General features: G+C 34.2%; 1 protein-coding gene across 1 annotated transcript; it reads right to left on the bottom strand.

The window, feature by feature from the left end:
* Positions 1-25,949: 25,949 nt before the first annotated feature.
* On the bottom strand, positions 25,950-140,203 carry ADGRL4 (adhesion G protein-coupled receptor L4). The gene is made up of 16 exons (XM_037826825.1): positions 140,003-140,203; positions 138,572-138,721; positions 79,896-80,048; positions 73,646-73,795; positions 73,184-73,254; positions 72,090-72,272; positions 71,796-71,979; positions 70,634-70,750; positions 65,659-65,858; positions 54,764-54,937; positions 53,308-53,511; positions 51,080-51,300; positions 50,889-50,955; positions 29,228-29,319; positions 27,724-27,892; positions 25,950-27,368 (listed from the first exon to the last, which is right to left on the bottom strand). Exons 1-16 carry the CDS (start codon positions 140,124-140,126, stop codon positions 27,306-27,308), a joined length of 2,322 nt encoding a protein of 773 aa, XP_037682753.1. The 5' UTR covers positions 140,127-140,203; the 3' UTR covers positions 25,950-27,305.
* Positions 140,204-144,179: the final 3,976 nt, after the last annotated feature.

Genomic DNA, 144,179 nt, shown 5'->3' with positions numbered 1-144,179 from the left:
ATATAGGAGTTTGAGATTTTAGGAAGATGGCGCCAGGTATAGTAATTTGGGAGCTATTATTTTATGAAATTACCTAGGAAGTGAATATTAATAGGGAAAAGGATCAAGGGCTAAGCCCTCATGAATGCAAACATTTAGAAATTCTGGTGAAGAGAAAGATCCAGCATGGGAAACAAAATATGATCAGTGAGATATGAGGAAAAACAGAAGGGGTGGTGTCACAGAAGCAAGCAAAGATAGTAAGGGGGAATGAGTAACTGTACCATGTCATGCTGAGTTGAGTAACTTTAGGTTTTGATTTCTCAATGTGAGAGTCGGTGGTGTCCATTACAAGTGAAATTTCAGGAGAGTGGTGGGTGTAATATCCTGATTAGAGAGGTCCAAAAAAAGTAGAAGGTGAGGAAGCAGAATCAACAAATAGTGACTATCAGTTCCACAAGAGAAGGGTTGTGTCTGTTTTTGCTTTCCAAGTGCATTCATAATAGTGAAATATGGTAGGTCTTAATATCTGTTGGTAAAATGGAATAAGTGGATAAAATGGATGAAGGAAAAAACGTTATAAACATAAAGTTATAAAAATACATTCAGCTGTTCATTATCAGTGACTTACGTTGTGTTAGTCAGAAGAGACTCCTGTTACCACCTCCTAGGAAGGAGTCTCAAGGCACGGAGGGTAGCAAAGAACACAACTATGCCTTCCACAAAGAATGGCAGCCCCAGGGTCCCAACCCACTCCAAGGCTTACAGGGGTCATGGTCACCAGTGAAAGCAAGAATCACACAGGCACTGGATGGAGTGTACATAGAGAAGAAACAGAGCAAGATCAGCTTCAATAGTGGGCATTGGTGTCCCATGGACTGCACACTTTCCTCCAGGAACAGATATAACTGTGAGGGTGGGTTGGGTGCTATGAAACATAAATACTTAGCCTGGAAATGTTTATTTGTACTAAAGGCAAAAGGAAAAAGGAATGCATGAGAAGACCACTATCTGATGTGGGATATCCCTAAGAGATGCCCCAAGAAGGCAATCATTCTACATTCCCATTCTGTCCTACAAGCCAAGCCAACACAACTGGTCTTGAGCACAGGGTTTCTCTGTGGGTCCCAGGGAAAAGCGGCAGGCCACAATCCTGTTCTACAAGTTGATTATATATGTATGTGTGTGTGTGTGTGTGTGTATACACACACATACACACATTCAAAATGGCTTGTTTATTAATAGATCCTCATCTTTTGTAGCTATGACAGGCTCTTATTTAATTGTTTTCAAGTACCTAAAAAAGGTGGTAAATATAATTTATTTAAAAGCAAATAAAAATAAAATATATTTGGGAAGAACTTTTTAAATGATACAACAACACAAGAGGTAGAATACCCTTGGGATATAGCAAAATAAAGAGTAAATTAAACATTTACTTAATGTAATAATATCCCAGGAAATATCTCCAGGTATATTCCTGGTATAAGTTCTACATACTGCATGGGTGTGTGTGTGGGTGTGTGAGTGTGTGAGTGAGAGAGAGAGAGAGAGAGAGAGAGAGAGAGAGAGAGAGAGAGAGAGAGAGAGAAAGAGATTGAGAAATGAGCTGATGGCCATCTGGCCAGCACTGGATGGAAGTAGAGATACAGAATAGTTTGAAGAAACTACAAATTTGGCTTGGGGACAACAACTTACTCCATGATTTAGAAAATTTTTCTTAGTATGAAAGGGTGTGGCATTTGTCTTCTATTAGCATTTATGAATTGGCAAGTTTACAGTGGGGAGAACTGCATGTACAAGAAATATATTTGTTGCTGAACTTGAGGAAAGTTGAGTAGGAGTAGTGCTTTTTTCTGGTTCAAGTGGAAAAGTGCTCTTTTATGTACTTTTGCTTGGAACATGGTTTCTTTAGAACTCAAAGAATGGTGGCTACAAATCATCAGAAAGTTGGACATTGATATGTTCATCAAGGGTACTTTTAAGTATGATGTTGTAGAGGTCCCTTAGACATCTCCAGGCTATGGACATAGATAAGTATGAATCACAGAAGAAAAGAAAAGCATAACCAACACACCACACTGATTTTTGCTTATAGGCTAATTTGGAGACAAATATGAGGCTCTACTTAGGATCCAGAAAATACGGACTATGAAAGAACTGGGGAGATACACTATAGCTAAAGAATGTGGAAGAGGAGTAGAGACGGAGCTCAGAGACATTATTAATTTGGCTTTATATATTACTGTGCTTTCATTTGTACCCACTGGATCATAAGGATAGGCAAAAATACACTTATACAATCACACTCTTGCATACAACATAGATAAATAAACATCTACAATGTAGATACTTCCATTGGGGGTTAATCAACTGTTCTTATCTTCCCTAAACCAATTTGAATTGATGATGGTTTGAAGCCCCATCTCCTTGTTATCCATCCATATAATTTGAGGACAAGCCAATCTGTTTCATGAGGTGCATTAATGGAAATATAATCCATTTTAATGCATGGCTAAAGCATATCAAGGAAAGAATATCCCATATTCCTATCTCTGAAGTAAAAGCTGCTCAGGGCTATTGTTTCCTCAGGATGCATATATGGAGTCACCATCAGTATTTAATAGAAGCTGGGCATGTGCATCAAGAAGATAATATTATAGTGCCTGAAAATGTGAAAAGAGCTGTATAATATTAGGGTTTTTCCTTGTGGAATAGACATAAAAATGATTGAAATCCTGGTTTAAGGTAAAAAAAAACACATGTATTCATTTTAACTGTCTTTGGTGGTATTTATAGATACAGCTTTTATTCTTCTCCAACAGCTTTCCTAACTGGAAACAAATAAATGATCTCAATATGATGCAATATAATACATACAACCTTAGCTTGCAATTGTTCCAGGCACCTTTTAAGTACACATAACCATTTGGCTGGAATTCAGTAGAAAAGCCAAGGTGGCTTACCTAAAATTTGCTTTAAATTGAGGACAAAATTGAAAGATTATTTTTGGGTCTCAGTGCATATGTGCACGTGTATGTGTGAAATGGTTCTATGGCACATTAAACTATGGAGTTAAAACAATCAATAAGAAGTGTTTAATTTTCTAAATGCTGATTTGCTCAAAAAGACTGTCTTTTCAAGGTTGTTGGGTTAAAAAAAAATAAAAACACCATATGTTTCAAGTCTTTTTTCTTAAATTTCCTCTTTCTGGTATCAGCAAGATAAAAAAATTAAACATCCTAATAAACCTGTGATTGATTGAAATGGGGAATTAAAAAAATCCTAATTATCTTTCCACAATTATCATTAAGCCTAGCATGATGAGGTTTAGTGGCTTGCATTTCATTTTTTAAATCAAATATCCCAGATCCTCACATTCAAATTCAATGAGCACTCATTATTTGAGGTAGAAGAGTTGTATTTCCTATGGACTTGTTCTTTAAGTAAGAACTCTGAATAAAAAGGAGGGTCCCCCCCACCTCTTTTTCCCTCAGGAGGCAGAGGGTGGGGAAGCCTGTTTTGGAAGGCCTTAGAAGCTAAAATGTCACAATGTTGAACTGCTTTTTGGTTAGTACATGTTCAGAGACATTAGCGAGGACCTTTTAAATACATGCATTTTGGTAGAAGCTGTACAGTTAAATTCAGATAAACCAACACTTGCTTCTGTTGAAGATTGTTTCCTTGCATGTTATTCTATTCTGAGTTTGAGGAAATTAAATTTTTAATATCTAATAATCTTCTCTCAAACACCCTGTGTGCTGTTTTGACTGTTTCTGTGAGGGAATTTAGTTTCTTAAAAGTCAATCCTATTGTTATTTAAATCTATTTAAATTTTACAACACCCTGTTACATAGTTTGGAGATCTTTTCAGTAATTCCTAAACAAATGATTTTGGCTATTTATATCTCCATGCCTTTTGAGGTAATTTATCCTGAATATGTTTCAATTCTCTCATATACACAATAAACTTGTTATTTATTATCTTGTGATTTTCTAAAAAAATGTATCCATTAGAAAATAAGGTAATTTCTAAATACCACACACACACACACACACACACACACTCACACACGCACACACACACACCATTTGCTTTGCTCCCAAACCGAATTATTGTTCTTATACTTGATCCCTACCATTTTCTCCTCTCTTTAATTAAAAAAAAAAGCCTTTCTTTTCCTTTGACCCATTCCTCTTTTCTCTTTCTTCATCTCTCCCCCCACCTCTTCCTCCCTCTCCTTCTTCTTCTGCATTAAATATTTTTTTTTTTCTTTGTGAATGTTAGTGGAGTCTTTCAGTTCAGCTTGGATAGACTCATTCAATTTCTACATCTCTTGTTTTTAAAGATTTTTCCAGGAGGTGGCAGTAAAACACTGTAAAATGATCAAGTCACAGCTATCAATTTTGAAATGTCATCATTTGAAAGAAAAAATCTATGATGGGTCATGAGGTTGCTACATGTAAAGAAGAAATGTTTGCAAACAAAGAATGCTTTGCTCTTGAAAAGTCTTACTGCTTACATTTAAACTACCACCAGTAATTTTAGTCAAACCCTTTTTTCTGTACGAAAGAAATCAATATTCTTATAGATATAGTAGGAGTTTTTGTCTCTGATGGGGAGAATAAAATGAGACAATCGCCTCCAAAGAGTTTGCTAAGTGTTGTAGAAAATGTTATGTTAAATCTGCATAAAACCAGAATTAAAAATGTATTTATCAGTATCCATATGGTTATGTTCCCACTTAGACACAAGGGAATTGGTGCACATACTCTAACTCCTATTAGCGTTAATGGGAATTATATGTGTAAATCCCCAAGTCTCAGTGCATTGAAATGAGACTCTCCATAAGGATTTCAAAATCTGTCTTTGTATTGTTTTTGGTTATGAAGGAACTAAAAGTACTGTAAGTTGTGTGTATATCTTTAAACTTAGTAGGGATAAGTTGCACCTGAAACAACAGACCCTGAAGTGTTATTTATTCCAGCCAAACCTTCAGTTTTAGTGTAATGATCAATTCAGAGCCAAAAGCTAGAGAGGCTTCTCAGATTGCCAACCCTGAGTTCTGGAACTTAGCCATCTCCAAAGAGCTGCCACAGCTGTTCCCATAGTAGCAGAGGTTGCTCCTGGGTCTAGCTTCCAGGAAGAAATATATTCTTTGCGATGCCAGTTCAAGCACATTAAAATCAGCCGATCATTCTTCTCCCTCCCCACCCTTATCTCCGCGGCTCCTTCTGCTTCGCGCAGCAGGACTGCTCAGCCTCACTGGCACCTGCTGCTCTCTGGCCTCTCAGAACACCACCTGGATTTGGAGCTGGTCCCCGGTGGCCCTGTAGATGCAGGTTCTTTCCAGAATGCCGCAGGCCCAAGCAGCAAGGAGTAAAAGTCAGCTGCATTGCAGCAACCAGCTCTTCCTGACTGACAGTACTGGTTTGGCACTTCACCAGGAAAGTGAAGAGGGGGTTTGACAGCTGGGAGATACCCTACCCTACAGACCTAGAAGATTCTTGTGCCAGAAAAGAAACCCTTCCATCCAGGAATGCAAAGGGTCAGTCAGCTAGCCAGCCAGCCAGTCTTGTTTACTTAGCTGACTCTTTCCCAGCTCTGCTTTTCTGAGCTTTGCCCTACCTAAATGACTAATAAATATGATTGTGTGAAGAATCTGCGTGGTCTCCATTCAGCTGCAGGCTCTATCTCCCATAGTCCCAAAGGCTTTTTGGCCTTATTTAAAAGCCGTTCTGTGCTTGAGAATATGCTACCAGTAGCTGGAGACTTCGGTTTTCTGTCACTGAATAAGTTGATTAGCTAATATTTATTGAGTACTTCCAATGGGTACTTCCAACATGGCCAGTACTGTTTTACTGGTTATATGAGAGATAAGGGAAAAGATTCCCACCCCTTTTCAATTTGCTCATCCCTCTTTAGTCTGAATTACTTGATTTGATGTAAAATTACCTTTTACTTCCTTTCCTTCCTGTGTCTAGCATATCTGTCTGTGCTTGCTGTATTTGCCAAGGTGATAGCTGTCGTATATCTATCCAGCCTTCTGTGTGTACTAAGTGATTTTTAAAAGTCATGATTAGGGGCAATGTACACTACGGATAGATAATTCTCTCTGGTTTATGGCAGGGATAAAAAAGAGTCTTTTATGTCAGGCTGAAAATTCACTCTTCTTTAAATCTTGAAGTTTTAAAAATTTCTAAAGTAAAAGAAGTTTTTTTTTCCATTTCATGCTCAAGGCAGAGCAGAAAACTGCAACACTAGCACCATGCGATTAGTAATGATTTGCTTCACTGATAGAGCAAATTGGTTGTTGACAATGGTTGACTGCAACTGACATGGCCTAATAAGGGAAAGAGGCATTTTATTGATTATAAGACAAAAGTACCCAAACTAGGCTTTGTCCTTTTAAATTTTATTGACTATAAAGTGGGGATCTTGTGCCTTTTAACTTTAAATTTAATCTGATATTACAATTACTTTTACTATCACTCTATTCATGCTCTGTAAGAAGGCATATACATTTATTCAAATGCAAAAATACTACTCCTTAGCAGGTGCTTTGCTCAAGAATATCTACACACATTTACATGCAGAGAAAAATTTCAGAGCAAGAGATAAATGTGCTCTAAATTCAAGGAGCATTCTGAGGTCATTGCTAAAAAAATTTTGACTCGAAGCCATCACCTCCAAGTTCAATTCATATCTCGTTCACCATATTTAAATCCTTAATCCTCTAACACCAATTCAAGTAACAGTCCATTTGCTAGGTTCCATCTTAAGGTCACCATTCAGTGAGAAATGACAGCAGTGAAATCAGAAGAGTTTACTGGCAGGTAGATAACAGATATCAAAGAAAGTCTGCATGCCTTGTAAACAGCCAGAGTTTATAACCCATCTATTAAATAAATATTTTTCTGAGCACTGTGCTAGGCAATAGGAAAAGTGACCAAAAATAATCATCATTCTCAAAAATTGTCACTGTTCTCATTGGGCTCATGATCTAGGTAAGCCAGGTTTATATCTAGAAGTATGGGAGCTGATAACCATTAAGCATGTGCTTCTGAATGCCACATGCATGCTAACACCCAATAAAGCCATTTTGTTAATCTTTTCAGCCTCCTTGTGAAATATATATCATCCCCGTTTTACCAATGAGACCATCAAAGCTCAGAGAGGTTAGGTTACATGGCTGAGATTTACCTTATTAAGGGAAAAAGACATTTTAACCCAGGATTGTCAGACTCCCAAGACTGATCCCTTTCCCCACACTTGGCTATTTTCTTCTCTTGGGAATGCAAATTATCAATTCAAATTTTCTGCCAGGAACATTGAGTTGAACAGGTAAGAATTCACAGAGAAGGCATCTCTTGGGACTGGAGAATAAATTTTCTAGGCACATTTCATTGGCTAATTAAAAAAAAGAAGTCCTGGAGTGTTGCTAGGTAGTTTATATTTTATTCCATTTCAAGTTGGGAATATACCTTGCTTCAAAGCTTTGTTTTTGTATATGTCTTTGTAGGATGGATCACATTGTAGGCAATTTGGAGAACATGTTTATAGTTGTGCAGGCTGAGAATCTGGTCCTTCCCCAACACATATTTTAATGTATAGCAAAACACAGCCACAATACAGTCCTGCTGTTCATGAAGCAAGGCTTGATTCTGGGACATATAAACAGGAGTGTAACTAGAGGAAACATGAGTTAATTCCCTCACACTTCTTGGCATTTGTGAAGCTTTTATCAGAGCCTCATGTTTAGAACTGGTCAAAACAATTTAAATAAGATGTGTGGAAACTGGAGAGAATCCAGAAGACAGAGGAAGGCGTGATAAAAAAGATTCCTGAGTTTGCCTCATGTAAGAAAAGTAGAACTCAATCAGCAAACACTCTTGTGCAAGGTAATGCAGTAAGAAAGGCACAGGTTGTGAGCTCCAAGAGAGCAGCGTCCACATTTGTTTTGTGTATTGTTGTGTCCCCAGTTCCTTGCCCAGCTTTGGGTACATAAAAGCAACTTGGTCCACATCTGATGAACTGAATCAAGGGATTTAGAATCTAGTGAGGATGCAAAAATGAAAGAAGACCTTTAATGATAGGAACAGGAAATAAGTGATATAAAAATGCACAAAAAAGAAGAGAAGAAATGATTCATTTTGACTAGATTATCAGTTAATGCTTCACGGAAAAACTTGGCATTGGAGATAGGATTTGAACTATGGGAGAACTTCTATGGGTCAAAGAGACAATGGGCATTTCTGGCTTTGGGTCAGCCTGTGAAAAGACATAATAGTAGTAGAGTTTATGCTGTATTGACAGAATGCATAATGATAGATCTGTGATGTAAATTTCATAATTGGAGGTTAAATACAGAGAAAATAAGACTGGAAATCATGTTGCTCTCAGGCTACAGAAGATTTGACTGCCATGTTAAGAAGTTTGTCCTTTATTCTTTAGATGTTGGATAAACTGAGAGCTAATATTTATTAAGCTGTAGTAATATCTAGTTTTATAGTGAGTAAATAAGCAATTTACACACATTGTCTTACTTAATCCTCAAAAGCATGCTGAGGGTCAGAGAGTTTAAATAATATTTCCAAGGTCACATAACTAGTTAATGGCATATCTGGGGTAGAAATCTAGATCTATTTAACTCCATGGCCAGGGCTGCTAACCGTTACACTAAACTGTGTTATTATCAAAAGATTTGAACATAGAAGTGATGTGGTTAGAGCCATAACATCAGTTAGAAGGATGCAGGAGAAAAAAAATACAAGAGAATGGAAGTAATGATGGTCCAAGCAAAATATCATTTGAGGAATAGCTATATAAATGGCTGTTGAAGTAAAAATAGGGCCTGGATATAAAGCAATGTCAAAGGGAATCTAACATGGACTCTAATAGTTTGACTTTGAGGATGGAGTTGTCATTAGTGCTATTAGCCAGAACATTCCAATTCTTTCTTTTTCCAGATACATGGGTTGTACTTTCTGTCCTTTGATAGATAGGGGGGTCAAGTGATTAGTTCATGACAAAGTTGTGCATGGAAGTGAAGTGCTTCATTTTTTATCCAAGCACTCAATTTCCAGTGTAAGACTCTCCAGAGTGTTCTTTTTTCCTTTATCATTGTGACTGGCAATATCTGGGAAGGTGACTTCTCTGTCAGCCTGAATGGCAATGATGAGCAGAGTATCTTTTGTCCCATAAGACATGTGTTCTTTGAATGAGAAAGAAACATCTGTTGCTGTATATGACTGAGATTTTAGGTTTATTTGTGTGGTAGTTTGATACTGTTTATGTACCCCAGAAAAACATGTTCTTAAACATAATTCAGTCCTGTGGGTGTGAACCCGTTGTAAGTAGGATGTTTTGATGAGGTTACTTCAGGTAAGGTGCGGTCCAGGATGGGTCTTAATCCTATTACTGGAGTCCTTTGTAAGCAGAATGAAATTCAGACAGCTAGAGAGAAATTCCACAGGACTGGAAGAGAAAGGAGAAGTCAGGAGAGGCCGCCATGTGCATTGCCATGTGACAGAGGAGCCAAGGACCAAGGATAGCTTGCAGCCAGCCCCAGAATACCAATCTTCAGGAAGAAAGCCTAACCTTGCTGATGGCTTGGTTTGGACTCTCTCTTAGCCTCAAAACCATGAGCTAATAAATTTCCATGATTTAAGCCAACCAATTACATGATATTTGCTTAAGGAGCCCAGGAAACAAATAATTTGTTATTGCAGTAATGCTAGGCCATCTTGACTAATATAGGGCATGAGGGAACTAGCTAACTTTTATTGAGCATTTACTATGTGACATGCATTATTAATCAATTATTTAGTTCTCAAAAAGAGTTTATTTGGTGGATACTATTATTATCCCTATGTTTACATAAGGCATCCAACGTATGTTGCACATAAGTAAGTTGACGAAGGATTTCTTTACAAATACTCAAGCCAGGATTTGAATCTACGCAATTTTCTCCTAATTCCATTTCATTTTTTTTTTTTGTACTATGTTACTCATTCATACTAGTTTCTGGTAAGGAAGACTTGGGTAATGGTTGTGCAGCATTATATGAAAGGAGTGGGGAGCAGATTCCTTGAAGGTATGTTGACAGATGATTTTGTTTTTGAATGTTTTTAGGTGGAGTTGGAACATTCTAAAGCAGAATATTGGGAAATTTTACGTGAATTTAACACCTGGGAGAAAAGTTGAGCTAGAATATTAGACACAATAATGGCCCTGCAAACATGTCCATGTGCTGATCCCCAGAATCTGTAAGTATGTTATCTTACATGGCTGAGGAATTTGCAGGTGTGATAAGGTTAAAATCTTAAAATGGAGAGTTTATCCTGGATTATCCAAGTGGGCCCAATGTAAAAGCAAGTGTCTTTATCAGGGAAAGACAGAAGATATGATCGAAGCAAGCATAGGTCTGAGAGTCAGAGAACAATTTGAAGATGTTACTCTGCTGACTTTGGAGTGGAGGGAGGGGCCATGAACTAAGGAATGCAGGTGACCTCCAGAAGCTGGAAAAAGCAAGGAAATGGAGTCTCCAACAGATCCCATGGAAAGAATGCAGCCATGTCGACCTGTTTTGGACTTCTGATCTCCTGAACTGTAAGATAAATTTGTGTTGTTTTTAGTGACTACATTTGGAGCAATTTATTATAGCAATATGAAATGAGTAGAGCAAGAAGAGGATTTGGGGATTCTTATATAGAGACTTGATAGCTGATGCTGGGAAGCGGGTGAGATAGACCAGAGAAGGAATGTAAAGTGAAATGGAAAGAGCTAAAGACTGAACTTAGGACATTTAAAAATTGTTTTCATGAGGAAGGCAGGGAAAAGGGTCATAGTCAATAACAAGAGAGATAATGGGCAGCATTGTAGGAAGAGCAAAAAATTGGATAGTTATAGATCTGCCATGAATTTGGTACTGTACTATCTGGAAGGAACAGTGAAATTGATTCAGAGACTAATCACAAAAATAAAAATCTAAGAAAAATAGGGCATGCTGGTGTGGAGCTCAGTTCCAGCAGCTCAGTAATAACAACAATAATAAAAATGACCAACATTTTATTGATCATTTTTCATAGGCTAGGTACTATTCTAAGTAATTTACATTTGCTGACATTTTTAAACTGCAGGACCGCAGTTTCTAAGGTATGTACTATTATTAGCCTTGTTTTGCCAATAAGGAAATTATTAGCGGCAAAGCAGAATTTTAAGTGCAAGAGCTGAGCTAAGAACTCAGGCAGTTTAACACAGAGTCTATAACCCTAACCCCAATGAAGAATAATATTTAAGAGAAGAGCAAAGGAATACATCCAGCCTGAGTTCAATTCCCAGTTATCCCACTTAGTAGTTGTGTAACCTTGGAAAATTTTAATCTTTCTGAGCTTTTTTCTTATTTTTAAAATAAGTTTTATATCAGTAGTAACTAGTTCATATGGCCACTATGTAGTCTACTATTTGCAGATGATAGAAACCTAAGGCAGACAAGCTTAAACCACTCTCGACCCCCTCTAAAAGTGCAGAGGTGACATATTGGAAGGAACCTGGGATAGGTTCCCAAAAAGGAAGTCAGATCAGGAAAGTGTGGGAAAGACAGAAACCAAAGCATTTCTAGGGATCTCAGTAATTCATGTGGAATCAAATGTTTCTTTTGTCCTGGTTTCTCCTTCCTACTTCTTTCAGTATGTCAAATTCATCCTCTCCTACAGAAAAATAGCCCCCTCTGTTCACTGGAGAGCATGACTGTTTGCACTTCTCAGGCTCTTCTCTACCACCTTCATGGGTACAAGGCATGTGATTTGGCCCATGGACTTTCCTCAAGTTTCATTTCTTCCCATTCTTCTACATGCCCCTCCCTCCATCCAGCCACACCTTACTGTTCCTTTAACATGCCAAGCATGCTACTATTTCAAGACTTCTACTGGAATTTGCCACCGCAGGATAACAATAATATTAACTAATTCTTACAGAATACTTAATATACTCAGATGCTATTCTCTGGGCTTTCAAGTAACTCATTTAATACTTAGCATCAAGCCTCTGAGGAGTTATACAAATGAGGAATAGTAATTCATAGAATGGTATTTTACTTAATGTCACACAGTTAACAAATAGCATAGCCAGATTTAAGTCCTAGCAATTTGCCTTCAGAGTCTGTCATTATGTCTTCATTCTCTCACTTTCTTCAGGACTCTGATCAAATGTCACATCTCAAGGACCTGGACAGACTATCTAAAATAATACCTCTGACACTCTATATCCCTTTTTCCATGCTCTATTTTCTTCTAAGCATTTACCAGTACTGGGCATTATATTATATATTCACTGGTTTATTGTCTGTATTCTCCACTAGAATGTGAGTACCGTGAGAACAGAGGCTTGATCTGTTTCCTTAACTACCTGGCACATAGTAACATACAAATGTTTGCTGGATGAATTGAATGATAAAATAATTTTTACTATGTGGCAGGAACTATTCTAGATACTTGGAATAGCTCAAAGATCCCTTTCTTAGTGCAATGAACATTAGCTGGGGATGGGCGGAAGAGGAAGACAACAAACAATAATTATCATCTAAAGGGAAATTTTTTAGCATGTTAGAAAGTGATAAATTCCTTGGAACAAGAAAGAAGGAGAGCAGGGAAATATTTGATCAGGGATGCTGTGGGGAGAGGCAGTTGCTAGCATCAAACCAAAACTTGAAAGTGAGGAAGGAATCAAGTGGATACTGAACAGGGGAGGGAAGGACATTCTGGGCAGAGCAAACAGCTGTGCAAAGGCCCTGAGGCTGAAGCCTGGCTGGAGAGTTGCTGCTGTGGCTGAGTGGAGTGATGAGGAAGTTAGAGGCAGGAGTTGAGATGAAGGTCAGAGGCAGGGGAGAAGGAGATGGATAGTTCTCCTAGAACCTTGAGGCTTCCTGTAAGTGTTTGGTATTTGAATAGAGGAGTGGCCTGATTTACTGAATGAGTAGATGAGTGAATGATTATAAGAAAAGAAAAAACTCTATCACACTTGCTTCAGTTTAAAAAAAAATCTTGGGAATGACTCTAAATCTCTGCTTTGGGCTTGTGTCTATCTCTAAACAATCACCATGACCAGGAACCTGGGTACCAAGATTAGCTCAAATTTGGTTGGCTTCCCACTTTTCCAAAAAAAAAAAAAAAAAAAAAAAAAAAAATCACTGCAGCTAGAAAGGTAGGTTTATGTGAGCAGACAGTGGTTCAGTTTTGTAGCATTTAGTTAGATTGGAAGAGAAGGAACAGTCCTCCCAAAGTCAGAGAGAGATCCCAGATATGGCTTAGGACAGTGGATATTAGCAGGGGAATAACCTGGCAAACCAAATTCTAATTAAATTATAAAGGTCCTCTTATCTCTTTAAGTCTTTGGGAAATATCATGCTTGCTCTATGGCATCAACTTTAGACTATATTTCATTAAACTCACTGTTCCAGGCACTGGGGACATAAAAGTAATTGACCAAGACATGCCCTCAAGAAGCTCACAGTCTAGTGAGACAAAATATAAACAAATCACTCTAATATGACATGATCCCTGCCACAACGGAGGATGCACTGTCTGCAATGGGGACACGCTGGATAGGACACTTAGATCACAATTTTCACATATCAGAGAGTCAAGAAGCATTGTTTGTGGAACCAACGTGTTTTTGACTCACCCGGGAAATACCTGTTAAAATGCAGATTTCTGGAACCCAACCCAGATGTACTGACTCAAAATCTCTAGGTATAGGACTTAGGAATGTGCTTTATAACAAGTCTCCTAATGATTCTTACCTAAACTAAAATTTGAGAACTCCTGCCACATATTCTCTCTTCACTCCAGTGCTGCCTGGTAACAGTGCTGAGCACAAAACCAGCTTCACTGAGCTGGTTTGCAGCTAAGCCAAGTCACAGGGGAATTTGCATGGTAGTCACTCTGTCATAAACCGCACACATCTGAAAATTCAGAACTGAAAATAGAACAGCACAGGCCCCCAAGCTACTCTTCGGATTTTAAGGCAGTGCTGTGTTTAGAACTTGAATATTACTGTGGGTGAGACGGTTCATTATTTTTTTATTGTCCATTGTGACTTAATTATTCTTAAAAGCACTAGGCTTTTGAGAAAGTCATTCTTTGACCACTGATACCCACCTGTAGTTTTCCTGAGGGTCAAATAGATATAGTTATCCAAGATAACCTGACTGGAGGTTGGTGATTCAACCAATACTTTCTTTACATTTGGAAAATTAAAAAAATAGAAATCTATCTTTTCTGTTGTTGTTAACATTTTGGACATAGGCCTTTCTTATTTTCCTGATAAGATGTTTACCTATGGGATTCATTAGGGAATTGACTCGGACAATGAATAGTTATTGTCATCCAGCCCTTTCAAGTCTTGTTTCTCAGGGTCATTCATTCATGTCTCTTTATTGCTTTGCTTTTTTCTGTCGGCATTGTCTATAGCCCTCATACTCCCAAATCGAGCTTAATTCAATATATTCCTATCTACAAGTCAGCAGTGATGTCTGATAAATATTCCTAAAATATGACTTTCATAAAGCCAAAGTGTTAGTCTTGTTGAGACAAGGAATGGAGTTTTGCTTTAATGACCTTAAGTATGAGGGGACTGTTGCAAGCAATTGTCTACTTTCTTAATCTCCCTTATGGCCTATTTGGTTTCATGAAACGCTTCTATCTACAAGCTTCCTCTTTCTATCTCATATTTTTGTGTGGACATTAATTTTCAAATAAATTTGGTATATACCCAGGAATATAATTGTTGGATTATATGGTAGGGCTATGTTTAGCTTTTTAAGAAACTTCTATACACACACACATACATACACACACACATACACACTTACATCCATACAAACTTACATCTATTTGCTAATCCTGTTAAAACATCTATATTCTTCCTGAATTTTTTGTTTGATTATTGTGTCCTTTACTGAGAATGCTACGCATTATCATTTTGGATTTATGCATATCTCCTTTTAATTCTTCAACGTTTGAAGAATGGGTTATTTTTCTCTTGAATTGACCCTTTATTATAGGAAATAAAGTAATGTTTATACCTTAAAGTCTATCTTGTATGTTATTATTATGTTTATATTTTGTTTTGATTTTGCATGCTATATATTTTCCATCCTTTCAATTTCAAACTTTCTGTATTTACTGTGGTTAATTTCAATGTAACTTCTGGTTTTAATTTATAACCTACTAATTTCTCAGGGCCTAGTGTTGCCTCTTTCAAACCTACTCTTGAAACTGCCACTGTCGTCTTCAAAAAAGTGTAAATCTTATCAAATTTCTTCTCTCTTCCCTCTCTCTCTCTCTATTACTCTAAATATCATCTACTTGAATGTCATTGCAGATTTTGAACTTCTTGTAGGCAACCTCTTATTTAACTCTGTAGTACCGGCTTCTTTCTGACTGCCTTGCTTTGATGGTGTTTAATAAATATTTGTAGATTAAATGAACGGTTGCATGCTTGGTTGACTGAGATAGATTGCATTAGTTTTGCTGAGATGGTGCAACCCATATAATATACAATAAAAAATTATATGAGTTTTAACTATGAAATTGAATTTAAATTATATGTGACAGTGACAATATTTACCAATTTTGAAAAAAATACATATTTTGAGACTTTAAAGGAAATTTTAGCTCCTCCTTTTCTATCAGAATAGAAATCATAAATTATAGTTTAAGTATTTTTTAGAACAAACTTTTCAAAATTTTTAACAGAAAAAGCATTAAAATTGGTAAATTCTTAATCCTTGGCATAATTGTTTCTTAAGACTTTTTATATTATTAAATGTCAGTCTTTATAGGATGTTGTTTATCTCTTACACTGCAGAAAAGGAGAAGGAGAAACTCATACATGGTCTTTCCCTCACAGACATATTCTTCCAAAAATGGTGGCAATTATTAAAGTTAGCTATGATTTTTACTTAAAAATTAACATTTCTTATGTTGTCTACTGTGGTGATTTGAACCTGCATGTGCCCCAGAAAACCTGCTCTTAAAGTTAATCCATTCCCTTGGGTGTGGACTCATTGCAAGTAGGATCTTTTGATGAGGTTACTTCAGTTAAGATATGACACAACTCATTCAGAATGGGTCTTAATCCTCTTTGTGCAGTCTTTTATAACCGGATGGATACAGAGAAAGAAAGAGAAAGCCCTGGTAGCAAGAAGCTGAAAGGAACAAAACTCAAAAGAGAAAGGGACAGCCAGCAGAGGCTGCCATGTTCCTCACCTTGTGGCAGAGGACCCAAGGATAGCCAGTGGCGGGTCTTCAGGAAGAAAGCATTGCCTTGATAATGCCTTGATTTGGACATTTTTCTCAGTCTCAAAACTGTAAGCTAATAAATTCCCATTATTTAAATCCAAACGATTTCATGGTATCTGCTTTCAGCAGCCTAGGAAATTAAACATCTGTTTTTCTGTGATTGGGTTACTATATACGGATCTCCTCATTAGTTTCCATTAGTTTCCATTACTTTTGGGATGTCACCTCTTGAAAACAAATCTAACTAAAACAAAAATAGCTGCCTGTATTCATGTCAAGCCCAATTCTGGTGCTTGTAGTGACACCAAAAGGCAATCACTACTTGTTTGAGAGACAGGGTGCTATAGGAAACAGGCTAATTTTTTGGTGGTGGTTAATTTTCCTTTTAAAAAGAGAGGAATAAGCTGTGGCTAAAGTCACATGATGATGCATGCAATGTTCATAGGCCATATTGCTCAGGTGGCTTCAGAAAAAAATATTTTTTGTACATAGGATTTTTCACTCTTCCTCTATTATCACAAAGCCTCCCCTGCTGGTTCTATAGGGTGATTATGTCTGTTTCAATAGTCTGTAATACTCTCATTTCACTTAGAAGTGTTGCACACAAATCATCCGTTAAAAAGGTAGACTAGAAGATATCATTGAATGCTGTTTTAAGATTCAGTAGTTGCCTTTTCAATTTTGTGTAGCTTCAGGGGAGGCATCCCTGCAAACTGCTTCATTTAAAGCTTCTCTCATTTCCACACTAATCCATAAATTCATTTTCCCTTGAATACAACTTCATCATTTTCATTTTCCTTTTGTATATTGCCATAGGGAAGCAGGAACCTAAGAGTTCCTTAATGTCTGGGTAGCAGTCATTTTATTTTAGAATCAGTCATTTTATCTTAAAAAGTTCCATATATGGATCTGGTCTAGATGAACTGAGGCTTAGTTCACAGCCCATTTAGGTCATAGTTGTTTTTTTGTTTTGTTTTGTTTTAATTTGTAAATCACATCTTTTCTCTTTATTAGAGAAGTTGTGGGTTTTTAGAACAATCATGAATAAAATAAAGGATTCCCATATACCACCCCACCACCAACACTTTGCGTTGATGTGGAACATTCTTACAATGGATGATCCCACATTTTTATAATTATATTTTTAATTAAAATCCATGGTTTAACTTAGGGTTTACTATTTTTGTATGTAGCTCCATGTATTTAAAAAAATTTTTAATCCGTTACCACATATACAATCTAACATTTCCCCTTTTAATCATATTCAGATAAATATTTCAGTGCTGTTAATTGTGTTCACAATATTGTGCTACCATCACCACCCATCATCACCAAAACATTTTGGAAAGGTCATAGATTTTTGACACAGGTTGTCATGGAAAGAGACAGTATGACATTTTTAAAGTTACAGGCTTATTTTGGGCTCATTAAATACATAAAATTTTGAAATAGATGGCTTAATTTCCTAATAGTAAATATTTGTCTATTCTTATTCTATTGAGTGTACTATGCAGAAATACTATTCTATAAATGACATCAAGTGACTAGAGCAGTGCCAGAGCTTCATATAAATATGTAATATCAAACATGCTTGAGTAAGCCTACATTTATTTTAATAAACATTATTTAATTTATGCTAGTTTAGAAACATACTACATCATTATCAGTTTTATTGAAATTAACAAAAGCATATTATTTGTATGATGTTTTATGAAGAGAAAATTTCTTCACTTAAGTTTTTAGAATTATAGCTTTTGGGAGAAATAAATATTTTGAAGTATGTTTTAAACTTACAACTGTTTTTAAAATTCTCAAGTGGGTGAAAAAAATGGTGGATTTTTTACAATTACTTTAGATTTACTCATATAACTTTGAATATAGTATTAAGATCAATTTATTTATACAAGTTCATCTAGTTTGAGATTTGACTATTTATTACCTAGGGCAGGATTTTATATGAAACTGAACTCTGGGGCCTCAATCATCCAATAATTTTATGTTCTGTGGGTAATACGCTCCCTTGGTTTACCTCTTAGTTAAGTCAGTGTGTCCTCTTTCATTGTTGTTGTTTTTAAAAAGAATCTCAGCTATATTCCTAGATTAATTGAATGTGAAGAGATATTACTTCACATCTAATAGATTCTTGGCTTAGAGATTCCTCTTACACATTTTACTACTCAATATTTCTGAACAATTCAATTGATAAAGTCAACATTTGTGGATTAGTGATCATAAAAGATGTGCAAATTCTATATTATATTATAACAGTACTTCCCAATCTACATTCTGGGAGGCCTCTTGGATCTTAATTGGTGTACTCAAGGGGACAAAGAGTATTCTGAGTTAAAAAAAAAAAAAAGTTTGGTGAAACTACATTAAACTAACATCAATATTTGGTTTGTGTATGTTTTAAGACAGCTGTGATTCTCAAAATCTTTCATTTACTAAAAAAATGAACTATCTGAAAGTTGGTGTAGAGTTGGGCAGTGGGGATACTATGGAGGACTTCTCTGATTCTTTTGTTAGAGAATGCCTTTATTGTTCAACTGTTTTGAATAGAGCCATTATTTCTCTTTATCAGAATAGTAGTGTCCAGAGTACTAGAACACAATATGGAGAATGATGATATCAATACAGACATTTAAAAATATAGCAGAAATTAGTTACCTGGGCCATGCAATTTGAACACCTTTTGGCTTTTACTGCTTATGCTGAATTGTTCTTTGTTGTGATTTCATTGGCTTTAACTCAAGGACACTACAAGAAACAGTGCTATGAAATTCATTGCTTTGTCTAAAGTAAGGATATTATTGTGATATATAGGTATTATCAAGAGCATAAAACTTGTGGTAGATTGTATTTTCCAAAAATAACTTTAATAATGTTTCCCATGCCCACATGCTCTCATGCAATGTGACCCTGTCGCTTCTCCGTTGAGAGGTGGGAATCTATTTCTCCAACCCCTTAAGTCTGGGTGGGCTTTGTGAGTGAGTACTTTGGCAGAAGTAAACTATATGGATTCAGAGGCTAGGCCTTAAGAATCCTTTCAGCATCCACTGGGGTATCTTAGAATGCTTGCTTCTGAGATGATCCCTCCAGGAACCCAGCACCCATGCAGTGTGAAACCCAAGCTTAGTTGGGAGCCAAGCACCTATTGAGCTTCTAGTGTACAGCCAGCATCTGCCAACCACGTCAGGATGACTGCAGCCCCAGCCAACATCTGACACAGCTGCATAAGAAACCTTAAGTGAGAACCACTCTACTGAGCTCAGTCAACCTACAGAAATGTGAGAAACAATTATCATTGCTTTAAGGCACTAGGTTTTGAGTGGCTTTGTTATATAGCAACAACGGGAGATGACTTTAAATGAGTAAAGCATTCATGTTTTACAAAATTTTTACTTCCATTTCATGACTGTATCCTTATTTTTCCTTTGACAACTTTCTTGGGTGCTTCAAATTTATATTCTCTAGTTTATATTCTCTAGTTTGTATTATATCTTTATAAGCGGCCTTAAATTCATTTTGTAAAGAGGTTCATTTACGTAATTCTTTATGTATAAAATTCACATCATGTACAAGTCAAAAAGTACATATCAATCCATTTACCTTTAAGAGTCTTATAAAGAAAATGGAGGGATATAAAGAACATATTCCTGCTCTCAAGGAGATAAAGACTTCATGAGCAAGAAAGAGCTTTCTATTTACTAAGGACTATTGGAGTAAGTAGAAAAAAAAGCTTGGCTATGTAGGGCTGTTAGACCTATGCATGCAAATATACTTGGAAAAAAATCACACAACATTAAATATGTGTTTCACTTTAGCACATAGTAGAATAAAACACTATGTTTCCAACCTCTGAGACATTCTATATCAGAATGATGAGGTATGCAGATGAGGGTGATAGATACTAGTAATCTAATAGAATTCCTAGTTCATTTATCTAAAAATTTATAATATCTGGTTTACTAAATATGGAAATTAGAAATTGCCTTTATATAATGACAAAGAAATCTTAAATTGCTGAACATTTAAATAGCATAAATAATAGGTAAAATTTTACATATTAGTAGAAGGCATTTAATTTAAAATACTCTTTTCCTTTCTATTGAAGACCTCTGTATCATTTTTCTTAAGTGTTAAAATAATTATTTGCCTTTTTGCCTATAAAGAATTCAGGATTGTGTTTTAAAGGAGCATAGCTTCTATAGTTTTACGTTAGGCAAGAGAAAATGAAATTCTATGTTCAAAGTGTTCTGAACATAAAATATGCAGTACTCAAAGAATGCCAGTGTAAATTTTTCCCTCATTTATGGGAATACATGGAAATCTGAGAATTCCAAAATGTCTTTGCTTATTTGCACTGTGTTCAAGGAGACAATATTTTTAAAGTTCATGTATATTCTAATAGTATTTATATTTAAACAAGAATATATTGATGCACCCTTTATCTAGTAAAAGCACGTTAATTTTAATCAAATGGTAGGACATAAGCCCCTGCAGGGGCAGAGTTTTGCAGGTACACAGCAGTGTGGGCCCTGGGCTACAATCCTGCTCCAAAGAACTTGTCAACAATGCTGAGCATTTGGAATTTTCTCTGGCATCCTACCTGCTGCACAATGGACAGCAATGAAATTGGGGGTTAGGGGAATTAGATGGGATGAGGAAGGGTAGACTAAGAGGTGGTAGAAAAATAGAAAAACTAAACCTACAATTTGATTTTACCATGGTTCATTTATTTTTACTGTTTCTTTGACTGTTTCAGAAATAACTTGCTGAAAAATCAATAATGTGAAAATCCTCACATAAGAAATTTATATCTATTATATCCTCATAGGTTTGGTTTTTAATGGTGAATTCTACCACATACCTGAAACAGTCACTGGCACATAGTAGGTGCGTAGTCAATAGCTGTTAACCCGTTATAATAATAATAGCCAATAACTTAGATGTCACTTGCTATGTGCTAAGAACTGTACTAAGTATCTTTCATATATTAAGTGATTTAATTCTTATAACAACATTATGAGGTGCATGTGGTTGTCATCTCCATTTCATAGATAAGAAGCTAAGACACAGGGTCTTTAACCTGACCAAAATCATATATCATAAATGTAATAGAATTGGGATTCCAACTCAGGCAGTCTGACTGCAGTGTGTTGTTATATCCCCAGCACTGCACACCTCCCTGAAAGTAAAGTTCTAAGAACTGAGAGGTTATTGTTTATTTACACATTCCTTTAGGTGTATTTGAGAAATTGATTTGAGAAGGAAGATCAAATTGGGGAGCATTTAAGTGGTTCTGCAGAGGAGTTGGCTGCACTTGAGGAAAAAGAAGCAATGTTGTTCTGAATAATTACTTTCCTCACCCGGGTCACAGAAGGTCTTGCAGAAAAGCCTCCTGCATTAGATTGAGTGAAAGATGTAGTTGTCGTGATTGCCAAGTGGGTTGATGTGACAGAATAAATGACCTCACTGGAACACTGCCGCTCTCCTGGAGCCAGGATGCACAGAAAACCAGGGGAATTTTAGGGTAATTTGAACAATATTTGTTGCAGTGGCAGCACATGGCTGTTTCTTCACAGCAGGCAGCAGTAGCAGGGAGTCTTTTTTAGGGCTCTGTTCTTATCATCTAAAACTTCGGAAGCTTAACTGACTGCCAGGATAATTAACCCCCTGAATCCTGGAGTTTCTTTTAGATCTGCTTCAAATACATTAAGGAAAAGAAAGAAAATAATCATTTTCAGGTTGAGCAGCCTGGCTTGTAGATGCTGATATGTGGCAAATTGCAGTCCAACCCCAAATAAAACCACTTTTCTCAGGACAATTTGGGAGAAATCTATTATTTTCCCCCTTATTTTTGAGTGCATAAAATTGTAATATACAGTTTAGATTTTATCATTTATAATGCTTCAAAGTGGGGGAGGGTGTTGGAATTTAAATTATAGAATGTTGGCACTAGAAGAGATCAGTTGCAGCTAAACTGAACCTCTCATTTTATATTATAACCACTGTACAAACCTACAATGTGTAGCATCTAAATGAAGTATCAACTATGATTCTGTACTTTCAGACTGCCTAACAACCCAAATGCTTGCTTAAGCCATCAATCTAAGGTAAAAATTTAAAATGCTTTTCACTTAAGTGAAAATGCCCAGTTGCTTTTTGGATCTCAAATTCATGGTATGGTTTTCACAGAATACTTAGAAGAAATAATAAACAATATTTAAATTTAGTGAAAGAGTTAAGGAAGTTTGGCTTATCAGTGTAGGTCTGCATCCATCATAGCTAAAACAAAGACAAAAACAAAACTGTTGTTTGTTTGGTATTTGCAGTAACAAGACCAAGACCCCATACTTTCTGAAAAGTACTGAAGTCTTCTGATATATTATTGCAGTAAACTCGATTGTACACCAGCTGTGCAATTTATGGTCCATTCTTACTGTGGAATATCATTCAGCCATTAAAAAGAATGAGTGTACGTATTAACTTGCCAAGTTAAAAGAGCAGGTAACAGTGATATTTTTATAATGTGATCAATAGTCATGATTTGAATATGATTATATAACCAGGAAGAAAAATGTGGAAGAATATAAACTGGGTAGTTAAAATGAATTGCCTGATTGAGGGTGTACATGGGGATGGAGATAGAAGTAAATGTGTGAAGAAGGGCTAACCAAGAAAGAAAAGAAGAAAAAGCCTTCACCTTAAAACAGATGGTATTCATTTTTTAAAAAATTGCATGTGTATGTAAAAGAGACATGTTGAAAATACTACATTTAAAAAGCATGCAATGCTTCTTTCACCCTCAAAAGAACATATTTGAAAAGAGGAATATTATCCTTATACTAGATGAAATTATCAAAGCCATGAAATGAGACATGTCCTGGACTCAGTGGCAGATAGCTGTGTATGAATCCAGTGACTTCCACTTCCAGTCTGAGTAATATTGAGCAAGTTCCTGGGAGCTTTGGACATCAGGCATGAATTTGAACATTAATTCTGCAATTTCCTAACTGTTGACATTTTTAATGGTTTGATGTTGGGCGCTTAGCACATTGAAAAATAAGAATGACATTACATATATTGCTGAGAACTGAATGGAATCTATGCTAACTTTTTGCAAGAGATTTATTTTTCTTTAAATGCTATCTATATGCTGTTATTTCTTGCATATCTGCAATCTAAAACCTAGAAGTTTTAAGTTTTAATAGTGAACGATGACTTCACAAAAACTACACAAAGTGCTATATTATCTTCTACACTCTCCAAGTGCTCTGGTTATAGTGATTGGGGAAATTTAATAAGCACCAAGTTGATCATAAAGACCTCAAAAAGGGAGGTCTTGAAGGATGCATAGAATTTTCAGTAGTGACAACATTCCAAATAGAGGGGCATATAAAAAACAGAACAAAGAGCTACTCTTTTAAGATTCTTCCTGAATCCATAATTCATGGTTTCCTAAAGGTTTCATGTTGGAGACAGGAGGCAATAATACATAGAAAGGGGCATATATTTTAGAGCTCTGAAAGATGGGTACATCAAGTTACACTGAATATACAGGAAATTAAGAAATGCAGGGTTATTTAATTTTAAGGAGGTGGCCTTGAATAGAAAAAGACTGAATAAATGATGTCATCAGAAATTTGTATGTAAGTTTTTTAGTTATGCCATGCATGCAAATTGTTGAGCATTTAATTATAGACTCTCATATTTTTTCTAATTGTTATATTGTGTGTAATTATATTTTTCTTAACCACACTGGAATCAATCAACAGACATATTTTTTATAAGGGAGTTACAGTGTCGCTAGTTAATAGCAAGTATTCACACAGTCAAGGAATTATATTTCCTTGGTGTCCACTTGTGTTATCATTTGAGGCATTAAAACATTGAGTTCTTTTAACCACTAGAGATCCTATACTACCTCATTTGTATATGAAGAAAACAGAAGGTTATAAATTAGTAGTTATTGATGAATTTTAGGGCTTGAAGGCTGAGTCTCAAATCCTAATATTTACCCCACTCATTATCATATAAGGAAGCTGTATAAGAAGACTAACAACCAAAAGGAAAATGAAGCACACTTTTGTGGTAGTTTGGCAAGTTCCTTACAAATGTCCAAAGGAGGTCTTTCATAGCAAAACTGAGTTGGAGCCATAGTATAAATTTAAAGCCACATTAAGGGCCTCATTCCTCTGCCTGCTCCACTGCACCAACTGGTGCTGGATCAACACTTCCTCCCTGACAACATGATGTGCAAGTGACAAGCATGGGGAACATTACCTGAGTAAGCTGGCTTGCACAGGTGGGCTTTCAATATGGAATACAGAAAGCACAAGAGCAAAAGCCAAGCTGTCTAGAGGCTTGAGATCCTCTTATCACATCAACCACATGGTCAGGAAGAAGCAAAGTAGCATTGATTCAAGAAGCAAAAAAAGAGAAAGTGTAGGTTTGGGTCCAGGAAGAACAGAACTTGGTTTAACAAATGTCCTGAGCTCTGGCTAAATAATTGTGATATATGATGAATGTTAAAAATAGGTAAGTACTAGCTATAGAGATATACAAGGGTGGAAGTGATTAATACCTTGAGTGAGGCAGAAAAGGCTTCATAGAGAAACATACCTTAGGGATGAGTAGCTGAATGGTTGCTGTGCATAATGATGGTAGCATTTCCAGAAACAGGAAATTTGGAGAACCATGGTGAGTTTTGGAAAATGTAAATACTTGATGTGATTGAAGAAAATAGAGAGGTGGAAGCTGGAGAGTTAAGGAGATATGAGAAGGTCTTAAATGTCTGCTAAAGAATATAGGCTTTATCCAATGATATCAGTGGGAGGATTCATGAAAACAGGACACTGGAGTTAAGATTTGCCCTAATGATATGAAAAGTAGCTTGCCTCTAAAGATGTTATTACATAAATATTTCCGTAGTGTATTAGTGTGCTATGGCTGATAAATAACCATAAACTTGGTGGTTTAAAACAACATAAATTATCTTACATTTCTGGAGGTCAGAGTCTGAAATGGGTTTCACTGGGCTAAAATCAAGATGACGGAAGGGTTGAGTTCCTTTCTGGGAGACTCTAGGGAAGAATCTGTTTCCTTGCCTTTTGCAGCTTTTAAAAGTTGCTGGTTCCTTGGATTTTGGAACCTTCTCTCTTCAATGCCAGCAAGGACTGGTTGAGTCTGTCTCATGCTGCATCACTCTGATATTCTTTCTTCAGCCTCCCTCTCTCATATTAAGGACCTTTGTGATTACACTGGATAATATCCCACCTGGATAACCCAGGCTACTCTCCCTATCTCAGTATCAGTTAATTAGCAACCTCAATTCCATCTGCAATCTTAATGCCTCCTGCCATGTAATATAACATATTCACAGGTTTTGGGAATCAGAACATGGACACCTTTGGTGATGTGGTGGGCATTATTTTGTTCACCAAGCATGATTTCTTATCCATTGACTGAATGGATTAAGTTTTCAGTATCACACTCCTATAACATTGTCCCACAATGACAACGATTATAATAGGTCACAGGCTTACCAGTGATATAGAAGATACAATGAAAGTTTATATCATGGATACTCTAAAAATGTATGAGAAATATTGACAGCTCATCTTTCTTGAGAAAACAAATCAACAAAGCAGATGCAGGATGGCTTTATTTGGATAACATTTTATTTGTTAGAGCAAGATTTGCATGGACTTCATTTTAACATCTGGAGAAATTAATTCAAAATCACAACATTTAGTGTATTGGCACACTTTTACAGGTAGGTATGGAACAATTACATATTTTTGAAATAAAATCACTGCTTCTATATTTTAATAAGAAGATTTTAAGATAGAAGCCCCACATTTAAGCAGTTATGCTTTAATAGATAGTAGAAAATAGATCCATTGTGAAAAATTCTACAGTTTTCAGTGATTTTTTTGTCATAAATAACATTTTTAAATGTGTACTTTTCTGAACAGAAAAAAATAGCAATTCACTTTATGAATACTTTCATATTTACAATGCCCTTTTAAAAGTAGTAAATTAAAAGGGATATTGCAATTTGAACTATAATATTTCTAAAATTAAAAAATAAACAATTCAAATATACTAGTCTAATGAGATAGGATAATTTTCACTGCAATCAAAGGTTGTAGAACAGAATGTTCACCTTTATATACATTATCTTTACATTTTGAGGCATGAATAATATATTTTGACACATTTACGTTTCACTTATTAAACATTTGAAGTCATAGTATATAAAATAAGTATAGAAATAGCACAAATCTCATTCTCATGTTAACTAAAAACAGCAGTGTTTATTTTTTCATCTTTGGAGGTTTTAGATTTTTTAGAATATTAGAAAAGAAAATGGATATAGCATAATAGAGGTTTAAGTTGCTTTGGTGGAAACGTCAGAAAAATTCACAAAATGGTAAGAGGTGTGTATTCAATTCTTTATCTCCACAACTTTTTATGTAGTTTACGAAAAAACCCCACAATTTTATTAAAAATACATCTCGTTGTAACAGTCATTCTTTCTTTTACTGTTTTATATTCTGCCCCCTCATTCTCTTATGTTCCATTTTCTATAACAGAGATCATTACCAAGGTGATGGGAGACTAAAGTTTCAAAGGCAACACGAGTCACAAAAATATCAAGCTAGTGATTTCCTTCAGGACAGTCATATATTTCTAGTGTGGAAAGAAAATCTTTCCTTGGGCATAGTGAGATCATTCCTGGGAAACCAATTACTTTCCAAATATCTACAAAACTATTTTGACTATTTGACATAACTATGATATGTCATTATATACGACAGCTATATGGTATATGGTATATAATTTTACCTCTTGTTATCTACAATTCCTACACTATAAACAGAAAAACTGACTTAAAATATTTGATTATCTAGCAATTAAAATTTTTATATTTTTTGGAGACATTTTTATACATTGGTCATCCATAGCTTGACTCATCTTTCTGTGTAGCCATAATTATGCATCATTCTCTATGTTTACCTTAAACATCCAAAACAACAAGGGACATTTTTGAACAATCGGTAATATTCTTCTTGGATCTAAATAAGAAAAAAAAAAGAGAGGAAGAAATGTTAGACATAATCACAATCATCACATCAAGTCATATTAAATTGTTGTATTTCGCCTTCTAGAGTATTATTCCTACTCTGATTATCTGTGAAGGTATGTGGAGGTATAGAAGCTTATTTATATTCCTAATATCAAGTTTTTAAATGCATAATTCTCTATGAACACATGGGTGTTCTGATTGTTTTGTCACTGAAATGCACTGCACTTAGGCAAAAAAAAAAAAAAAAAAAAAAGGCAGAAACCATAAATTTATGAGAATAAGAACTTACTATCACTTTGTTAACTGGTGGTTACCCAAGAGTTGACAACGATAAAATTAATTACCTTTCTCGATAAAACACACAGGAATAAGAAAATGAACATCCCCTGGAAGGCATTGCTGACTGTGAAGAGGTAGGCTGTCACCACTGATGCATGTACAACATGGAGGACTCCAAAGATCCAGGTGGTGCCGAGAAGGAACAGAAGGGCAAGGGCTCCTCTTGCGCAAGACCTAGAACATGTTTGAAAGGCTTCGCCTGAGAAAGCCATGTATACCCAACCCATCCCTCAAATTCCTAAAACGATGTGGTATAACCAAGTAATCTTTACAAAGACCAATAATGATTTTGAAAGTTACAACAGATTGTGCTGTAGTTACATGGAACAACCTTTAGGATGAGCTACTAAAACCTGTCACAAAAGTAAGGCATCATTACTAAAATATAGTATTTTTAAAGGAACTACTTTAATATTAATATTTTATCTGCTGTATTGCATAGTGTATGCTTTGATTTCAAATCAAATGTTGCAGTAATTCACAAAGGTGAAACATATATCTGATAGGAAGTATTTTCATCTTGAAAATCTTGAAAAGTGTACCACGTGGACTTAGGTCAGGCCATAAGCCTGAAATCAAAGGAAGCTTCTGCTTTCCTTTTAGGCTTAGTAGAGAAGAAAGTATAGGCTATAAAACTAATTATTTTTCTTTTTTTCTTTTATAATACCATTACCTCAAAATAATTTGTGATAGAATACTGATTTCTTAAAAATTAAAAATAAAACACATTCATTCTTAAATATCTTCGATTGATTGCCTGTGACTTTTGATAAAATGATATTTAATCCTACTCACTGAGGACAATGCCTTGAATATGAAGCAACTAATGATTATTTTCTCATTGATTGTTAGTCCAGTCATTCTTTACTGCAGAAGATACTTTAGCTGTGTGCCTCAATCAATCATTTTCAACTTTATTAAAACCAGCACACTACATGAAACTATGAATGGTGAGGAATAAAATAATCGATCAAACATTTGCTAAATCCTAACCATAAATCTTGTGCAAGGTTTTGAAACTACAAAAATGTTCACATTCAACAAAACAGTCAGTTGTTTCCAATGTTCCCTATAGTACACTTAAGTTTTCCCAGAACAAAACCATTTTCAAAATATCAATAAATTGGTTTTAAAGAAAGGGCTTGAAGATGAAATCATGGCAACATGCAAATTAGAAATCACAAGAAAGTTAGTAAGTAAGCTCTGAGATACTTTTTGCCAAAAAAAAAAAGTCACTAAGGTCTAATTTTGCCATCCATTTTTCCTTTTCTAGGAGAAAGCATGTTTGAAAAGATCATTTTACTCACCATTTCATCTATGGTGATTATAGTCTTATTAAATAGATTAAAATACTATTTTACAATGTGCACTGACTTTTATTAAGATATTTAACATAGATGGTAGAATAAAGTGTGAAACAGACATTTCAAAACACTACTTCCAAAAACTGTGGTTTAACTTGCTAAATCTTTTAATTACTAAAGAAAGTTGGCTTAAACAAAGGTTTACCTTATGTTTTCATAGCAACTAACTTCTGGTTTCAACCCTGCAGTGTGACGAAAAACTTTGTATATGATAACTCCAAAAGCCAAGAGATTTACCTGGGGAAATATATTAATTCCAAAGAAGAGATCATTTCCACAGTAAATTTGATACATATAAAGGAGACAAATACATGGTAAAGATTTTAAGTAATATAGGTACCTGAAAATTAGGCCTTTTTAATGTATATTACAAAATACAAATCCTCTGATAAACTTAGGCAAAGAAATATGTGGTTGATTTCACAATACAACTGAAAATGCTGTTAGTAAAATTTTCCCTATTAGTAAAATTTGCCCTATTATGTTAAGCAAATTGCTTAAGAAATCTCTTCAGATGTTACAATCACACATACAGGTTTATGAGTATCATTTGCCGTCACACATTATAAATTTTGGTTTGAAAAACTTGAGAAATACTTGACAAAGGAAGTTGTTATTCCTTAAAATGTACACTGTTTCTTTGAGGAAAAGTTTTAGTGATAATTGTCAACCCTTTAGAAATTAAAACTGGAAAAGAGAAATTGAAATTGAATTAGAAAACAGCATAAAACCCTCAATTTTTATTGATAGAAAATGCTTTAATATATTTCTTTCATATAGTTCTTTTAGATATCTTTCCTAATATTTAAGTTGAGATTTCCTTTCCCTATATTTAAACCTCAGAAATCTTCAAAATATTAATCAATGAAATAAATATTTGTTGGAGGCATATAAACTTTATTAATAAATACCACTCTATGCTTTATGTTTTATAATATGGCTAAATAAAATACACAGAATTTTCATCTTTTTTAAAGCATGATTGCATTATGGAAAATTTTCTTCTATTCCTTTTTATGTTTTTGGAAGCTTTCAAGTCATATTTGTAGTGTCAACAGTATATTTTAAACATATATCCACTTGAATATGAGCATGATAATAATTTAAAATATTAAATAGTATAGAAATAATTAATAGATTAATTCTTTATTGAATATGTTTTATTAATACAAACAGACCTTTTGAAACCCATCTTGTAATGACAAAAATAACAATTTAATATTTAATTTTATACATACTCTTTAATACTTATAAAAGAGGAACACAGTATTTTCTAGATTTTAAAGCTATAACTTCTCTTTATAAATTTGGAAACAATATTGTATTTAATTTAATAAATATATGCATATATATTTTTAAAATAATAACAAGTATTAACATTTGGTTAGTACTCTTTAATACTTATAAAAGAGGGACACAGTATTTTCTAGATTTTAAAGCTATAACTTCTCTTTATAAATTTGGAAACAATATTGTATTTAATTTAATAAATATATGCATATATATTTTTAAAATAATAACAAGTATTAACATTTGGTTAGTAGAAATAATACTTGTCAAACTATTCTTGGTTGAAAATATTGAAAGAATTTGTATGAGACATTTATATTGACTTATCTCAAGAAAATAAGTTATTTAAAATAGATAACAATCGGTCCTCTAGAATAATAATTTTTCCCATGTAAATGAGTAATTTATAATGTCTATTAAATAAAGTTCCTTAAACTTTTGTTTTCAATAAAACTGGAGTTTGAAAAAGAGTTGCTGGTACTGCTGTGGTTTCTCAGAAGGGCATATACATTTTGGATATCTCACATGCTAAAATAGAGAAGAGAAATGGTACATTCCCTGGAGGTGACCCAGGTCTGAAACTGATATTTTTCTGTACAAATTGGAAAATGTTTACATACTTATAAAAACCAGGTGGTGCTGGACAAGTGGGAGACTAATTCTTGTTCCATAAACTCATATTTTTCCAAATGTAACAGAATACAGATGAATTTTATCAAAATGTGTTGTTTTATGTAATCCAAAAATCAAATATATTATCTATAATCATTAGTTACAAAATATATGAACTTTAAAATTTTCATTTATTCTAAACATTGCATAAAGAGTCATACTAAGTGTCTGGTACTGTGGTGAGGTCTGGGAAAATTTTAATGAAGAAAACAAACACAGTCCTTTGTTTTCATAGTCTATTAAGGATATAGATACTAAACAAATAATCATACAAGTACATATAAATCCAAAAATTTTGAAAAATTTGGAGAGTTAGGAGAGACAAAATAAAGGTAGATTAGAATCAAGTTTCAAGAAGTACTTCTCTTAGAATTTAGTATTTAAACCAGGACCTGTTGCCTTAACAGATCAAGGAATGAGAGGAGAAAGACATCCCATGAAGAAAAACGGCATAGATAAAAGCCCTGAGTCCTGATGAGTTGAAAATATGGTATTTTTAAGGAATTGATAAATGGTAGCTGGAGTGTAGTGAAGAAACGGAAGAATAGCACAAGACAAAGTGGGTGAGGTAGACAGGGCCAAATATTACTTAGATTTTATCTTAAATGCAGCAGGTTTTTATTGAATGTGTTATTCAAGACTCACAGATGATAAGCCTTGTCCAAGGAATTTACAGTGTAATGGAGATCACCAGTCAGCTTATCAGAATGACATAATTTAGCAAGTGCCATAGCAGTTAGCATAGTGGGGTAAAAGAACACAGGTGATGACACCTCAAAATATGATGCCTAAGCCATTCTTGAATGACCAGTAGAGTCAAATGAAGACACCACCACGAAAATCAGTGATTATGCCAGATCTCAGTGCTTGGTTGTGTCTATGTACACCCACTTCCTAGATGGTCAGACCCCATATCTTGACATACCATCCATAGGCTCCCACTTCATTTCTCCACTTGGAAGTCTAACTGACATCTTGAGTTATACATGTCAAAACCAAACTGCTATTTCCCCCGCCCAAATTATTTGTTTGCTACAATCTGCTCAATTGAAAAAAACAGCAACAGCAACAAAAAAAAAATGAAAAAAATAAAAAAAGAAAGAAGAAAAGAAAAAGTTATTTTTCCAGCTCTTCAGGCTTATCCTTCAGCAAATCCTATCACATCTCTCTGACCATCACTTACCAACTCCATAGCTACTATCCTGGAACAGGCTACCAATGTGTGTCCCCTGGGTTTCTGTAGTAGCCTCCTAACTGGACTCCCTGTTTTCATCCTTGCTCTCTGATAATCTATTCTCGTCACAGAAGCCAGACTGATCACCTTTAAGTGTTTCTTATCAGACCATTTGTCTGTTCAGAACCCTCCAGTGTTTTCTCATTTCACTGAGTTAAAGCCAAAGATCTTACAATGGTCTCTGAGGCCAAAATAATTTGCGTCACACTGTATCTCTTTCCTGAACTCCTACTTCTCTACCTTTTGATCACCTCATTCCACCAGCTTTGGATTCCCAGCTGTTCCTCCAGCACACTAAGCATGACAAAATCAATACTGAGTTCAATTCTAGGGAAAATGCACAGAATAATGGATATTCTTTATTGCTTTGGACAATACAAACTCTGTATCTCAACATTTTTTTCCTATGCCTTAGTCACTAGAAAACTCAGAGCCAAATCCAATGTCATATTATAATATTCAACAAAATTTGGGTAACTGACAAAACCTATATTTGTTCCTCTGCTTGTGTTTTCTCTTTAGCCATAAATGTGGGGTCAAAAATCATAGTCAAAGAATCGATATCACCTATAGGCATCGAAAGGTACATGGCTTATACACTTTGAGGTAGAAAATAATTCGAAACTCTATGCATTCTATACGGTCTGGAAAAGTATCTTTTGGGAAGAAATGTTTTCTGGAATAAGTACGAAGAGTCAGAGATCAGATTATAATATGCATTCTATATGGTCTGGAAAAGTATCTTTTGGGAAGAAATGTTTTCTGGAATAAGTACGAAGAGTCAGAGATCAGATTATAAACAAGCTCAAATAAGATACTATGGAATTAAAAAGCACTTCTAATAATAAGAAATGCTTTGTAATCAATCCACCACAGGTAACTGCATCAAGGGTAGAGAAACGTCTGCATTTAGGGTTGAATAGTTAACAAGCGGCTATTAATAGTACGCTTACATCGCAACAGCTATATTGAGATAACTGATGTGCACTTGTTTAAAATATAAGAAAAATCATTGAATTTAGCTTTAAGAAAATGCTTAACTTTAAGAAAAACTTAACTTTAAGCATTTTAAAATGCTACACACTTTTGCTCATTAGTGTTTACCTAATGTGTATTAGTATTATCCGCTAGGGTACACTTATTTGTTTCCAAAAGTTAGTGCCACAGAATGCAGAGGAGCTAATTAATGACTTGTAAATGAACAATGTCATTCACTTTCATTTTTCTCATTAATTTTCTTTTAACAGTTTTAGATTGTCAACAAGAGGAGTCCATTATTCTTTTCTCAGACTACACAGGACAAGGGCATTAGATGGCAAACATAAGAGCTCTGAAACTCATTGCTGCATTTTGGAATACAGAAGAGAATAAAAATAGCTGTGAAGAGGAAACTCACTCAAAGTCATGAAAACTTAACCCTTGAGAGAAAGTAGTATTTTATGAATTTAAAATCATTGCTCTTGCTTTATTTTCAAAGATATTTAACTCTATAGGGAGCTGTTTCTTAACTTCATTGGTTCATACAGTTATTCAAAGTTTGGCAGGCATGTTCTGTAGTTTGTCACAGTACATTAAAACTTTTCAAGTGCCTGATTAAAAAAATAATAATAAAGAGATGAGATGATGAAAGAGCAAGAGATTATTCTGAAAGATTTAGACTTGTACATTCAACTCAAGGACTTCAAATTCAGACTTCAGAATGAAGCCTCCAAATCAATCATATTTTTTCTTAGTCTTTTTCTCAATAATTGATGAGACCATTTATATTCTGATGTCAGCTCTCACCAAAAAATGAGAAAAATTTTCTTATATCACTTTTAAACTCATGCTTTAATTTTTCATATACATCAAATGGAATCTTGTTCTTTTAAGAACAAGTTGTGATCACAACTGCTATGTCTTTTCAAATAATTCTACTACTTTTAAATTAACTGTTTTGGGACAAACCTACTTTTGCCATGCACAAAGGGCAGGATTCCACTTGCCTACTGAGTGGCCATATAAAATAGTGGTCCATTCTCCATCCATGTACCACTGTAGACATGGTTAAATAGTCATCAATACACCAAATTAAGATCACCACTTGGTTACAATGCTAAACATACATAGTATTAGAAAAATTGGGGTGAGTGGTAGACAGAATAATGCCCCCACTCCCCAAAAAGTCAATACCCTAATCCCTGGAAGCTGCGAATATGGCAAAAGGAACTTTGTAGAAAGAATTGAGATTATGGATTTTTGAATAGGGAGATTATCATGGATTATCCAGGTGGACACAATGTATCACATGAACCCTTAAAAGTAGAAGAGGAATACAGAATAGTCAAAACAGAGAGAGTGGCAGAAGAGAAGGCAGGAGAGATGGAGAAGATAATGGGGGTTTGAGAGATTTGAAGCACGAGGGGACTTGACTGGCTCCTGCTGACTTTGAAGATGAAGGGGATCATAATCAAGGGAACGTGGGAGGCCTCTGTAAGCTGGTCAATTGCCAGCAAGGAAATGGGGACCTTGGTCCTACAAGTTGATGGAACTGAATTCTGCCACAACAGGAATGAGCCTAGACACAATTGTTCTCCAGAGACTCCACAATGGCCAATGTCTTGATTTTAGCCTAGTGAGACTCTTAAGCAGAGGAACCAACTGTACCATACTATATTATTGTTGACCTACAGAACTGTGAGATGATAAATTTGTGATGTTTTAAGGGGCCATATTTGTGGCAATTTGTTTTAGGAACAATGGAAAACTAACATAGGGTAAAAACCACGTGAGTTTATAGACGTATATTTATGTATGTATGCATGTGTGTGTATATATATACATATATATATATATATATACACCTCAAACAATGAAATAAAATACCCTGCAATTACTGTTTTCTATTTTTATTTAAACTAAAAAATAAATTTTAAATTCAGCCTAAAATAAATATTATTTTACCATTAAATTGTGTCTATTATTGATGTTCTAGATATTTGGTGATTAAGCAAGGCACTGGGTGGCACCTGCCAAAATCCTTTTGTTAATAAATTAATAGAAAGAAAACTTTCCAAAGCTTATGTGTGAAATTGCATTAATATACATTTAGTGAAGACTCAGAGAAATTATGAATCCACAGTATTGTTGACCTATTGTCAGAACTGTGGAGAAGATGGAAAAAAAATTTCTCCCTTTATACCTGAGAAAAAGTGTCTCTCTCCCAAAACCATGAGTCCTCATCCTGCTCACCACCCACTAGGCTCAGGGTTTAACAGTCTTAGGAATATCTACAGGGCTAAGTTAGTAACACACAGATCAGGAGGGAGTATTCCACAGAGAGTGAGGGCTACAATTATATGGGGAAAAAAAAAAAGATTAAGAGTACTCTGAAACACACTGAAACATCTGAAACAATTGGAAATCATAAGAAGTATATTTAAGTAGGTTCTAATATCGTACAAGTGTATTCTTAATAGATCACTTGGATGTATTAGCAGTATTCATGATATTTCACGGAACTCTTGAATGTTGACACTTTAGAAGACAGCAGAGCTCTTTCACAAGACATTGAGGATTGCAGAGTACAACTGGATGAATAGTTTCCCTAAGTTTATATAGCATTTTTCACATACTTATAAACTATTGCAACATTGAGAATCAAACCAATGACCAAAAAATCAGACTAGTATTTATGGAATGCTTTCTGTGTGCCAGAACTTTTTTATTCATTGATTCATTTGACCCTCATGCCAACTTTACAAAGCATTATCATTATTATTACTATTATTATTATATTTGTTTCGCATTTATAGCAACTGAGGCACAGAGATGTTAAATAACTAACCCAAGTTCACACAGTTGGGGAGTAGCAGAGCCAAGATTTATGCCCAGCAGACAGGTTCTAGAGTTTATGCTCCTATGCACTGTGCAGAACACCAAACTACAGACGAAGAACCAGTAAAGGGAAGCTAAACCGATGTCTAAAATTGCAAGCATTTAATCATTTAGACGTTTATTTATGTTAGTGGCTAACAGTTACTTCATTGTGGAAGTAATTGAAAGTGGAAGAGAAAAATATTAATAGTATTTTAGTGATACAGTGATATAGTTAGCTATTTGACATCAGTATTTTTGGAACTCAGTCAAGATACTAATGGTTAAGACCCTTCTGTAGTGAGCAGGACTTGGTGTTTTGTGCCAGCAACCCCCTAATGGAGAGACCTGACTTCATCATTCTCTGTGTTCAAGACATATATGAACATGGTAGTTCTTCCTGCACTGGTGAACAGCAAAGTTTTCCACCTGTCAGAGTTCAAATACGGTTTCTAGGTTTATGTTAGTGGTCTCCAAAGTGGAATGCCAACATAATATACTGGGGCACAAGAAGGAAATATTAAATTCACATTTGTATTTTTCCAAGGAAAAATTAAAGTTTACTATTGAAAATACAGATGGACACTGGTGCCCTCAGAGTTTCCAGGTCATTTGGAGCCACATGTCAGATGAGGAATATGAGGTAGTCTGAGGCACCAGTGTTTGTTCTGCAAAGGAGAGAGTTCATTCCTTTTGCTATATTTCAGCCTATTCAACATTTTTTATGCATGCCTTTTAGGTGTATTTTCAAGTCACCTTATGTAACTTTAATAAAGTAATCCTAAGAAAATGGACAGATGAATTTAAAAGCTCTGTGCAAGTACACTGTGAGTTAAATTTAGTACTGATGAAGAATATACTCATGAGAAAACAGAAGAGCTGATACTTTTCCCATTCTACAGAGAGTTTTGCCACCCAGATTGCAAGGCAAAATCCATGAGGATTTAATCAGTTTTGACAAAATGTTATTATAAAAATTCATGTTATTAAGTGACTTTTTGAAGTATGGATTTCAATTCACATTTTCAGTTCTTTTTGAATTTACAAAATACTCATTTAATACACAATTTTCTAAAGTCAATGAAACACGTTTAGAGTTACAAAATACTCATTTAATACACAATTTTCTAAAGTCAATGAAACACGTTTAGAGGTCTCTATTAAGATGTTCTACATAATAATAAGAGATTTAAAAAAGCATGTACCCCAAACCTACAACTGCTCTAATAAAAAAAATGAAAAAAATCACATAACAATGGAGAAAAGTTCAGTTATTTATGATGAAATAAGTTAACTGAAATAATACATGGAAAATAATAAGGATCACACTTAAATTTATTATATTTATATAAATTTATATATTTATATTAAATAAATATATTTAAATATATATTGCTTTCAATAAAAGAAAGTGCAAAATAGAAAACATTGTTGAAGAGATGAAATGAATATTAAAACGCCATAACACAAAAGTAGAGATTCAGTATAACTTTACAGGATTTCCGCTCTGATAGCATGAAACTAAGTATTAAAATGAATTTAGAGCTTCACTTTTGGATTTTCACATTAAAAGTGTAATCAAGATTTTTAAAAATGAAACACTACTATTTTGTGACATTAATATTGAATTATTTTAAATACTGTTATTTCATCTTTCACCCTTTAAAATTTATTTTCATGTATATTTTATAATGTACACTATATATAGTATCATGTGACATGCATAAAATATTAGTGAATTAGTACACGTATATAATTTACTAAGATGCAATCATGTTTATTGAAAAGCTGTGGAGACCATCGCCTCATATGATTTGACAGCTTCAAGAAAGCAACAGATGCATCTTCAAAATAAATAGAATAAATGGATTCACTTTCCAGCTCTGATACTTACAAACTATGGCCTCAAGCAATTTATTTAACTCTCTGATTTGTGCTTTCTTTGTGTTTAAAATATGGATAATTAGTACTTAACACATAGGGTTGCTGTGTGTATTAAATTACATAATTAATGTAAAGTACTTAGAATAGCCCCCATTATATAATTAGTATTCAACAAATATCAATTATTAACACTAATGGTTTTTACATTCATATGGAAACATTTTCTTTGAAATTCTCTGTATATTTGAAATGGTCAACAATAAATATAACTGATAATTATTCAACAGTTGGATAAGCATTATTTTGTAGTGTAATATCATTAGACCTATAAATTGCACTTTAAAATATCAAAACTTATATCTGCCAGTCTCTATTTTGGGCAATATGTCCTCAATAGAAAATAGAGTATGATATTCCACTTTCAGGACTTTCCTCTTAAATAATGTTAACAAAATAAATATTGAAATGGAGATAATTCAAGAGTAAGTCAAACATGTATTATTCATTTAAACAATTTCTCATTTTTGTTTAAACTCCTCTATGTAGAATTGTAATTTCCCAGTCAAAAATCTGGCTATCTTAAACAAGTCTATATAAAAGGAAAAATAACTATTTTCTAAATGGCAATCCATAGATAGAACTACCAGATAGCTTAAATATAAGAAACATATTATTAATGAATCCAAATTGATGTTATGGGGTATTTTATGGGAGAAGATAACTACCCTTTCTTACATAACTCTAGTGTAGAGCAGGGGTCCGTAAAATTTTCCTGCAAAGGGCCAGAGAGTAAATATTTAAACTTTGTGGGCTATATGGTCTCTAACATGACTAGTAAACTCAGTCATAACATTGAAGCAGCCATAGATAATATGTAAATAAATGAGTATTGTATGTAATAAAATTTTGTTTCCAAAAACAGGAGGCAGACCATTGCTGTCTCTTGTTCTAGAGCCCAAGGTTCAAAAGAGTACATAATTTTTTGTTTTTCTTTATTGATGTATCCCCAAGGCCTATGTAAGGAAGCATTCAACCATTAATTTGCTTAAGCACTTTAAAAATTATATTTTTATTTTTCTCATATCGTGAAGATTTTGTCAAACAGTAACTCATTAGATATAGATTATTTTAAAATAGATATACCAATGGAAATTGAGAGCTATATTCAAAATTATGGAATTGTATTGACCCTTCAGGTCTAACTTTGAGTACAGGAAAAAAGATGAAGTTACATCTACTTTATTTTATGGATAGATACCATTGGACATGTACAATATTTTGTATCTAATACAAACACGGATCTATTTGCCTTGTGACATGAATTTGTTAATCATAGACATGGGCACACAGGTAGACCACAGCAAAAAACATATCTAACAAGTAAGCAGGGTACTTTCATTAGAAAAATATCCCCCCACATGCCCTCATGCTATACCTAAATAATTGCATTATTCTGTTATGGCTAAAATATCATCTTAACATATAATCATCTGAGGTAACAAAAGAATATTCACTTCATATTTGTAGCATTATCATTAGGATATTTTTTAACAGCTGAATTTTTTCAGTGTTTGAAAGAATAATTTACTAGTTTCCAAAGCAGAATCAAAAGGAAGAAGAGAGCCAGAAATTTGTAAGCATAAAGGATACTGTGAACTCTGTGGATGTAAGTGAATTTCATGTGCTCATTTTATAGCTGGTTTTAACTGTAGATGGTTGCAAGCCATAGAAAGATGCTAGAAAAGGAACAAAGCTGAAATAGAAAGCCTACATATGAAGAATTTATACAATTGTTAGATGTAATGTGACAATGAAAACTGTTATGAAATCTTTTAAGATATAAACAATGGGAAAAATATTCCTTGTGTTATATAACAAAGATAGAGGTTGGTAATGATTGAAAATTATTATACAAACTTGATATAAATAATTTGATCATTGCTTAGAATTCAAGATAAAACATGTACAATTGAGGAAATTCAATGATATATTTAAAATTATCATCAATTTAATTTTTAATTTCAATGGTAAATATAGATGAGAAATAAGCAAATTGGATTTAATATATTGGTGGACCTATAAAATAGCTGTCTCAAAAATCTATTTTTAAAAGTCATCTTTTTTCTACCAAAAATTGTTTTGAATAAGACACCATGTATATGACAATTGCAGCCATTTTAAAGCATCTTTCTTCCACTCCTCCCTCATACCTGAAGGAGATAGCCATCTCTCGCCACTTTCATCTGAGCATATTTGAATGACAGGTAATGCTTACATGTATCTGGAAAGGGTCTGGAAAGAGATATGGGTTATTGCTGTTTGTCTTCCAAATTTAACCACATGTGAAAGTCAGAATGTTTGCTGCACATGTGACCCAGGTGACAATGTAGAAGCTGGAAGTGGAATTTACCAGACCTGTCCAAGATTATTGTAATAATTCAATGCTAACAAATGACAAATGACAAATCCATACAGTTGTTAAATTGAGCAGAACACTGGACCACCAACATAACATATTGGCTCAGGCAAACAGGTAAAGTATATGGACACTTTACCTAGGAGACACTGCATGTTCTGGCCCCTGTCCACTGCTCAGCTGCATCTCACATGACCCTCCCACTGGGGCTCTGTTTCCATCAGGCTGGCTGCTTTTCAGTACCTGAGAGGTTCTATGTACCTCCTCCTCTCAGTACTTTTCCACTAAAAAACATCTGCTCTTTTCCCTCAGGCTTCCCCTTCATCAATAATCTCCTATTTGTCCTGCAGATATCAAATCAAACAACAATTCCTGAGAAGTGCCCTCCCTGATACCTTGGTCTATGATACATTTTTATGCTCTATGCCTCCATAGCACCTTGTACTTTTTTCTTTTGGAATATTTTTCTCAGTTCGTAATTATACATGCATTGGTGTGAATAAGTGATTAATAACTGATGAATACCTGTTTCCTCCAAAGGACTGTAAGCACTATGAGAGATTTTCTCTATTTTTTATTGCAGTTTAGCACACAGTAACTAACTACTCAAGCAGTGTTGCTGAATGACATATGCAAGATGGGCCAAGCATATGTTTACTCAAAATAATAATTCCTTTCTCCTAAAGGAAATTAAAATTTTAAAAAATATCATTTTGGAAATGGAATTAGCTTGAGAGATTTCACAGAAGACATAAAATGTGAAGCAGTCACTATAGCCTTAGAGAAGATGTGACAGGAATTACATTGATAGGGAATTAGTATTAGTCAAAAAACATCATAAGGATTTCTCAAAGCATCTAAAAGGACAATTCTTCTCTAAAAAATGTCTGCTAATTATAAGTTTAAATAAAGGGCAATCAAAAAATTGGTGAAACATTCAACTTACCTTTCAGCTTATCTCTTATGACAAAAATGAAAAAGGAGAGGAATGTGAGCAATTAGATAGTAATAAAAGGTTTTAGAGGTTCCTAATGATGAATATCAATTAAAAAAACATTAAAAGTCCAGATGAGCTTTATTCTAAATATTGATCAATATTCTGACATAATAAGGATTTTAGGTAGGCTACTTTAGCCATTGGATATCCTTGGCAACTATCTAAATAAAGCAATACAAAATGGGGAATGATAGAGTAGACAAGATTTCCCCCACTTTCAACAAGATAGAAAATAACTTATTTAGACATCTTTGCTAAGTAAAATAAAGAATTAAAGGTTTATGAATATTTTGTTAAGGTCTTCTGTGGCTAGATATCTTACAAACTCACCCTGAAAGAATTTCTGGAAACCAAGAGATAGGAGCAAGTTTTCCATTGACCTAAGAGATCTACTTGCTCCAACTTCTTGTGCAAGGAAAGATGAAAGGATAGGAGATAGGGATGTGAAATCTGAAAGCATGAGCTTGCCTCTACCACTCAGTAGTTGAGCAATCCTGAGTAAGGTCCTTAAACTTGCTAGGCTTCAGTTTCTAATTATTTAAAATACAGATCTGATGGTGACTCTTACCCAAGTAAATGTGAAGTAGTTAAGCTCTAACGGCAAAAGGCTATGCCCTGACACTGACCAACATGGGATCTCTCTTTTTGTCTGATACCATCAGGAGGAGTGCTTTTATTATCAGGGAAATTTAAATGTTCCTTTCTTAGGCAGCCTGGAAATTAGACAGGACAAAGTTCATACATGAGACACAGAGATCAAGACAGTACCAGACAGTCCATTCACTGAAAAGTAGTAAACTGTATTTTACAGAGTATGATGAAGGGGACAGAGAAGTATGATAAACACTTACAGGGAAGATTAAAATATTTTCACATGTGTAGAATGAGAGCTTTGCAAATACTAATAAAGATCCCAATTCAAGGAAGGAGTTGCTCTTGTTGCAGAGTAGCTTGGGCAAAGAAATTATGTTAAACTCAGAGATAGATGAGAAGTATAAAGACAATCTGGATATGCACAGTGCTCCCGGCCTAGTTTAAGGATTTTCACAACTTCTTATGAGTAGAAGCTTGAAGGTTTTAGCTGTTTGTTGCATAGGAAAGTATACATGTTTCTTTAGTCCTTGCCAAAGAATTGGCCCACTCCTTAAAAAGTTATAAATAGCAGAATTCCTCTAGGAATAGTCAAGATTCAAGTTACTGGAGCAGGAAAATCTGGTAAACAGTATCCCCTACTAAATGCTATGCTATTTTTATTTTGATGTATTCCAGAAGCTTTTGTGAGGATTCACTGAGATATATTAAAATAATTTTGCAAAGATTAAAAGACTATACAAATGTAAATTGAATAATAATTCTAATCCTATCTGGTTCTATAAACATCCATAGACTTTTTTCCCCCTTCACTATATCACTATGTAACATCCCGCATTGTAAAGCTACATTTATAAGGAAATGAGATTGATGAACTTCACCTTGACCAGTTCTTCTTAGTTGGACTTGAGAGACACTAGGGAATTTTTTTTTTTTTTAATTTGGACCTCTAATTTCTATGAGGTCATTCAATTTTTATGAAATTCTTCCAGTATGAGCCCCAAGGAGATTATCTTTGAAAGGTATATCCAGTAAGAATATTACTCCCAAGTATGGGAACACATTGAAAACTACAAATGTATTATTTATATTAAGTTTTATTTAACTCCATTTCTTTTTTTAAATTCCAGCCACCTATTGTTTCAAGAAGGTCAGAATAATATGGAAAAAAAAAAAAAGCAAACAACTAGCTGGATGTTACAGGCGCTGAAATGCTTATTAATACATAATACAGAGAAAAGGTTAGAATATGAAAGTACCTTGAACCACAGAGGTCACTAAAAGATGTGTCTAATAAATTCAATGTCATTAAATTAAAACTCATAATTAAAATGCTGATGTTGTTACCCACAATGTTTAAAATTTACAGTGGATAGTGTTTCTAATACAGCTTTAATGTGGTCATCCAAAGGGCATTGCCTAAACCATGATTTTAATTCTTTTTCTTAAATTTATGCTATCTGAAGATGACTACAAAATGCACTCCACAGGATACTTAAAACATAAGTCTAGAATGGTGGTTCTTAGTGGGAAGAAGTGTGGATATCACCCCTCAGGAAATATTTGGCAATGTCTGGAGACATTTTTGGTTGCCACAACTGGTGGGGGATGGGGGAGGTGGTGGCACCATTGGCATCTAGTGGGTAGAGACCAGGGATGCTGCTAAACACCTTATGATGCACAGGACAGTGCCCATAGCAAAGACACAGCCCAAAGAGTCAATGGTGCCACTGTTGGGAAATCCTGGTCTATTGTAACTCTTCCTTTTGGCTTTTAGGTTCCAACTTATACATTTAGACACCACAGCAGATAAGAAAATCTAATATTGGCAAAATGTCAGAAAGAGCATTTTTATACATTGTTGGTGGAAATATCAATGGAAATATTTATTTTGGAAGACAATTTGTAAACTTGAAAATTTGCATATCACTGCATTTCTACTTCTAAGAAGCACTTCGGGCAATTTTATATAATGCAAATATGTAACTGTATTAGATACACTATAAAGTCTTATTTGTAATAAGGAAACGCTGGAACTATTTAAATGTTCATCAGCAGGGAAGTGGTTCAATAAATTAGAGCATACCCATAGACATTCGCATTGTTTAAATTTGTAAAAACATATTTTGCTTAAGTCAATATATATATGGATGTATATGTATGCATAGCAAAAAGTCTGTAAGGATAAAGAACAAAAGTGTAGAAAAAAATAGGGACGTAGGAGTGTGAAAGAAATGTTCGCTTTTAGTACACAGTCTTGTAATCTTTACATTCCTTTCAACATTGAGCAACTCGTGCAATTAAAAAATTGTAATGATCCTATATCACACACTAATACATATACATGGCCTGTCTTTTAAAGGATAATGTAAGGAATTCACTTTTTAGTAAGTCTTAATAGGTATTTCTTGGTGTAAGGAAATTAAGAAACTTCAGATCTAGAAAGGAGAATTAGAGGAAGCCACCAGAAAACTCTAAGTGGGGTTCTGGGCAAAACTAAAAAGGAAGTGGGTAGGAGAAGCAATGAACAACACTCAATTATGGGAACTTTGATTTAAATTTAAATGAAAGCACACAGTCTTATTTTTTGTAAGAAAATACCTTATTCGTTCATTTAATTAGTATTTGCTGCAATCAAGGAAATTCTGTTCTTCAGTACTGAAAGTGTCTATGGAAACTTTAATTTCTATTTAAAAGTTAAATTATTTCCATAAACATTTCTTTATATTTGTGTACTTGAATCTAATCATTTGTATAGTTTTAGTTGAAAGAATTTCAGTATTAAAGATTAAAAATATTGAAGAAAGAAATAAATTACGGAAATTATCTTCAGTCTGCAGCTTGCTTCACAAAGATTTAGAAGTCTCTTTCTTGTACAGTTCAATCTTTCAAAAGCATGGCTAGGCCTTTTCATGTATAGTCATAATCTTAACATTCTAAATGTAGTGATTCATAGATAGAATCAACGGGGTCACTGGTTCATACTTCAGAATTCTAAGAGATTCTTAATATTAATGAGCCAACACCTGAGGAAATACTTTCATGTGATCAATGCAGAAAACATCACTGCTCAAAGACCTAAGAAGTTAAAACTTATCACAGTAGATTTAAAGTTTGAATATTTGTTTGAAACAACATACCTTGGGGTAGAAAAAGCTATCAGTGCTGAACTAACTCAGTTCTTACTCATTTACATATTGTCTCAAAGGCATTTTACATTATAATCCCAAACCACGCATACCCCAGCGCTCCATTCATAAAAAACAGCTAGCACTTAATCTACAGAAAAAGTGTATGGGTTTTAAAGAAGAATGAAAATTATTTCAAGTCCTTTTATAGAGATTTCTTCTCTAGGCTGCGAGTCTTCCCAGATTTCTTCAGAAAAGGCCATGAAAGCAATCTTGTCCCTCATTTAAGGCTGGGCAAAACAAAGTGACCAATAATTATCTATTTACATTTATTCTTTATTCTGGAAAATGAATATTATTTATCCTTTTAGTTTCCATTCCTTTTCTTAGTTTTAAGATATTTAAGATATTTCTACATTCACTTTATTTTTAATTGTGCTTTTACTAGCAAAGCACACTAGAGACTTAACAAATTCTGTATGGTCACAGAAACATATTATAAGCATATCTTGCTATAATGAAACAAATGCTGGCACATCTTCAACGATATATAAAAAAAGAGGACCTGTCAAATACACACACACATGCATATACATGCACTATTTTGACTAGACATATATTCTCTCAAATACAATTTTTTGGTATGCAAATCACAGTTTTAAACTTAATCTTTTAATTTAATTTTTAATACAAAGGTAAAAATAGGAGAATAGCAATGATTGACCCCCAAATTACTGTACAGTTTCCCTTTTTAATTTTTAAAGAATAGATGGTATTTCTCTCTATTTTTTTTTTCTTTTGTTTTTACCAAAGCTTTGTTGTATATGACTGGTATCATTATCTTCCTTTTGCATATAAAGAATTTAGGACTTAGAGGAGTCAAATAATAGTTTAAGAAGGATCACAAGGTTTTTTCTTGCTGCTTCATTTATTACCATGATCTTTATTAATAGGTCAATTAAAATACACATATTTACTGAGGACTTACTAGATGCTTCTATGTACCAGAGTGATCAGAAGGAAGGCCACTTGGTTTTCTAATTCCAGGGTCCACCATTCACAGAGAATGCAATGTAAATGCTGCCCTCTAGGCAACTATGTTGCAATTTATTGAAATGTGTCCTCTAAGGTTGTGTAGTACAGTGGCACTGGTTATTCAGCAAGACCAAGTCAGTGAATCAAGAACCCGACAGCCCTATGTTTGGGTGTTTGAGTAGGGGATGGGTAGGGTAATGCACACGGAAAATTATGTGCAGTATGGCAGATGGATAAAAATACCCTATGGGGTAGAATCAATTCTATGGGACCCTGTCTGAGTAAGAGATTAGTCAAAACTAGGAATACCTAGAAAGGTTTTCGTAAAGTTGTGCACTGAGTAATGATAAGATTTCTGGCAGCAGAACCTTGCAAAAGGTGGCAAGAATATTGTGTGCAAAGAACCAAAGAATATCCATCTAGATTACTGACAACTTTACATACCAGCCTAAGGCATGTGGACTAAAGGCAATGGGGAACTATTAGCACTGGAATTAAGAAAGCAGTCTCTGGACTCCGGAATGTGAGTTCCAGCTCTGTTATTTAGTGGATCTTGGGTAAGCCGTGGACAAGCTATGTAATCTCTCTATGCCTCAAATTTTCCAACTTTAGAATAAAATAAATCATATACACACTCACACATATGCATGCACACAGACGCAAGCCTTACTGAGTTGTCTGAAGGATATTAGACATGCTAATACGTGGAGAATGTTTAGATTAGGGTCAGCCAGGGATATACTAAGGAATAAATGTTAACATGTATTTTTGTTATTAATAGTTCCCATTCTGAGCTAGGTTTTGGCTAATTTACCCAGGATAGACTAAAATGAAATGGGAGAGAGGTGCAGCAGGATGAAAAGTTGGGAGGCAAATGTACAAGAGGAAGCCTAAAATGAAAATGTGAGCTTTGGTTATGTTAGAAATAGTTTCAAGTTCTAGCCCCTCCAGTAAATAGTAGCTTACGGTCTTGGGCTAATCACTTAACCTTTCTAAATGAATCCTACTTTCCTTCAAGTATAAAATGGGATAGTAAAATGAAGTTGGTTTAAGGAGATTGCGTATTAAAGGATTAGTGAATTTCAAAAATAGCAGGTTCTCAATAGATTGTGAATTTTTAAAAATTGCTTTAATTATTTTCTTAATAATACTAGAACCTTATCAAGGAATAGCAAAGAACTGATAATGCAAGTGGAGGAGAAGAAATAGATGATATTATTTATGGAGGTGTAAATCTGGTATAAATTAAATAATCTAGACTAGGGGATGATGAATCTATGAAAAGATAATTCTTTAATACTCAGTGATTGACAGCTGATGATAATTTTGTTTATTTCTGTTATTGCCTTGTTTACAATGTCAACCATTTCTTGCCATGCCCTTTTGTTTTCCCTCAAATGCGATTTGGCAAAATTAAAGGGCTGCTTGATAGAAGCTTGAGCCCACATTAAGATGCCTATGCCCATTCCCCTTCATTTAAAGAAGTACCTGCTTGTTGGCACATCCACAACACAGCCACAAGCAAGTTCCTTCCATTGCCAGGAAAACTTGTTGAATGATTACCATGGTCCATATCGATCTCTCCCGTATCTCACCAGTATCACTCATATTCAAATAAATATTGTTCTTTGTCATTTGTTTTATCTTGTTTTCTCCTCACTGATAGTACAGAGGACAATGGACAGCACATATTTTCTTTGTATTGCCATCATGCCAAGAGGACCCAGTTAGCATGATGACTGTAATAACAGGGCTTAGCATCCTTACCTATAGAATATTCTCAAACACAGGATAATGATTTTCCAATCAGTAGGTCACTGCTACCTCCAAAATGGCAAGTGGTGATTGATTTTGACAGGACCAAGTAATACTTGGTTAAATATAAACATAATTTTTTTTATGCCATAGCTTACAGTAATTTTAAGATTTAAAAAGGATTTGATCTATTACTCATTTGTCCATTCTAGAATCCTGAATTATAAATGCTGGTGTCTGTGTTGGTGATTGTGAGGGTGGCATGGTTGGTCCCAAGATAGTGCCCTATATTGGCAAGTCCTAAGTCCTCTGTTATGGAGGGCTGGAAGGGTCTGATCACCTATTGGTGATCACTTTGGTTTACTTTGGTTCTGATTACTGCTGATAGTCTTGGCTCAAGAGATGGTTTCTACTTAGATGATATGTGAGGTTTTCTTGACATTCATTAATGTTTCATTTTTACCTTGGGCCCCTCTACTCTTTAGAGAGAGGGAGCCATGTCTCCATTCAACCCCACCTCCATTTAACCCATTCTCTTAATTGGACATAAATTCACTTGACCTGACATCCTCCTGTTATAGGGCAGCCCTACAACTTCTCTCCACTTCTCTAACATGTTTGTGCTCACAGAATAGCTGACTTCCTTGGATATTCCACCATCATTTTATTCCTAGGCACACTATAAAATATTCCTTTTCCTATTTCCTGGCAAGGGATACCCCAGTAAGCATCAGCCTGCAATCCACTCCAAATAGACACAGGTGCTTATCTCTATGTTTACATTTGGCCCAAAGTCAGGGGACACATCAAGCTCTTATAAAAATTTTACTCTTCTCTTCTTATATACAAGGGAAACATAAAGATTCCACAGTGCAGCAAGCATTCAATCTGAGATTAGGATGACAGATTTTCTTTTATAATTTCTGAAATCGTTCTCTACAAATTTTCTTGGAGTGCGCCTACACAAATTGTCTTTAAAGGATGGGGAGCATGCACCTTTTTTTCTGAGTGTGGAGAGAAAAAAAAAGCTTTTCATAGAGAACACTATACTCCCTCAAAAGCCAAGGATTCCTAAATCTGAATCCTCTTGTGGTACAGCTTGTCTTGATCTCTCTTTGTAAGACCTGTGAAACGTGTGAGGCCTCAATTGTAGGTGGATCTTTTCTGAATGTTTGTTGTGCATCATCTCTTTGACTTTATCTTTGAACTAGATACTACTTTGTGGCAGCAGGAAAAGTTTCACTAAACACTGTGTCAAACAGCTGTAAAATAATAATGTCAGCATCAGCACAGGGAGAACCAGAGTAAATGAATTCACTTCAATTCAATAATTTTTATAGAATGTCTATTTTTAAAGATACTAAAAAAAGATAAACAGCATTTAGTTTTAGAGTAACACTGATAAATCACATAGCCTGATCTTCTGGATCTTCAGAATGATAATCATACTGAGAGTCTACTGAAGATGAATTGGTTCATTAATTCCAGACTAGAACAGTTTGGCATTCTTATTTAGGCTTCTAGGAAAGTTTGCAGGACTCATTTTCAGATAAACCCACCTAAAGTCCATGGAATTTACTATAAGTTATTTCAGTTATCTTATCCCTGGAAACAACTTGCTTTGTTGCGCCCTTTGATTCCCGGGAATGTTTTCCTCCTTTTATTTTAGAGATGTATGCTGCTATTTTTTCCTGTTTTTAGTATAATTTCTAGCCTGCTACTTTTCCAACTATGCTATAAGAATTGCAGTTCCACAAAAATTTCATTTGTAAGAACCAATATTAGGGACTTTCCATTCTGTGCAGTAAAATTAGAAACATGTAGAATCTATCTTCACATGGACACTCACAACAAGCTCACACATGACAATATATGAATGGGGCACTGTTCAGTCTTTATAGTTATGTGGGTTTAAAATTTTGGAATTACAATAAAGTCTGAAATTATATTAGCTGAAATCTAGCCAAAAGTTTCTTTTCATACTGCTAGAATCATTGTGAGAATTATATACAATTATCTGTGATGATTAGGAAGCATAATCTATGAATGCACTTCTTACCACTCACACCATTAAAAAAAAAAAATTGAGGAAAATTCTCTCCTTTGCATTTCAAGTCTCTCCATTTTGCAGCTCCCTTGTAACCATAAAAACACATGGGAACAGAGTAAGAGGGAAGAAAATTTTTAAAAGATAGTAAGCTAATGTCAAAACATATGTGACAAAGTTGTCCAAAAACATTGTCACAATTCCTCTACTGACAATTCATTCTATTCTAGAGCTTTGTCAGACTTCCCAGATTCATAGACAGACTATTATATTCAGAAAGGCTGTTGAAAACTTAGAACACTCATAAATGCTTTTGAGACCAATAAAAATGCCTTTATTTAGGATAGAACATATAATGCTTACCAAATTTGAAGGTTTGAAATCACTTCCAATAGGAATTAAAAGGACCTCTTTCTTGTTGAAATAGAACTAACAACATATGATTGGTCTGCTCATGAGAAATAGTGGGTTCTTGTCTCCAATGTTGCAATTTAGTTTAAAATCACTTTAATGATGACCGGGTACCTAAGGATAATATAACTATAAAGATGACAGTCTAATCTTCAAAGATGACCAGTCATTGATAAAAGATAAACAGCATAAACATCTGAAATGCCAGATTATCAGCTGGCTGACACTCTCTCAGTATTGAAGTATGCTGAGATCCTACTGATAAGTGGAAAAATGCTTTTTCTTATATACCACACATATCATGCAGAAATCTATCCTCCCTAAGAGGTTCAAATAAATTCTAACAGCTTTAAATTTAAGATATGTATCTTTTCTTACTAGTAAGGTAATAATGAAAATGTTACTAAAAGATACTTTTTTTTCCAGAATAAGACCATCTGATTGCTGATCATCACTTTTTTGAACTTTTAAATAAATGTAAACATACATACAAGAATGATTAGACATGCTGGTCCTATAAAACTCCAAATAAAGTTGTTTTCTGTACTGAGCCAACATCTGAAAGGTAAATAATAGAAAAATCTATAAATGTTTCAGTGTACTTCAACAAAGCAAAATTCTCAATGATAAGACAAAGCATATTCAAAATTACATTTTCAAATACAAAATCATCTTAACTTACACTTTGGTGGTGCCATAATATCTGTATCCTAATGCTGCTGAAAATCCAACGACCACAGCTGGGCTTAGGTAGCCAAATATATAAAAATTCTTGTGCAAAAATCCCTTGTTGTAGATGACTCCTACAACAATGAGATAGAGATGTATGCCTTCAATGCACATCCATGCAAAGGCAGCTAAAAAGAAATAATGAAGCAGCCCAGCAATGATGGAACAGAAGAGCTAGAAAGCAAAGAAAGAAATTATCAGCAATGCTTTCTTTAAAATGACCATGACAAAATCTTAGACTTTCTCCATAAATTATGCCACTTTATATAATGATTGATCACACTCAGATCTCCTGTCAAATATCAGTTGTTTAAGAGGTACTACTTTCAGCTGATTTTAATGAACTGGGCTTCATCAGTGTGAAGCATTTGCCAACCCTGTGACTGAATTGTTCCTGCTCTTATCCAGAGATTTATAATTTATATACATCTATGTTATGTGATAAAGTGTGGATTATTCACGTCAAATCCAAGATATCTTGATGACTATTTTATGATGTAAGTTGACTTTTGTTTTGCAGATAGATGCCTTTCCTCTTCTTTATTCAGGCTTAAAGAATGAAAATTATTATTAGCAGCATGCTAAATAAAATGTTATAAATACCTTAATGGACAAATACTGCGTTTACAAAAATGTTGATATATTACAAAGACATCCATTATAGAATCACTTTAAGGTAGTAAGATTTTTAAGCAAATTTGAGATGACTTTCAATTAAACGTTATTTACAAATATTACTACACACCTAGAACTGGGGTTAACTCTATAAGAAATAAGGGAAAAATAAACCTTTATTTGCTCCTGTTTTAATAGAGCTCATGATATTTTTTCATTGGAGGTAAAGCATAATACTTACATACCTATGCCATTGATTAAAACAGCATATAATCCAAGAATACTGAGATTACATCCTAAAATATATTGGAGACTACTGTATAAGGTTGGAGAAGAATTGGATCACTGCAGATCAAAAAAATTAGGAACCACTCTAGTGAGAAAGTGAGATTTGAAATGGGGCTTGAAAATGGGGAGGAACTGATAGGTGAAAGAGTTGAAAATAAATACCATGCAGAATGGTTTTGCAGTAAAGATGATGGTAGGAGGGGACTGAAAGAGTAAATAAGCAATGGAAGACAGTGGGAGGTATAAGAAATTGAAAGGTGTTAAGAATACTCCTGCAAAACAACAACAAAAAAACAGATACAGAGTTTATATTCTATTGTATACCTTTTAAAATAGATTTGTGGCATCAATTTCAATAGAAAACCTTGAAAACTGATTATTAGTTTCAGTCTTTACAAGTTTTCTAAGAAGAATTGAGATATGGAAGCAATTTAACGTTTTGTGGTTATGAGAATAATTCTCCTATCTCCAAGTGGAATTGGTCTAGGACTCCAGCTGTTGCACTACGAAAACATGCTTCCTGTAAACTACTGTCAGCCCATGAGGGAGCTGAGCAGGATTACTAAACATCCCTGTTCCTGGGAGAAAAATTTCTTTAGTGGGCACATTTGGCTCAAGGACTCCCCAAACAATTGCCTGACAACCTGGCCAAAGTTTCTTTGGAACTGTGCTGTGATGTAAGATGCTTTCACCTGCACTATTTCTTCCCTCTCTCCTTCACTTGGAGAAAGTGTGTTTTGTTCTAACTACTGTTCAAGCCTCTCCTGTCTCATTTTCTCTTACAAACGTTTTCCCTAATAATGTATGTATGTTTAATGCCATTTTAATGTCTGCTTGTTGGAGAAACCAGACTAACACAGTATGGAAACTATCGGGTATGAAGCTAGATCAGTCATCGTGGGAAATGGATAGCTAGGAAAGTGTAGCTACTAGTAGAGTCAATTCAATATATTTCACCCTCTCAACTCTAGCTGCTTTGATATTCAGCCCCTCTGTTCAGGTAAATGTTATTTTAAATTTCTTTAGTTTGCTGTAAAGTTTTAATTTGTCCCAATAATTTGTGATAATGAGGGACATTTTGGTTAATGCACTTAATTAGTAGGTTGCTTAGATATGGTATCATTATCAGACTTAGAAAGGACAGCTTAGGAATAATTTATACAGTACTTCTGCCCCATTAAACCCTTAATAGTAATTCATGTTTCTATGGCATATATATTTAGGAAAGTACAGATTTAGGGGGGAAAAAAGAGAGAATAAGGAGTCTACATTACATACCTTATTAGTATTTGTATTGATCCCAATGAGGAAAACAATTTCAGCAAGGAATAGGCTACAGCAGAGATTTTTGTGAATTGTAGTCCTGGTACTTTGAATTTCACTGAAGAACCAGAAGGTAAAAATGCATATGGCAAGGCAAATCAGTGAAATAATTATTCCTAGTTGAGTGATCCTTGTAAGAATATTATAATCTTTAATACCCTAGGGGAAAATAATAATAAAGCTGTTAAGAGAATAACTAAGTAACTTGTCAAAAAGGAACTACAATATATAATGAACTTACTTTTTCTGTGAAACATTAATCAAAATGTTCATAAAATGTAAAAATATCAATGTGCACTTAGGTAAGAAAAATTTGTACTTCTGAAAATGTTCAATATTCAGAGAAATCTGATATAAATCATGCAGCATTTTAACTGTTCTGTAATTAGTGATTTTTTTCCCTAGGCATAGTATATATATTAATTTACAATTTAACAGTGTTATTGTCATCAGTTTCATTATAATAGAAAGGCAATTCATTACTGTAATGTGAAAATGGTTAATAAAAATAGATTTGTCAGTGGTAAGAACAAGCCTTGTTTCTTTGCAGTGATTATCTAAAACACATTAAACAAAGATATTAGAAATGCTGAATATATGGAATATCAAATCAGTATAGTTCACAGACTTTGAAATGGACATGGTTGGTTTTATTCCAAGTAGATGAATATATATTTTTTAATACAGAACAGAGGCTTCGCTGCTTATTTAACATTCAGAAAATTGTCATCTTTAAAATATATGGCTGATTATATTTGGGCAGATATATTTGATGACTTTGTAATCCTAATGATGGGTTCTCATTGTAAGAGGAAATAATATTTTGATACAGTTATAAAATAAATTATATGGCAGTTACATTATACAAAATTAAGATACTACTAATACAAAATACATACTATGAAACCACTCACCTTAAAGACACTGTACATGTTCTAAAAATTTGTGGGCTTTTATATTGTTAAAAATATGATATTGATTACAAATGAGTTAATATTTGCCAAATATCAACTATTTTAGGCACTTTGTCATTGGTAAAAATAAACTTTCAATACAAAGAAAAGGCCTTAAATTCAGTGATACATTAAAATTTACAAATGTACATTAAAAGCAACATTCAGAACTAAGAGTCAGTGGATGGATATCTGATTTAGCACAATTTTCTAAATAGTGAAGACAAGATAAGTGCTAGACAAGAATTACCTAAAACCCAGCCTATGTCCTAGAAGGCAGGTAGGAAAACAAAGACTAAAGAGAAGATAATTTGAGGGTTTTATCAAGTACATTAAATATGGTATTCACATGCAAGGAAAACATATAAAATTAATTATTCTCTTGAATGACATGGAAAAAATCACAAAAAGCAACATAAATAGGCAGATATACAAATATGAAGAGAAAATTGCCTTACTATGGAAGAACCGGAAGACATCAAAATTGCAAAATGTGTCAGGTGATTACATTGGCAGGAGGTGTGGGTCTCGTTGGAGAATGTCAGCTCACAGCCCTCCAGAGACCAGCTGCCGTTCATGGTGTCCAGAGAGTAGTTCCAAAATGCACATTGACTCCTTTGCTTATCTGTGATCTGAAAAAGAGAAATTTCACTGATAGATAAAAGAAGAAAAGTTACACACATGCTATTGCCTGTGTCATATATACAATACCATTTTGACTATCAATATGATTAAAACCATGGCTAAATAGTGCAACATCAAATAAAGGCTAAAACACAAACACTGCTGTTATGTGGAGGTATTGGAATTTATCATGAAACAATGCTATATTTTATCAATCCTGTCTCAAAGAGTTGTGGTGAAAATTATTTATTATTAAAATAGATTATGTATATGTCATTTAGACCAGTGTGTGACACATAATTATCAAGGCTTATTGAACATCCACTAGGTCATTGATCCAAGTACTGGGAGCAGGACACTGAACAACACTGTTTGCCTTGTTGACCTTACATTCTAGTGAGGGAGAAGAGAAATTATTAAACAAGAAAAACAAAACTGAGCAAGGGGAAATAAAGTGATCCGAGAAGTTCTTTCCCAAGAGAAGTCATCTGAGCAGAAACCTCAATGAAGTCAGGGGATGAGCCCTGCAGACTCAGGAACAGAGGATTCTAGACAGTTGGAATATAAGACTGAAACATCTAGAAGTTAGTGCAGTTAGAGCACAATCTATAAGGTGAAGAGTAGTGAAGACAAGGTCAGAGATAGAAAAGGGCTAGATCACATAGACCATGGGAGGGTTTGATCAGTAAGTAGTCGAGTTCTCTTTATCTCATTTTTGTATTAAGTAATCATAACACTACATTTAAAGCATTACAAATTTCAATGATAATTTATTGATTGAATATCAAATGCCCTATACTTAGGTCTTGTAGAAAGAATTTTTTTACAATTATATTACAATTTACAGTTAACTAGGTGCTTTCTCACCTATTATCTTGTTTGACCCTCAAAAGAGCTCTGAGAGGTAGGTATTGTGTTAGGAGACACAGAGATGTCAAAAGATACATTTAAAACTTATCATTGAAAAGTGGAGCTCAGAATCAAACCCAAATCTTCCAACTACTAGACATTAAAGAAAATAAGTGTTCAATACCAGGTATGTGACAGGCACCATATGAGGAGCCAGGTATTTTCAGTTAAAAAGACAAAGCAGAAGATGGCAGACTGGTGAGCTGTATGTTTTAGTTACTCCTCCAGGAAAGTAGGTAGAAAGCCAGGAACTGCGTGGACTGGACACCACAGAGCAATCTGACTTTGGGCATACTTCATACAACACTCATGAAAACGTGGAACTGCTGAGATCAGCGAAATCTGTAAGTTTTTGCGGCCAGGGGACCCGCGCCCCTCCCTGCCAGGCTCAGTCCCGTGGGAGGAGGGGCCGTCAGCTCCGGGAAGGAGAAGGGAGACTGCAGTGGCAGCCCTTATCGGAAACTCATTCTACTGATCCAAACTCTAACCATAGATAGACTGAGACCAGACACCAGAGAATCTGAGAGCAGCCAGCCCAGCAGAGAGGAGACAGGCACAGAGAAAAAAAAAAACATGAAAAACTCCAAAATAAAAGCGGAGGATTTTTGGAGTTCTGGTGAACATAGAAAGGGGAAGGGCAGAGCTCAGGCCCGAGCTCAGGCCCTGAGGCGCATACGCAAATCCCGAAGAAAAGCTGATCTCTCTGCCCTGTGGACCTTTCCTTAATGGCCCTGGTTGCTTTGTCTCTTAGCATTTCAATAACCCATTAGATCTCTGAGGAGGGCCCTTTTTTTTTTTTTTTTTAATCCTTTTTTTCTATTTCTAAAACAATTACTCTAAAAAGCCCAATACAGAAAGCTTCAAAGACTTGCAATTTGGGGAGGTCAAGTCAAGAGCAGAACTAAGAGAGCTCTGAGACAAAACGCAATAATCCAGTGGCTGAGAAAATTCACTAAACACCACAACTTTCCAAGAAAAGGGGGGTGTCCGCTCACAGCCATCATCCTGGTGGACAGGAAACACTCCTGCCCATCGCCAGCCCCATAACCCAGAGCTGCCCCAGACAACCCAGTGTGACGGAAGTGCTTCAAATAACAGACACACACCACAAAACTGGGCGTGGACATTAGCCTTCCCTGCAACCTCAGCTGATTGTCCCAGAGTTGGGAAGGTAGAGCAGTGTGAATTAACAAAGCCCCATTCAGCCATCATTTCAGCAGACTGGGAGCCTCCCTACACAGCCCAGCAGCCCAGAACTGCCCTGGGGGGACGGTACTCACCTGTGACATAGCACAGTCATCCCTCAACAGAGGACCCAGGGTGCACGGCCTGGAAGAGGGGCCCACTTGCAAGTCTCAGGAGCCATACATCAATACCAAGGAATTGTGGGTCAGTGGCAGAGACAAACTGTGGCAGGACTGAACTGAAGGATTAGACTATTGCAGCAGCTTTAAAACTCTAGGATCACCAGGGAGATTTGATTGTTAGAGCCATCCCCCATCCCTGACTGCCCAGAAACACGCCCCATATACAGGGCAGGCAACACCAACTACACACGCAAGCTTGGTACACCAATTGGACCCCACAAGACTCACTCCCCCACTCACCAAAAAGGCTAAGCAGGGGAGAACTGGCTTGTGGAGAACAGGTGGCTCGTGGACGCCACCTGCTGGTTAGTTAGAGAAAGTGTACTCCACAAAGCTGTAGATCTGATAAATCAGAGATAAGGACTTCAATTGGTCTACACATCCTAAAAGAACCCTATCAAGTTCAGCAAATGCCACGAGGCCAAAAACAACAGAAAATTATAAAGCATATGAAAAAACCAGACGATATGGATAACCCAAGCCCAAGCACCCAAATCAAAAGACCAGAAGAGACACAGCACCTAGAGCAGCTACTCAAAGAACTAAAGATGAACAATGAGACCCTAGTACAGGATACAAAGGAAATCAAGAAGACCCTAGAAGAGCATAAAGAAGACATTGCAAGACTAAATAAAAAAATGGATGATCTTATGGAAATTAAAGAAACTGTTGACCAAATTAAAAAGATTCTGGATACTCATAGTACAAGACTAGAGGAAGCTGAACAATGAATCAGTGACCTGGAAGATGACAGAATGGAAAATGAAAGCATAAAAGAAAGAATGGGGAAAAAAATTGAAAAAATCGAAATGGACCTCAGGGATATGATAGATAATATGAAACATCCGAATATAAGACTCATTGGTGTCCCAGAAGGGGAAGAAAAGGGTAAAGGTCTAGGAAGAGTACTCAAAGAAATTGTTGGGGAAAACTTCCCAAATCTTCTAAACAACATAAATACACAAATCATAAATGCTCAGCGAACTCCAAATAGAATAAATCCAAATAAACCCACTCCGAGACATATACTGATCACACTGTCAAACACAGAAGAGAAGGAGCAAGTTCTGAAAACAGCAAGAGAAAAGCAATTCACCACATACAAAGGAAACAGCATAAGACTAAGTAGTGACTACTCAGCAGCCATCATGGAGGCAAGAAGGCAGTGGCACGATATATTTAAAACTCTGAGTGAGAAAAATTTCCAGCCAAGAATACTTTATCCAGCAAAGCTCTCCTTCAAATTTGAGAGAGAGCTTAAATTTTTCACAGACAAACAAATGCTGAGAGAATTTGCTAACAAGAGACCTGCCCTACTGGAGATACTAAAGGGAGCCCTACAGACAGAGAAACAAAGAAAGGACAGAGAGACTTGGAGAAAGGTTCAGTACTAAAGAGATTCGGTATGGGTACAACAAAGGATATTAATAGACAGAGGGGAAAAATATGACAAACATAAACCAAAGGATAAGATGGCTGATTCAAGAAATGCCTTCACGGTTATAACATTGAATGTAAATGGATTAAACTCCCCAATTAAAAGATATAGATTCGCAGAATGGATCAAAAAAAATGAACCATCAATATGTTGCATACAGAGACTCATCTTAGACACAGGGACACAAAGAAACTGAAAGTGAAAGGATGGAAAAAAATATTTCATGCAAGCTACAGCCAAAATAAAGCAGGTGTAGCAATATTAATCTCAGATAAAATAGACTTTAAATGCAGGGATGTTTTGAGAGACAAAGAAGGCCACTACATACTAGTAAAAGGGGCAACTCAGCAAGAAGAAATAACAATCGTAAATGTCTATGCACCCAATCAAGGTGCCACAAAATACATGAGAGAAACACTGGCAAAACTAAAGGAAGCAATTGATGTTTCCACAATAATTGTGGGAGACTTCAACACATCACTCTCTCCTATAGATAGATCAACCAGACAGAAGATCAATAAGGAAATTGAAAACCTAAACAAACTGATAAATGAATTAGATTTAACAGACATATACAGGACACTACATCCCAAATCACCAGGATACACATACTTTTCTAGTGCTCATGGAACTTTCTCCAGAATAGAGCATATGCTGGGACATAAAACAAGCCTCAATAAATTTAAACAGATTGAAATTATTCAAAGCACATTCTCTGACCACAATGGAATACAATTAGAAGTCAATAACCATCAGAGACTTAGAAAATTCAGAAATACCTGGAGGTTAAACAACACACTGCTAAACAATCAGTGGGTTAAAGAAGAAATAGCAAGAGAAATTGCTAAATATATAGAGACGAATGAAAATGAGAACACAACATACCAAAACCTATGGGATGCAGCAAAAGCAGTGCTAAGGGGGAAATTTATAGCACTAAACGCATATATTAAAAAGGAAGAAAGAGCCAAAATCAAAGAACTAATGGATCAACTGAAGAAGCTATAAAATGAACAACAAACCAATCCTAAACCAAGTAGAAGAAAAGAAATAACAAGGATTAAAGCAGAAATAAATGACATAGAGAACAAAAAAACAAGAGAGGATAAATATCACCAAAAGTTGGTTCTTTGAGAAGATCAACAAGATTGACAAGCCCCTAGCTAGACTGACAAAATCAAAAAGAGAGAAGACCCATATAAACAAAATAATGAATGAAAAAGGTGACATAACTGCAGATCCTGAAGAAATTAAAAAAATTATAAGAGGATACTATGAACAACTCTATGGCAACAAACTGGATAATGTAGAGGAAATGGACAATTTTCTGGAAACATATGAACAACCTAGACTGACCAGAGAAGAAATAGAAGACCACAGCCAACCCATCACAAGCAAAGAGATCCAATCAGTCATCAAAAATCTTCCCACAAATAAATGCCCAGGGCCAGATGGCTTCACAGGGGAATTCTACCAAACTTTCCAGAAAGAACTGACACCAATCATACTCAAACTCTTTCAAAACATTGAAGAAAATGGAACAATACCTAACTCATTCTATGAAGCTAACATCAATCTAATACCAAAACCAGGCAAAGATGCTACAAAAAAGGAAAACTACCGGCCAATCTCCCTAATGAATATAGATGCAAAAATCCTCAACAAAATACTTGCAAATCGAATCCAAAGACACATAAAAAAAATCATACACCATGACCAAGTGGGGTTTATTCCAGGCATGCAAGGATGGTTCAACATAAGAAAATCAATCAATGTATTACAACACATTAACAAGTCAAAAGGGAAAAATCAATTGATCATCTCAATAGATGCTGAAAAAGTATTTGACAAAATCCAACATCCCTTTTTGATAAAAACACTTCAAAAGGCAGGAATTGAAGGAATCTTCCTCAACATGATAAAGAGCATATATGAAAATCCCACAGCCAGCATAGTACTCAATGGTGAGAGACTGAAAGCCTTCCCTCTAAGATCAGGAACAAGACAAGGATGCCCGCTGTCACCACTGTTATTCAACATTGTGCTGGAAGTGCTAGCCAGGGCAATCCGGCAAGACAAAGAAATAAAAGGCATCCAAATTGGAAAAGAAGTAGTAAAACTGTCATTGTTTGCAGATGATATGATCTTATATCTAGAAAACCCTGAGAAATCGACGATACAGCTACTAGAGCTAATAAACAAATTTAGCAAAGTAGCAGGATACAAGATTAATGCACATAAGTCAGTAATGTTTCTATATGCTAGAAATGAACAAACTGAAGAGACACTCAAGAAAAAGATACCATTTTCAATAGCAACTAAAAAAATCAAGTACCTAGGAATAAACTTAACCAAAGATGTAAAAGACCTATACAAAGAAACTACATAACTCTACTAAAAGAAATAGAAGGGGACCTTAAAAGATGGAAAAATATTCCATGTTCATGGATAGGAAGGCTAAATGTCATTAAGATGTCAATTCTACCCAAACTCATCTACAGATTCAATGCAATCCCAATCAAAATTCCAACAACCTACTTTGCAGACTTGGAAAAGCTAGTTATCAAATTTATTTGGAAAGGGAAGATGCCTCGAATTGCTAAAGTCACTCTAAAAAAGAAAAACGAAGTGGGAGGACTTAGACTCCCTGACTTTGAAGCTTATTATAAAGCCACAGTTGCCAAAACAGCATGGTACTGGCACAAAGATAGACATATAGATCAATGGAATCGAATTGAGAATTCAGAGATAGACCCTCAGATCTATGGCCGACTGATCTTTGATAAGGCCCCCAAAGTCACTGAACTGAGTCACAATGGTCTTTTCAACAAATGGGGCTGGGAGAGTTGGATATCCATATCCAAAAGAATGAAAGAGGACCCCTACCTCACCCCCTACACAAAAATTAACTCAAAATGGACCAAAGATCTCAATATAAAAGAAAGTACCATAAAACTCCTAGAAGATAATGTAGGAAAACATCTTCAAGACCTTGTATTAGGCGGCCAATTCCTAGACTTTACACCCAAAGCACAAGCAACAAAAGAGAAAATAGAGAAATGGGAACTCCTCAAGCTTAGAAGTTTCTGCACCTCAAAGGAATTTCTCAGAAAGGTAAAGAGGCAGCCAACTTAATGGGAAAAAATTTTTGGAAACCATGTATCTGACAAAAGACTGATATCTTGCATATATAAAGAAATCCTACAACTCAATGACAATAGTAGAGACGGCCCAATTATAAAATGGGCAAAAGATATGAAAAGACAGTTCTCTGAAGAGGAAATACAAATTGCCAAGAAACACATGAAAAAATGTTCAGCTTCACTAGCTATTAGAGAGATGCAAATTAAGACCACAATGAGATACCATCTAACACCGGTTAGAATGGCTGCCATTAAACAAACAGGAAACTACAAATGCTGGAGGGGATGTGGAGAAATTGGAACTCTTATTCATTGTTGGTGGGACTGTATAATGGTTCAGCCACTCTGGAAGTCAGTCTGGCAGTTCCTTAGAAAACTAGATATAGAGTTACCATTCGATCCAGCGATTGCACTTCTCGGTATATACCCGGAAGATCGGAAAGCAGTGACACGAACAGATATCTGCACGCCAATGTTCATAGCAGCATTATTCACAATTGCCAAGAGATGGAAACAACCCAAATGTCCATGAACAGATGAGTGGATAAATAAAATGTGGTATATACACACGATGGAATACTACGCGGCAGTAAGAAGGAACGATCTCGTGAAACATATGACAACATGGATGAACCTTGAAGACATAATGCTGAGCGAAATAAGCCAGGCACAAAAAGAGAAATATTATATGCTACCACTAATGTGAACTTTGAAAAATGTAAAACAAATGGTTTATAATGTAGAATGTAGGGGAACTAGCAATAGAGAGCAATTAAGGAAGGGGGAACAATAATCCAAGAAGAACAGATAAGCTATTTAATGTTCTGGGGATGCCCAGGAATGACTATAGTCTGTTAATTTCTGATGGATATAGTAGGAGCAAGTTCACAGAAATGTTGCTCTATTAGGTAACTTTCTTGGGGTAAAGTAGGAACATGTTGGAAGTTAAGCAGTTATCTTAGGTTAGTTGTCTTTTTCTTACTCCCTTGTTATGGTCTCTTTGAAATGTTCTTTTATTGTATGTTTGTTTTCTTTTTAACTTTTTTTTTCATACAGTTGATTTAAAAAAGAAGGGAAAGTTAAAAAAAAAAAAAAAGAAAAACAAGGAAAAAAAAAAAAGATGTGGTGCCCCCTTCAGGAGCCTGTGGAGAATGCAGGGGTATTCGCCTACCCCACCTCCATGGTTGCTAACATGACCACAGACATAGTGGACTGGTGGTTTGATGGGTTGAGCCCTCTACCACAGGTTTTACCCTTGGGAAGACGGTTGCTGCAAAGGAGAGGCTAGGCCTCCCTATGGTTGTGCCTAAGAGCCTCCTCCCGAATGCCTCTTTGTTGCTCAGATGTGGCCCTCTCTCTCTGGCTAAGCCAACTTGAAAGGTGAAATCACTGCCCTCCCCCCTACGTGGGATCAGACACCCAGGGGAGTGAATCTCCCTGGCAACGTGGAATATGACTCCCGGGGAGGAATGTAGACCTGGCATCGTGGGACGGAGAACATCTTCTTGACCAAAAGGGGGATGTGAAAGGAAACGAAATAAGCTTCAGTGGCAGAGAGATTCCAAAAGGAGCCGAGAGGTCACTCTGGTGGGCACTCTTATGCACACTTTAGACAACCCTTTTTAGGTTCTAAAGAATTGGGGTAGCTGGTGGTGGATACCTGAAACTATCAAACTACAACCCAGAACCCATGAATCTCGAAGACAGTTGTATAAAAATGTAGCTTATGAGGGGTGACAATGGGATTGGGAAAGCCATAAGGACCACACTCCACTTTGTCTAGTTTATGGATGGATGAGTAGAAAAATAGGGGAAGGAAACAAACAGATAAATGTACCCAGTGTTCTTTTTTACTTCAATTGCTCTTTTTCACTCTAATTATTGTTCTTGTTATTTTTGTGTGTGTGCTAATGAAGGTGTCAGGGATTGATTTAGGTGATGAATGTACAACTATGTAATGGTACTGTAAACAATCGAAAGTATGATTTGTTTTGTATGACTGCGTGGTATGTGAATATATCTCAATAAAATGAAGATTAAAAAAAAAAATAATCCTTAATGGAAATGTATTGAAGTTGCCTTTCAAGTAGGAATAAAATAAGGATATCTACCAAAAAAAAAAAAAAAAAAAGACAAAGCGTCTTCTCTCAGGGATGATTTCAATATTGGATAACTGCCTTAGGGGGATCTGTACTAAATATAATACTTGGATCAACAGTTGGAGCACAGGTGAAAGCAGACCAAGTTTGACGGGCATGAGTCTGGGAAGACAGTGATGGAGCTATACTTGGAGAGACGAGTAAAGTGTTTCAAGGCTGTCAAGTTCTGAGAAGAAAATAGAAACCCTAGACCCAGTTCCCTCCAAACAGCCTGGGAAATGCCCCGATTCCACCTTTGCAGGAAACCAGATATGACAGAGGAACCAAAGGAACTCTGGTATTAAGGAATCTGCATCAGATGAGAGGGCAGGAGTCACGCAGGAAACAGAAGATTGAGGTCTATCTACACACTGAGCCCCCACCAACATCCATCAGGTTCTCTTAGACCTGGTGAGGGTCACGGTCAGGCTTCTGCCCTTAGGCAAGAGACTAAAAGATTTCCTTCACGAAAGTGATTGGGACGAGAGAAATGCCCTTTAAGGTCTTCCAGTGCGAAGGCTGTGAATCTGCCTGTCGATAACACTCTAGTATGTACCTCTGCCACAAGCCCACCTTAGGACCAGTCATCTGTCAAACACCCCGTATTAAATAGAAGGTCTTGAACCAGCAGACATCTGAGCATAGGCTCTAACACGACGACTGAGAACAAAGGCAAACAAGCCAAACAAAGAAAATCAGGAACAAGGCAGGGAAGAGGGGACAATTAAACATACGTGTATGTATGTATGTATGTATGTGTATATGTATGTATGCGTGTGTATAAATTAAATCTTAAAAGATGAGATAATGCACCCATTAAACAGAGATCAGTTAAAAAAGTTAATTTCAGTGAAAATTAAAACTGAAATAGAAATTAAAATCTTAGTAGAAAAAAGATGAACAAACAAAAATTATTGATACCATATATAAGCATACATGTTCTGTTTATTTAGAAAGTGTCTTTTTTTCCCCGGATAAGCATGCAAATGCAATTGACCTGTTTCAAGATTCTCCAAATGGAGCTCAAGAGGTATTTTAACCATGTACTGAAATTCTACTGAAAGCCCAAGAAACCATCAACTGTAAAAAAGTAGATAACAATCTATGATTTCAAGCTTCTCTACTGATTTTTAAATATAGAAAAACAATTAAACATTTGCTTAGCTATAATCATGTTTTTTATTGTGTAGTTTTAATTACGTGAGTTTGAAAAAATGATTAACAATAAAAATGAGTAAAATGGTCTTAGCTAATTTCTGCATGTCAAATATTCCTGTATTTTAACTTAAACTTCTTAACCTTAAGCTTCTCTATGACTTTATTATAATCAGTACTCAAACCCTGAAAATTTTATTTCAAAGGCAATTATTAAACCAAATGCCTACTTCATTACACAAATGACATTTATCTCTTTGACTCTTATTCCTGGAAGGTACGCAGACTTCCAAAAGGAACAATGTGCTTAAAACTAAAACTAAATATACAACTTAATTTCAGAGAATCATATAAGTGAAATTATTTGGTATTAATTAATTAGTTAGTTAAAAGAGCACTTAAAGTACAAAAACATTTTATGGAGAAATTAGTTGAAATCACATTACTCCTTTATTTTCATTTTGAATCTGTTTTTTTCTAAACTCAAGAACTCATATATGGTTAATGTGACTTAAAAATATCTACTTCCATGAATGTACATAATCATAACTGACAACCACAAGGAAAACAGCAACTTACCTTTATGTGACTTAATGTAAATGCTATTTTTTCAAGTTCATACAATGTGGGTGGGTTTGAACTAATTGAGACAGAAATTACTGAAGAGATGACTCTTTCCTCCTCTTCAGAATGATCATAACTCTGAGGTTCCAAGTTCTCAGATGATGAAAGCAAGGGACCAATACTCTTATAATATAAAAATGCAACTGCGGCATTGCCTACCAAGTGAATAAGTATATTTAGTAAAATTCTTACAAAACAAAAATGTACTGATGCTCTTAGAATAAAAATAAGAATTGAGAAGACAAAATTTTTACTGTAAGGGTGTCATAAAAATACCCAGATACTGAAATTTGGACCACAATAAATCCACTCTTACATCATCAAGCCTTATTAAGACATAATTACAGAACTCTATGAATCCAAATATAATCATGGATTATAGCATGCCCTTTGCACAATCTATTATTTAGGAGAAATATATTTCTAGAAAAATTCACATCTAAATCCTGACAACAAGAATGTAAAGTAAAAATCTTGAGTCATTATTTCCATGTTCAAATACATGAGTTGGAGAAATAGTGGGAGAAAAATTATCACAGACATTTTAGTATTAAGAAAGTTCAGAGTTGAAGGAGTTATGAGATGACATTGAAGTCAACCTCATGCCCACTGAAATGATTTCTAATTAATACTGATGATATTCAGTCTCTGGTAGGAAATTTATTGCTTTCTGAGACAACCATTTTTCCATGCCTTCCATATTCCCCAAAAGCAGTACATCAGTGCATAACCCAATACTAGAAATGCATCGTGATCAGTATTGTGTAATACTACTTTCCTTAACCAGGAAACTACATTTATATTTCCTTATCCTGGAAACTATACCTATATTAATGGAATCTCAAATTGCCTGGTAGCAGCTCACTATTATTGATATTAAATGATATTAAGTGTGTGAACCACTCTACATCTATATCTATTATATTTAAAAATACCTGTTGTCAATTATTTCTCCTCTCTTCATTGTACAGAATTATGGATTCAAAATCTAGAGCTCTACATTCAGAATCAACTTATGGTAACAGAATTTCTGGTTTCACTCAGTGCTTCTCTATGTGGCCACAGGTAAAGAGGTTAATTAACAGTTTTGAACTTTAGCTTTCCACTTACAAAATAATGGTAGTAACACTCACCCCATCTACTTACTAGGATGGGGTGGAGATCAAATTAATTAACATACAATAAAGTCTGTAAAATTTTAAAATGCTATATATATATATATATATATATATATATATATATATATCAATGCTATATTTATTAACCAGAAATATCCTACATTTGCTTTAGCACATTGGGGCAACTTAGGAAGAACTCTATGATATTCAGTTGTTCCCTCAAATTTGTGACACCAGCAAATAATTAAATAAGTATAAAATCAAAATCATTACTGCAAATGTTGATAATATCACCAAAAGCAAAGGACTGTGATAGAAAACTGGAACTTTCTATATAGTTGGATATCACCTTAATGAACAGTATTCTTTAGATATGGCTATATAAGCTAGAAGTTGCTAAAGAATATCATTATTAATATTCTATCTTTATCCAAAAAGGTACCATAAGAGACATTGCAAAGAGCCTTGCTGAAATCCAAATACATTACCTAGAGCATTACCACTAGCCTAAAAAATTTATATATATATATATATATATATATATATATATAATGCAAGTTAGTATTACATGGATAGGACTAGTGATGACAACTGGTCTAGCCTGTGCTATGGACAGACTTAGGTATGAAACAGGACCTGGAAACCTTTTAGATAAACCTGACCGGGCCCAGTTGATGAACTAGTTTACTAAATAGTGACTTCTCAGAAGGTCCTATAGGAGATGGTCCATAATCAAATGAAGTACCAAAAAGAGAAGACGGGCTTCCAAAATCTGTTGACCACCACTACCCTTTCTAAAGAAAAATATTTATTTTACATCATGTTTTACTTCAGACAAGGCGCTGATTAATGCCACATAGAATAGTGTGTATGTGTGTGTCAAAATCTCTTTTGACCTGCTCTCTGAACACTGCTCCAGCATTTGTCCAATTCTTATTCTGGGCTTTATTGATATTATATAATATTATTTTATTTTACAGATTTTAAATAGTATTTGAACTGAGATGTACGTCTTCTTACACCTAATCTTGTATATACCTCATTCAAAAAAGTATTACTTATTAGATCATTTATTGCATAGCTGAGTTGTTATCCCTGCATGCAGTATTCAGTATTTTGTGATAAGAATTCTATTTTTTTAAAAAAGAACTATTTATCCTGAGCCAAACTGTTTTGTTTTAAACATCTCTGCATAAGTTCATGCTTATGTTTTCCTAAGGATATTTTAAATGTATGGTCTCAAATTTTAAAGCATTTTTCCTTGGTTGTTACGAAGGTTGTTTATCATGGGTCACTTTTCTCCAAGGTTGAATTACATTGAAAACAAGAAGTGCCTTTTAGTTTGTTTAGTTTCAAATCCAGAGACATAGTTCTCCCTTGCAATTCCTCTAATTTCTGCGAATTAGGGCCTATCAGAAGGACCAAATAATTTAAAAGTTATAGTGCATGTAGCACTATAAATAAAACTTTAAAATATTTCCCATTAATCAAGAACTCTCATCACTGCTACTTCTACCTCAAACTAGTTTATGACCTGTCGAAGACAGTGCTCTGATTCTTGGTTTTAGGTGTGATAGACTCCCATCACAGTGCCCTTTCTACTGCTCTTTTCAAACACCCATCCAAAGTGTTAATAATTACTTGTATGTTTGTTAATGGATTTATATTCACTAGCTCTTCTTCCTTATCTCTCTCTTTGTTGTTGTTGTTGTTGTTACAAACACTTTAATTACTGCAGTCCAATTATGAGTTGCATTCCAGACTACTGGGAGAATACTGGGGAGACTCCAATTATTCCTTATGCTAAATTCTAGGATCAATTTTTCCCACTTAGACTCTGAAATGAATGATAACTCCTTAGAATATAATTTTTCCCAAACTGCTTTATTGCTATATTCACTTGCGAATAACTAAGACACATCTTCTCAATGGACTGTAAACACTGCTCTATTTTGTCATCTAAATATTCACCCAATTTCACAAAAATTGAAAAACAAATATGTGCAATCTCTTTAGAAAATCTATTATCTTTTTACGATAAACATTGAATCTTTTCCTACTCATTCACAGCCTCTTCCCTTTATGCTTCTAAAATTCAGTCCATTAAAAGACTGAAAACCCACTGTGCCTCCATGGCCCTCCTTCATTTTCCTACTAATGGCACAGTGTATTTTCAAACTAAGGTATGTGTTTTATTAACAGATTTTGTCACTATGTGAATAATCACATGAGGACATTGTTGAGTGGGTTTGATCAATCTGTTAAACTTGCCTTCATTTTTAGGATTCAACCTTGGGAAAAACAAATTTTCTCACCCTGCTTTTCTGAGCATTGATATTACTGCCCCATTCAAATGTCAGAGTTTGCATGCACGACCATTAAATATATAAAAAGCTACCATACAAATAGTCAGAATCTCTTCAAATACTAATTCCATGATAATTTCAGCATCTGTAACTCTGAGACAGAGTGACAACAACTAAGCACTACATAGATTTGTCTTTGAAATTTTCATATTTAACACATTCTTTGGATTTGATTCTCAATATTAGGTATGTGCTTGATTCATTAGCATGTGGTGTAAAAGGGTAAGTAGCATGGGGTAAATGGCAGTATGGCTTAGTCATTTTTGCTTAGTTTTATGGCCACTGATTTGTTTTATGCTTTTGTTTAGAAAATGACAAGAAAAAATGGCAGGGATAATATTGGCAGATTAGAAAAAAGTCCCACATCAGTGCTTGCAAAACGTACAAATAAAGGATGTTCTTCTGAGAATGAATGTGCAGCATGCTTTGTTTTTTTTTTTTTAAACAATAAAGGGAACACATCTTTCATGGAGAAACATCTATTAATGAGAACATATGTGTGATGTTTTATATATTTTTTATTTGTATTTAAAACTACCCACACATTCATCAAGAATATATTACAATTCAGGTCTTCCCTTGATAATATTTTTTTTTACCTAAATTGAAACAATAGTAACAACAAAAACTCGACTATAAGCAGAGAGTTTTCTAAGTGCATTGCAATTAGAAAGCAAATAGTTAAATTAAAATAGTAGCTGCTTGCTTTGTCTTTAGTTAGGTGACAAGGAAAAGCTGGTCAGGGCTCATTTCTTTGTTAACTCCCTCCCTTCTAGTACTGGTTCTCCACCACCTGCTGATATGCACAGAGACAAGTCCCTTAACTTCTTAGCTCAGCTCTATTACCCATAAACAGAGTAAATTAGATAATTAAGTGGCCTGCTAGCACTAGAATTCTCTGATTCTATATTTTTAAAATCACTTACAGTTTAGACGAACAGTTTACCACACAGAGACTAAGAAATGACAAGTGGTAGAGAGGTTCCAAACCTAAACAATAACTTCCTGTCTTTTTAAATACTATCTCTATTTTTTCTCGTTCATACAATCACAAATTCAGTCTCACAATGAGGAATACAAAGATTACTGAGGAAGAAATATTAAAAGAGCTCTATGCAAATTATAGCATCTAATGAGTGCTGCATAAGGAGCAATAAAATCATAATTCTTTTGTGCAATTTCATAAAAATCACAAAAATATTGGAGAATTAGTGGAAGATGGAGGCGAGATAAGGACAGAGTTAGCTAAAATTCTTCTAAAATATTTATATCAGAATGAGAGTCTCAAGTAAAAATATGAGAATTTTCCATATATAAACCTCAAATACTTTGTTTTATAGAAAACCATGCATATCATCATATATCCATATATATAATTAAATCCATGATAAATATTTATTGCAAATCCATTGAAATATTGTATATAAGATATTATCAAAGTCCTACCATCTGAATCATAGGCAGTGCTTCTCTTTGGAAATATCTTTATAGAATCTCCATCCATGTTCATGTGGGGATGAATATGTTTCAAATGATGTGAATCAAAAAAGAAAACTTTGAGAGCTGAAACAAAACCATAGAAAAAATAAATTCTCTGAAATTGGTTTAATCAATGTTTTTTTTTTCATTAGAGAGAATTTCACCCATCATTATTGTATTTCAACTCCTTATGGTAGTTTGAATGAACATATTCTAAACATATTTGGACATCATAATTTATATCATAAAAATCTGACTTATGATTTAATTTTGTGATTTCACCACATCACTCAGTTTAATTTAATCTTTAATTAAATAAAAGATAAAATATATATGTACTTGAGGGAGCTATAAATCATAATTACAAAGCAACGACACAAACTATAACATCTTAGAGGATGCTATCCACAATATTATTTACTATATAGGGAGTGATTGAATTAAATTCTTGATGCAGCAACAACATCAAGAAATGTAGGACTCATATATAGTCACAATTCCAGCCACATTAATTTTGGGTAGGTTGTGAAACTTGATGAGATAATGATTTTTGTACATCTGCTGTTGCATAGCAGGATATCATCCAGCAAATGTAATAAAGACATATGCAATGACTATTTCAGAAAATGTACCCTGTTTCCTCAGCTCTTCATAGGCATACTCAATTTGGCTCCAGATTCTGAGTGTTTTAAATATGAGATCACATGAAGCAGAAAACATTCTAAATTATGTTGATTGCTTCATATTATCAAAAGGCAAAGGAATGCTAAAGAGAAATTTAAATACACTATAACCAAAGGATCTGTATATAACTATCATTGGTCAAGATAGATTCCAACAAGTCATGAGATGATTGACTCAAAATGGCAAAGGAGTCATGTACTCTCAGCATTTCAGTGCTGAATACTTCAGGAATAGGAAGAAGGGGAGATGTTAGGAAGGAGGAAACATTAATGTATTTACCCCTTTTACTTTATTCATATCACTCAGCTAATATGCATCACCATTTACTTCTACATTGAGAAAACAACTACCAATTTAATCAAGATTAGCCTTAATATTTTCTTCCCTTTTGAGAATGGCTTGTTTGGGAAACTCTACTGCTTTGAAATTGACCTTTGTTTCTTACCTACATCACTTGAGTTAGTATCTAATTGAGTGGTCTTTTGGAGGTTCTGAGATATCCTTAACGTGGCTTCTTCAGCAGTGTGCATCAGTTTCGTAAGATGAGTTCTCCTACTATTCACAGATAACTTGTCCCAAACGATAAATGTGTCTTTTTGGACAAAATTATTCACAGTTTTTACAAATTCCTGTTGGGAAAAAAGTGTGTTTTTGAAAAATGTTGGAATCTTATGCTAATTACAGATGTAAGAAAAATTTTAAAGCTCAGTTATATTGAGTTAAAGCTTAACATACTTACAGTAAGAGTTGAATTAGATAGTGTGTCTTTGGTTGTATAGGTGGTGCTATTTATGTTATCGAATAACGGGGACGATACAGCTAATATTTCTATATATGTAATTATATCCGTTGGTGAAAGATCTTTCACGGAACTTCTATAGACTTCTTGCAGCAAAGCCACAGGTTCTCTTATGGGTCTAATCTGAACAAAAATGATTAAAAATAAAGAAAACAAAACAATTTAGAGTATTATGAGATTTTTTTCAAGAATAAAACTTATAAATTAAATTTATTCTGAGATTGGATTTCTTATCCATTCATTATTAATAAGTTATCAGACTAAATAAAACCAAAACATACAGTACTGAAACCTGCCATTCTTTGCAAGGTTAGCAAGTAACTTAAAAAGCACAGACTTTACTTCAGAAAAGAAACAGAGCATGTTTGAATTGATAAATTTTAATTTACCTTCTAAAAGAACTTTATGTCCTTCAATACAGAGAGATGACATCCTAACCAAAGAACTTAATAATTTAACTTTTTAGTATGTTTAAATATTGATTTCCTAAATAATAAATTAAAACAATAATTTGAATTAGAGTTTAATCTATAAGAATAAATTCTTTACAATTTGATAAAATGGAAATTTGATTTAGCTGATTATTTGAATAATTATGTTGGGATTCATACTTTCAATCACACAATGATAATTTTATGATTGTCCTACTTTATTTAATCTGTGAAATAGTCACTTTAAATAAAAAACCTATTTGCATCCAACTATGTCTCCTTAGAATGTGGGAAGAGACTGGAGTCAAAGTACATTTTTTACTATTTATGCATCAACTCTCTTTCCATGTTGAAAATAATTTCCCATTATACCAAATAATAAAAAGTAACATAAGTTAAGTAGGTACAAGTCTTCTTCCATACTTTAAAGGTTTTCAAATTAATCCTATTATTGATGCAAACAAAACACTTAAATACCTGTAAGAAAATAGTTTTAATTCTGCATGAAGTTCAACTGTTAGTTTTAAAATGTGGTGCTGAAAGAATTTTAACTTAAACCAAAATGTTAAAATAAAATAAATTTAATTCAACTAGTTTACTTACTTTTGTTAAAGTTTTATTAATATTTGTGGCAATACAGGCATCATCTAAATGACAGTCTGCATTTAAATTTTCTGTAGAAAAAGAAAAATATTACCTAGTCAGGTATTTGAAATATTTTTTCCTAAGCTGATCATATTAATGCCAATAATTTTGATCACTTATTCAAACAAACATTAAAAACACATTCTTTAACACTTGGATTTCCTTTCCATTTTTAGAATTCATAATATATTATGGTTAGTAGGAGAACGTAAATTTAAGGGACAGTTTGTTAACTACATTATATGTGGTCTACATCCTCCACAAAATAAAACAATATGTCTTCTCTTAATTTATTTTATAGAAGATACAGGAATACTGGCTCATTTCTTGTTATATGTAAGTCCTTTATACTTCACAAATCTGTAGCACACATTTTATATAGCTCTTCAAAAATAAATAAAGTTTAATAATATAATTTACCTTGACAGTATGTGCCATCATTAGGTTTGAACTGTACTTTTCCTGTGGATGTCTGATAACCTTCCTGACAGGAGCAGTTATACCCGCCATCCGTGTTTTCACACACCGCATGATCACCACAAGTAATTGATTCGCTGCACTCATCTATATCTGTAAATATTTGAAAATTACATTTTTTATTTAGTGCTCACAGATTTGCTACCTTGTTAATGACAGTATTACATATGGTTAGTGATTTCATATCATATTTCCTAAGAAAGCCAGGAAAAGCCTATCATTTGGAAAATGGCACAGCAAACTTAATTACACATACTTTTTAAACTCTGATATGGCCAATCCATTTAGACAGAGTATGGAAAATGTTTTTCATGAGCTAAACAATTTAATTGTTTTCTGAAACACATGATTCATCAACAGTCATTAATTTGTTTGACTGAAGATGTGATATTTAGTAAAAACTCAACTTTTAAAAGATACTTAGAATGTCTTTATTTTCTAGCATTAAACTGATTATAACTCATATTTAGAGTAATCTGGGGGAAATAAAACTGTGACCCACTTTCTTTGCAAAGCTTTATTTTTGCATAGAAATTAACCTGAAAGCTAAGATATAGTAAATGTGTGAATCAGCACTCAAAATTTTACAAGTTATTACTTCTGCTCGAGTGATAATTTACTATGGCTCTTAATACTCAGCCATTATAGATAAAGTAACAAATTATACAAAACTAAGTTTTAGATTTTCAGTAGCAATTTATCAAAGCAACAATAAAGGTGTCTGGTTTTAAGCTCACATAATATATTCTTAATTTAAAATTTTACAGACTATGTGAACTATGCCTTTAAATTATAAACCATATAAATACTATAACAGTATTGGGAATGATTTGAGGGAAATGAGGAATCCAGATCATTACCTTAAATTAATGTAAAGGTTCTTATGTTTCAAACCCAACTTCTGACATCTTAAATGAACTCTGTTAGATGAATGAATAAACCTGTAATCTTAAGTTTAGTTTGATTTTTTTAACTAATAGAGCAGCACAATACCATTTACTGTATAAAAAACAAAAAGGGAGAGGGAAAGCAATCAAATTCCAATTTAAATGTCATCTACCTAATAACCTTAAACACAACTGCTCTTAATTTCTCATTAAACAATTACAATGAAGACACAGAAAAACATTAGAACTCACACACAGAAAGTGGGACTGACAGTGAATCTCTGGCCAGATGCATAAAGAAATTCCCCCGTAATTAGGAAATTTAGTACTAGATTTAAAAGTCAGCAACACAGGCCTGAAACAAAATTAGAAGACCCCTTATTATTCCACCAACTCTATAGATTCAAGATCTGTCCTACCAAGAAATCTCCTTTGAAGAAATAAGGTAGCTGCACTATCACTCACAACCCTCCTCTTATGTTCATGCTTATTCTGAAACTACCATTTCACAAGAAGAAATGGATAGGGAAAAAAAGAAGCAGTCGAGCAGTGGCTGGTTGACTCTTGCATATGTAGAACCATTGCAGAAAGCATTCTAGGCAGGGCTAAAGAACAAAAAGGCCCAGGTTGTAGTGTAGAATAGAATTTGATTTTTCATGAAATCCAGAAAATGAGAAAAAATATATAATGGAAAACACAGACTAGATTCTTTTGGAATGGTGCTGTAGAAGTAACCCTAAAGGTGTGAAAAGATCCATGAAGTATCATAAATTGAACAACTTAGTTCATGGGTAAGAAACCTATCTCATATTCTTTGGATATATGCAACTGTTATAGTTTTATATGCTTTTCATGGTTAATAGGAAATTAGATGTTCATTTCTCTCAATTTTGAAATTATTTAAATGTACACATTCTTGGGAAATTTATTCCAAAACAACTTGTGAGCAACATAAAAGTCTTGGTTCTACAAACTCAATTTCCCATCTTATCACTTGCATTTTGGACTCCGGTGTACACAATCTTAGCACGCTTAACTATGTTTCAGCTTTTGCCTGTGCCTCCCCCACACCTTTTTGTGCTATGTTGGGGTCTCTGCTATAGTTTAAACCTCCCATTATCTCTCACTCAGTGAGTTGGTATCCCAACACATCAGCCTGGACCAAGTAGAATATTTCAGCTTCTGAATTCACCAAGTGACAATATGGTAATCTGTAAAAACAGTAAGGATTCTATCCTGGGAGCCTAGTATTCAAGATTAAGATTATTTAACCTTTTATACCCTAACTCCACAATTGCTAAAATAATATCTTATTTAAAACCTTAATCATCCCATCAAAATAATGTTTTCAAACTTTTGTCTGATTTATACTTTTGTTTCCATAAATTTTTATTAAAATCTAGAAGTGAAGGTTATTGAATTTGATATTCTTCTCAGTTTGGGTCTCAGCAGCAGAATTTATAGGGTTTAATCCAGTAATGAAGGGTATGAATACCCCAACTGACTGTGTGTGCCCCAAGTGTCTGTCTGCCTCAGTGTATGATTCTATGCCCCTATGCAACCTAGTAATATCAAAAGAATCATGAAACCTTGAAAGTATCCATCCCCAAATGAAGTGAAACTGGCAGGGCCAAAATGAATGTGATTCCGTTTTGCAGCAAGATTCACATTAACTTCTCTTGCAGTCTCTTTCAGGGCCTGATTGGCTTGAGTCTAACAAATCTACTCTGTGTCCTCCTTTCCATAGAAAAAGGTATACTTGATTTTCTTGTCAAAAGACCTTAATTCAAATCTTGAATCTAAAACTCATTAGCCATGTGACCTTGGGTAATGGACTTAAAATATCTTCTCAATTCAAAGGATATATATATATATATATATATATATATTTTAATGAGGAAATGTATATGAAGGTGTCTGGAATGGTGCCTAGGATATAGTAGATACCTGATATTTTAATTGGATCAGTGACTCTATTCATATTGCATGTTTTCTTAGTAGTAGGAGTCCCTTGAATAAGTAGTTTTGGAGAAAACAGATTGATAATAAGTGTCTCATTAGGTTGCCATGTCTTGGTAATTCCCATTGATGTAAAAGCGAAAAGGAATCCTCACCCCATTTTAATGAAAACTAAATCGCTACTATATAATTATTTCAGTCAGACATACCATATTTAAAAATGACCCAGTTTTCCCACTACCAGCCTATCAATGGACTTCAGATAATGACTCTATATCACTAAATGAGAATACCGTTTAACAATTTTAATTCACTTGATGCTTTTTCATTAAAAAGGTTGTGTTTGCTATTCATGCTACAATTAGTGAAGCCAGCATTTTATCATAATCTTTCAAAACATGACCATACGATTGTTAGAATTCTTATAATTACTGTCGGTAACTGAGCTTTCTAATGTTGTTTAACTCACAGATTACAAAGAAAAGATAAAATGTTCGATTACTGGAAATAATTTCCAAAGACAAAATTCAATGTTAATATTATTCAAAAGCCAGGAAAAAGATCAGAAATTATCCTACAGTACCCAAGGCAAGTAGGCCATAAAATATTACAGGTATTAAAAATTGCCCCAAAGTTCATGGTAAAAGTGAAGGAATTCTTGGGTTCTGCTCATTTGGCCTTGAGGAAGTCACTTTACCATTAGATACCTCAGTTTTCCCATTTGTGGAATGGTGGTATGGATCTAGGTCTGATAGGAGCTGAGTATCTGACATTCTGTTTTACTGTAATTCCAAGAGGAAGAAAAATACACATGGTGTTAAATCTCATTCATAGCCTTCTGCAGCAAAATTACCTGCAGAAAAATTATCTGTAGAAGATAGTTTATGAATGTGCACTAAGGGTAAAGGATTTTGCTTGGGTCATGTATTGCCCCAATTAATAAGTTTTCATTTTCTATTTATAGAGGTTCTTAATGAACCTAATTATCAGACACATCAAATTTTAGGATCAGCTTAAATTTCAGATTAGAAGCAATATACTAGAAGATGATATACTAATATAGAAAGGGAATAGACTTCTGGTTCTCTGTTAAACTCCCTGAGGATTATCATAGTGCACACAAAAATTACTACAGGATTGGAAAAAAAAAAAGAAAGAAAGAAATGGTTGCACTGCTTATAAAAAAGCTTAATCCTTAAGGACAACAACAAAAATTGGTGAGAAATAACACTTTTCCAGAGAATGAGTTTTCACAGGATAATCCATCAAACAAAACAGGCAGAAACTGAAGGATTCAATATTGGCTATCGAGGTATTGTTTTTACTGACGCTAAACAGGGAATTAGCAAAGACTCAGGGTCATTCCACAGTAAATCAATAAGGGGAAAAAATCTTAAATTGCAAATATACTACACCCCCAAAGAAACGTTGGCATGCAATCATCTTTTGTGTATATGCTTTCTGGGTATCTGTGATTTGGGTTTTTCTAATGCAAGAATTCTCTGGTTATAAGGAACACAAACGTACAGAAATACAGCCTTTGCGAATTGAGGGGTATTAAAAGTAAACATGATCAGATGCAAAGACAGATGTCTTCTAGAGACAAGAGGCATTAGGGAATGGAGAGCACAGTCAAAATTGTATTAAATGACAGTGATTAAGATGTTACAAGTTAGATTTCTTCACGAACTTGAACACTTTTATTTATGCTTATATAGACACATGATCAGAACTTCATGGTAAAGGTACAATATCCACATTGATGCCATCCTAAGAATACTAGCAACAAGCATATAGGCTGGAGAAGAAAAAATAATGAGGCACCATAGGCTTTCAGGGCAGAATTTCATAGGTTCCTATTTCCCTGTATATATTATAATGCAATATTCCAATAAAAGTTCCTGCAAACATTAAAGTTACAATTATAATTTAACAAGAGTAGCAATATTTTCTCACATTCTAAATCTTTAATACCCTTACAAAGATTGATCTACTACATATGCATGATTCATATCAATGTGAGAGATTTAAATAATCCAGTTGTGAATCCTGGGTGCACAAGATTGGATGATTTCTTTGATATGAATATTTCACTGATGATTTTTCTTTAAATATATCTCCTTACTTACCATCTGTTAATAATATGGTCAGACTTTTCCTTAGTTTACCAGTAAGAATCCTAGCAAATTAATCAAAGGCTGTAGTGTGATATAGATTAACTTTGATATATCTCCTTTATCTGTATCTTTAATCTATCTCTATTATCCATCTATCTATCATTATCTGTCTATCAATCATTATCTATCTATCTAATCTTATCATCTATCCTATCTGGTAGTAGCAGCTATTATTTCTTGCATATGTTGCATGTTGAGTCCTGAGTGGTGTCTCATCTCTGTCTCTGGCTATTTGATTAAACTCTCAGGGCTTCAGTCTACTACTTTTGCAGAATATTATCAATCATGATTAATTATACCAACTGTTGGTAAATTCAACAATATTTTAGAAACTACGATTAAGATGATTTCTAATTTATTTTGAAAGGCAAAGTCTTTGCCTCTATAGAATTTGCCTCTGAAAATTGCTTATCTTTTGAAGTGTCTTAAACAATCTTTTTTTCACAGACTACAATCCAAATTCTATAGGATCTGATAAATCAAATGCATGACCAAATTACAATAGAAAGCAATTTTCTAAGTTTGTAGGGTCTCTCTTCAGATCCAGTATGACATTTCACTTAATTTAATTGAAATTATTATGACTACTGAGGGCATTTTAGTGAACCTGAGATAATTTTCCAAATAAGACTTTGGTGTTCAGAAAAATCTTAATGCTTAGCTTAAGTATGACTAACTTTCAGTTAGGCAGTAAAAAAGTACTAAGAAAATCCTTTCAAAAGTAGAGAGTTTCTGAATACTTTCCAAGAAAATATAGGGTCCATCTCAGAGTGCAAATTTATAAAAAGCATCAATAGATTGTGATATAAATAGTAATTTTCTTGAGTTACATATTACTTTTGGAGTGTTAATCTTTATCATTTTGTTTTGCACCACGTTAGGTCTCCTAGCTCCTTAAAATAGTTTTTTGGTTTTCTGTTTTGTTTTTGTGTTTTTGGTAAACTATTTGATTTTCTTAAAAAATTTTTTCTTATATCATTGGATAAATATGCCATGGTAACTGATAGTACAACATTGGAGAAATGAAGGAATTAGTGGAGTTTCTGAAAATGTTTAATAATTAATTATGGCATAATCAGGCACTCTTTCTGGTTCCAATATTATTTAATTTCTGGAAATAAAGGGCAATAAAATAAAGGTACACATTGTATGTTAGAAAATTGGACTTACCTACACAGATGGTTCCATCATTAGTTATAAACCTGTCTTGGTTACTGCTGGATCTAAAACCAGGTGCACACATACAGTAGTAACTTCCTTCTGTGTTGGTGCAGTTAGCATTCTCACCACAGGGCTGGGTTGAATTTTCACACTCATTATCATCTATGAGTAGATAATTCAAAACATTATTTTTATACAATCTGAGATGAGTTTAAAATACATTCCAAAGTATTTGAAAATTTTGATTGAAAAATAATTTAAGGTAATGTGATGTATATTTCTAAGAAAACCTAATACTAAAGAATTCACATTTGACACTTGCTCTATTTTGTTTATAATATGAAAACTTCTTTGTATTTGAAAATTAAAATAGAACTCTTATTTTGAAAGCACTAATACAGCTATTGATCTATAATGGAATATTTCCCAAAATTTCATATTAATCTATCTATAATAATGCCAATAAAAGTATTTCATTGGTGAATTTATAATACTTTTATAATTAGTCAAAAGTATACTATAAGTTTAAAATGAAAAATGAGAGATTACAAGTATGATGTGCTCTTATCGGGCACCATTTACTTTCATCAATTTCTCCCTAGAAGAATTTTGCATTACTAGGTTGGCAATCATTATTTATTTTGTATTATTCATTATTGTATGTATTCACAGCTATACATATTTTATTGTGCCACAGAAGAGTACACAATACAAAACAAAAGAATTATATTATGGTTTTACCCTCACATTCTTACAGTACAGTTTATCAGAAAAGTTATAGATATATATTATTTTAAAACATAAGAAAACAGGTTCATGTTATCTGTTAAATAAATGGAAGAGAAAATAACTGTTTCTCAGAGGTGACCATGATGGACTGGAGGAGATGTTTAAAAAATAAGGCTCTTGTTATTTAAATAGAAATCTGATCCTGTTACAACCCAGCTTAAGATCCTCTAACAGCTATCTGCCTTTAGCACGTGATATAGGGCCCTTCATAAAGTAATGAGATTTATTCCTTCTCTACAAATTGAGCCTCCAAAGTCGAAACCAGTTTAATTCACCCACGCTTACATGCATATGATAATAAAGATATTTGTAAAGAATCTATAACTTATGATCTAAAAATGCTCAGAGATTCCATTAGTATGGCTAGAACTATCCATAGTAAATACAAGACAAGACCCAAAATAAGTTTCCCAGGATTAAGTTTTTAAAAATCCAATAATTTATGTTCCTCGTTATAATTCTTCAGAAGAATAATGAAAAAAGAAAAATAAAATTCACTTGTAATCTATCACACAAAGATGACCACTCATCCTTTGAGGTACCTCCATTCTAATGATAATTCAGATCATGCACTTTTATATATGGCTTTATGCAATACCGTTATATTAACGTTTTTCATAAGAATTATCCCATATCATTAAAATTTATCTAAAACATCAGTGCAATAGAGTTATTTCATTTCATAATGTAGACAGAGTACAATTTATTTCACAACAGATCTCTGGAAACAGCCTCCTGATATTTAAAGCCTGGCTTGACTGTTTAGTGTTCCATGAGGTGCAAAACATGACAAAGGCAAAGACTTATTACTAAGAGGATTTCCTTAAATTCAGATCTATCTCTTCTGAGATTAGCTGGATCCTGTGTTAGAATCACGTTCCTAACCTGTTCCACAAAGGAGGCCAGGCAGCACACCCTATCTCTACAGTTTCCACACTACCATTTCAATTGGTTGAAAAAATAAACAGTTCAAGAGGAAAAAAAAAAAACAGCCAGTCCATGAGAAGCAAGAGGATTTTCTCTAATGTCTATGGCAGAGATAGCCCAGACCTCATGTTGTGGCACCAGCCCCTTCCTATCCTACCATAGGCAGCACCTTGGCAGGTCTGAGCTCTAATCTCTTAGTCCCATTGAAAATTTTAATTCTTAGCCTGTGATCTAATGTATTCTTGAATAAATACAGGCATACCTTGGAGATATTGTGGGTTTAGTTCCAGACCACCATAATAAAAGGAATATCACAATAAAGTAAGTCACATGACTTTTTTGTACTCCCAGTGCATATAAAAATTATGTTTAAAGTATACTGCAGTCTATTAAGTGTGCAATAGCATTAGGTCTAAAAAACAACATATATGCCTCGATTAAAATACTTTATTGCTAAAAATGCTAACCATCAACTGAGGCTTCAGCAGGTGTAATCTCTTTGCTGGTGGAGGGGCTTGCCTTAGTGTTGATGGTTGCTGACTGAACGGGGTGGTGGTTGTGAAGGTTGGAGTGGCTCTGGCAATTTCTTAAAATAAGACAACAATGAAGTTTGCCTCATAGATCGACTCTTCCTTTCAAGAAATATTTCTTTGTAACATGCGATGCTGTTTGATAGCACTTTACCCATAATAGAACTTCTTTCAAAATTGGAGTCAATCCTCTCAAACTTTGCCATTACTTTACCAAATAAGTTTATGTTATAGTCTAAATTGTTTTTTTCATGTCAACAATGAATATTTTGACCTCCTCCCATAATTCATTAATTTTCTAAATGGTATCTAGAAGATTTAGCATTCTTAAGGGCCTTAGGATTTTTAGAATGGTATATGAGCATTGGCTTCCACTTAAAGTCACCATCTGCATTAGTCCCTTACAAGAGAGTCAGCCTGTCCTTTCAAGCTTGGAAGCCAGGCAATGACTTCTCCTCTCTAGCTTGGGAAGTCCTAGATGGCATCTTCTTCCAATAGAAGGCTGTTAACCTAAATTGAAAATTTGTTGTTTAGTGTAGCCACTTTCTTCTGGATAACTTGTGACAGCTTCTTCATTGGCACTTGCTGCTTCACCTTCCACTTGTATGCTATGGAGAAAGCTTCTTTCTTAAATCCTCATGAACCAACCTCTGCTAGCTTCAAACTTTTCTTCTGCAGCATTCTCACCTATCTCAGCCTTCAGAGAATTGAAGAGAGTTAGGGCCTTACTCTGGATCAGGCTTTGGCTTAAGTGAACGTTGTGGCTAGTTTCATTTTCTATCCGGACCATGAAAACTTTCTCCATATCAACAATAATGTTGTTTTTTGTTTTTGTTTTGTATTTTTTTTTCCTTATCATTCCTGTGTTTACTGGAGTAGCACTTTTAATTTCCTTCAGGAACTTTTCTTTTGCATTCACAACTTGGCTAAATGTTTTTGGTGCAAGAGGTTTAGCCTGGGGCCTTGCTTGGCTTTCAACACACCCTCCTATCCAAGCTTAATCATTTCTAGTTTCCTATTTAAGTGAGAGACAGGGCCTCTCCCTTTCACTTGAACACTTAGAGGCCACTGTAGGGTTATTAACTGGCCTAATTTCAATATTGTTGGTTCTCAGTGAGGCCCAAGGAGAGGGAAAGAGACGAGAAATGCACATCAGTGGAGCAGTCAGAACACAAACATTTGTTGATCAACTTTACTGTCTTACATTGGTTCAGTTTGTGGAGCCCCAAACAAATACAACAGCAACATCAAAGATCACAGATCACAAAACAGATATAATAATAATGTAAAAGTTTGAAATATTGCTAGAATTACCAAAATGTGACACAGAAACACAAAGTGAGCACACGCTGTTGGAAAACTGGCACTGATAGACATGCTCAATGCAGTGTTGCCAAAATCTTCAATTTGTAAAAAATGTAGTGTCTGCAAAGTACAACAAAATGAGGTATGCCTGTAGACAGGCAGAGCAGTAAGAGAAGGGAGAAGATTTTGAATTCCCCCAGAGGCCAACAACTTGGAGACCTGTAAGAAAAGGCAAGTTTGGGAACTATCGTATAACCCAGAATGGTTGAGGCAAGGGTTCAACTCTCAAAAACTTGGATAGGCCAGGTAGATAACTTAAGCATTTGACCACAGTAGATGTCAGACAATTGAGAATGGTGTGGATTGTGATACTAGGAATTACACACCTCAAATAAAGGATTTAAACTTTTTAAAATTAAGTTATATTTAAACTATTTGTTCAGATTTAGCATTCGGCCAGTCATTTGTCATCCATAAGTTTAACATATAGATTATAGAGGGATTGAGGAAAATGCTGAAAATAAGAAAATAAAAATAAAATTTGAACTACCTCATATAAAATACTAAAGAGTTAATATTTTATTAGCATTTGTGCATTTATTAATGTATTTATTCTGTATATATAGATAGATCACATCTATATATAATCAGAAAGGAGACATATATGTTTATGCATATATACGATAGAAATTAAAATTATCTGTGAGTAGTTCTCAAATTGGACACAAGAACCTAAATCAAGTTATAGAAAAATATTTTACCCACATTGGGTTTGATTCAATCATTTGGTTAATAAAATATTTATGGAGTTTCCCAGTTCCCAAATGTGAATATGTCTGTACTGGGAAATAAGTAAAAATTAATCAAAAAGTCAGGATCTATGCCCTGCTGTCAGAGTTCACATTCCAAAGGCAAGTTAACACAGAAATACATAATTGAGTTTTTATGAAAATAAAAGTTTTCATTTTCATCTGTAAATCTGACTCTCTTCACAGCACATGGGGAGAAGTTTATATTAACTTTTAAAGAAATTGTTCTTTCATATCAGTTATTGGTAAGATGAAGAATGATGAGGGTTTCATCCCTGTGGATGACAGCTGCAGAAATGATATGCAAAAATGCAGGGGAAGGGGATTCACTAGGCCTGAGCTATTGGTTACAAAGTTCCAAAAAATGAACCACTTTAAATCAACTGACTGCTTCCAAAAATAAACTAGCATGCCAATATATTGTTTGACTCCCAATATAAATTGATTAACCTTAGGCGACACATTGAAAGGCAGAAAAAACAAAAGTTGACATTGGTTTTTGTGTCATCCCTACTAGTACTTACCACTTAGCTTCTTTATCTTGAAATTGGAATAAAAATATTCCCTTTCCCAGTTCCCAATTTATGGATACACAATATGGATGAATTCCCTATTGGTCCAACTCAAATTTTGTTCTGTAAAATACCACTTATCTGAAAGTAACCTCTTCTCTTCTCTCAAGAGAGTGGAGATAGGCAAGAAATTATCTTTGTGAAGTAATATATAAATATGAATTATTTAAATAGCTTTCTACTTTCCAGTGTTCAGCTTCATACTAATTAATCTTCAATGAGAAAGTTGCTTTGGATGGGTATAATACAGGAAAATGAAAACCTGCTTCTTTTCTGCTCCCATTTCTAATGTTCAAATCCATTCACCAGTTATGTTACCCATTGTATATTTAAACTTTCTTGGGGGATTACAGAATAAATATTTGGATTAGGATGCCACTTAGAAAATTTATTATAATACTTTAGGGAATAAATTTATAAATTTTATATAAAATTTTTAAGGAGAAATATTTGTCATTTTTTCACAAAAAATTCTTTCTGGCTCACCTATCTAATTGATGGAGTTGAGTACTGCCATAGAAAAGGCATACACACAGCACTTAACTTAAAGGGATTAATGCCTACTGGAGAAGATGGCCAAATTCCCAGATTATTGCAATGTGCTGTGTACAAAAAATAAAAGAGGTATTTAGCAGTACAGAGGTTACTCAGAGGAGGGAAGAGCCACATCAGCTCATTTTCAGGATAAAAGAGCTCAGGGTATTCATAGAGAAAGTTTAGAAGAGGAAGTTGAAGTATAAGCAAGAGTTTAGAAAAGGGGCACCAACAATCCATTCAGGCAAAGAGAAGAGTTTATCCAAATACATAGAGGTCTGCAGCAGCAAAATCTAGAGGTGAATTATATTGTTGTTGAACAATGGGTGTCAAGGAGAGGCAGTAGGGCAAGAAGCTGAGATAGCAGGCATGGCATGAAATTTTTTTTGGTAAGAATTTGGGACTATATCCAGTAGGCCAAGGATGGGCATCAATTGACTTTATGTAGTGGAGAAACTTCACTGAATTTGAATTCCGAAACAGATTTTAAAATCTAAGGAGAGCTAGCTAAAATCCAGCAGACTTGGTAGAACACTGCAAAGCATGAAGAAGAACTAACCAAAGCAGAGTCAAGGAGAAAAGGATGTGGGTTATAGTTCAGAAATATTTAAATGTTAAAAATCAGTGATCTCAGAGGAGAAAGGAAAGCGAAAATCATGTCATCTGGGTAATGGCCACATGTGGATCATGATGCTATTATTCTTACTTTCGTATTTTTTTAATTTTTCAAAATAAAGTGATTTTTTAAATATCTGGATGTCCAGAGACTAATTGGATATGAATTAGCAAGAGAGGGAGGAACAGGGATGACTCAGGTTCAAACTTAGAAGGATTTGGTAGGTAAATTCATCCATTTATCAGTACAGGGAGTAGCAGAGGAAGAGTCTTCTTCCAGGGTTAAAATAGTTAATTTCTCTTTTAGGCAGGGAAAGATTGAGGTGTTAGAACATTCAGATAGGATTGTCAACAGGTGTATATATGGGCCACATAGCCACAAACAGTTTAATCACAGAGGAACTCAAGACATCCTTCTCTACCAGAGGATGAGTGAGAATCAAGAGCATTAGCATTTACTAGGACCCAAATGCAAGGGGCAAGCCTGTTAACTTCTGTCGCACTGACTTCTGAATGGATCCCTATCTCCTTCTGACTCAGCCTGCTCCAATCGCTTTTTAAATGAGCTTAGCTGTGGACACTGCCCTTTCCTTTTATTTTTAAAATTTTTAATTGTTATTCTTGGTATACTTTTCCTTGAGCTTGCCTCTTCTTACCAATAGAATGATAAAGTCCAGAGGACAGAGGTCAGAATGTAAACCTAGAGAAAAAGGACCAAAGAAGCCCCTTTGTTCTCAGCATTGACCAAAAGAATCTTGGGTTTCCACATGGTTCCTCCCAGTTTACCAGAAAACCACATGGAGGATTAAAATAATAAAGATCATCCATGTGCTGAAATATCCTCTCTCAATATATTTTTGGACAACTTGTCCCTGTGGCTGATGTTTAGTTACTCATTTAGATATCTTTGGTTTATAACAACAACTAGATCAACATGATTTATACCCAATAAACTGAAAGGTAAAGATAGGAAATCTATTTTTCAGGCATTTTTCTAGATGGTTCACTTTATTTTATTTAACATTCACAGTAGCACAATGATTGATATTGTCCTCATTTTACTTATGAGGAAATTAAAGCTTGGCTGGGAGAGAATCGGGTGGATACAGTTTTTACACTTAATGTCTGGCTCCGAAGACCAAGTTATTCCTTTTCATTATAGAATGAAGTATACTTTATCATGAAGTGTGCTTCCAAACAGGGCAGAAACAGTGCATCTAATTCTCAAAATTCAAGAGTACTATTGAGTACACTAGTAATGACACATTTTCAGCAGCAATGTGATTATATTTACTTTCCGCATACAAAAAAAACAGAATTTTACTGTTTTTATATGACACTGACATTCCAGGATGCAAACAAATTTAGGTAAGTTGTTTTCCATTTTTTCAATTTATTGACAGCAGATGGGGAAAATCATTTTTTTAAAATAAAATATTCCTCTCTCTTTTCCTAGCACTTAAGATATTCTTGGTGGGGTGGAAATGGATTATAACAACTTGAGAGCCACGGAACTTTAATGGCAGCATCACTCTTGCACACACTTTCCCTCTGGACATGATTGCCAGTATTGCTCCATAAATTTGAACACTAAAATGACTATAACCATTATGAGATTCGTTGTGAAATAGGCCCTCTATGTCAAAGGTGGAGCAACAAAGAAAAGCTTTTTTTTTCTATTTGTTACCAAGCCTACCTGCTGGGTTCATTTGTTTTCAGTAGCACTAGCAATTCTCTTCTCGTACTCAACACTCTAATGAACTTAGAAAAAATCATCATTAACCTCCTGAAATTATTGACTTTCCATGATTTGTATTTTTCTTGTGAGAACCAAGTGAACATGTCGGTAAGGATGTAAGGGTGATGGAAAGTTCAGCAGAAGAGAATGAAATAAAAGGGAACAACAATGAAACTAGAATGGGTTCAGTCAGTCAAGAAAAGTGGTGGAGTTATTTCCATGCTGTATCTGTTGTTCATTACTATCCTCTATATAAAAAAAGGAAAGATACCAAAGGAAAGAAATAGAATTATATCTGCTTTTCCCCACTGGGAATTTCTTAAGTGCAGAACTAGAATTTGAGCATGATAGACACATCTACCCCTCCACATCCACATATTCATATGCAGAATTCTTAATTGATGAAAAATTAAACCCAATATTGAAGATGAAGATATACTTCCTATTTTGACATTATTTATTATAAAACATTTCCAATAATCATGGCTTTAATAATTCCAATTTATTAAAGGGATATATCAGTCACAAAAAAATGCAAATTGTTAGAATTACCTAGCTAAATAGAGTTATAGAAGAATGAAGTGCTTTGTTGGGATTTTATTATTGTTTTTCAATTTCTTTAGTGGAAGTGTGTTCTTTAAATTGCTTTGAGCAGCAAGTATCATTTCAAGGTTTTTTGAAAGGAGAAATGTACCTTTGACTATGGATCAGATGTTGCAAAGGATAAGTAAGCAAAAAAAAGTTAATATGTAGTATGGTGTCTGTTTGCTTTTTTTGCATTTATTCATTTTCTGAATGAGAGAAATGTTGCACTTAAGAAAATGTTCCCATTTTATTCTAGCACCATTTGTTGGTCTTCTTTCACATGGTTAATGCACACATATTAGAGAAAACAAACAAAACAGATCATAGGTAGAGTAGGAAAATGGAATAGAAAAAGTTTCTGATTACTGGAAATCTCTTCTCTTGCTCATTGAGTGCAGAGGCTAAGACAATTCCTGAGTCATTTATTTCAAATAATGAACCAACAATTCTGAAGTTTTTTAATTCCAGTGTATCCATCAACATTGTTAGAAAAGATATTTTACAACAGTATTAGAAAAGATGTTGCTAGTTTACAAAGAGAAATGACTTAGAATAGTATTAAATTCTCAGTAGCATCACTGAAAGACAGTGGAGTACCATGTATAAGTCACTGAGATAAAATGTCTGTGACTCAATAATCCACCACCCAGCTAAAGAAATTTTTCACTCTTAAGGTGAAAGAAAGACATTTGTAGAGATACATGGGTTCAGAGAGTTGATCATTCATTTGCTTTCTGTGAAGAAAATATTCCAGATAGTGTTCTAACCAAATAATAATTAATTCAGATGACAGACCTCAATATAAGGGAAGATTAGATGGAGAGATAACAGTGGTGGACAAAAAAAACCTTGCAATGTATAAATTCAAATAGATGATGACTGTATGATTGTGCTAATTAGGGTTCTTACTAAGAGGGAAAACTAGTAAATAGTCTAGATATAGTATGGTTCATAGGGTTCATATTACATTGGTCAGGTGAGGATGGAGTACTGTGGGCAAGTAAAGCACACAAGAGAAAGGGAGAGTTATTATCTGATTTTAGTTAAGTGCAAAAACACAGATTTGATCATGAGTATCACAAATAGGCAATGGACTAGAAATTCACAATTTAATTTTTCAAAAAAACATGGGGAAAAAGGGATGAAAAGAAATGTGAAAAAGCCAATAAAATTAAAGGGAAAAGTGAAACTATAACTAAATAGAAAAATGGTTAACAAAATAATTTTGGTGGAATATCAATCAAACATATCAATCGTTACAATAAATGAGAAAGAACTATATCTCCCCATTATAACACAGAGCTTTTCAGATTACATTACAAATGATATCCAGCAATCTTTTGTTAATAATAGACACAAATAGTTTAAATTAAAGCAATCTTGAAAATAAATCAATAGATAAAGAAAATAGGAATAGCACATTTAATATCAAAGTAGAATTCAAGACACAAGTCATTAAATAAGTTGGAGGGACATTATATCATCGGAAAGTTCATTTTATGAGAAAATATAGCAGTTAAAAATGTAGAACCTAAAAATAACACAGAATCTTAAACTATAGGGAAACAAGCTACATAAAATTCAAAGGGAACTAAACATGCAATTATAGATAAATATTTTAATTTTGATCTTTTTGATTCTGATATAACCAATTAACTAAAAAATAAAGATATGGAGAATGTAAATGATACAAGGTGTATGATTTAATAGATATATTGGAACCTGACACTTAAGAATTAGAAAATAAACTTCTTTTTTTATATGTATAGAACATTTACAATTGATCTTGCATTTGGCTAAAACTTTAAATGCAGAATGTCAGCAAACTACAGTCTCTGATCATAATCCTACAATGTTTAAGGTAATGTAATATAATCCCAAAACTCTTATTTACTTGGAAGTTAATTTTCAAACTCCTAGGTAATCTCTGTATCAAAATTGAAGTTAAAAATTGTTTCAAAGGAGCGATGGAGAAATTATCACTTAAAAAACTACACAACCAAACTCTATTTAAAAGATGCATTTTAACCATAAATGTCTTTATTTGAAAAATAAAAGAATGGAAATTTTTTATTAACAAATTAAAAAAGGAACCAATAAATAAGTGAAAATAAACAAGAAGAATAAAATTAATAATAATAAAATATATGGGCAATTTTGACAACAAATTTAAATATTTGTAGGGACTGAATGATTACTTCCCAAAACACAAATTACCTGTTAAGAAGTATAAAAACATGATATAGATTACCATGGAAAAAGTCATAAAGATGATTGATTTTCCCAATAAAATACCTATTAATTAGAGATGATTTTATATCTAGGTACTGCCTAATCCCTAAATAATAAACAGCTTCAAATCAATTAAACTATTCTATACCTTAAAAAATGTTTGGAAACACCTCAATTAATTTTATATAGCTAGCATAAGCATGAGAGAAAACACAAATAAGACAGTATCAAAAAACAAAGGAAGCAAAATCAATTTTATTCAAGAATAGATGGAGATTTAAAAAAAAATAATTCAATATAGCATATTCAGAAATTAAAGGGGAAAGACTCTGTGATTACATCAATAGATTCCAAAAATATCGTTGATTAAATTCAATAGATAGGAGACAAGGCTATTTAAAAAAAAGAACATAAAACATTTTTCAAAATGAAAGAGTTTTGATGAACATGGCTAAACTATTCTCCAAGAAACTGAGGAATTTAGACACCTAACAGCAGCATGTGAGATGTGCCTATTTTCCAATGTTTTCTTACAATGTCAATCTGATAGGCAAACTATGAGGAATCATTTTTGTAATTATGCTTAGATTATTTATTTAAATAGCAGTGAGATCAAGTACTTTTTCCTCTGTTGATCTGATATTTTTGTTTCTGTTTTTGCTGATTATAACTTTTAACTGGGGCATTATTAATTTTCTTGTTGATTTACAAGAAAGTTTTAAAAATAAATATATTAACTATTGCATCTCATTTATGTTATATGGTTTTAAATTTATTTGAGGTATACTTTGTTTCATTTCTTTGCCTTCTAAGCTTCAGGGATCTTTTTGCAGTCAAATCTTGAACTTTTTTCACTCTTGTTTTAGATTTTGTTTCATGCTTATATTTCCACGTCCAAAGTTATAACAGTATTTATTAGTATTTTCTTTAAGTGCTTTTAATTTTTTTTCCACAGCAAAATCTTAAAGTAATAAGCAATTTATTTCAATGTAAAATGTGAGGTAAAGACCCAACTATTTCTCCTAAAATGAGTAATCTCTTTCATCATTTATTGAATCATCATTTCTTTCTTGATTTGAGATATTAGTTTTTCATATCAAAATGCCCTTAGGTACTTGGAACAGTGTTTGCAGTGTCTCTTCTGTCCATGAGTTTTTTTACACTTACACAACTGACAATCTGACTCAATTATTAATAAGAACTTGCTTTCTTGATTTTTAGATACCATAAACTTTAAGGCACATCATCAGAATAACATTTTTTAAACAAACCTATATCCAATCTACATTTATGTATATAACTACACAACACTTTCTTTACTATATAATAAAGATTGATTCAAATACTTTTTCACATAATATTCTAATTCTTGATAGTTGGGAGGCTTTTATGACTTGCAATCCAATTTTGCATTTATGTTAAATTTAAAATAAACTCCCAGATATTTGCTGCAAATTTCGGAATCTATCAAATGCATTTATATTAATAAACTTCATTTTATATTAGACACATTTTTGGCTTCTTAAGTATTCTGAAAAGTTATCCTAGCATTCTCTGTTTGCAGTTACAGTTTGTAATGGAGTTCTAATCCTCGTCAGATCTGGCTTAAAAAATGTGGAGATGCGTTTCATTCCACACTTCTTACTGATTGGTTAAAATATCTCTGGCATCTTTTAAGAAAGACATTTACTTAAGATGCCTAACCTTATATCTCACTATTTCACTGAAATAACAGTGTAGGGGTGTTGTGAAGACTGCTTGTGGAATGATTTTCTAAAACTATTAATTTTTTATTGTAGTAAAATACATATAACAAAAAATTTGCCAGTTTAATTGCTTTTAAGTTTACAATACATTGGCATTAATTACATTCACAAATCTGTGCAACCATCACCACTATCTATTTCCATGATTTTCATCAACCCAAACAGATACTCTGTCCCTATTAAGCAATAACTTCTCATTTTCCTCTCCCCCATCCCCTCGTAACCTCTAATATGCTTTCTATGAGTTTGTCTATTCTAGATATTTCATATAAGTGGAATCATATAACTTTGTCCTCTTATGATAAGGCTTATTTTACTTAGCACAATGTTTTCCAGGTTCTTTCATGACTTAGAACTTCATTCATATTTATGGCTTCATATTCCTTTGTGTATATGCACTACACTTTATCCGTTCATCTGTTGTTGATGGACACTGGGGTTGTTTCCGTTTTTGGCACTACGAACATTGGCTTACAAGTATCTGTTTGAATACCTGTTTTCAATTCTTTGCGGTATGAATGTAGCAGTGAAATTGCTGGGTCATCTGATAGTTCTATGCTTAACATTTGAGGATCTGCCAAACTGTTTTTCAAGGTTGGCAACACCATTTTACATTCCCATCAACAATGTACGAGGGTTCCAATTTTTCTACATCTTACTTGTTATTTTGTTTTTTTTTTTTTTAATTATTATAACTATCCTAGTGGGTGTGAAGTGGTATCTCATTCAGGTTTTGACAGGCATTTACCTAAGAACTAATGATGTTGATCATTTTTTGTAATACACACTAAACCTGACAATAAACATCCCCTTGAAAAAATAATTATGGACTTGATAACCTTATTGAGTAACCTAACATAATTAACCTGTGTCCCAGGCCAGGGCCAACTGAGACTGGGACTTGGAAACAGAAACTCTGGAATATGATCTTCACTGTATCACAGGCTACCTAGGGCAAAATTTTGCAAACTTCTTTATACATTAACTTACAGTAAGAAGTACATTTTACGTACCCACATAAGGATATATTAATTAATAAGTTGAAACAACTTTTTCATTAAAAATACTCTATCATTGTGTGTTATGGTCTGATATATTCATTTCTATATTATTTCAGTCTTTTAAAATGCTGGTCATGATCTACTGATCCATTAATTTCATGACTTTCTATTGGGTCATGAACCACAGTTTGAAAAAGCACAGGTAAGTTCAAGTCACTTGATTCTGTTTAGTCTGAGTTCCAAAACCTTTAAAACACCATTAGTTGATGGCATAATTTTGTCAGATGCCAGACAATGGTTTGCATTGGCCCTCAAAACAGCCCTGCAGCAAGGACATCAGGGTCGTATCTAGTCCTGATGTCCTTGATATATCACTATTTTAAATATTAGATAAAATGGGCTCTCTTTAGGTGCACACAGCTTTGCAGGCCTGTAACTAGGTGAGCACCTTGGGAGTTTGCACCAGCTTGGAAAACCATCCTTTTCTCTAAATGAGGGCAGCCCTGCTTCACAGTGTAGGGCTTGGAGAGTAGAGCATGGGCAGAATTTCAGACTATTATTAAATGCACATTTATTGTGTTGCTATTATGCATGGTCAGCATCCCTTTATTAGATATTTCTAATAAATCATCAAAAAATTCTTCAAATATTATAGTGAAATGTCATTTATATATTTTGTTTTCCAACTCTATATATATACACACACACACATACACGTTACTAACTTTTTGAAAGAAAAGAATACAGAAATTTAATTTCAATGATTTTTCTATCTTTCCAGTAGCATATTCTTTCAAATCTGCCAGATATCTTACTATGCACAAAATAAGGTTGGAATAGTAGCGAGGATATATTTAAAATCTGTGGTTGTATAAAACTGATCAAATAAATTTTAATTGGCATAAAATCTGGTGGCAATCTACTTGAGAAAAGCAACCATGGAAGCATACTTTTTCTAAATAAAACTTGAATTGCAAAACTACGGCATGTGCATAATATTGTTTTCATTTTTTATTATTATAAGTTGATGAATTCACTACAAATCAGTGCTCTATTTTAAATTGAAATTTGCAATGTAAAAGGCCATAAATTATTGATTTTTGTATTTTCAGTCATGAGTATGTACCTGGCACATAGTTGATTCAAAATTAATTCTTATTCATGATTAGATCACAATATTAAAGTGTCTTGCTTGTACACAGATCTGAGTATGGCAAACATCTATCACTGACAAGGTGTTTAAAACTTCTTTTGGGATATATTAGAATCCCACAAGTGTCCCAAACTGCAGTACAGAAGCTATGCTGCTCAGCAGGCAATCCAAACTCCTTATGTCTTTTGCCTCAACCCACCTTTCCTTGTTTGTATACCTGTCTGTTTTCCCTACCTGATTGCAAGCTTCTTGAGGCTAGAAAGGAGCTGAGAGAACCTGCCCAATTAGGAGCTTTCTCATTCTAGGGTGTTGCCAACACCTCTCTCTTTGAAGTTCGTTTATGGAGAAGGAATCTTCTAACTGGATATTTGAATATCTGGGGTCTACTCTGGGACTATGGAAAAATGAATTTTATATTCCTGAGTTTTATATTAGCAGGATTAAATATGGGTTTAGTTTATATTTTAAAACAAACCTGCTTTTATTCTAAAGCATGCTGCAAAACTATTCTCATCATATATATCCGCCAGGTCTCAAATCATCAGTTGCTTAACCATTTTACCTGATTCTTTAGTAAAATAAGATGAAAATAAATTTATACCAATAAAAGTTAATGTCACAAGAAATAATTAAAGCACAATAGAAACACTGTTTTATGGGGCATATAATCAACATATGGACATTTCTGCAATTCTTAGAAGAGTTTATTGATTTATGACTTGTTGCTATTCATGAAAAGATGTGAGTAGTTTATAGCTATTTAATGAAAATACTGTGATCAAATATAAGATTTGCTCCCCTAAAATAATGCCTTAAGGGTCAGTTAGAAATTGCTTTCCTCCATTAGTTTCACAGTCTTATACTGCTGGAGAGGTACACTGAGCTGTGCGGAGATGATTTAGCTAACAGTACAGACCCTGGAAAAGGACGTGATGCCTTATTTTCTGAACCAGTGGTCTGATCCAATATGGGATGGTAAAACTGATTATATAACTGGAGATACGCATACTTAAGAGCAGAGGAGACTGATTCAAAAAAATTGTCCAACTTGAAAATGAATGTTCAAGATCAGAGTGATCCTGATATTACTGTAAATTGTACATTTCTTTATCACCCTACGTGCTTTTCTAGCTCAGAGTATGCAGCTACTGCATTTTTTATGTTTAATAACAGCCTTTTATGACAAGCCACTGAAGCTTTAGAGGTATCTCATTTTTATTTCAGACACTGATTCTGATCAAAGTACAAAACAGAAAAGGTAGCAACAATAACCTTAGAATTAAGTTGTTTACTTAATATGGTGCAAAAGTAAGTGAAAGGAGAAAGCATTCTTTACAGTTTGGATTATGCTTTGTTCCTACTATCTACTTAAAATGTTTTTATGTTTATTTTTCCCCTAGCACTACTGTTAGCACAGTCATTTCAAAACCTAATAAAATTCTTCCATTTAAGTCCTTTTTTCCTAACACATTTCATCAATCATTGATGCTCTGTCATGGAATAATTGCAAATTGGCATGCCAAAAAAGGGCATCTCCACGTCCTTGTCCCCCTTATCTCTACACTGGGCAGGGATGACAGCCAATTTATTAGTTGAGATATTGTTAAACTCATCAAATAAATATTGTTTTCTGCTTCTGTAATGTTTTCTGTTCCGGTATCAAAGTTGTTTCTTTCAAAAGCCCATTTAAAGATGGCTGTGATAGCAGTTAGTTATGTCTAATGAGTTTGTTGTGCAGACCTATCGAAAATGTGAGTCTCTCGGTTCAGGCTAAATGACTCATACTAGATATTTTGGAAGAGGAAAGATGTGTAATCACAACACAACTCTGCTTACTGATGTGTTAAAAAGTATGAAGACTTTAAGTCAGAGAACATAAATCTCAGCCCTAGATCTATTTACAACCGGTTGTTTGATTCTGAGCAAGTCACTTAGTGCTCTTTTGTGTCTCTGATTTCTCATCTACAAAGTGGGGATATGAGTATTGCCCCTTCCTAAGTTTCTGTAGAATTGTTTTCAGTAACGAGATAGTGACCGCAAGTAGATTTGAACAAGAAAAATTGTGAAACTGAATTATTTCTAGCATTTTTGTCTTAGAAAATAGGAAGTCATCTAACTCATAATATCGATCCACAATATACAGATTATATAATATAGTATAATCCATAATGATTACAATTATCTAGTCCAGAGTTCCGGTAAAATGCGAATGGTTGTAAAAGCATACATCAATTTTTTTTTAATTTTGAAAATAAGCACACTTAAGTAACATTCAAAAAACAACCCTACAATCTGTACTACTGTCAGATGAATAAAATTAAGCAAAAATAAGCTGATTATTCAATTTTAACTATGATATAAAAAGAAATATTGGAAACACTACTTCCTTGTACTTCCTTGTTTATAGCATGCAAACCTTGAAAGTGAACAGAAAAATAAATAATATGCAATAACCATGCTAACATTTCTGTCGTTGCAGTATTCCCAGTTATTACTCAAACAGTAGATTGTTAAATTAAGAAAAAATTAAGAGCATTCCTCATCTTGCAACCCATCAACTTTGTGGCAAGAAATAAAATCATTGCCAAGAATAAGTTTAATTAGTATAATCTTTTCAATGATGAACTTCGAAGCTCAACAAGTGGTCAGAACAAAAGATTGAAGGTATCACACTCCACCATACCCTATCCCACTTCTACCTATCACTTACAAGAAAACAGTTGCTAACGATGATGATTAAGAACCTATTATGTGTGAGGCAATTACATTCACAGTGTCATTTAAATCTTAAGACAAACTTTTGAGATGAGTATTGATACTGTCTCCATTTTATAGATCTAAAATAATGAAAACACAAAGATGTTAAGTAATTTGTGGAAAGACAAAGAGTGTCAGAGATGCATTTCAAATCTAACAGCTGAGCTGACACTCTAAAATGTTAAGCAAGATCCACAGCACCTCAAATGAACATAGTGCTAAAAGAACTCTATTTTAGTTAAAAAAAATAAGGTTTATTTCAATTTAAACATGATGATAGCTCAAAACCCAAACAATGAAGCTGTTAATTGGAATCTTGGTTGAGAAATGTCATCATGACATTGATTAAAAAAATCCAAACTTGAAAGTCATATAGAACAAAGTTTGAATCTTGTGTTATGTGTCCAAATTCCACATGCAAAATGGAATTAATGGGCTTAACGATGTCCACTTTGGGATTATTGTAAGGATTAAAAACCATTATCCTCTGATAATACTAAGCACCCTGGAGGTGTTATACAAACGGTATGGATTACAAAGCATGATAAATTTTGAAAAATAATGTAGGAGAATTAATAGTTATTTTAAACCACTGCTTAGGTTATGGAATACTTGCCTCTGCTTATGTAAAATATGTATTTATTATCATCATGGTAAAAAGGTATGACTGGATTTTATATCAACACATCAATGCTTAGTTCTCATATTTATTGGTAAATCTCCTTTAGAACAGTAACTATAATCTTACAGATAATTATGCAATTCTAAGACTGGAATTGATAGATCTCATTGCAAATATTATTGATTCAACAGGTTTTTTTAGCATATCATATTTAGGACAAATTATAATTACACACACATTTAAAAAGAATAAATCCCAAATCATAAGAAACCTCCAGAAAAAAATCAGAGGCAATAGTCTCATTCCCATAACAGTGCTTTACAATTTAAATACAGACACATTCACAACCAGTACATTTAAATGAGTTTGCTGAATTAGAAGCAGAATGCTGAGAGGTAAAATTGATTATTATTTGAGAGGTATGGAGGAGAGCGTTGGCTATTTGGCATATAGATGTAATCCGCTCATTGTCAAAGATTACCCAAATTCTAATACTGGTTTGTTTTCTGATTAATTTCTCAAGTTTAAGACCTTTCACATAGTTTCAAGGCCAATATACATCTGTGGATAGTTCCCACTGAATGTTTTGTACCACATGACATTCCATCTGCTATTGCTGCTTTATCTTGCTCTCCACCAAAAGGTGGGAAATCTGGTTGAAGAGTAAGCTTACCAGTGGACTCTGCTCCCCCACCAGGCACAGGTTCCTCAGCTATGTGCACCAGCCTGAATTGAGGCAAAGCATACATCGCTGTGGTTTTAAAGGAAGCCAGACAGATGACACACTTAGGTTGTTAGCATCTGCATTTTCCATTAAATATACAGTTTCTTCTGCTTTACTCTTTTGTTTTCCTTCCAGGTGTGTCTTTATTTATTTATTTATTTTTTTTTTCCTGTTCTGTTCTTGAGAGTTACATTCAAGGCATTTTACAAAACAGGTTCTTAGTTCTGGTTCATATTTCAGAACAAGAAACCCTTTCATTGTCTAATTTATATGTCTTTTTAAAGTGAGTTTATTTTTATTCTATGTAACAGAATATATATCTAGTAATTACCTACACATTTATGTATTAATGGACTCAATGATTCTGAGTGAATGCTTTTCTTATTATTAAAAACATTATTTTAGAACTTTTCACAAATATATATATAGTTTCAAAAGATATTCTTATGACCACACAAAGTTTCAAATAAAGGATACTTTATGAACAAAGCACAGGATACGGAAAATACAATTTGAATAAAATGCAACATATATCAATCTCTACTAAGTGATGTGAGATGTACCAACTATGAAAACAGTTAAGTAGCAATACAAATAAGTAAATAAGTAAGTTTATTTATGTAATGTTATCTGGAACACACAAAACACATTTTTTTCCCACAAACTCTGCCATTTAAAATCTTTATGTTAAATTGACCTATTTGTGATACTTCTTTACTTAATGCTAGCGTTTCTTTTTTTATGGTGCTTTTCTCCTATGTGTTCATATGCTAAAATTTCCCTTTTCAATAGTTCCTGTAAGATTTTTGACTATTTTAGTAAACAAATTAAAGGTAGGACAACTGGAAAAATACTCAGCCATTCATGACTTTAACATGCATTTCATTATTTAATTACTGAGAATATATTTGCAATCATCTCCAGAGGAAAATATTGTCTCCTTTCTTTACTTGATTCAGTATATTGAACACACACACACACACGTAATTCCCCAGCACCCCGTACAAGCCCAAACAGCAATCACTATACTCCCATGTGATGCTCCTTCCCCTATTCTTCCCACAATCATACACACACATATTCAAATATATTTATTATTTTCCAGTATATATATATATATATATTTTTATTAAATTCAGTTTTATTGAAATACATTCACACACCATACAATCATCCATGGTATACAATCCACTGTCCACAGTATGATATGAATATAGTTACACGTTCATCATCACAATCTATTTCTGAACATTTTCCTTACATCAGAAAGAACCAGAACAAGAATAAAAAATAAAAGTGAAAAAAGAACACCCAAATCATCCCCCCATCCCACCCCATTTGTCCTTTAGTTTTTATCCCCATTTTTCTACTCATTCATACACTAGATAAAGGGGGTGTGATCCACAAGGTCTTCACAATCACACTGTCACCCCTTGTAATCTACATTATTATATAATTGTCTTCAGGAGTCCAGACTGCTGGGCTGGAGTTTGGTAGTTTCAGGTATTTACTTCTAGCTATTCCAATACATTAAAGCCTAAGAGGTGTTATCTATATAGTGCACAAGAATGTCCACCAGAGTAACCTCTCGACTCCATTTGGAATCTCTCAGCCACTGAAACTATTTCGTCTCATTTTGCAACCCCCTTTTGGTCAAGAAGATACTCTCAGTCCCATGATGCCAGGTCCACATTCATCCCCAGGAGTCATATTCTGCATTGCCAGGGAGATTTACAACCCTGGGAGTCTGGTCCCACATAGGGGGGAGGGCAGGGAGTTCACCTGTCGAGATGGCTCAGTTAGTGAGAGAGAGGGCCACATCTGAGCAACAAAGAGGTACTCAGGGAGAGACTTTTAGGCACAATTACATGCAAGTTTAGACTCTTCTTTGAGGTAACGAGCTTCATAAGGGCAAGTCCCATGATCGAGGGCTTAGCACATCAAACCGCCAGTCCTAATGTTTGTGACAACATCAACACCAGTCCAGGTGAGGATGTCCAACACATCCGCACCTTCCCCCAGATCCTCGGGGCTGGAGAGGGGGAGGCTGTAAATATATTTTTTATTATCTGCCCAAATTACTCTAGGATGTGTCACTATTTCACTCCATCCTATACTAACCTACCGTATCTCACTTCCTATTCAAATTTCCATGCAATTGTGGTGTTTGAACAAATCGACTGTAGAGTTGTACCATTTAGAAAATTTAGATCCTGTACCAAATAGATATCTGTTCCCTTGGTCTCATATGAAAGTTGAAGTTTTAAAACACAATCAGTTTCAACCTTTACCCTTTGGCTTGGCTTGCCCTGGTCTTAACCAGACCTGCTTCATTCATATCACTAATTGAAGTCTGGGCTCTTTTTCAGCTTTTTTTTTTTTTTTTTTTTTGACAGTGGCTATATGCACTAATACTGACATTCATATCTGCCAAGCTCTAGCTCTGAGTTTCAGGTGTCTCAGAGATATGCATTGTTCCAGAGACCAATCAGGTTATACGCTAGGGGATCAGCATCTCAAAGTTTAGAGATAGGCATTACAATTCAGGGATAGAGTTAACTGCTGTAAGAACTTACAATCTAGGGACTATTACAATTATTATGTCCATGTTAGGCTATGTTCTAAGATTCAATTCTGAGTTTACACATTGTAGTTAGCCCATATTGGTGAGGCATCATCCCTCTCACCATGTTTTCTCCAACACTTTTACTCCTATATATATATTTTCCTACAATTTTATAGAGTTATATTCACATACCATACATTTATCCGCAGTGTACAATCAGTTGTTCATGGTATCATCATAAAGTTGTACATTTATCACCACAATCAGCACTTGAACATATTGATTACTACAAGAAAAATTGTTTTTGTTTTTTTTTTTAGCAATAAGAAAAAAATGATAAAAAGAAAACTAACATGTCATACAATACAATATACTAGTAAGGACAGCAAATAACACCACTACCAAGAATCCCATATTCCTCCCCTATATCCCCCCTCTCATATACATTTACTGCAAACTCTTCTGCTTAATTCTTGGTCCTGGGGTACCTACTCTGATTTCAAATTTTTATTTAATAATTACCTACAAAAAAAGAGGGAAAATATCACAATCTTCTATTTGTCTTCCTGTGGATGCAGGTGAATTTTAGGACGGTAGTGCCACAATATATTTTCTTCTACTTTTTCAAATATATTTTTGAAAACCCACTCATGTCATGCGGCTTTAAATATTCTTTTAACAGTCCTTTTTTCAAAAAATATGACCCCCAAACTCATAAGAGATGAAAAATAAAGAAGAAAAAGGAATTCAGATGCATGCAGTGATGTTTTTCACTTTTATACAACATTACACCCAAGGAAACACCCTTAGTTATTATATTAGTTTCCTATTGTTACTATAACAAAATACCAGAAATCTGGCTATAAATAACACTATTTATTATCTTACAGTTCTAGAAGTCGGAGACCAAAATGGGTCTCACTGGGCTAAAATAAAGGTGTCGGCAGGCTTGAGTTCCTTTCAGAAAGCTCCAGGAGAGAACCCGTTTTCTTGTCCTTTTCAGCTTCTAGAAGTTGCCCTCCTTCCTTGGCTCATGACCTCCCTCCATCCCCAAAGCCAGCAGGCTGAGTGCTCAAGTCTTCACATTGTATCACTCTGACATTGGCCTTCATCCTGCCTCTTATGTATTTTGGGAGCCCTGTGATTACATTGGGCCCACCTAAATAATCCAGAATACTCTCCTGATCTCAAAGTCACATGATTAGCAACCTAATGCCCCCATTGCAATGCAGCATTTTTACAGGTTTCAGAGATTAGGATGTGGACATCTATGAAAGGGCATTATTCTGCCTCCCACAGTCACCTACTTAATACGGTGAAGAAACACTAACAAAACCAGAAAATGGACTGTAGTAGCATCATGAAAACATTTGCCTTTCAGATCTTATTATAGCCATCAGGGAGAAAAAAAAATGGATTAGTGAATTCACTTTTCTCTCAAGCACAAAATTAGAATTGGGAATTTCTTTATGTGACTACGCATACAATCTTCACTCTTGACCACCATTTGTTTCTGGAAAATAACTCTGACAAATGGGGTCAAAATGGTTTCTGAGTAATAACTCTGATGGGGGAAATATTACTGCTTAAGATAAATACGACAAATTGATAATACAGCAATTGTACAGAAACATTAAACTTTGTCATTCACAATTAGACCCAGGTTGACCTCTGACTTTGCTGCTACAATTTTAGGCTCTAAAATAGAGATACAAATCTAACTCAAGGCTACCTTGATATATAAATTAAAAATTACATATAAAATAGCTAGCTCAATGTCTAAATAGAATGCATTTGTCAAAAACATTCTGGTGGCTCACCTCTATAGGATTATTGTTTTGTGCTAGCCAGTGTTAACAGAAGTAATTATTATTATATATTATTATATATAATATACATTATATATATAATATTATTATATATATTTATGGAAAAGGAAACTCAGAGAAACCTTATGTTTGAGAATGGTAGGACTATGCTTACAACAGTGAAAAATGTTAGATTTTTGAAACACTTTCTTTTTGGACAGAAAACCTTTTATTACACATTCACATAGAAGGGTGAACAAAACAAAGATGCATAGGCTGGAATTTAGCACAAAGCAAATGTTTGTATAATAACTACCCAGGATGAGAAGTAGAGTATTACCAGCATCCCAAAAGACCTCCTTTTACCTTCTCCAAATCACTACTCCAATTCTTCCCTAGAGGTAACAGCTATGCTGACTTTCATGGAAATTACGCTGTTGCTTTTCTTTATAGTTTTACAAGTCAAGGGTTACCTAGATACTAAAAAATATTTTCCAGGTCTTGAAATTTCTACAGGTGGAATCAAAGAATATGTATACTTGGAGAACCTAAGAGGGTGTCTAGGAGAGACAGGGCAAAAAAACACCTCCATGAAAAATACTAAATAAAAGCCAGAAAGCGACCCAGAACACCAGTTCCAGTGATGCACCAGCTGGACAAGGTCTGCTAAATCCACAGGGACTGTGCACTTGGGGAAACCAGGAGTCTGTATTCTGAAATGAGTGAGTAAGCCTGCTGAATATCCGGTAGCCACTCTGCAGTGTGGGGAAACCGTGGGTTGGCATTTGGAGGTGGACTAGTTCTTTTTTCAAAAAACCCAAAAGCAATTGCAGATACGGCAGTGAGAACTGCACAGCGAAGTGTGGCAGGAACGGGCTGTGCGAATGCCTCAATATCTGGCATGGAAGATAGCCTTTCGCATGCCCACTACTAATTGACTCAGAGTGAGGAAGGCAGAGGTGAACCAAAAGGGGAAAATAACCATGCCCCTTGCAGCCATCTTCCTGGCGGGCTGGGAACACTCCTGCCCGGCACTGGTGGGACAGCCCAGAGCCATGCCAAAAAACCCAGTGTGACAGGAAGTGTTTCCAGCAACACACGCAAACACCATAATATCAGGTGTGGACAATAGCCTTTCGCATACCCACAGATAATTGTCACAGAGCTGGGAAGGCGGAGCTGTGTGAAAAGAGGGAAATTAACACACCACATACAGCCATCCTTACAGCAGTCTGGGAACACACCTACATGGCCCGTTGGCCCAGAACTTCCCTTGAGGAACAGTGCATACATGCAATGCAGCAGAGCCTTCCCTTAGCAGAGGCCCTAGAAGGGCACGGCTTGAAAGGGGGACCCACTTGGAAATCCCAGGGACCATATGCCAATACCAAGGACTTGTGGGTCAGCAGCAGAGACAAATCAGTGGTGAGACTGAATTGAAGGTTTAGACTCTTGCAACAGCCTTAAATCTCCAGGAACACCTGGGAGCTTTGATTATTAAAACTGCCCTCCCTCCCTAACTGCTCAGACACATGCCCCGCATTCATGGCGGACAGCACCAGCAACACACCCAAATTTGGTGCACCAACTGGACCCCACAAATATCAGACCCCCACACACCACAAAGAAAAATTTTGGGAGAACTGACTCGAGGGGAGTAAGTGACTTGTGGACACCATCTGCTGGTTAGTTGGAGAAAGTGTATGTCACCAAGATGTAGATCTGACAAATCAGAGATTAGCCTTTGAATAATCCTACATATCCTAAAAGAACCCTATCAAGTAAAGCAAATGCCAAGAGGCCAAAAACAACAGCAAATTTTAAAGCATATGAAAAAACCAGATGACATGGATAAACCAAGCCCAAACACCCAAATCAAAGGATCAGAGGAGACACAGTACTTGGAGCAATTAATCAAACAACTAACAACAAACAACGAGAGCATGGCACAGGATACAAAGGACAGGAAGAATACCCTAGAAGAGCATAAAGAATAAATTGCAAGAGTAAATAAAAAAAGATGATCTTATGGAAATAAAAGACACCGTTGACCAAATTAAAAAGATTCTGGACACTCATAGTATAAGACTAGAGGAAGCTGAAAAACAAATCAGCAACCTCAAGGACCACAGAACGGAAAATGAAAGAACAAAAGAAAGAATGGGGGAAAAATAGAAAAAATAGAAATGGACCTCAGGGATATGATAGATAAAATAGAATGTCCAAATATAAGACTCTTTGGTGTCCCAGAAGGGGAAGAGACTGGTAAAGGTCTAGAAAGAGTATTCAAAGAAATTGTTGGGGAAAACTTCCCAAACCTTCTACACAATATAAATACACAAATCATAAATGCCCAGCAAACTCCAAATAGAATAAATACGAATAAAACCACTCCAAGACATATTCTGATCAGACTGTCAAATACTGAAGAGAAGGAGCAAGTTCTGAAAGCAGCAAGAGAAAAGCAATTCACCACATACAAAGGAAACAACATAAGACTAAGTAGTGACTACTCAGCAGCCACCATGGAGGTGAGAAGGCAGTGGCATGACATGTTTAAAATTTTGAGAGAGAAAAATTTCCAACCAAGAATACTTTATCCAGCAAAGATCTCCTCCAAATTCGAGGGAGAGCTTAAATTTTTCACAGACAAACAAATGCTGAGAGATTTTGCTAATAAAAGACCTGCCCTACTTCAGATACTAAAGGGAGCCTTACTGACAGAGAAACAAAGAAAGGAGAGAGATATATAGAGAAAGGTTCAGTACTAAAGGGATTCAATATTGGTTCATTAAAGGACAATAAGAGAGAGAGGGAAAAATATATCTGGCAAACATAAACCAAAGAATAGGATGGCTGATTCAAGAAATGCCTTCACAGTAATAACGTTGAATGTAAATGGATTAAATTCCTCAATTAAAAGATATAGATTGGCAGAATGGATCAAAAAATATGAACCATCAATATGTTGCATGCAAGAGACTCATCTTAGACACAGGGACACAAAGAAATTGAAAGTGAAAGGATGGAAAAAGTATTTCATGCAAGCTACAGTCAAAAGAAAGCAGAAGTAGCAATATTAATCTGAGATAAAATAGACTTTAAATGCAAGGATGTTATAAGAGACAAAGGTGGCCACTACATACTAATAAAAGGGGCAATTCAACAAGAAGAAATAACAATCTTAAATGTTTATGCACCCAATCATGGTGCCACAAAATACACGAGACAAACACTGACAAAACTAAAGGAAGCAAAGGATGTTTCCACAATAATTGTGGGAGACTTCAACACACCACTCTCTCCTATAGATAGATCAACCAGACAGAAGACCAATAAAGAAACTGATAACCTAAACAATCTGACAAATGAATTTGATTTAATAGACATATACAGAACATTACATCCCAAATCACCAGGATACACATTCTTCTCTAGTGATCATGGAACTTTCTCCAGAACAGACCATATGCAGGGATATAAAACAAAGCTCAATAAATTAAAAAAAAATTGAAATTATTCAAAGCACATTCTCTGACCACAATGGAATACAATTAGAAGTCAATAACCATCAGAGACTTAGAAAATTCACAAACACCTGGAGGTTAAACAACACACTCCTAAAATAAATGGTTTATAATATAGAATGTAGGGGAACTAGTGATAGAGAGCAATTAATGAAGGGGGAATGATAACCCAATAAGAACAGATAAGCTATCGTGGGTAAATTTAACGTTCTGGAAATGCCCAGGAATGACTATGGTTTGTTAATTTCTGATGGGTATGGTAGGAACAAGTTCACAGAAATGTTGCTATATTAGGTTATTTTCTTGGGGTAGAGTAGGAATATGTTGGAAGTAAAGTAGTTATTTTAGGTTAGTTGTCTTTTTCTTACTCCCTTGTTATGGTTTGTTTGAAATGTTTTTTTATTGTATATCTTCTAAAAAATTTTTTTTTATATAGTTAATTTAAAAAAAAAAGAATTAAAAAAAAAATGAAAAAAGTACACAGAACCCCCTTGAGGAGCTGGTGGAGAATGCAGGGGTGTTGGGCTTCCTCACCTCGATGGTTTCTGATGTGCTCACAGACATATGGGACTGGTGGTTTGATGGGCTGAGCCCTCTACCATGGGACTTGTCTTGGCAAGACTGTTGCTGCAAAGGAGAGGCTAGGCATGCCTATAATTGTGCCTAAGAACCTCCTCCTGAATGCCTCTTTGTTGCTCAGATGTGGCCCTCTCTCTCTAGTAAGCCAGTGTCTTCCCCCGCTACATGGGATCTGACACCCAGGGGAGTGAATCTCCCTAGCATTGTGGAATATGACTCCCTGGCAACGTGGAATAACGTGGAAGGCATCTAGACCCGGCATCGTGGGATGGAGAACCTCTTCTTGACCAAAAGGGGGATGTGAAAGGAAATGAAATAAGCTTCAGTGGCTGAGGGATTCCAAAAGGAGCCAAGAGGTCACTCTGGTGGGCACTCACGCACAATATAGACAACCTTTTTTAGGTTCTAATGAATTGGAATAGCTAGCAGTAAATACCTGAAACTATCAAACTACAACCCAGAATCCAAGAATCTTGTAGATGATTGTATAAAAATATAGTTATATGAGGGGTGACGATGTGATTGGGAAAGCCATATGGACCACACTCCCCTTTGCCCAGTGTATGGATGGAGGAGTAGGAAAATGGGAGGGAAAAAAAAGAAAAAACAAAAAAAAGAAAGGCACCCAGTGACTTTTTTAATTTGGATGTTCTTTTTCACTTTGGTTTTTATTCTTATTGTTTTTGTGTGTGTGGTAATGAAAATGTCAAAAATTAATTTTGGTAATGAATGCACAACTACATAATGGTACCATAAACAACTGAATGTACACTTTGTTTTGTATGACTGCATAGTATATGAATATATCTCAATAAAATGAATAATAAAAAAGAATATGTATACTGTTGTCTGGCCTTTTTTTCACTCAAAATTATATTTGTGAAATCTTTCCATGTCCCTGTATACTTTTTTATTATTCTATTTAGTAAAGTAATTATTTCATTATATGAATATACCTCAATTGTTTTATACATTCTATTGGTGATGGACCATTGGATTGTTTGCAGTTTTCAATACTACAAATATTGCTGCTATAAACATTTTAAATTTTTTCTAATTGTGTTAAGTATGTAATATTGACTTGTTGCTTACGTTTTAATTTTTCTGATAATTAATAAGTGTAACCACATTTTCTTATGTTACAGGCCATTTGGATATCTTCTTTTGTGGATTGACTACTCAATCTGTTGCTCATTTTCTATTTGGTTCCTTGCCTCCCTAATATTGTTTTGCAGAAGTTTTTATATATCCTGGGTAAAAATCATTGTTAGATTACAGTTCATATATTTTCTCTCACCATGAGGCTTGCCTTTTCATTACCTATGTCATTTGATGAAAAAAATATTTAATTTTAATCTAGTTTTATTTATGTTTAATTTTATGGTTGCTACTATTTTGTCCTAAGAATTCATTTCTTAACCTCCTCTAAATCAACTAGAAACTGTTGTGATTTTCATTTCATTTACAATCCAACTGGAAGTGTTATATATGATATAAATAGAGGTTCATACTTTTCTTCATATGGTATCTAAAAGTTTTACAACCTTTTAAAACCACTCTTTCTCCAGTGTCTACAGTACCTTTGTTATTGTAAATCAAAACTATCATGGAAAATAAGTGTAAAAATTAACTATTAAGGGAATTGCATCTGTAAGTAAAAATTTCTCCATCTGGGATGACATAATGAAATAAATTGCCATTTCAAAAATGCTTTCAGAGAATAGAAAAAGAGAGAACACTATCCAATTCAATCTATGAGGCCAGAAAAATTTAAAAAAAATCTAGATACTGACAAAAACATTAAGAGGAAGAAAAATTACAAGTCAATCCTGTTCAGAAACAAAAATGCAAAAATGTTTTTTAAAAAAACCCAATCTAATCCAGCATTTTTTTAAAAGGATAATATATGACTGACAAATTTGATTTATTACATTAATGCAAAGATGGCTTAAAATTTGAAAAGCAAGTAATTCACCACACTAGTAATATAAAGAAAAATATAGTGTGATCTTAATAGATATAGAAGGACATGATAAAATTCAACATTTATTCCATATAAAATACTTACTAACTAGGAATAAAAGATATAATACAGTAAAGATAACAATTAATTATGAAAAGCTAAAAATCTTTAAGAATTCTTGCTATCACCACCTTAATTCACCATTGTACTGGAGATCTAGGCATTGAGCCAGTAAAAGAAATAAAAAGGGTGTATTTATTAAAAGGGATAAATAAAATAGTAATTTGATAATTTTTTAGAAATATAAGTAAATGTGGCAAGCTCACTAGATACAAGATCAAATTTAAAAAATCATTACTTTATATTTTCACAGAAATAAGCAATAAAAAATTAAAAAATATATAATTTACAATAGAAATATAACAGATATCAAGAAATAAATCTTTAAAAAAAAGACGTGCAAGCTTTCTACAAAGATGGTGTGCCGGTTTGAATGTATTGTGTCCCCCAAATGCCATTATCTTTGTGGTCTTGTGGGACAGATGTTTTGGTGCTGGTTAGATTTGCTTGGAATGTGCCCCACCCAGCTGTGGGTGGTGACTTCGGTGGGATACTCCTATGGAGGTGTGACCCCACCCATTCAGGGTGGGCCTTGATCAGTGGAGCCATATAAAACATGCTGACTCATAGAGACTGGATGGAGTGCAGCTGTGAGTGATGTTTTGAAGAAGAGCAAGCTTGCTAGAGAGGAATGTCCTGGGAGAAAGCCATTTTGAAACCAGAACTTTGGAGCAGATGCCAGCCACGTGCCTTCCCAGCTAACAGAGGTTTTCCGGACACCATTTGCCATCCTCCAGTGAAGGTACCTGATTACTGATGTGTTACCTTGGACACTTTATGGCCTTAAGACTGTAACTGTATAGCCAAATAAACCCCCGTTTTATAAAAGCCTATCCATCTCTGGTGTTTAGCATTCTGCAGCATTAGCAAACTAAAATAGATGGCTAACTAGTTTTGAAAAATATTGAAGAAATTTTTAAAAGCAAGCATATAGCATGTTCATGGATTGGTTACCTCGATATTATAAAGATATCAATTTCCAAACAGATACATAAACGTATTGCATTTTGAAAGAAAATCACAATAAAACCATAACCAAAAAAATCAAGTTTTTATGGAGCTAGTCATGCTGATTTTTCAATTCACATAAAAATAAAAACGGCTGGAAATGGAATAACAGGGACCAGATTTACCCTTTTGCCAGAAACAACCAACAAAAAAAGAAAAAGAAAAATATGAGAAACAATGGCTCTCAAAATATCAGACAATAGCTTCAAAAGACGGGAATTGCTAGTGTGAGGGGTGAAGTTGAAGTGAGTCCTGCAACTGCCAAACTTACAGCCTTGATAGCCTGAAGGATTCCCTGAGTTAAGAAGGAGAAGCAGAGAATCCCAAAAGAATAATGCAACTAGTGTTCACAGGACAGACAAAAAGAACCACAGAGAGATATCTCTAGAAAATTGCAAAGATCCTCTCAAGGATTCAATAAATTACTGATTAGTAAGGAAAGAACCATCTGAAAGAGTAATAGGGAACAATACCCAGCATTCACAGAGCAATAGTTCCTGATCCCACCAGCCAAATGGAAAAACAGCACTGGGTAGTATATTTAATAATATTAGGCTGTAATCCTTTCTCCCATTGGTCCAAAAAGTTATGCACAGGCATAGAATATATAAAAATAATCAAGCTTCTAGTGATAATATCTTTAATGTCTGAGATGAAAAGTATCTTCAATGGATTAACAGAAGATTAGACATACGGAAGAAAAGATTAATAAACATAAAGACATAGCAATACAAATTATTCATAATAAAAGAGAGAAAAAAATTTAAAATATGAAAAGAGGATCAGCGAGTTGTAGAATAACTTCTAAAGGACTACATATATGTAATTAGAGTTCCCAAAGGAGGGAATGGGAAGAAAAAAAAATTGAAGAAATAATACCAAAACCTTGAAATTTGATGAAACTAGAAACCCAGAGATCCAAGAAGCTCAACAAATCCCAAGAAGAAGAAACCTGAAGAAAACTACACCAGGGTATCATGATAAAATTGCACAAAACCAGTGATAAAGAAAAAATTATATAAGTTGCCAGAGAATAATGTGTTTTATGTAAAAGAACAAAGATAAGTATTGAAGTAGGATTTTCTTCAGAAACAATGCAAGTGAGAAGACATGGGAACAACATCTTTACAGTAAAGAAAGAAAAAAGCTTTCATCCTAGAATTCTATATTCAATGAAAATATCCTTTAAAAATGAACACTTTTTCAGACTTAAAAGCTGAAACAATGTATCACAACAAAATAGACATTACAAGAACTGTTAAAAGAAGTTTTTAAGTCAGAAAGCAAATTACACAAGATGAAAATATGTATCTACACAAGGCAATAAAGAGCACCAGAAATGGTCAATAAATGGATAAGTGTATATGATGTTCTTACTATTTAAATATCTTTACATATTTAAATTAAAAATAATTTATTATGTGATTAATGATACAAGTTAGATATATGAAAACAATAGCATAAAGACTGTGAAGCGTTATTTATAAAAATATATACATGTTAGAAAAGAAGAAAGTTTTCACACTAAGAACTTCAGTTTCCATCTTGAGGCAGTAGAATTTCAAAAGAGCAAATTTACCTCAAAGTAAACAGTAGAAATAAAATAATAGAGATATAGACATCAGAACAAAAAATCAAAAAAATAGAAAACAGAAAAAATAGAGACCATCAATGAAACTGAAAGCTGTTTACTTGAGAAAGTTGATATAATTGATAAATCTCTAGCCATCTTATAAAGAAAAAAGACAGACTAAAGACAGAAATTACCAATATTGTCAGTGAGAAAGTTGACCCCACAAAGATTCTAAAGGCAATAAAAGGATAGCAAAGAAATATTAGAGAAAATATTAGGTCAGCAACTTCAACCAATTAGAGAGGAGTTAACAAACTAAGACCAGCAAGCCAAATGTAGAAAGCTACCTGCTGTCTCCTTTTTTTTTTTTTAATTTTAGTTTTGTTCCTTTTTTTTCCCCACACTTAAATAATTACATGTTAAATCATTATACAGGTGCATACATAAGAGCTTCGAATTCGACCTGCAGAGCCTAAGATATTTACTTTCTGGCTCTTTGAGAAAAAATTTCCCAACCTCCAACATGGATGAAATAGAAAAATTCATACAGAAACGAAAAACTATCACGGCTTACTCAAGAAGAGATAGATAATCTGAATAGTCCTATATCTATTGGGAAAAAAAATGAATTTGCAGTGAAAAAACCTTTCCAGAAAGAATACTCCAGGCCCAAATGGCTTCATTAGTGAATTCCATCAAACATTTAAGAAAGAAATATCAGTTATATACAATCTCTGCCAGAACAATGAAGAAAAGAGAATCCTTTCCAACTCATTCTATTAGGCTAGAATTATGCTGATACCAAAACCAGACAAAGATGCAAAAAGTATAAACACAATTGTAGAAAATCTAAGGCAATTATACATGCAAAGCATAATACCTCATGGCCACATTGGATTTATCCCAGGAAATACATTTAACATTCAAAAAACAAAATATTATTATTCACCATTTTAACAAACTAAAAGTGAAAAGCCATATGATCATCTCTATCAATGCATAAAAAGCACTGAGCAAAATCCAATATCCATTTTATCAGGAAACTGAGAACAGAAGGAAACTTCCACAAACTCATAATGGGCATCTATGAAAAAAAAATCAGTTAAAATCATAGCCAAAGGTGAAAGACTGAATATTTTCCTCTAACATCAGTAACGAAATGAGGATGTCTAATCTCACCACTTCTATTCAACATTGTACTGGAGGTTTTAGCCACTGCTATAAGACAGGGCAAAGAAATAAAAGGCATCCTGACTGGAAATGCAGAAGTACATTTTTTCAATACAGTACCCAAGGTATAAACTATAAAGACCAAATTGATAAAATGGACTTCCTCAAAATTTTAAACACTTTCTCTTTAAAAGACACTGTTAAAATAATGTAAAGTCAGGTCACAAACTGGAATAAATTATCTGCAAAGCGTAAGTCTCCTAAAGAGCTTCTATCAAGAAAATATAAAGAATTCTCAAAAGATAGACAATAAGTAAACAACCCAAAAATATTGGGCAAAAGATTAACAGGCACTTCACCAAAGATCTATGGATTGCAAAGTTACATGAAAATATGGTCAACATCATTAGTAACTTGGGAAATACAAATTAAGCTAAAATAAGATTCCATTACACATGTATTTTAAAAGCTAAAATTAAAATGATAGACCATATCAAGTGTTGTTGAGGATATAGAACAACTGAATCTCTCATAAATTGCTCAAGGGAAAGTAAAATGTATCAACCATCTGCAAAATATTTTCTCAGTTAAACATGCACTTACCAAATGAACTAGCAATTCTAACTCTAGACATTTACATAGGAGAAATATAAACAAATGTCCAAACTAAGACTTAAAGATGAATGTTTATAATGGTCCTGAACTATAAACAACTCAAATATCTGTCAACATGTGAATGATCAGCAAATTCTGGGATAATACTCAGAAATAAAAATGAATAAACTACTGCTATATCCAACAACATGGATGAACCTCAAAATCAAATTCCATAAAGTGGCTGGCCTTCCTAATAAAATAAATAAAAAACAAATTTATGATAATTTGTAAACAGTGGAACTGTCAAAAATAAACATTGCTCATATAGTCATGAGAGCTATATTCCCCAAAACACATATGTCAGCATGTCCTTTCACTACTTAAAAGCCTTTGTTCTCAAAATTAACTCAAAATCCCATAGCTTGATATTAAAGTCCCTTTCACATATCTTGATGTTTAAGTCCCATTACATCCAGCCCTTGGCTACATTCTTCTTCCCACGCATCCCTTGCAGCCAATAGTTCAGATATATGAGTACTTGAAGAATTTCAAATATGTCATATTTCTCATTTTCAGGATCATTAAACATATTGCTTCTGACATATTATTCTCTTAAGCTCACTTTAATTAAAAAAATAATGTTTTAGGACACAGCTCAGGTCTCACCTTTTTCCAGCAGCTGCCTAACTTCTTATCTGTACATGTACATGCACACACACACACACACACACACACACACATACACAACCAATTTGATTGCCATACCGTTTTCCATGCATTACCTCTCTTCTTTGTGCTTATTCCTTCTGTATTCTAATTATTTTTATTAATTACTGTATGACTTTAACTAGACCTTTCTTCTAAAGGGTAAGGACTTCTTTCTGTCTTTCTAGTGCATTGTCATTTAAAAATAGATAATAAATACTTATTAAAGAAACACTGCTGTTTATGATATAACAATGTCTCTTAGAAACACATAAATTGAATCTATTTGAGTGTTTTACTGAAAAACAGTGCTGAGATCTAGAATTAAAAGAGTTTTGCTTGATCTTAAAAAAGAGAAATTTACATCCACTGAGGAGTTAAAGCTTTGTTTAGGAAGTCAGATATTTTAGAAGAAACCTTTAGTAACTAGTTTACCTTTGAGAGTACTACTGCAGCCTAATAGAATTTATGAGAAGTGCTGAAAAAATATTTTATTTCTTCAGAATTATAAGGCTGGAAATGAATCAGAAAGGTCACCTAGTTCATCTCTCATGTTTAAATCATCCCAGAGAGGTGAGAAACTATGCTATTTGTAAAAACCTCCAGAAAAAGTAGATACAGCAACTCCTCTTTGTAACTTATTCCAACAAGCACTTAACACCTTTCCCCCTAAAAATATTTTACCTCTATTATCCTAAATTTTTACTGTTTGATTTAAACCCAGTTTCCTCTTACAAGATCACTGCTGAAATCTGAGAATAGCAGATTAATCTCTTCTATGACATCAGCGACCATACACTGTGTAGTATAGTCTATTGCTGAGGCCCCGAGTTCTCTTTCGTCTCAGGTCGTATAGCCATTTTCCAAAAATTTATTAATCTTTGTGACACCTCTAGGAATTCTTGCCAAAGGAATCATCTTCTCTTGCTAGAAAACCACAACAGTCTTCTTTTTTTTTCTTTATTAGAGATGTTGTTGGTTCACAGAACAATCATACATAAAATGCAGGATTCATACACCATCCTATTATTATACCTTGCACTGGTGTTTAACGGGCTTCTAATCTCCACTCCTGTCCCCCAACAAATCCTTTCCCCCAGAGCAGTCAGACTTATCCAAACCTCAAAGGAGACAGAATAAGATCTACTGAAAGTAAACCAGATTAAATAATACGAAGTGTTTCACTTAGGCACAGGAGGAAACTAAAATAGTCAGGTAAGATCCATGTTTATGAAGTCATGGTTTTATTGTGTCAATCTTCTTCATAAAACATTATGGATTAGACAAATGCGCTCTTAAAAGTAAAACTGAGTACTTTAGAAATAAAAGACATTCTCCAAGGGAAAATCTAAAGAGATAGCTAAAAACCAGGATGCAAAACAAAGCCTCAAAGGACTTTTGGGGATGGTCATTTTTAATGCCTGTTTTGAAAGAGTACATTTTTGGGCCTGTGCAAGTTGGAGGTAGGACTGAATTAAATTGCTTAAAGTTAGAATGTTAGTACTATAACCCCTGACAAAAGAAAATAGTACAAGCAAAAAAAAAACAGGTCAAAAGGGAAGGAAAGGAAGAATGAATTTTTATGATATTCAATTCATCTTTTATAGCAACTAATCAGTGAGTACTATCTGAAACTGAAATGGGTAGTTAAAAAAGTTGTCTCAGCACTCTAAATACATTTATAATGTTTTCTTTTTTCCATTGGTCTTCTAAAATTGATTTCTCTTGTGGTTAAAAATAAAGATCTACAATAAGCAATTCTTTCAGTTTCATTTCAGTTTCTGTTTCTTCTGTTAACTTCTAGTGAAATGAAAGTGAGTATATTTTAGTAAAATAAGATGTATATAATAATCCAACTGTTAAAATAGTTTGTCTATCTATCTAATCTTATCTATAATATTCTTTTGCAGGTACCCATGCATAGAAAAATACCCAGAATAATTTTTACTAAATATCTAAAAGTGGTCAGTAGGAGGGGATTTGTGTGATATTTTACTTTCTACTTTGTACTTTTTTGAATGGCTTAAAATGTTTACTACTATATATCATTTTTATAAAAATAAAAACTTTTATTCTCAAATAGTATTAATAAATAAAAACATAAATTTTATTCTGCATTTGATCAGTTTAACAATAGCATATTAATTATTACTTTTTATTGCACAACTAGTATAAAATGCTTCCTCCAATCATAATTTGAGATTAGTTCATAGCTATTAGGTGATCTTTCATTTCCCAATTAAAGGAAGACTTACAGCCAGAGATAAAAATATAAATAAGAACATCCTCTTAGATGGAGAAAGATAGGCATGGCAAAGCTTAGTCAATATATAAAATATTTGATTCATATTTAGGTTCTTACATAGCAAAACTATGATTAATTAACTCTGGCAATAAAATATGCAACAAAGATGTCATTTTTAGGAAAAAATGCATTTTTTTTATCTTATTCAAACTTTAGAAAGTTTGCTACTAATAAAATAAAATTGAAATTCAAATGCAAACTGTGCTTCTCATCAAATTCAAGTATTTTCCAAGTTGTTGACTCATCACTTACTAAAAGCAGCTAGTATGGTAATTGAAATGATTGTAAACAATTCTAAGTTAGTCTCAAAAGATTACCATAAATAGAAAGAAAGTATCTTAGAAAAGATATTGGATAAAAAGTTTAAAAATAAATTTGACCATAAGGGAGATATCTGGTAGCAATAAGATCTTTTAAAAGTACTTTAATTTCAATAAATGTGCCATAGAAAAATAGATAAATCATAACATGATAGTATCATCTAAATAGGTATATTTTGGAAGTAGTTGTCAGTGCTATTTTAAATAGCCAATTTTCAATCTTAGGTTTTTGTTTTTATTTTTGTTTTTTACCGCCAAGAACATTAGTTAAAATTAGCCAGAAATCTCAGTATATTAAAAAAAAAAAAAAAAAAAAAAAAAAGACACAGTAATTACGATTTCCATGCAACAAAGCAAAATAATATTTAAGACAGCAACACAGTATATGAAGGACAGGCTACCATGATATAGCTGTCAAAGTGTGCCTCAGCAGGACCAGTTGTTTCCAAATTATAGTGGGGAAATGCACCCCAAAGCAAAACAATCTACTAATGTACAAGAAAAATGTTAACATTTCTTTGTTTATTTGTATCCTATCCTTTTTACAATTCTGATTTGAGGTGTTTCATAGTGTACCATCAGGAAATGGTTAAGTATGGATGGATATGTATATGTATATATATCGGGCATGCAATCTGAAAAAAGTTAGCTAACAGCATGAATGCAGGATCAAAAAAAAAATCACCACTATTAATTAGAATGTGGTTGACTTCCAGGCCAACTCTAATTATCTGGCAGTTACTGCTCAGTATCCTGTGCAGAGAAGAATTCTTATATACTATTCCAGTCCGTGGTGGTAAGAGGTACCATTATGGTTATCTGTGGGTAATGGTAGGAAGACTGGCATCATTGGAATCTTATATGTAGCATCCTGCTCTAGTTATTGGCAAATACTGCATAGTTATTTCGTGTGGATAATTTCTTTGCTGCTATCCTTTTTTTTTTCCAATATTGCAAAATTCCTGTCATTTCCTTCAGCCACATTTATTCCCTTTTGCCTCCCACAGTTTAAGGATAAGAAACAGCAAACGAGAGTGCTCCAAATGCCAAACCTGTGCCTCTGCCCACAGTAAACCAGAATCTTCTGTGGTTCCAAACCCTCACTTGACCTGAGGTCCCTTTCCAGTGCTCTATATCTCATCCGTTTTCTTGTCTTTGTTGAATGTCTTTTCTTCCAGCTTATCTCTCTCATCTTCCCCTCTTTCACTACACAGTTCTGCCCATCAGTCTTTAACCTTGTTGGCTCTTCTCCTTCCCTTCACAGTCAAACAACATAGAAGAAGTAGTGACACTTGAGCTTCTATCTATTTATTCCCTTCTCAGGCATTGCTCAGCCTATTTTAAATTGGATTTAAACAGCACCAAAACAGTTCTTGATCTGTTTACCATTGATCTCTTTACAAATGTCACCATTGATCTCTTTACTGATAAAGTTATTGGATGTTTTAAATTTTCATTGGGCCTCTCAGTAGCATTTAAAATTATGAATCCTCCCTCTTTTGAAACACTCAATGCCTTAGCTTTAATTACAACATGCCTGCTCTCCCTAACTTTAAGGCCACTCTTCCTAATCCCCATTTAATTCAACCTTTCTTCTTATTGCTTAAAAAATATATTATCACACTAATTATTTATTGGATTTTTAAAGCATTATTTATGTTATTTTTGAAACTTTTTAAAAATTGCAACAGCTTTTTTTTGCTTCTGTAATTTAGGAGTATCAACAAATTTGGAAGAAAGTTGAAAAATGTATTAGAATCAAAAGTAACAAATTTAAAAGGGAAGCAATTTAAATCATAGCCTAGTGTATTCTTGCCTAATTACAAAACAAAAGTATTGAAAAACAGATGCTATACCATTATTATACATAATATTTTGGGAAATTTTAAATAAGTTAAATTGATCATCAGCTCCTTGATAATAATTTTGAAATTAAAGGTTGAAAAAAATAGCTAAATTTAGACTAAGGAGAACCTGATGGGAGTTTCTATGGAGTCTGTTTTGACAAAAACAGAAAATATATATATATAGCTGAGATTAAGTTTCAGAAAGATGTCATTTCATTTTTAATAAATAGAATTAATATTCAAACTCTCTACTTTTTATTTTTTGGAAAGATTTCCTAGAAATTACAAAGGCTTCAAATGCAATGAATAATGTTTGATCATCTTGGACTGACATAAGTTAAACCGTAACTCAGAAATGTTTTTTAACTGAATGAAGATGTCGTGACATATTTCTACTCAAATCTATCTTTATTGAGGATGAGATATTACACTGATGAAAGCTTGAACAGCTGGGGAAGAGCAGAATTAGATAGAGTAATTACAATCATTCCTTTCAACCATTTGCTGTCAAAAAACACATGTCATTTTTCAGAAGCACTGAAAACCCTGTTAAGTGCTGATTCATGAGATAATTCTATGGATTTCTAATTTTTCTCCAAGTTTAAGTATCTACCTGGAGATTATATAGTTCACTTGAGTAGCAAGAGACCAACTCCAGTATTTGAAACAAAGTTGTGCCAATCCCCCTACCCCTTGAAATTTTTTCCCTTCCATTTTACTCAGAATGATCTTGTTCAAAAACATACATATGTCTCTATTTTAATAAGCATTATGTCAAGGTTTCTTGCAAGTCTTTTTAATTGTATAATAATAACTAAAAGAAACTTTATATGTAGGATATTAATATCTATCCATCTAATTACCTAGCTATCTATGTTCACATATTTTTTAAGTAGATAATTTCAGTGGGAGATATGTTAGTCAAACAAAAATATTTAGCATTTAATATTATGGAATTTTGTTAAAGTTTTCAGGTAAATCTCATTGTCTTCAAGCAATAAAAATGTGATGGATATGAATATATTTGTAAATCAATTAATGATAAATACTCCTAATAAGCAAAGTGTTTTGTGGGAATTTATACCTTTTAAATTTGTTTTTTACTAACTGTTCTTTATATCCTCCATTAGGTACCACATCTTATATCCTAAAATATCTCTTTTTGGACAATTTGTTTATTGATATACTCCCCATATACACATGTTTACTATAAATAATGAGTTAATAACAATTATTTGGGAGAAGTTAGTTTCCAGATATTCTTGGCAAACATAATCCTACTTTAAATGCAGTCTTCTACCATGTTAAACAGTCATTGTTTCAAAGGAAATTTACAGAAACTCACCCTTTAAAGAAAGCTTACTAATAAGTAAATTGATTATTTTTCCTGGGACACAGTAAGCCTGAAATGTAAGTTAGGGATTAATAAACTATTAGGCAGTGAGAAATATGTTATTTTTCCAGGTATAGTCTGAAATGCACACAGGTATTGCTGTTCATTAGTTTAGGAAAAGCAGAAGCGCATCTGTTTGCATACCTCTGTCACTAACCTAGCTGCATAATTGATCTTAATCTGGTTTCCTGAATAGTTGAGAAAGTAGAAAGAAATTGAACCTATCAAAAATGATTTGGGCAAAAAGTGATTGGCAGATTTACATTAAGAAGAGTTATCACTTAATGAGGTACTTCTATGTGGCTTGCCTTATAACTAAGTGCTTTATTTGTATTATTTTCTTTAAGGCTCAAAAGCATTTTGAAATTGATACAATATATTTTTATTCCAAAAATGCAGAAACTTCCCCAAGTCCAATTGTTAGTAAATGGAAGAACCAGGATTCAATCCCAGGGATGACATCCTCAGAGCTTCTGCATTTTTGCTGGTCCTGTTTCCCCAAAATAAAATGTAATTGTACTTGCTAGTGAATATACAGATATTTTCATTAGGTTTTGATCAGTCTTGTTTGAAATGGTCAGTATTTACTTTCTGAATCCAAAAAGCTAAAGACCAGAGTTTCATAGTGGATCTACATCAAAATATTTCACCCTCTGAAACCTACTTTGAAGTAAACAACCATTCTTATTCTCCTATATTTATTAACTACACTTGGTATACTAGTTTTTAACACTTATCAAATTTTAGAATTTCATTTTAAATTCTATTTTCTAAGTGTATCATATTTCCATCCAATTTCAGATAATGTTCCAAGGAAAATTTCTACCCCATTAATAATAGAAGCCATCCATAAATGTTAAGGCATGAATATTAATAGATCCTTTGATGAATCACTGGAATCTTTTATTAAAACAGAGTCACCAATGATTGGTAAGACTTAGGTTTGGTTTTCTCAACTTAAAAATGCAATTGTCCTATGGGCTACAATCTAAGGCTACAACCTACAATTTAAGTTCAGATTAACTCTAAACATGTTTATTCTTAAAGCAATCAACTGATATTTTCCAAAGAATAAATATAAAGAGGTTATTTACTATAAAATAACAATTAACATCTCTACTGAAAATTTTCTGACATATTTTTCTGCTAATAAACTGAAATTCAAAGTCCAAAGCACATTTAAAAGACCATTCTTCTCCACATGGCATTCCATTATGAAACTGCTGCAATGAGCATAACATTAGTTGAACAAACAAAACACTACAATCAAGCATCTGCTTGTCTTACTGCATTGCATAGACAACAGAGTTTTTTTTGTTTTGTTTTGTTTTTTGTTTTTTTTTTTTTGTTTTTTTAGTATTCTCAATAGGTTTCTGGGTTTATAAAGGTCCAGAATTAATCTTCAGAAATAATCCTCCATACGGCACCAGGAAACTTGGCAGAAGAACCTTTTTTGATACAAAGGATATACCACTCTTACGTCAAACTATCAAAAACTTGCCAGTAATGCAAAATCCTCAAGCAATGCAAAATCCTCAAGCAAATGTTAGAACTACCTCAACTTCTCTCTTCAGTATAATCAAAACTGATTTAGATGTCTGCACATGTCAACTTTAATTATCAAAAATGCACAAATGATGGTACATTCTTTCCCAATTCTAGTTTTAAATGTTAAACAATTCCAATTATATTTTTAATATTAAATTCTTCATGACTCAGGGTGTGTAACTTGTACAGCAGAAGACCAACAGCATGAAGTAATACAATAAATATTAACCAAATTTTAGTTCTTATGTTTTGTGAACAAAAGAGAAATAAAGTAGAAACATGCATTCATCTGAATAGCTATTGCATAGCTAACTGATCTGGTTAGTCAAGACCAAAAAAATTTCACGGAAAGTATATATTTTGTGGTTCTTTGGGCATATTTTACAAATTTTACAATTTGTTTTAATAATCCATGAACTCAGTTTTTTTTCCTGTATAATAACAACCTAAAACAACATCTTGTAAATAAGCTAACACTAAGCTATATAGAGAAAACTGCAACTGAAAGACATTCTACTGTAACTTTGTAAAAACTAGATTCTAAAATGTATTAAATAATTCAAATAACAAATAGCTTTTATTTATGTCTCAGTGTGCTCATAAGCATACACTTTCATATTATGATTTTACAAAAATAAAATTTAAAATATTAGAAAATATAAAGTACTATAATTTGTAGGTAATATCATTCAAATACATTATAAGTCTCTACCTTCAATATAGTGACTCTACTAAATATAATGTAAGTTACATAAAACCCACTTGTTTCACAATAGAGGGAGATTATTTAGCCCTCACTGTAGCAGAAAGTAGTTTCTTCCCTTCTAATGATAACAAAGTGATTAACTTGCAAGTTCAAGGTGAAGGAATAATATGTTTCCAAGTATATATGGTACTTTAACCTAGTCAAGGCACATTGTCAGATATTTCAATTAATGGGTACCAAGGTCACAAAATCAATTTCTTATCAGCCAAAAACACTCATATAGTAAATTTTATTTTCAAACCATAATCTCTAAATTAAATCTGTGTACCTAAAAAGTACAGTGCAGAAACTCAGTCATTGGGTTTTCTCCCTGATAGCATTTTCACAAATGGCATAAGGCTTTGTATGCTATATTTAGCCTACAGTGTTTGGTTAGATTCTAATCTTGCTAGAGAAAGTCATTATCTCTTTCCATGGCAAATAAGAGACCAAAGAGTTAATTTCCTTCTTAAAATAAGTACAACGTTTGAACAGTTTTGACATTCTGTCTTCCAGCAATTTATTTGGAGACTTTTAAACAACTATAAAGAGAATTCATGAAACTGTATACTAATCCGATTTCTTGGTAATATAAATGATATATCTGAACCTGATACTGGGGAAAAATCATGCTGATGTGAAAAATAGCATTACCTTGCAGTAAATTCCATGTAAAAAGTTTTGTGGGAATTGAACTGGACTGACCAATGACAATCAAGATAATTATATTTTTAATGAAAATTGTTTTATTTGAATATAAAATACCATCATCTATTATATTTAGGTGTTGGAGTACTTTCTCTATTTTTCAATTCCTCTGAACAGATTTTCCCCCCTAACATCCTCATTCTCTGTTTATTCACAACCATACTACAGCAATGCTGGCACCTTTCATTTATGCTCAAAGGGAATGGCCTTTAATAGTTAAGGAAACTGAAATATTTCAATAATCTTTTTAATGTTTTAATATTCAGAAAATCACAATTTCCATGCCAGAAAAATATGCTTTGTTTTTTCTTAACATTCCAAATACTTGATACAGCTATACAAATGCTGTATAATATACACTACACAGAGGTATTTTTCATATAGCTGGTTGACAAATTATTCAAATCTACTGTAACAACATCCTAGGGATCAATTTTATGTTTGATGGAAGATAAAACACAGGATATAAAATCATACCTTAGGCAGACAGGAAGTAGAAAATTATCAGAGACAATGTTTAGTTTCTCAAATCATTTGTCCACATCCTCCTAAACATTTACTCTTTTAGATTATTTCAGTACTATAGAATAGAACGAAAAGAATCTTTCCTAGAGCAAGAAAATTAGTTATACTTGATAAGCATTAAAACACATTTTTAAATTAAATAAAACCCTTTTGTGGATGGAGACAATGATTTCTTCATAATCTTTATATATGGGAGTATAAAAATTCTCATAAAATAATTAAAGCTAGAGACAAGAGGATTTTATTTCCCTCCAATTCATTCACATGATCATTTACTCTATCTCAATTTTAGAGCATGATAATAAAAATATAAAATGTGTTTGAATAAAAGTTATTTACATTGCACATATTAATGCAAAAAATAAGACCTCAGCTTAAATAATTAACTGAAGAATAAATTCAGCCCTGTGTAAAGCTGTATTTATAAAGGAGAGTTCACTGGAAGGAGTAAGACATGTATTATGGATAACTCATGTACTAAATTATTTTTGTAATATAAGAAAGAACTGTCAAAGTATAGGATTAGAAGTAAAATTTTCAGTTTTAATGTTTTCACTCTTCTGAGGATTTATGTGAAGAAATCATTGTTTTGATCTAAAAGAGTGAGAAAGAAATATGTAGTCAAAGTGACTTTAGGACTTGGAAGATTAGGGCCTTCAGGAGGCATTAGTATCAATATTGCAACTAAACATTCTGTAGTACTTACAGCTTTCCAATCTAATTCATGACAATGCTCAAAAAAAGCAGTAAATCAGTTAATGAAAATTCAGTCTTACAGTAGAAATCACTCAAAATTAGGTAGGAAAACAAAGATATTATGGAATAAACCAATGTAAAGTTTATGGTGTTTACCTTGACCATTCATGCAAATTTTCCACCTGGCTACAATGGATATTCTTTATTTACAGCAAAATATTTGGATTTGGGATTATTCCTAAAGTAATCCTGCTATATCAGGCTTTTACAATGTGTAAAATTCAATCAAATCAGATACCTGATTCATGCAAGCAGGAATACTATTCACAATGTTATTACAGATTCAGGCTAGGCAAGAAAGCATAAGAATGGGACAGCAAACAATCAGAATGACCACCACTCAAGAACCCACACTATTTTACAGATAGGACCTCAGGCATTTTGTTAGTTTCCAGGGATACAATCAAGAGTAAAAACCATCACTGCCTTCAAAGAGGAATCAAGAGTTTGGAGTACCCAGTCATATTGGACAGCAGGCAGACCTATCAAAACTTACTCCAATACTATGTATTAATGTAGAAATAAAATGAAATTACTAGAGAATATGAAAAAAAAAACTGATTTCAACAGACAGAAATCTGAAAAAGCATTGCAAAGAATGTGGCATGTGAATTGGTTGTTGCCCAAGGATTCTAAGTTAATAACATTCACAGCACAGAAAGTGCCCACTTTCTCCATTTCTCCCCTGAGCACACACAAAATTGACTATCTTATCCTATTTATTTTGCCTGATACAAAGGCATTCTTGAGTGGTTTGGAGCTGTATGTACCCCCAAAAAACATGTTCTTAAACTTAATCCTTTCCTGTGGGTTTGAATCCACTGTAAGTATGACCTTTTGATGAAGTCACTTCAATTAAGGTGTGGCCCAGGTTGGATCTTAATCCTATTACTAGGAGTCCTTTATAAGCAGAATGAAACTAAGACAGGTAGAGAAAGCCACAGAGGGAGCAGCTAGAAGCTGAACATCAAAGGAACCCAGAAAAGAAGGGAGAGACCAGAAGATGCTGCCATATGACAAGCTAAGGACAACCAGCCCCCAAACACCACAGCCGTCACCTTCATGACAATGCCTTGATTCAGATTTTCTTTTAGCCTCAAAACCGTGACCTGATAAATTCCCACTGTTTAAGATGGACCATTGCATGGTGTTTGCCTGAGCAGCCTAGGAAACTGAAATACTTGACAATATATGTCAACTTTAGCATAGAGAAATTTGGCTACAGATTACCTTTCTGCCCCTCCAGTCAATTCCATTCTCACTGTCCCTTGCCATAGACACTCATCAACATTCTCTTGGAATTGCAATACAAGGACAAGTTCCATTATGTGGCATTGTGTTCCAAATATTAGTTACACAGTACTTATAAAACTAAAAGTTCCATTATGTGGCAATGTATTTCAAATAACAGTTACCTTTTACTTATAAAACACAAATTAAAAACAAAAACAAACAAACAAACAAACAAAAAACAGCGTCTAAACTTCCCCAGTGGGGAATAAAATATAACAATCATGGTTTTCTAGCATTCCTAGTTGGTTTTAATAGCTCAAGTGAGCTAGATATAGTTTTTCTCTCGACAGCCATATTATATTTAATATCTTGTTTTTCAGCCCTGTTTACAGAAGAACTCAAGGAAAATTGATCCATAAATTCTTTCAAAGGGAAGAAGTCTCAGAGAAATCATGGAAAATAGGTTTCATTCATATGCTAACCTGAAATGATTTTTAGCATCTGCCTGGTAATATTAGAAGAACTCTGAAGTCACATCCTGGCTTAGCAGGAAAGAGCATCATGATATGTCATGGTCGTCGTGGGAAGAATAGGAGTACAAGGAAGAGATGAAAGCATTCTCTGCATTCATCATGCCAGTAAAGACAACATAATTAAAAAGAACAGGGTAAAACAGTGAAAAGTGGAAGCAGTAGACCAAAATTCATGTTTTATTTTCAGATTTTAAATTAAGTCCAAATCCATGTTTTTACCTAAAATGTGGTTGAACTGGCAACTGTCCACCATTCAAATAAATGTCTCAGAATAATAGAATCAAAGAATTTTGGAGCTGGGAGGGCCATTAATAATAATACTAGTCCAATTTGTTCAGTTTACGGAGAAACTGAGGCCCCAGTGCTGCAATTTTGGCTGCCTGGAATCTACTGAACCTCCCACTGATAACAATCACCCAAACATCCTCTTGAGAAACAACTTCTCTTCTTCTATCCCCAAGCTTTGGCTAGATTTTCACCCTAGGCTCCTAGAATAGGGCAGCATGATGTCAAGTAAGCCAGTAATATTCCATTATAATGTAAAGACATGAAGATAATGAATAAACAACTTAAATGTATAAATAAAATAAGTAAAAGGTTAGGAAATGAACTACACTCCTCTTTTATAACAAGATATAAATGAATGTTCCTTAAGCCCGAAAAATCAAGAAGCGAAGGCACACACATACTCTGAAGAAGATGGGTAGGCATTAGGAGGCTCTTTTGAGGTCAAGATTCATGTCTGTTGTAAAATCTGGGAACAGATACTTTTAGGAAGAGAAAATACATTGCAAAAATTCCAATTTATACCTTCAAATCTTATTTCTTTTATTATTTCCTCTACTTGAGTCTTGTCTGTTCCCTCCTTCAATAGGATGTTTGTTAGCTGTATAGTAGGCCCTCCATGTTTGAGCCTCTATGTTTCTCAGTTTTTTTCTCATATTTTTCACTTGATTTTGATCCATTTGATAGTGATAAAAATGTAAATATATTTTATTGGAACTGAAAAATATGATAGGAGCAATCAAAGCATCATCCAGTGTATTCAGGAAATTAGTGGGGGAAAGCAGAACTTATAGTGAGGAGACTGCATGTGTAATTATAATATAACCACAAAAGATATGAGTGAGTCAAAAACAAAGTTTGAGTTTAATCAAATGGAGCAGAAGTTCTTGCTATGACTATGCAATAATTCACTATTCCCGGTTGCCAGGTTATAGGCTCCATCTCCATATTAATAACATTTTAATATCAAAACTAGGCAAATCATATAGTCAGGGTCAGAGAGCACACTGAGTACTTGCTTTCACCTTCAAGAAAAATCAGGGGAGGAGTTTGGGAGGTTTGGGCATAGATAAAGGAAAATTTCACAAAGGGAAGGAACTGGGTTATTAAAAAGGGGAATTATATTCAGCTGATGAGCTAAAAATTATCTTCATTAGTGCAGTCCTGTGTATGTTCCAGGACTGTGTAAATAAATTTCACATTCGTAGCTTCCCTGTTGCATGTGCTGACCATCCAGGCAGGAGTGGATGAGAGACTTTAGCTTCAATCTTGTGGTAGTTTTTAAGTATTGCATTTTAAATATTGGACTGCTGATAATTTTAGCAGCTTATTGTCTTTATGCCTCTTGCTGCAAGAGGATGGGAATGAGGGCAGGAAAAGGTTGCAGGAGATTGAGCAACACAAAGATTTTATGATATGTTGATGAAGAAACTATTTTTGTCATGTGGTAAGCTCTTTTGTACATAGAAGCCTATCATTATGATTATTATGATTATTTTAGATGCAAAAATTTCTGGAATCTATTTGAGGGTATAAATCAGAATTTTTGTAACTTATTTTCTCTTCCTAAAAGTATCTGTTCCCAGGTCAATTGTTCTATCCACTCATTGTTGTGTTTGTTTTGTTGGCTTTTTTCCAGTGGCTAGTTTTCCTTACATGACCCTCATGTTTATAATTTAAAAACACAATTGATTACCATAGGTAGCTTGGCCCAGGTTTGCCTGCCTGCCATTGCAACCCTCTTTTGAGCATCAGAGAGTTCAGAGTTCTCTGTATATGTGGGTGAGGCAGAACAACTTTCATGCCTTATTGCAAGTAGCATAAGTGGAAAGTAGCAGAAAGGTGGTATCCTTCTCCAAATGCCAAAATACAAAGATATCTGTATTAGAGAAGGAACTTTTTCTCTCAAGAGTTCCTTCCAGGCAAAAGACAAAATTTCCATTCAGAGTGATTTCTTAGCTTTATCTGGGGGCAGATATTCATGGGGACTAGGGAGCTCAAAATGCGTGGCCTTTGGAAAACAATGTTTCCACCATTCTCCTGGATTTCTACTCCCTTATTGAAGAGTAGGTGAGACTACCATACCACTACCATGAGTAAAAGCTCCCACTCCATTGCAGCCTCCACCTCTGTTTGCACAGTCTGTACCCCTTTCATGGTATAAGTATCTGCTTCAAGAAGTTCATTTTCATTTATGGACTTCTCATGTACTCCCTCTGATTTCCTGATTTTATTGTCAATTCACTCAGCTTAAGGGAGGGGGGAAAGATAAGAGTTAACCACTTGTACCTGATCAACAGATTTGATCAAGATCTTAAAACCTGTAAATAGATCTTATTCCCTAAGATATATTAAATATGCATACAGTATAATTTATTACCTCTTAACCTATTGTTTTGATAAAGTAGTAAAGGAAAAAAGGTGGATTTCAGGGGTAGGGGTACTACCAAAATGATTTTTATTTCAATGAATTTTAATTTCCTTATTTGCAGAGTAGTCTGAGGATTATATGAGGAATTTTTTTTTTATTTGCTTTCTGAGGGCAAAGTATATGGGATACTAGCCTTATTTAGAGAGTTGTTGTGAGGATTAAGTTCATAAATTCATGTAAAATGCTCATGCTTTATGAAACTGAGACTATAGATAACTGACACTCCCAGAACAAAGAGACTGTCATCAGTTTTGCAAAATAAAGTTTGCAATCTTAAAATATTGACAATAAGAATAATATTATAACAATAATAATAATAATGAAAACAGAAAAACTAGGACTCGAGTGATTTCGTGGTATTAGAGGTATTAATGCCATTATTCCTTTGCTCTTTGTTCTACCTCTTTTTCTTGAAAACCAACATGGGAACAAGATGATTTGAAAAAATGATTCCTGAAACTTAGTCTACAAGACAGGTTGGAGAAATTTCTGGTTTTAAAAATGTTAAATTGTCACAAAACTCAAATGACCCAACCCCTATTTTTTTTCTTCTTTTCAAAATAAAATATTAGCTAAAAGGAAGTTTTTATAATGGCTTATTATTTTATTTTTCTTTCTATAACATGCTCTACATTGAAGGAATTTGTAATCTTGTTGAGTGTATATTTTAGAGGAAGTTCCACCTAATTTTTTGATGGATTTTGTTTTCTTTAGTTTGTACCCTTCTTGTAAACAGAGGAAAGAGGTCATATTCCTAGTACAAGGAAAAGTTTTTCTGAAATTGGCAAAGGTATTTCATTTATTTGGATGAAGTTCACAAAACTCATGCATCCTGGAATGTAAGCCTTTGGTTAATTTGGACCAGCATGTCTCAAATAGTTTACATTTTCCACTCAATACAAGAAACTCCAAGAAAGTATGTGTCCCACTTTAAATAATCCTATACATGACTATCTAGAAGCACATAACAGGTCATCCTTTTTAAAGTTTGTGACGGCATTCATTTACCTAGGAAGTTTCTCTAGAGTACATAGAATACTCTTGGGTTTTACAAAAAACATTCACTTTCCCACGGATTTTTAATAACATTTTAAATAAAGCTAGATGCATGTGTAATATTATCAAGAGATATATTTCCAATTCTTCAATTATTCTTTGTATATTACTTAAAAATCAAAAACCACCTCTCTTTGAGAATTGGAATAAAAAATAAAGAAAATTCTAACCCAGGCTACTCCTTAACTCTCTACCCCTAAGTTTTAATACCACAAAAACATAATAAAGATAAAGGAACAAGAAAAGTTGCAGATTAATTTCCAGAAAGCTTGCATTGTCTGATGAGACCTGAAAACTGGTTTTCCAAAGAGGCCTATTTGAAGCTGTAAGACAAAAGAGGCAACATTTAGAAGCTGCTAAGATAGCCTCTCTAAAGGGAACTGAAACAGGCAATTTTGTTCCACTCTACATTCTGGATGTGTAACGTCACAGAAGTTGCACATATGCATGTAATTTAAAGATAATTTGTGACCTTCAGATGTCTCCATTTTTCTAGCCTGTCTCACTGAATAAATAGACTAACTTAAGTAATCAGTATATTTAATTCACCAGGACATATTAGAACTAGGCTAATGGGCCATCTTTTTTGGTAACAGAGATGCACTGTTGTACTCCTAAATAATTAAGTACACCATTTTCTTAATTTTCAAAACTATAGATTTCACATATGAATGAAAAATAATGAACACTGCAATTGCTGAAGTAAGTAAATGGTTTTGTTTCTTCCTCAGTTATTTTCAAAAGTATTTTTTAATGCTTTATCATGTAAGAAAATGCTTGGTCATTTCTCCAGAATGCACTGATAAATTTTTATGAAATTATTTTACTACATTGTAATCATTATCTTATAAAATACTTTCATTAATAATTATCTTATGAATATATTTCTAAATAAGCTGGTATACACTTAGAATCTATTTCAACAATGTATTAGGTTTATATCTGATATTTTAGATGCAGAAAGATCAACCATATCTTTTAGAAGATTCTTAAAGAACATATAATCTTTACGATATGATGCATGAAACTAGCATTCTTTAAACAAGTAAGAGAACACATGAATCGAAATGGAAAGTAACGAGTGGAAGTCAGTAAATTTATTCTAGTGATCTTGCCATTACTCAAAACATTTCAAAACCTTTCAAATTGTCCTTATTCCATGCTACTCATGCAAGAAAATTAAGTTCACATTACTTTATTAATATATATCTTTTCATAATTTTTTAAAACCATTTTGGTCATTAATAATCCAAGTTACCCATCTGATTTTGTTACAAGTCCCTCTTAGCTGCTTCTGAAAATTAAATCCACTCTCAAGATCTCATGCCATTGAGGTTATGTGTGTGTATATATTATATACATTAAGATTATGCATGTATATGTATATATACGTGTGTATATATAACGCACACATGTATATACACACATATATATTGTAATTCCAAAGTAGGAGTTTAGTTAAATTCTAGTAATGACAGCATCTTAATAATTAAAAAACCTTATAAGACACTGATTGAATGCAAAATGGGTGGTACCCCTTAGCGATTCTAAACATGTGATTCCAGTATGTTTGTTTTTAAAAATCATTCTAGTACCTTATAGTTACACATCATGAAAGCCAAAAGATACATGTATCTATCACTATCTCTGTCTTTTTATCTATCATGGTTAAATATGAAATGCTATGGAAACAATGCAAAGAAGAACAGAGTTATTTTTCTGTTCTCATTTCTGTTATGAACAGTCTCACCTCATTAACAATTTAAAACTGAAGTTCTTATTTGTAAGGCATAGTTTATACAGTATAGATAATTGTGTTAACCAATGTATACATAAACATGACTGATGCATACACACATACACACATATTTTGTATGCTTTGCATCTGCCCTGATAACTACTTGTTTGTTCATTTTGTTGAGCATCCTTTTTTTCATTAAAGAATGACCTGTTAAGGAAGAAATCACATGTCCTCAGCTCTTAAATTTTAGCCCAGTCAGAATCCTGACAGTGGATTACTTTAATTAATACTTCTTCCACATTAATTTTTATTCTTGGGAAAGAACACATTAAGTACAATTCACTGAATCCATGGGCTATTTCTTCTTCTTGACTCCTTCAATAGCTATTGTGACATTCTTTTCTCTACCTTTGCTATCGTCATACGGTTCTCTAGTTTACTACAACATTCTGCTGGCTGAATTTTATAAGCACATTTATGATCATTAGATATTGATGAAAAACTGCTTTTTAAATGTAAAGTGTATCTTCTTGAGGGCAGGCACAAAGATTTCATTATTTTATATAAAGTACTTGTGATATTGTTCCCTAATAAGTATATCCTAAGTCATGAAAAGTGTGTTACACATACTTGCAAACTATAATGCAAACTGTAATACAGCCTTCCTGATCCTTTCTAGACTTACCCAGGGCAATTGTTTGTCTTTTACCTACTATGATTCCATGAAACTCTCAAGTAGATGGCTGCACTTAATGAATTTATGTGAGAGTAGGGAAGGAGGAAAAGTCCCCCATCTCTTCCACCTACCCTCACACCCCAAAATACAACGTACAGCGTCATTTCTCACAGTTCAATCTATTCCAGCTCAAGCAGTATCACTTTCAGATGTACACAAATATTCTCTCAACACCCTTCTAACCTTTCCTCCTTTTATTTTTTTTTTAACACTTGCCTAATTACCTGAGGAATGAGGAGTGGATTTCTCACTCACTGTATTTATTACAATTGTGCATCAGAGGCCAATCAAAGAGCGCGGATGAGAAGCATAAGAAATAGTAACAGTAAGATGTTTAAGAAAATAAAATAACCTAAGCTTTAGGTTTGAATATCATCAACAATTTCAAAAGCCTTTGGATGTACCCCAAAATTTCTACATGAACTTTTCTATCTCCTTCTCTAAAATACCCTCTAGCATCAGCATAAATACACATGCATAAATAAATTTCCATCAATATCTCAATTAAGCTGTTAAGATAACAAACCAATTCCTATTAAAACAATACTGTTTGACCAAGTTTGTTTAAAAACCTGTACTACACTAATAATTATTTTAGGTGACTAATAATATTCTGATGTTTGTAGCAATATATGAGATTGAGACCAAAGGGATTGACTCCTAGTTTTGTCACTTAGATTTACGACACTGGGAAACTCACTTAAGCTTTCAGATCCCACTTCTCTCAGCTTAACAGGGAGCTCAACAGATCTTAGTTATTACAGGTCATAATGGCATTTGTAAATAATTGAAAAGTTGATATGAAAATTAAAGATAAATTGTACAGAAGTAGCATAAATTACAGTGTAGTGTACAATTAGACAGTACAGGTATACCTCAGATATATTGTGGGTTTAGTTCCAGAATACTGCAATAAAGTGAATATCACAATAAAATGTCTTACTTTTTTTGGTTTCCAAGTGCATATAAAAGAATAGTTTACACCATACTATAGTCCATTAAGTGTGCAATAACAATTTGTCAAAAACAATGTACATACCTTAATTAAAAAATACTTTATTGCTAAAAAGTACTAACCATCATCGGAGCCTTCAGCGAGTGTCATCTTTTTGCTGGTGGAAGGTCTGGCCTCGATGTTGATGGTGCTGATTGAGCAGGGTGGTGATTGTTGAATGTTGAGGTAGCTGTGGCAATTTCTTAAAATAAGTCAAAAATGAAGTTTTCCCACTGATTGACTCTGCCTTTAACGAATGATTTCTCTGCAGCACGTGATGCTGTTTGAAAGCATTTTACCCATAGTAGAGCTTTCAAAATTGGAGTCAATCCTCTTGAACCCTGCCACTACTTTATCTACTAAGTTCATGTAATACACTAAATTGTTTGTTGTCACTTCATCAATGTTCATATTATCTTCACCAGAAGAGTTCATCTCAAGAAATATTTTCTTGGCTTATCCATAAGAAGCAACTCCTTATTTGCTGAAGTTTTATCGTGAGATTGCAGCAATTCAGTCACATCTTCAGGCTCCGCTTCTAATTCTAGTTCTCTTGCTCTTTCCACCCCACTTGCAGTTACTTCCTCCAGTGAAGTCTTGTACCCCTCAAAGTCATCCATGAGGGTTAGAATCAACTTCTTCCAAACTCCAGTGAATGCCGATATTTTGGCCTCCTCCCATGAATCACAAATGTTCTTAATGGCATCTAGATTAGTGAATCCTTTCCAGAAGGTTTTCAGTTTACTTTACCCAGACTTATCTATCGGAGGAATCACTACCTATGGCAGTGACAGCCTTACAAAACATATTTCTTAAAGAAGACTTGAAATTCAAAATTACTCCTGGATCCATAGGCTACAGAATGGATGTTGTGTTAGCAGGTATGAAAATAACATTATTCTTGTTGTACTCCTCCATCAGAGTGGGTGGCCAGGTGCATTGTCAATGAGCAGTTAATATTTTGAAAGGAATCTTTTTTCTGATCAGTAGGTCTCAACAGTGGGCTTAAAATGTTCTGTAAACCATGCTATATACAGATGTGCTGTCATCCAGACTTTATTGTTCCATTTATAAAGCACAGGCAGAGTAAATTTAGCATAATTCTTAAGGGCCCTAGGATTTTTGGAATGGTAAATGAGCACTGACTTCCACTTAAAGTCACCAGCTGCATTAGCCCTTAACAAGAGAGTCAACCTGTCCTTTGAAGCTTTGAAGCCAGGCAGTGACTTCTCCTTTCTCACTAAGAAGGTCCTAGATGGCATCTTCTTCCAATGAAGACTGTTTTGGCTACACTGAAATCTGTTATTATGTGTAGCTACTTTCATCAATAATCTTAGCTAGATCTTCAGGATACCTTGCTGCAGCTTCTACATTAGCACTTGCTGCTTCACCTTGCACTTTTATGTAGATAGCTTCTTTCCTTAAACCTCGTGAACTAACCTCTGCAAGCTTCAAACTTTTCTTCTGAAGCTTCCTTACCTCTCTCCACCTACATGGAATTGAAGAGAGTTAAGGTCTTGCTCTGGACTAGGCTTTAGCTTAAGGGAATGTTGTGGCTGGTTTGATCTATTCAGACCACTAAAACTTTCTCCATATCATCAATAAGGTTGTTTCATTTTCTTACCATTCCTGTGTTCACTGGAGTAGCACTTCTCATTTCCTTCAAGAACTTTTCCTTTGCATTCACAGCTTGGCTAGTTGTTAGATGTAACAGGCCTATGACTGGGCCTATTTCGGCTTTCGACATTTTTTCCTCACTAAACTTAGTCATTTCTAGCTTTTCCAATCTCAAGTGAGAGACATGCAACTCTTCCTCTCCCTTGAACACTTAGATGCCATTGTAAGTTTATTAACTGGCCAAATTTCAAAATTGCTGTTTCTCAGGGAATAGAGAGGCCCAAGGAGAGGCAGAGAAATGGGAAGACAGCAGGTCAAAATACACAAAACATTTATCCATTAAGTTTGCTGTCTTATATAGGGGTAGCCTGTGGTGCCCCAAAGAAATTACAATAGTATCATCAAAGATCATTGATCAGAGATCACCATAACAGATATAATAATAGTGAAAATTTTGAAATATTGCAAGAATTACCAAAATGTGACACAGAGATGCAAAATGAGCACATGCTATTGGAAAAATGCCACCAATAGTCTTCATCAATGTAGGATTTCAATTTTACTTTCAATTTGTAAAAAATGCAATATCTGTGAAGTACAACAAAGTGAAGTACAATAAAATGAGGTATGCCTGTACTATTGTTTTCACAGTTTAGTAAAATAACCTTTTATGGATGAATCCTTGCTAAGCCACTCTTACTCTGCCTAACGGGGTTGTTTTCTAATGTACACAAATTATCATATAACAGAATAAAATCCATAACTTCGGCATTCTGACTTAATTCTCACTAAACCCTCAACTAATATACTCTGTGATACATATCCAGAATGAAATACCTGGCAATCCTTAAAAAATACATCTGGGCCTTTCTTACAGCTAATTCTTTTTTGACTGAACTCTTTGCCACTTTTTCAATTTTGGTAAATCCTATTTATTCTTTAATTCTAGTCTTAAATGTCATCTGCAGTTGTTTGTGCATCTCAAATATATTTCTATTTATGGCTTTTATAACACTGCATTATAATAATCACTATTATATTTCTGTTCCATTAGATAGAAATCAAGGCTGATTCCGTATTTTCATTTCAATCTAATAACATAGCACTGTCTGTTAATCAGAGACCTTACCATCAACATTTTGATTAAAAGTACAGCCTTTGGATTCAGACAGCTTTGAGTTAAAATCTTGGTTCCACCTCTTATTTACTGCATCACTTAAGCAATTCAATTAACCTCTCTGAGACTCAATTGCCTCACAGATAAAACTGGAATAATAGTAGTGCATAAGGATTTGGACTGATTAATATCTTGGACTTGGTAAATAGTGGATATTAGCAATTCTGATGATGAGAATGAAAGTGCTCAATACATATTTGTTCAACAAAGATGATTAGATGAATCAAATTCAGCATTGTTAAACTTAATTCTATGGGATCAGGTAGTCCACGTTTCAAACAACTTGTTCAAAGCTAACTCTTGGAATAGAATACATTTAGTGAGGTTGGTTTATAACCATAACATTTAGTTGCTACATCTCAGAGGGAGTTAAATATCATGATCATGATTATGATGATGATGACAGAAAGAAAATAACCTTTATTCCTGAAAAAGTAGGTATATTCTATAGCATAACTCCTGGCCAGTCATTTCTTATTGACCAACCACCAATCTCAGTTAAAGATGGGGAAACTGGGGAATTTTTAGAGATGAAAGCTAACAAAACAATTTTCAAACTCAAAAATATAACCTAGACAATTTAGCAGTTGGGATTACAATGTCTTAAGTTTCATTCTAAAGAGCAAATTAAGTGTATGTACTGAAGAAATGCCAAAAATTTGGCAGTAAATCAAAAAAAGGTAAAAAAAGATGAAAGCCACAATTTAAACAGTTTTAAGAGGATATTATAAACCTCAGATAGTAAATATTAAAATAAATGAATATGCAACTTTCCTTAAATAGGAAGAGTAGATTTAAGCAAACATAAACATAAACTTGAAAAGAAAAAAAAAATTTCCATTACAAATTGTATTCTCTGTGAAGAGAAATTGCAGGCCAAAAGGACTTGAAGTATTTTTTTTTCCCCAAGAAATACATTTTTTGCTCTTCAGCTAGCTATTGATTTAGGCAGCATGGGGCAAAAACTGCACTGGATAATGGAAGATGTGTTTTTCAAAGAAATCATTAAAATATGATTAAAATCTGGTTGGGTTCTGAAGGTCCAAATAGAGAAAAATTATTGATATTAATGATAGTAATTATGATAGCTGAAAAGTATCTAAACAATGAAAAGGCAAATTTTCTTATGAAGTACTCTGGTACAATTTGTAATGATTAGCGGAAAAGCACTCTAATATGTTTGATGCAGTATTTGGAAGGTCACTCAACTATCAGTTTTCCATAATGCCATTTAATTAAATGTGTAATAAAAATCTAAGATTATTTATGGAAAGATTGTGTAGCATCTGTAGAACAGTATACTACAAATTCTGCACTTTGTACAGGCAGAAATGCCTGATATAATGCACCACTAAGCAACTGGAGCTTTGCTCTACACATTTAAACATTAAACCAATTATGGTGGGGCTTGGTCTTATACACTGTGTGATTAATCTTTTTTTAAGAGCCTATCAAATTGAATAATGAGATACAACTTGTTTATGCTATAAGCAAACACATGCAATATTAACAACGTACAATATCCTGGCTTAATTAGAAAAAGTCCGTGTTGTCTTAAATACATTCAGGAGTATAATACCATACAGTTCTAATTTTAACTTGCCATTTAATTATATTCTAAAACTAATTTATATGACTTGAAACTTTCTTCTCACAGAATGTTGGTCTATTGACCAAATTAAACTAGCTTCTGCTGAAAATAAAAGAGAATAAAAAAGATTGGAGGAAGGGGAGAATGGCAGTGGTAGAGACCACAGACAAGAAATGACTTAAAATTGTTTATCAGATATTCTGTTTATCACTTCAGAGGGCTAAATTGTACCCTAGAAGGATCCTTTCTAGCATTCATGCTCTGGCCTCTAGTCTAAGTTTCAGTAAGCAGGATCTATTTGACAGAAAAGAATGTCTTTTCAAATATCTTCCCTTCCATCCCTTCCCATCCCTTCCATCCCTTCCCATCCCTACCATTCTGTTTTTTTTTCTTTCACTTCCCTTCCCTTGGTCCCTTTCTCTTTCTCTCCCTCTTTCACCATTTCCTACTTTCAAGGTTTCCAGGAGATTACCTTCAAATCCCTTAATATGATCCCAAAATTTATAGAGTCAAGTACTAAAGAAAGTATCTGAGAGCAAAACATCCTGGACTTCAAGAACACTCTGTTCTTTTGCTTCCAAAGATACTGATTCATAATCCACAACTTATAGTTTGCCAGTTTTATTTGTCCTTCCTAACATTTTTTAGTAGTTATGCCAAAGATATAACATGGAATCATCAAGAATCAATAATCAAGTATAAATTTTGACATGGGAAGTACAAACTTATTGTTTAATTAAATGTTTTCAATAGCAAGAGATTGAACAGAATAATATAGAACAAGTTAATTACAGGGTGAAAGAAAAGTGATCATTTCTGAGAATTGATTTTTACAATAAAATCCAAAAGAGGTAATAAAGTTCATTTACCTTCACAAATTGTGATACCATTTCCTGAAAATCCCATGTTGCAATAGCAGGCTTCAGCTCCATTCCGTATTTCACATTTGGCATTTGGGAGACAAGGTGTTTTGGTGCAATTTTGAGTATAGGTACAATCCAGCAAAGTGGAAAAACCCACTAAATAAAATGGAGAAATACACCTTATCATTTAGATTAATGGATATGGAAGTTTTCCTTAAAGGATCATTTAGCTAAATAACAGCACAAGAGTAAGTAAACAAAAAGATTCAGGTGTTACATCAATCTTAACCTTTATCAAGTAAATCTCAAGAAAGCTAAAATGTAGTAGACAACCCAGTTTAATTATAAAAATACACCACCAGAAGACCCAATATCACCTTTTGCCCTGAATGAGATATTTTTAAAGGTAGCTTTGCATGATTGCAAAGCAATTCCTCTCCTCTGGGAATGAGTATGTGTAGAAGTCAAGGTAAACTGCCTATTTGGATTCTTCCAAATTCAAATTTGTGGTATTTTTAGATGAAGAGCAACTTATCTTAACATCTATGAGGACTAACGCAATCATTGTTCTTGCTCTCTTCTAATAATCAGTTTTAATTCTGCCTTAGTAATATTTTGTTTACATTTTTTTCCATTAAGGGAAATTAGAACAAAACTCAAACTGCTAGTCAAAGATTGGTCTTCAGAAAATGTAACATCACAGAAACACGACCAACAAAATTTAAGCATTAAAGAGAACAAGACTTGATTTAAGAGTTATGGAAAATAAAGTTGAGGATAGTACTTTGTGGACTGTTAGGAAAAGATAAGGAAAAGCATAGGACACTCTTTTTAAATTGTTTTTCCAGGGCTTCTCAAAAGAAGCTTGCTTGTGATGGACAGTTATGAGTCATGCAAGTTATTGTTCTGAAAACAGTCATCTGAGATAAATTATCTTTATCTGATACCAAGAGATTCTTGGGCATTCAATTCTAAATTCCAGCCTCACATAGGACAATATATACTGTCTAAATCACAATTAATTTGCCTTCAAAGATTAGATTCATTATCTCTCTCCACAGCATCATCAAAATGGTATTTTAAATGAACCTAAGGCCCGAGCTGGCAATCCCCTTAACAAGCGGGGAAGCTTCCCACAAGCGTTAATGGTTTGGGTTTCACAGGTTTCCTGGGGGAGGGGGAGATAGGAAGAAAGGTCAAAGACTGACTTTGGGAACTTTAGAGACCTTTTCAGCGAGAATAAAAAGAGAACTTGGTCCCGTAGCCCTGAATATGGAACTCCAGAGTTGAAAGGCCAAGGAGAAAAACATCCTGAGAAGTACTCCTCTTCCCGCTGAAAGGTTTGTCAAATCCACTTGGCAAGGGAGCTTGTGCTTCCCCTACGAGTGACCGGACCCTTCCATCGATCTCAGGGGAACGCGGGCGCTGAGCACTCACCTAAGAGCGGGAGGAGTTTCATTGGTGGCAGCCGCGACGGTGGTGGTGGCGATGAGCGCGTCTGGGTGTGCGGGGCCTTGGACCGGGACAAGGCTGGGCGGGGGCGGCCGGGACCCGGCTCCATCCCCCGTGACGCGCTGGCTTCCTCTGGACACTTTCCGGCCTCTTTTGTGTGAGTGCGTGTGTCCAGCCCCGAGTCTGCTGGCCACGTCCGGCCTCTGGCCCCTTCCCCCATGCCGCCTGGGTTCCACCCCCAGCCGCCTAGCTGACCGCGGTTGCCGACCCCCTTGAACGGATCCTTGTGGCCGTGGGCGCAGCACCCAGAGTGTCTCCTCCGAGCCTGTGCTCAACACCCAAAGCGCTCCTGAGACCTATGGCGTGTCCCTCCTGAGAGAGAATCCAAAATTACAAGGGCTTAGGGGTCCTTCCCTGCAACCTAATCCTCAGGACATAGCGTTCGTTTATTCAGTAATATTTTCCATAAACAGCAATGGGCCAAGAAATAGACAGGTGACCCGAGTCCTTGAATGGGACATTGCCAGTGCTCAGTCTTCCTCTCGACGGAACTCAGGGTTCCAGAGTGCAAAATAAGGATATATTCTGTCTTGTCTACAGGTTAAGGTTGTGCTTAAATGACTTCCTAAAGCACAAACAGAAAACAAAACAAGTTTCTGAGATTAAACAGCTATGGAAGTAAAAAATGCTGTTTTCCATTTGCAACTAAAATCTACCTTAGCCCCAGCCCTCACTCTCAGAACTGGCCTATGGTATATAATATTCCTTTAGCATATTACTATATCTGAGTTGATTATATAGAAAGAGATTGTTAAGGTTGGAAGATAGAAACAATTCTAATTTAAAAATTGGAAACTGCTGGCAGGCAAACACAATCTATAGTGACCTAAAGTAAACCAGTGGCTGTCTGAGATTGGGTGGATGGTGAGTATTGACATGACAAAGGGTAGCACAAAGGAAAACGTTAGGATAATGTGAATATTCTATGTCTTGAGAGAGATGGTGATAATATGGGTGTATACATTTGTCAAACCCCTGAACTGTACACTTAAAATTGGTGCATTTTATTGTATGTAAATTGTACCTCATTAAAGGTGATTTAAAGACAAGAAATGAATGATGTTTGTTCCATCAACACAAACCATTTTGCCTTTAAAAAGTCCGGCACACCTGTGTCACATTCCTTTTCCATCCTGTTAAATTTAGCAAATATCTACTGAGAGTCTACTTTGTATGGAGGGAGCAGCCTCCTAAATATAAATAAATCATGGTCTTTGGCCTCCAAGATGTTTATAAACAGGTGAGTTAATGACTAAAATTAGTATCAGTCATGATGCCACAAGAGCATGTGTATAGATATATTTCCCTGGCTCTCCACAGCACTTTCCCATGCTCTTTCTAATTGAATTTAATTCCTGCAAAAAATTCAAGTGTGGCCACAATAGATGAGATACAAGAGGAACAGAGATGACCTGGACTTACCCTGAGGCACACAGCTAATCTAAGCACTGCCCTTGATTGATCCCAGGCTGTTTTGCTCCTGAGTCATGCTCTCAGTCATCCTGCTGTGTCTTTCTATAGTGGCACCTCCCTCAGGAAGTTTTTGCAAGGATGAGGAGTCGCCAGATTTTGCTATTGAAGGAGTTTGAGACGGTGACTTAAATGCCCTAAATGCCTTGTAAAAAAACATTTTGGAGTTTATTCTGTTGGTAATTGTTTCTCTTTTAAGTTTTCTTTTCAGTTTTTCTTTTTCTTTTTTAAATTAGTGATTCTGTAGAAAAAGTCTGGCATCAGTCTGAATGATAGATTTTAAGAAAGAGATATCAGAGGCAGGGAAGCCAGAATAGTCCAAGAAATAAACTATGAATGCCTGAATAAGGGTAGGAGAATTTGGGATGGGGAGAAAGGGACAGATTCCAGAAAAAGATGAAAGACAAACTGATTTCTGGCTGGCATGGTAAAATTGAGGGATATGTTTATGACAGAGAGATTGTGGAGGTTGTTTAGTTGTATGACCAACGGAAGGTTGGAACCATTCACAAACATAAGAACGATAGGATGAAGAGCAGCTTTGAAGGGAAAAAAAGTAATGAGCTCAATTTATGAGGTGCTACAATAACTTGACTCCATTTCTATGGAACTAGTTTCTCCAAAGTCATTAAACATACTCACCATATGAAGTTCAGTTTCATTGTACATGCACAGAAAAGAACTTTTAAAGGCATAAATACGGAAATATATTATTTTCTGAGACAAGTTATAAACAGAAACACAGCACGTATTTTTAAAATTACTGTAAAACACTGTTCCATATTTCAGCAACAAATGCTTAGATTTTAGTTTTAGCTCAAAGATAATAGAAAACAGCCGAAACTTTTAAAATATCATTCTTTTGTATTCATTGCTTAAAATTAACAGCAGTGCATTGAAACTTGATTTTTTTTGAAAAGATTATCCAATCTTTCCTTTGCACATGTTTTCTTATTAAAATATATGTTTTTCCTGCTTCTCATTAGAAAATGATAGCATACAGGTGAGCTTATGATGCATGTAGTTTTAAGAGTGTTCTTTGTAAATATCAAAATCACTTAAAATTTCACACGAAGATTTTCTTAAGGAGTAGGTGTAAGATAAGCATTGTATAACTTTGGGTTCAATGTCTTTTCATTAATGAACAATAATAAACATTCAGAATTTTCAATACAAATGTTTTACCTTTTAGTGAAATAAAAGCAAATTTTAAAGAAATACTCTCAAAGAAATATAGAGCTCTAGGTTTAAAGTTTTATCAACAATGCTTATTTGAGTACTATCAGGACATCTTTAACTTTTGGAGATATGATGATTTACAGTAGATTTTGATCTAACTATTATACTACTCAAAAGTTAAGTCACTTTGAGCTGCCTACCTAATTGTGGCTTTAATAGAATATACCAGTGTGAACAGTCATCTTGCAATTTGAAATCTTATCACATTCATGATTAGTTCTATTTTAGGTCCATCTATAAGGTGCCAAATTATACAGGATTTCCTTGAAAGGTTCTTGGACAGATTCAAGTTTGCTATGGAAAATATTCACTGTGAAGACTTGGGCTTAGCTCTGGATTTTATCTTGAGCAGATTCTTTCTCCTCCTCAGGGACCAGTTCACCTACTGTAAAATGGTCTAATAGTTCATAGTGGGTCAGTTATATCAGGCATCCATACCTTTAACCTTCTTGTGAATAAGGCCCTTCTCCACAGGTGTGTTCATGGTGCCCACATAGACAGTTACTAGGTCATATGCTGCTTCAGGACCCTCTTCATGAGTCCACTGTGCCAGTGCCTAATTCCTCACCTAAGTGTTAGCAATGTGATTGGATTCTGTTTTACAAACTCTGTGCATATGCCTCTAAATATTAGTCATTATCATACATAATTTGACTTTTCTCAACTCACTGAAAATTTTACGTTCAACTTGCTAATTTAGGTAATTCCTCATTCCTTCATAATATCTCTAATTCCATAATACTTCTAATCTTCAAAAGGATTGCACTTTACCAATAATAATTATCCATCATAGTTCAGTTATAATAAAATCTAGCATTAACAGTGCATAATTGGCAAGGGACTGTAAAAAGGTAAAGAAAGGGAATTGAGTTATGTGTAAGATTGAGAAAGGTAATCTGTTTGCAACATACTCAATGCTGAAATTAAGAAAAGCTTTACAAAATGGTACATCAGCACCCCAAAGAAAAGGAATTTCCATTAATGGTTGAGGATTGAGGTTCCACAAGTTGGGTATGTCTACTAGTGGTTCTCTTTGAACTGGGAGTCAGGAACATAGTTGGCTTTTTTTCTCTTCTCCATGATACCTAACACAGTGCATTTAGTATGCATGTAGGTAATAAAAATATTTGTTGGTTGATTGAGTGAAGGAAAGAATAAACATAGAGAATAGTGCATAGCTAAAATTTATCAAAAATGCAACTTTTTGTTTTTGGAGATTAGCTGGAAATTTTTGCTTCAGAGGTCCTTTAGGATTCCACATACATTTCATGTTACTGGGATAAAGTAAATGCCAATCTTTAACATTTAAATTAAAAGAAAAAGCCAGTTAAGTCCTTAGTTTTTTGTAGAGTAATTCACAGTTTCCAAACAATAGAAAGAAAAAGTTGTTTCT

Source organism: Choloepus didactylus, chromosome 2, assembly GCF_015220235.1.
Source record: "Choloepus didactylus isolate mChoDid1 chromosome 2, mChoDid1.pri, whole genome shotgun sequence".
Taxonomy (NCBI): Eukaryota; Metazoa; Chordata; class Mammalia; order Pilosa; family Megalonychidae; genus Choloepus; species Choloepus didactylus.
The sequence above is the reverse complement of the archived record's forward strand: the minus strand, read 5'-3'. Positions and strand labels throughout refer to the sequence as shown.

Bases quoted from the DNA above. Each gene is read 5' to 3' on its own strand.
- ADGRL4 (XM_037826825.1), bottom strand. From the start codon at position 140,126: ATGGAGCCGGGTCCCGGCCGCCCCCGCCCAGCCTTGTCCCGGTCCAAG. The intron at 70,751-71,795 runs GTAAGAAACAAA...GTTTTGTTTCAG, and splicing joins TACTAACTCAAGTGATGTAG to CTCTCAAAGTTTTCTTTTTT. The intron at 29,320-50,888 runs GTATGTATGTTT...ATATTTCCCCAG, and splicing joins CAGCATGTCTAATCATTCTT to GTAAATCTCTTGGCTTTTGG.